This window comes from Achroia grisella, unplaced genomic scaffold (assembly GCF_030625045.1).
Source record: "Achroia grisella isolate CSIRO2021 unplaced genomic scaffold, CSIRO_AGI_Agris_v1 utg676, whole genome shotgun sequence".
Lineage (NCBI taxonomy): Eukaryota > Metazoa > Arthropoda > Insecta > Lepidoptera > Pyralidae > Achroia > Achroia grisella.
In genome coordinates this window covers 1,596,593-1,718,488 of record NW_026712992.1, presented here as the reverse complement: position 1 = coordinate 1,718,488, position 121,896 = coordinate 1,596,593, and the positions used below count along the sequence as shown (strand labels likewise).

At 30.5% G+C, this 121,896-nt stretch overlaps 2 protein-coding genes across 2 annotated transcripts; both read right to left on the bottom strand.

Annotated features, from left to right (window-relative positions):
• Positions 1–6,349: 6,349 nt before the first annotated feature.
• On the bottom strand, positions 6,350–32,715 carry LOC131850013 (actin-binding Rho-activating protein-like). The gene is made up of 5 exons (XM_059200158.1): positions 32,560–32,715; positions 16,294–16,430; positions 15,187–15,364; positions 9,470–9,562; positions 6,350–7,120 (listed from the first exon to the last, which is right to left on the bottom strand). The coding sequence occupies exons 1-5, from the start codon at positions 32,614–32,616 to the stop codon at positions 7,007–7,009; spliced, it is 579 nt and encodes a 192-aa protein (XP_059056141.1). The 5' UTR covers positions 32,617–32,715; the 3' UTR covers positions 6,350–7,006.
• Positions 32,716–35,942: 3,227 nt separating this feature from the next.
• On the bottom strand, positions 35,943–97,318 carry LOC131850033 (protein unc-13 homolog A). The gene is made up of 27 exons (XM_059200184.1): positions 92,558–97,318; positions 90,289–90,332; positions 89,554–89,644; positions 87,627–87,701; positions 87,187–87,406; positions 84,084–84,204; positions 83,611–83,717; positions 81,831–81,972; positions 81,119–81,245; positions 80,513–80,653; positions 48,623–48,801; positions 47,783–47,933; positions 47,126–47,284; positions 46,259–46,384; positions 45,490–45,657; positions 44,520–44,633; positions 43,802–43,969; positions 42,912–43,133; positions 42,280–42,446; positions 41,511–41,652; positions 40,704–40,835; positions 40,158–40,301; positions 39,508–39,727; positions 38,939–39,028; positions 38,242–38,404; positions 37,189–37,315; positions 35,943–36,619 (listed from the first exon to the last, which is right to left on the bottom strand). The coding sequence occupies exons 1-27, from the start codon at positions 97,100–97,102 to the stop codon at positions 36,446–36,448; spliced, it is 8,259 nt and encodes a 2,752-aa protein (XP_059056167.1). The 5' UTR covers positions 97,103–97,318; the 3' UTR covers positions 35,943–36,445.
• Positions 97,319–121,896: the final 24,578 nt, after the last annotated feature.

Genomic DNA, 121,896 nt, shown 5'->3' with positions numbered 1-121,896 from the left:
ACGTATAATATGTATGTATTAACGAAAAAAAATCTATATATTTATATCAGTTATCTAGTACCCATAACACAAGCTTTAGCTAGCATAACTTGGGTCTAGATGGCGCTGTGTGAATTGTCCTGAGATTATTATTATTATTTATAAACTATCTTTTTATACTAATGCCTTGACTTAGATATTTTTGTCTTTTTATATAGATAAGGTAAAGAGATTTATAAAAGTTGTACGAAATTTGATTAATATAAATTGTCTATTTTTATATAATATATTATATGACTTTTATTTGAATACACTAAAGAACTGTATGACTAATACATTGAATTGTATTAGCGTTAAACAACATATCCAGGGCAATTCCATTGTGAGTGTGACTATTCTCACCATAGTTAGCTTGCCTTTATTTCTTTCTATATATCGAATAAACCTCAGTATTACATTCTTGTCTATTTTATCTGAAATTAAAATATATTAATATAATACAGTGGTCGTTGTTGTGAGTTAGAAAGAAACAAAATTTATGATAATTAAATTTCCAATATAATGAGGAATATACCTAATTAGAACTAAAAAGCAAGATATCGACAATAACAAAAATTAACATCAAAATATTGCGTAACATATACATAAAAGACATATCCCATCTAAGTTCATTTTGAAGTCTGTACAGAATAAAGTTTATTATATTAATCATTAATTTCTAATTAGGATTGAATTAGGTTGTGTCTAATTAATATTATTTTCAAATTTCTAATATATATATTCATACTTGATATTTTGAATTATACTTGATTATTGATGGCCTCGGTGCTCTAGGGGCTTAGCACACCGCTCTACATCCGATAGTCGCGGGTCCGATTCCTCGCACGGTACATTTGTGTTCACGAGTATGATTGTTTGTACTGGTCTGGGTGTTTTTTAAGTATATTATGTATGTATTTACAAAAAAAATACAGCAATTTCTCGTGGCCTAGTGTATTACTACTTTGAATTAGGGCCAAGAGGATGTGAGTTACAAATCGGCCAATACAAAAAAAATACCTGACTAACTGGTGAAGGAAACACCGTTTACAAACCAAAAGAGAGATGGCTCGCCCCATACCACAGATTAAAAATATATCAGGCGTATTTGTCACTGTCACGTTCACCACATCAATCAATGTTTCAATGCCTATGACTATCCGTGACGATGTAAGTCATGTTTGTATTGACCCTAATGTGTACTAAACATTTTTATGATGCATATAAAAATTTATATTCTTCTTTCTGAACTGTTCATTTTAAACATCGATATAATAAAATTTCCTATTATCTAGTCAAGTAAAATTTTATGAATAATGTTGTATTATAAGTCTATTGTTGGAGAGGAAGGAAATTGTAGCTCACCGTCAGTTTCTATAAGCATCTCAGTAAGTAATACGCTGAACTTTTTATCGACTTTCTTAATCATATTACCCTCGAAGCAAATCAGGAATATAAGCACTATCGCTTTCAATTTCATCGCAAAGAAATTAATCACGTCTTCGAACCTAATACCTATAGTTGTCTGAAAAATAACACAAATTATTATTATTTTGCTGGACCTAAAAGTATGCATAGATAAAGTGGTTTATATGAATGAAATACTGTATATGAAGTTTCAAACGTACGATTCTAGCAGCAATTTAAATATTTGTGTTTATTGAGTATGCTATTTTCGAACTGTACAATTACTGTAATATTTCTGAAAAATATTGTCCATATATTCTGAAAGATATTAATGCTATAAAAAATCTTGTTCTATGGGTACTAATAAAATAAATTTAAATATTTCTTTAATTATAAGAAAACATACCTCATCTTTAATTTTGTATGTGTACGAAACAATCTGAACAGCTGCAATAGCCATTGTAGCAAATAAATTGCAAATATACTGAAATATAAAAAATGTAAAATCAATATAATATTATAATATAATTATTATAAGTAAACCAATTAAAATTACTTACAACTGGATTTAATAGATTAACAATGCATTTTTCCGATTCTACCATTTTTTTGTAGTCATCTAAAGCGTCAGTTAACAGATCATCCAATCTTATGGTTGCTGGTTCATTGGAACTTTTATATATATCACGGTTTGCGGCATATTTAATTTTTTTATACATCGCTTCTAAGCGACACCTGATAAAGTTGAATACAAGGAAACACCAAAACGAATCCACATGTGTGACAGTCACGGTAAACCATAGAAAAGTATTATATAATTTGACATTACTCATTCCCTCGATAATTATGTGCTCAATTAGTACATAAAATTCAGACGACATATATGTTATTAATAGAAAATAACTTAAAACAATATGCCTATTACTGTAACAATGGCCCGTTTTAAACAAATTTGTGTAAACCCACGATATTTTATTATTTCCTTTCACGTTGACCATAATAAGGGTGAATAATAAATTTAATTCCCTCAATGTTATAGTAATCTGATATTCTAGGTAGGTGTAGTTCTTTATTAGGTACGCAGTTAAGCAAATAACAAAGATGGAACATATAAAGCTGTAAATTGTGTAGGAAGTTTTAAATATTTTCCTACATTTTGTGTTAAAAAATAGACCTCTATCAATACCGCCTAATGCTAAGAATACAATTGTAAAACCAATAAGTATGCGAGATGGAATATTACTCTTTGCCAACATTTCGATGTACAGTGAGCGACACTTCAGGTAGACTAGTAAATGTGCTTAAAAGACATTAATGTATTATTAATATTGTCATCAATTTTATATTTATTTCAAGTACATGTACTCATTTTTATATCTATCTGTAATTTCTTTTTTATGAAAATTACATGTCAAATCGTGACGACGTTTAAACGATATTAAAAATGTCATTAAGTTCACAGAGAAGGAAATAAATATAGATATATGTATACAAAATATTTCTAATTTATATTTATAAAAAAGCTACCGGTGTCACCTTCAACAGAGAGCTAGTGAGAAATATAAATTGACAGGCATATTTATTTTAACCGATTTTCTAATAATATTATTCATAACTGTTATAATGAACCATTTTTGTACGAGAAAAAATATGCATCTACATCTTTTATTTATTCCAATAGTTTATTAACCCGTTTATTCCGAATAAATAAGGTTAAAGTCGTATTAATTAAACTGAGCGAATAATCGAGAATCGAGGCTGATATTTAATGAATAATTCTATGTGCAAAGTAACTAAAAGCTTTTTTCACCTTCAATAGTTAATGAATGTTAAACTACATAATAATAGAGAATAAAAAACATTAAACTGGAAATGAATTACCTAGAAAATTATATTTGAATTATTGAAGTTTCAACAGGTTCATGATTAGTATCAATGCATGGAATAAATATCCAAAGCTTCTACTCGAGTATGGAATACAAACTCATTAGCGTTCCATTCAGTTTATCTCAATGGTTCTTTATGGGATCGGTACGCGGATTAGTATAGTTTTATTTCGAGTTTACTTTTTACTAACAATTTATTATATGTATGTATATTGTATGATTATAAAATCGTAATATTTATTTATTTATTCATCCAAATTGTGTAAAATAACATAATAGTACAGTAAATTATCGTCAACAATATAATTAAACCTCGTTATGTCTTTTAGCATAGTATAGTAAGAATTTTTCATATATTTCATTGTCACATTTGTCACAAAGTCACATTGCCACCTGTCCCGCACATTGTCCTCATAGATGCAGTATCAAGTCTCTAGCATATATATCTTTCCACTATTTTAGTTATATTGGTTATGAGATCTGGAAATAAGAATTTATAGATATCAATATCTGAATTAAGTAAAGGAATCAAAATAAGTTATTATTTAACCTAAAATTGAGAGAATATTAAGTCAACTTAGAAGCTAAATAGACATGGTTACTTAAATATTAATTGTATATTGAATGCTACTTTCCAATTCTGTTAAAAATACCGTTGAATATTTTATATTGTAATAAATATAAGAAATTGGGTCCCATATTGACTTTACGTAAATAAATAATCATATAATAACCCTGGACCATCCATATAGCGCCATGTAGTCCAACTAAGTGGAGCTTATGGATAGACAATTGATATTTTTTTTAACTACCTACATAATATATACAGGAAATATCCAGGCACTATGATACATGCATACGCATGAGTAAAAATGACCAAGCATTTTTACTCGTCCTATCATCCTCCACTGGTGCAATAACTAGCATATATCGTTAGCACAGGCTGATTTCATATTTATCCACAAAAAAATAGTAGTGGTAGTTGGAGAGTGGGAAAATAATAATGTAAACTTATTAAATAAAATATTTTTTATTAAACAAATAGACTAGGCAGACTAGAACAATGATTTTTACTTTTATTGGAATTAATATTGTCTCTTAAATTTTTATGTACTTATATAATTATGATAAAATAATATTTAGTTTCTAATAATATAGGAGTAAAATAATATAAATATCTATATTGACAATATTTTTCATACATAGATTTCTATATAGAAAATATGTTGAAACTTCTAATATGTTTTTATAGAAATTTTATATTGGACTAGTTAATTAATTAAAAATATTATATTAGATTATCACTCGAATATACACATGACATTAATACTAAAAAATATTATTATACATATGAAAATAATTTTTCTTTTTCTGAGATTTTTAGACATTGATTACATATCAATATACCCTAAATAACCTTGCCTACCCTTATTGTTTCAAAACATTTGCATTATCTTTTAATTGCCATAAATAAACGGGATAGAATGAAATGTAATACATCCAAGGATGGAAGGGCTGGGAGAAGGTAAGGGAAGAGAGAATATTGTTCATTAAAATGCCGAGGAAAACACGAGCTTACATAGGTCATAAAAGTCAAAATTTATAATGAAATATGGTGTAGGTGATAAGTTCACTGGGTTATGTTATGTTAGTATTAAATATATACCTAAAATTTCCCTTGGCGAACTAAAATGTTAATGACATAATTTGTTGCACATATATTTTCAATTAAAAAATTACATGAACTTTATGCTTTGTTGCTGTTGTTTTCAAATAATTTTTTAAACATCAGAATTCATTGTTTTACTATTAGGATGAAAATCTTAGTTCAGTATTAAGAGTACTTTTTACGTTACATAAATCTAGCCTCGAGACAAAATGTGGATGTATAGAACAACTGAACAAATAATCGGCTTTAATAAAATTGTATTGCAGTTTTTATATAAATTTTATGTAATATATGCTTTTTTATGTTTGCAGAAGATAAAAATAAAATTATCTACATAATAAAACATTTAGAACTTATTTTTGTCTTAGGGGAGAAGAAAAAACAATCGTATTTCTATTATATTTTGCCTCAAGGCTAAATGAATAAGGTATAGTTTTTTTATATTATTAGTAGAATAATGCAACAAACCAATCTTCATTTCACCTCACCATTATCATTGATGAGATGGTCATCCTTGGAACTGTTGTTTACAGAACGCCTACATAATGCTGATCATACCTCCATTATAACATATCTTATATATTTATTCTCTTTATTATCGTATTGGAAGGGACACAACCACATTACTAGATGTCTTAAATTATAAGGAGATTTATTCTGTCTTATGTATTAATGAACAGTCATAAACGCCAGCGTTTATACTGTACTGAATTAATATCTTGGTACTAATTTTATTTTTAGATAAATTCTTTTATTGCCCTTCCACAAGCTCACGTGACGCAAACAACATCTCAGAATCCTAAAAGTCCAACAAAATATTTTATTAGCAGTGATTTAAAAGTTTATTTTAGTTATATAGTTCCTACAAAGAGTGGAAAGCACTTTAGTTATAATTATAAAAAAGAAATAAATGTTTTAAACATTATTTTTTATTTTAATATGAACTATTTGACACAAGTGGCACAAGATTAGGTAGTGTAGCTAACGTCACGTCTATTTACGATTAGGGATCTTACGGGATTTAAAGCTCATTTTACATGTATAATAATAATATTTGTGTACCTGGCGAATTTGAAAAGCCTAAGAGTGACCTTTTAAACTCGGTGGTACAAAATTCCGTTTCTGAAATTGTACTATTTTCGTGTATATATGTTATGTATAATATAGTTTTTACTTCCTGTAATGTATTGTGAAACTCTTCGAGATTTCTAAGGATAATCTAATTAACTAAAGTGGCAGTTACCAAGATTAGGTAAATTGGCTGACGTCATGACTATTTACGATTAAGGATCTTACGGGATTAAAGCTAGTTTTACATGTATAATAATAGTATTTGCCTTAAAAATTTAAGGGCGGGTTTAAAAGGCCTCTCACGCTAAGAGTACCGCTAGTGAGCTTCTAAACTTGGTGGTACAATCTTCCGTTGCTGAAAATGTACTATTTTCATGTAATATATGCTACGTATAATATAGTTTTTATTCCCTAAATTGAATTGAAACTCCTCGAGCATTCTAGTCCCTATATATTCACACATAAAATTTTGATAGTAAATATTTGTCTATTATACTTATATTTTATACAATTTAAGAGTCAACTTCATCTTACCATAGTTTCCATAATATAAAATGACTAATATTTACATTACACTCTGAAGTTAAAATTTATACTTATAATAAAACGAATAAACAGATTTAATAAACAAACCTCAACTAATCTCAAAGACAAATTCGTTTAATGAGTAGTCAATTCATAACAACTTTACTGTCGGACTATATTTGCATTTTGAATAAGTGCTTGTGGTGTATTAATTCATATTTATTTTGTACTTTGACCCGTAACATAGGTACTGTATACTTGAACTACGAGAGCAATATTAGAAGCAATTCGTTTTCTATTTATTAAAATCTCTGCAGTTGCTCCAGAAATTAGGAGCTTGCTTATTAAATCTGTTGATTTAAACACTGTTGTTTCGTATGTTATTTTCCTATAGAACTTAATATTAAAAATATTAACTAGATTTCATTATCTAATGAGGCATCGGTGATACTGATCTTCTAGCTAGTAGCGCCTTGTTGTCGCAGTAAGCTCTGATATCCGCAATTGGTTTCAAGAGGAAAACAGGCACGTCGTCATCGCGTTTCTGAAATAAACGAATATTAAGTTATTCTTCAAGTAATCAATAAGTTAATACTGAAGTTGTTAGGATAATTCACTATTAGTAATTGCTTGGATTTTTAAAAACGTAAAATGCTATTTACTCTTTATTTAAAATCTATATGAAAGGTTGAAGCATTAGAATCACATTGTAATTTATGATATTTATAAAGATGCCTATACGTTCATGTTTAGCATATTAAGCCATGATTACCAAGATATACTTAGTTTGTTTATTCATAGTTGCACGAAAAAGTATTTTAAATCTCATCAAGATATAATAAATCTAAGCTTTATAACTACTTAAAATTCTTAAGCAAGACGGCATTAAAATAAGACCATAAGCACAACTTGTTTAACTGACGTTGAACGAATTACGTTGTTTTATATCGATACCTATACTCAGTAAGTTTAAAAAAAAACATAATTAATAAAAAAAAAACATATTAATAAATGTATATAATTCCAAGTTTACTCCGGAATTAGTCTGGAAAATATATATTTTAGTCTAGAATTTGTTGATCAAGGCCGAAGGAATAAATGTAACTTAATATTCTCTCGGCTTTCAAACTCTAGTGCCATATTATTCTAATATTCTTATATGACAAAAGAAACCATCTAGCTATGAGACCCTGGGGGTAAGATTTTAAAAATATCGGAGCACATTGATGTCACAGGAGAGTAAAGGGTACGCACTTACTTGTGCCTGCTTTACGATAAGTACATAGATAATATAAAGGAACACACAATGTTTGGTATTATTTTAGGATATATCTAAATATTTAAAGGATAAAAATAAATAACACTTATCTAATGAAATTATTAGTGATATAATCATTAACAATTAAAAGTAGGCGACTCTAGATAGTTTTAAATTACGCTTTAAAAAACGCGTGAAAAAGTGACGACTACACATTTTAAGTAATAAACACTGAAATATTGATTAGTATTTATTAGCAAATAGCAAGGAACAAATTATTTGAACTAATAACGAAATAGTTCGCTATTAATTTGCTCTAATGAATACAGTAAAAATTTTGTGATTAAAACAAAAAAAAACTTTACATAGGTCTACAAAGGTCGATAAATTTCAGATAAACTAGACTGATTTAATTGATTTTTTTTCAGTTTAAGTATACACTGTAGATTTACTATTATACACAAGTACTAATATACTGCATCGTGTTGAATCGTGCACCTATTGCATTTCAGTCTCTCATTTTTACGAATAAGATATATGTATTTATTAATACAGTACATCTTAATCAGTATAATCGATTTTTATTTGTTAGACCTACTACACTATTAACGACGACGAACTAAAGAATAACTTACGTAAATTGATTATAAAATAATGTTGATATAAGCAGTCATAATAGTGATCCGTAATTTATAACCATAAAACTATCATAAATTGTACGTCAGATAAAATTAAGTTTAAAAAGATGGAAAATGACCACTTTATCTAACCTCTAACATAGTCGCTACGGTGATGTGATATGGCATAATCATCCAGATGAACAGAATAAATTTCATTCATTAATTCATTGCGTTTTATCAGCTGGTCATTCACTTTTACTAGAATTATAATTTAGTCATAGCAAAGTAAAATGATTTTTATTTTCTTATTACTAGAAAGAAAAATTTAAACGAATTCTCTTCTTAATTCAGTCTTTATTTGTTTTAGTTCAAAGTTTATTCAGTTTTAGTTGTCTATATAAAATTTTATGATTTTGTTAACTAAACTTTTTTATGATAAATCAGTACCTATTCCACATTTGGTAGTCGTAAGCAAGATCTATAGAGTACCTATATAAAAAATAGTTTGATTTGTTACAATAAAACTAATAATTAAAGGTCATATTTAGATATCTTTGTGTAGACAGATAGAATGAGTCGTTGTTAACTACGTCGCTTAAGGTATGCTTTCCAATATGTTGTTTTTCAAATTAAAAATAATGTTGATAATTGTGGATTATACACACATCGACATCTTGTCATAAGCTTGATGAAAAATGTTTGTAGTTTGTAATGTTTGTATCGTGCGAGGAATCGAACCCGCGACTATTGAACTACTAAATATATACTATTCTTATCGGATACTATTTTCCGTTTTCCTCTTACCTATGGCCATGTATTTACTAATATTAATATCGAACGTACATAGTTGTAATAGAGTCACTTCCAGAAGTAGTTGGTAAGTAGATTTGTTAGTTTACTATATTAGATATAGTTACATAAAGACACACAAACAAGTCAATCTCGCCATCTGGAGTTCCGAATTTGATTAATGCGGAAGCTAAGTTAACGGAACACCAACTTAAGTAATATTCACCTGAAATAGAACTTCGCCCTCGAAAAACGTTAGATGGTGCTTCCTCGACCGCAAAAGTATTCCGACGAGTTTGTCCGAGATCACTGTGTATATCTGTGGGCAAATAAACTTGTTAAAACTTACATTACTCATTTTACAAACAGGCATGCTTAGGATTCTTTGCTTACATTTAAAAATAAACAATAACTATATTTTATATGTGTAACTGGATATTCATTTACTTTGAAATCAAACGCTGAACGTGATATTAAATTTTTTAAATAAGTATTGAGAAAAGTCTGGTTCTATTGTTATGAAAAAGTATAATTCCACGCATATAGGATTGATTGAAAAATATTTCACATTTGTGGAATTTGTTATACATTTTAAATGTGCAATATCTCTTAGTCAAAGCATAAATACGTTTCGAGTTGAAAAAACACGTATAAAAATTGCCAACTCCTTTATTCGATAGATGAACTGCTGAGCCATGTTAAAGACAATTTACGGGCAGAAGCATGTTTATCTATAAAGAGAGATTTTCTATATTTACATAGTTTATACTAAAAGAGGCGTTTCCGGTGTCTGTTCTCATAAATATTTTAAACCACTCAATGAATTTAATGCGATTTTTAACATTAGATATAGTGATTCAAAAGGAAGGTTAATATGTATAATACATGTATATCCGTGCGAAGCCAGAGTGGGAAGCTAGTTAAAATTAAAATATTAATTTATGATATTGTTTAAAAATAACCGTACATGAAATCAATACTGACGTGGCCCGCGCGTCAATCGATGGACGAAAACCAAACAAACATCAAAATATTCCTGAGTTTTACTGCTTTAACATCCGCTTCCATATCTGGTCAGGATCTTGTTAACGTTGCTAATTATGTGAACTGACATTAGTAATCCAAAATTAAATCTTGGCCGTGACGGGCCGGGGTGACGACGCGCCCGAGACGCCACGAGGAATTCACGTGACGTCATTTGAATCGTCATTGAAGTGTTTTGTTCAGTAGTTTTGATATAACAATAATATGATGGTCGTAGAAGTAGCTCTGAATGCCTTTGAGTATGATTTATATTCCTTATCTATTGTGCATTTTTTTAAGCTGATAATGACATTTCGTTTCGAATAACGCTCCGCGGGAAGTACTTGAATATGGCATTATACATATAGCAAAAGTGTAACTGTTTGAATTGATCTAAACTGAAACTATTATTGGGCGATCTTGGGACTTTTTGGGGAAAAAATTAAAACCTATTATTATTACAATTTTAGTCTGTTTGTCGATGCGTTTGAGTACGCTAATATCAGAAAGTTATAATTATAGAGCCATGGTCGAACTTAAATGAAACTGACAAACAAAGTTAAATACATTTTTCTTCTAGATATATAATATTTATGTATCTACATACGTAGAAAAAATGTAGTAATATATATAAAAAAAAGTATAGAAAAACCATTAATAAGTGTTGGTATTGCGGGCGGATTGAACATGCAATTATAGAAAGGTGAGCTATGTAGTAGGTAAAACATTTCATATTTTTATTATCCAAAAAAAAAGTATAGTCAACTCTGTATACAGAACGCACTTGGCTATGATAACTGAGATATTGGAGTTCATATCCCGCCCTAGCAAGCTGTTTGAAGGTAATATTTCAACATAAAAGATTTATGTTTTCTTTTTTTGTGTTGTTATTAATAGATGGTATATAATCAGCTTATATAGATTCAATCTCCATTCCATAAAAAAAATGTTTACGTCTATTTTGTAACAGGTTGTACAATAAACTTAATATTAATATTCCACAATCATTAATGACTTGGTATTGACTGTCATTTAGTTATTACGAATTTTCCAACGAGCACTGTCTTGGTTTACATTTAGTTGACCTTTTTGTTAGCTCGAATTCTGAATGGCAGCCAAATGTACTTCTGGTATCGCATCAGACAATTATTTTCTATAGTTCTAAAGTCGATGTTTCGAACTCGAATATCCGGTCTTTCTTCTCTGATTAAATATTATGTTTCGTTAATTGCATTATCGCAGTCTTGAGGAAGCATGATTTCATTGTTTAAAAATGTTTAATTTCAGCTGTTAAGTCAGATTTTAATGTAAAAAAAAAGTCTAGCCTAAGTAGGTGAACAGGTATTTTTTAATCAAATATATTTGATTAATTTTTAGTTTCTAATTTTAATAACCACCTCTCTTTCCTATAAAATCATCCAATTTATAAGCTTTTTGTTCAAAACATGACTTTTATTGGCCGTGTAACGGATTTACTAATTGCATTTTTTCGATGTTCACAGGTTGAATTGTCACGCAAAATAAAATTTCAAATTCATCAGCATGTCTATTGGTACAGAGATGGCTGTTACTGGCAGCTTGTCTACCATTCTTTTTATAAGCTTTATATTTTTTATACGTCACTTTTGACTAACTATTTGTTATGTTACTTCTAGCTGTGAGCCCTTTTGGGAAGAATACACATTTTTACTAGTATTTGGTTTTTATTAAAATAGTAGTTGTGTTCCCGCTCGCAGTAACAATGGCTGATTTTAATATATTAAAAGCAAAACAGTTATTCAGTACCATACTCGTTGTGTAGATTCTACTTAGTCTGGGACTAATTGGCTTTGGTTGAAATGGCAAATGTTATTTATTACCTGTATCTATTTATTAACTATGAAATTATTAATTTCATTATTGGTGAAATATTATCAACATTATTTATTGGCTTATTCAAACTTTAATTTGTTTATTTACGTTAGACATATAATACATATCCGATATATATAAACAAAGGCACGCGATACGTGTATCTGACTTTAATCTTTTAAATGTGCATCAGAAAATTGTCCTTTGTATCCTTTGTAAAGAACCAACTTCCGTACCATTATCCTTGTGCTATTTATCTAAGTGGAAAACCACGTTTTTCTGACATTTTTGATAATAACCTAACGTAAGAAACAAAGGTCCAATTTTACAAAAGAAATACAGACATAGACATCTCGATGAGTCTAGTTCTACACATAAACTTATTGGTACGAGATTTTCTTTTAAAAATTGCTCGTTTCCGTGATGAAAATAAAGCGTAGTTGTTTACTGTTAATATAACTTATTGCCTACTTTATCGACTCTCATCAAAGTTCCTTGAGTTCTTTTTGGATGACGCTTAGGTATGCGTAGGTATCCGTGTACAGTATCGTTATAAAAGTTAATATAATTTCTTATATCCGGGTATAAATAAGAAAGTATTATTTTTTTCCAGGAATGGTAAACAAGTTGACACACATTATATTTGGTTTATTTTGAAGATAATTATATATATTTATTTAATACCAAAATTCGTCATCAGATCGATCTACACGCAGTTTCTTTTGGTCATCGTATTTTTTTTATTTGCTGACATAATGCACTCGATAATATTAGTTTATTCTGTAAGTGATCTGGTGTGAAGATATAATATCTATAAAGTTAAAATAAATAATAGTGAAGTCGAAAGTGTCCAAAACTTCTACTCATGTGATGAATTATATATATGAAAATAGGTAGCGAAACAGGAGTACGTAAGAGATCCTTGGCAGTCGCTCCTGTATATAGGAGAAGGTATACCTTCTCCATAAGGAACCTGGCTACATGACAAATGGATATAAAAGTATGACGTCCATCATGGTAATTTAAGATATTATAAGTGGCATAACTTCCTCCACTAGAAGTGCAACGCAATATAGATTCCATTGACGTCATTAATTTTATTATACACGATGAGTCGTTCATGCCAATAGGATATTAGCTGTTGATGGCCGTTTAGTTTTAAAGAAACTAATTGAAATAATATGTTTAGACCTCGCGTCAAATTCGATACATTACAAAAAGTATCTAATTAAAAATAAATTATCTACGTATTTGATACTGCTGCAAAAGTGAGACAGATGTCGTCTATCTATAAATGTCCAATGAAATGGTACATTTTAATGAAAATTGTTGAGATTTTTAACATTAAAAATTCAACAAGACAGTAGCAAATCTGAAATATTTCGTGGATGTGTCATAAGATACTGTGACCGCTCTATGTGCCAAGTTCATTACTGTCACAAGCATTGCTAATGGTCAGACGATATTGTAGCATAGGAGTTAGCGATTTATTTTATACTTAATACTGGGTATGAGAGCATCATGACCTAGTCATTTCCTGCGCCCACTTACAGCTTAAAAGTCATTAAAAATTAAAAAACAAATATCTCTTGACACAAAAAAAACTGTATATATCAAATTTTATTTCTAATAAACTCTCCGGTGATAGCAACATCTATAACAAAATTAAAAATTAAACTAACCAGGGTAGGGTTGCCAAACGAGAGCGAGGGAGGCGATAGACATGCTCATTGCCATTGGATTCAAATATACCCAGTATGAGTTTGTTAAATGTTTCGTTTACCACGACATAGATAATTATGACTGCTTTTGACTATTCCAACCGTGATAACAGTCTTAGCGATAAGGTTCTTATTAGTATCATTTATTATATAGACAGTAGGCAGGCAGTATATGAATGGCAATCGAGTCGTATATGAATGGAATCTACCGATAGAAAAAAGATAGATACGAAATTGTAATACACACGCAAAATTTAGTATAACCCACATTCTATCTCGTTATCTTTGAGATTGATTAATACGTGTAATAAATCTGTAGATATACAAGACGTACATACATATACATAATTTGAACACAAACATATACATATATATTTAATAAATAGTTGAAAAAACAGCTGAAAATTGTTTTTAACGCTTATGCCTTTCACTTGCATCAAAAGCAAATGTTTTGTCAAGATCACACTACCGGCACAGTCGGGTTATTTTAGTGTTCTGCCAAACTTCGGCCTTGTGACATAAGAACTATAAACAATGAGCTTTACGCCATTAGACAGTAATTAAGCAGGTGTGTTCATTAGTATTACCAGCACCATGTGGTGACAGTCAAGTCATCACTACTATCATCTCCAGGATTTCATTGCTAATTTCAACTCTCTTGTAAGGGATGATTAGAGGTATAAAGTATATTAATTAGTTCTTCGCTGATATCTCAACCAAAAGTATAGACAAAGAGCGATGCGTAGATAATTTTGTACGCAAAATATTTACTGCAATTGTTAGTAAGTATTAAAATTGTGTACATTTATTTGCTGGATTTTTATACACCATACAAGAGATGAAAAACTGGGAATAGAATTTGTTCATCAACAATCAAAGAGCCAATTTAATATCATGTTTTATAAACTTCATATAGATAGCATTTATTGCGTTTCTAAATTTAGAGGACAGAATATTTTGTTTAGCTAAGCGTTATGTTTTCAAGTAGTATTGATACTAAGGTACATAACTTATATTGAAATATTACTACGTGAATTATTTTAATAATTAAATATGTTGTTAAGATCTATGCAAATATAGACTTCAAACTAAAACGAGTCAAAGAAATAGAACTGCAATAATATAACAAGTTTACGAAACTGTTATATTCCGAAGTTACTGATAACTTGGCAAATAAAATATCATAATACCACAAAATGACACTTTTTTATAGAATGATAGCTACTGTGGATACTAAATGGGCATAACTTATCGACCCTATTAGAGTTCTGTGGTTTATCACAACTCGCGTGCGTAAATTGGCGAAGTTGCAGACCCTCTTAGGTGATAAAATATATCAGGTACTTACAGAGAAAAGTTCGCCAAACAGGATGACTTTAGTTGCAGACGCCAATTCTGGAGGTAATAAACTCTTGCACGGCGTTTTTCCATATTGGTTAATGATGTCACATAATTCTTTCATCTCTGTGCACACTCTGGCTTGAGCTTCAGCCCCTCGGAACTCAGTCATCGAACCGGGAATAGGTCTGGCAAAGAAGGAATGTTAAGCTAAAGTAGAGTATCGTGATATGAAACAAAAAAGATATAATAAAAATATATACTAATACTCCGTACTACATGCGCGGAGTAGGTAAAATATTTTTTAATTACTAGAATGTTTCAAAGTACCTTCATAGTACTGCAATTATTCTATTTTAGACCTATTCTGAGTAGTTTCCATTGTATTCATATTAATCCATTTATTAACTGTCGCTTTAATTCCATTGCAAATTCTCAAAGTTGTTTAGAATAGCATAATAATTTCTGACAAGGTCTTACTAGGTCAGTAGTAAATAAATATTTTAAAACTATTCTAAGTTTGGCCGGAGCTGGAGTTACACTGAATGAAAACAGGAGGCGTGCAAAGGGGACTCAAACTTATATAATAAATTTTGATTTAAGGTGACGGGAAAAGGCTGAAAAAATTGAAAAAAGAGTTGGAAGAAGTGAGTTTTGAAAAAATCTGTGTATTTGTGTTATAGTTTTTTGTCATAATTCAATAGATATAATATATTTCTAGTTATATCCTCATATGACTAATTGTGTTTTCATTAAAATAAATAAATTGGGAAATATTTATGTTTTATGCTTGTACCCTCCAAATGTTTTATTAATTAAACTATATTAATATAAAATATAGTAAAAATTATATTTTTTTTAATTATTAATTGATTAATAATAATAAATTTATTTATTATGGCATTAATATTTATTAGATATATATATATTCTAATCTAATGTTAGTAAAATTATGTTATCTGTGGTAAAAGTCTCATCTAACTCGTAATATCTACACTTACTGTGGTTATTATTATGTACGTTAGAATATTAATGTTATATCGCAGCGTCTTATGAGTTCTAAAAAATGGATTGCTGAAATAATGATGACGACGATGATGATAATGATAATACTCACTTGCCGTATTCATCCTTGGAGAATGTGGGTTTGTGGTTTTTGTCGAAGTGTCCACTAAATGCCGTCACTTTCTGTAGGTCGCTGTGTGCTTGTGCTTTGGTATCGAATGCTGAGATCAAGTCTGTTAGTGATGAGCTCTGCAAATAATGAATTTATACATTTAATTATGTAATCTATAATATAATAATTACTATAAATAATTATTATTATTATTATACCCCTGATAAATCACACAACGCCATCTGATTTCAAGGTAAGTAGAGCGTGTGTTATGGACACTAGACAACTGATATAAATACTAAGATTTATAATTTTTGTAAGCGGATATAAAAAACAGGGCTTATCAAGTTTATAGAATCAGAGATAAGGTAGCCTGTATCCGTTCAGAGAAATCATTCAAGTATGTACAAAGATAAGATTTATTGGCAAAGATTCTTAAACAAAAAAAAATATTTTTAGTAAACGTAGACTAAACATTATATTAACTTTAAAATTTCATCAATTAAAATATATATTCTTAGAATGGATAATTAATTTTGTTAAGCATTAGTGGCCATTTTGAAATACCATTGCTGATGTGTCTTGTTTGATTAAAAAAATCCTTAATACAATTATACAAAATTATTATTTATAGTCTGGTGATCAGCTCTGACTTTTGTTAATCTTGGTGCCATGATTGATTTTCATCTGAAATAGCGAGTTAGCAAAGTTACAATCAAAATTGAGTCTTATTCCAAGAACAGTCCATGATCATCAAACGTTTCTAAAAGTTATTATATTGGGTCATACCCTTATGAGTAGCTTAATAACTTGAAGGTATAACATACATATGATATCTTCATATAAAATTAATATGCGGTAACAAATATAGAATAGATTTTAGTGAAGTTATCACTGCGACGATTTGGAATTTTCTTTTTATTTTAAAGGTAACAGTCTAGAGTGGTTTAGAATATATGTATATTGTGTTAATGTATACAAAACTCTAAACCTCTATTTCATTGGCACTATCTACGAGTATGTCATGACTCCTATTCTGTAATTTCATTGTTTTATCTCACACTTCAAACAGCTTACAAACCAAGTACTCACGTAGATGACTTTTTACAAAGTCTATCAAGGTATAATTGTGATTTCAGACTTTATTAATATTACTATTAAGTAATATAATTATTGAAATAAAACTAACCCAAAAAGAAACTCGTATGGAGTCTTATTTCGCCACATTATAACAACATGTCTGCTAAATTACAAAACCATCACGAAAAATATTAGAGTTCAATAAACTGGTCACCTATGATTAACATGTTTGATATAAGAAGGGTTATAAACATTACAAATGTTTATCTTAATACTTAAGTTTACAGAGTTAAGCTGATGTACAAGATAATTAATTTTCGATAATAAATTTTAGGTTTTCAATATAAGACATCCAGGTAATTAACAGTTAGGTTTATCTATGTATTATTATGTATCTCGTTGCAACTAATATTATTATTATATCTATTCTTATTTGTATTCATAAATAGATGACGCTCCGGTTATAGGCAACTATTTCACATGAGAACTATTAGGGGATGGGATGAAGGTAAGAAATTATTTTACAATACTTTATTCGTAAATAACAAAATATATTACAGTGTAATGAAAATAATCATCATATAATGGTTATGTTAATGGAATAAAAAGTAAGAAAACTATGAAAATATGTTCATATTTTGACAAAGAGCTGAAATTCTTTCGAGCGGAACGTTTGATAATTGTGAGGCAATTTCGCATAGTAATTTATGACCGTTTTATTTTATTCAAACGCAGAAATTCCATTCTATTGTTATCGAGCGTTTCAAACAATTTAGCACTAACGTGAGATGCTTTTGATAAATCAATAAAAGTTGGCACCGATCGCGAAGGTGGCTTCGAAAATAAATGTCGCCTAGATAGTCTCAGACGAATAATGGACATAGGCGAAACACGTCTAAATATAAATATTGTCTTTCACATTTATTTACGGCATACGTTACTTTGAATAATTATACTCATATATCCTCATGGCTGTAAACTGAGATGGGGTAATCAGAGGCCTTGTCAACTACTGATGTTCCATAAAGTGTCCAACGAAGAAAAGAACGGCGTTACTCAGATAAATTTGATTTGTCTTTGGTGTTATTCAACAGAATTAGAAATAAAAAGTGACACTGACAGTTTTTAATTATTAAAATATCTAAGATGTGCACTAAACGCATGTATCTTTATTTAGTAATTAGGATACTCTTTTTATTAAAAGTCCTATATTTATGAATGGGTCAGGCGCGTGTTATAAACATATTAATGCTTCATCGAAACTATTAACGGGATAGAGCTTTTGGCAATTGTGATTATAATAACAACTCTGTTTGTCTCAAACGTATATTATGTTACAATTTTTCTGCTCAAAATTTTTAAAAATAAATGGATTTTATTTATACACTAACACTTTTTTAATCCGTCCCAGTATATGATGTATTTTATTTCAAGACTTTATTATTCTGTGCAAATCGGTAGTTAAAAAATATTATAGAATGAATATTATTTTATAAAACTGTATACGATTACTACAATAAACACTACACAACTGTAAAAACATATTTCATTTACGGAAACAACGCTAATAAAACAACTTTATTGCAAACATGAAAGAAGTTATGGATACTTAGAGAGTTTCCATTGTTTTAGAATTTTGCTGCCAAATGAATGAAATCTGTTTGTAATAAAATTTTTGTTTCCTAGAAGATGTTTTAATGTTGATTTCTAATTTTAATTTCTATAAACATTTATGTTTTCCATCTGCAATATTTCTTCAGTATGAGTACGGGTAAGTTGAACTTTTTTGTAAGCACATATGACCTGTTTGTTTTTGCGACAGTGAAGGTAAGAATTACTATAAATAATGTAAGCATTTATATCGTACGTTTGTATTAATAACAGTATGATGTTTTTAAACCGATATTTAAAAGAAGTAGATTCTTAATTACTTCTTCGGTTTTCGTTCGTCTTAGTATAACCAAATTTGAGATTTTCTTTGTATGTACCTAATGTTTGTTCCTGTTGGTAAATGTAAGAAATGCTTGGGATAAAAAGTTGTGACTTATTGTATTCTTACTTAACGTATTGTGGGAGATAATTGGAACCAATATAATGGGAACTTGTGCAAGAAAAAGTCAAGACAGGTCAATTATGTCAGTCTGAGACTCTGTAAATCTTCCTAGCTGGTGAATTCATCACGAGGCTAACTGACCTGACTGACTTTACGATCATACATCCTTCACTGATGCATTCCAGTGGATACCGTTCTCTCACACACTGTAGTAGGTATCACAATATTAGTAAGGGATTATCAGTATTGATGTACAGTTTCTGTAAATACTTACATAGTAAACTTAAATATATTTCAAGATGTTTTATATACAAAAATTTGTTAGTTGAATTGAATTCCACTTTCACATTAAAGTCTGTTGTAAATTCTAAGTAATAATAGCAAAGTTTTCAATGATAAACACATCCGTGTTTATATTTTATTTCAGAAACATCCGGTTGTTAACAGATGTTATATACGAGTAGGAATGCGAGGAATTCACATAGATTAACCTCGAAATATAATCGTATTAAAGTCATGTGACCTCCAATAATAATTTTAATATTTAAAAATACGCTTTGTTCATATAATCGAAGGAATTTTTATATGTCATTTAAAAAATTAACTGCTGATGTCGCACATATTTTACGAGTGCCTATACACATGTGAACAGCACATCAAGTGATATCACTCATATGTTGTTATTCCGTAAGACTGTATCTATAATTGTAATATATAATTACAATTTATAACCATTGGAATTCTCACTCTTCAATCGAAATACATATTACAAACCTTGCTTCTTCTTGTTCTAGGTGGGAATGAGGTACCTAGATAAAAAATATGTGAACGGGTTTTCACATATTTTTTATTATAGTTTATGAAAGTCTATTTTACTCTGGTTTTTGAAGATGATTAATTGAAACAAGATTACTTAAAAAATAATATTATTTCTTTTATATATTGTCGAAGATCATTTAATTAGTATATTTATAAACAGAGCCAGAATACGATTTTGAATAAAAACATCCGTGTCAATTTTTGCCTTACTCAATTTTTTAATATACTATATCTTCTTATGGACCCTGTAATTCGATGTAGGGCAATATGTAGCTGTAAAATTATACAGTACCAGCTACTCGCCCTGGCTTCGCACGGGTGTACATGTATTATATATATAAACCTTCCTCTTGAATCACTCTAAAAACCGCTAAAACCGCTTTAAAATCCGTTGCGTAGTTTTAAAGATTTAGGCATATATAGGGATGGACAGACAGCACCAGCGACTTTATTTTATACTACGAGTATGTAATGATGATATTTTTCTTTCAATTTTATTCTCAGGAATGTATACGAGGTACCGTACCATAGGTACATTCGGTAGTATTCATATTAGTTATGTATAGTTTTCCATTAGAAATGCTGTTAGATTGTTTTCCATTCTAGTTATATAAAAAATCAGCGCAAATATAATCCATTACTATAGGACCAAAAGGTCGCGCTAACCACAAAGAATGGCCTTGACCCACGTAGATCCAACAACTCTCAATAGATAAAAATCTTTCTCCTTTACTCAGATTTAACGATATTTGGAAAGAAGGGGAATTAAACGAGATACTCGGAATGCACTTTGTCGTCGTGACGATGATTCACACTGACTAATTGTGGCATCTTGATTTACATCCGATGGATTGCCAGCAGCTGTCTGTAACACATTCGTTGACCACATTCATACTGATCGCAGATTACAGGAAACGGCCGGATTTTATGTTATTCTTGTATTTTACATATATTTTTCGAAATAACGATTTTTAGACGAAACAATGTTTCATTTATCATAATAATAATATGGTATATTCCAATCAAAATCATGTAGAACCAAAACAAAATTAAAATGATTCGATTAATATAAATAAATTTTAGAATAATTTTATTAAATTCCGTAAAAAATAGCTATAATAACAAAATTGGCCAAAAGTCCGTGTAATTTCTGCGAAGATATCGCGCAGGTTCTATATCTGCTAAGAAATATGGTCGAATTTATATTTTAATTAAATGAAAAAGAAATAAATATAATTATCTAATGTAGTTGCTAGAGATATTATAGAGTGCAAGAACTGTGAGGACGATGTCTGGGACAGGATAAAGTGGCGGACCAAAATAAAGGAAGCTAGGAAGTTTTAATAGATTATTATAATTTTACAATGATCACATGGGTCTGTTAGAACTTATTAAAAATTTTATAAGACAGCTTACTAACAAAACAATAACTTTTACATCAAGGAAGTAAAAATGTTTTTTGTACAATTAGGGAATTTTACGACGAAATTTTATTCATCCAAAAATAAAGACGACGATGTCAGTGTCTAGATGAATGAAAGAGCGTGCCTTCGTATTCGGAATCTTGTAATTTAGAATACTGACACAAAGACATAATTTCCTTTGTTACTGCCTCCGACAAAATTGAATGTTAGTAGGTATATGTATTTCCCTTTAATATGTAGGAACTGATTGATTTATTGCTGTAAGGATACGTAATTACTATAAACTTCAAATCAGATTAAATCAAAATATCTTTATTCCTATAGTAATATCAGTTCGAAATGTTAGTATAAATTAAATAAAGATGTAGCAAGCAATACAATATTTACCTCCTTCAATATGTATTTTTTCCAAATGGAATCTCGAACACTAGTTAACGTCATTATATAATAAACAAAATTGAAGTTTCAATATTCAATATAAAGCTATTAATCAGCAATAAATCTATTTCTATTATAGTTAATAGAAATTATTATATTCTATTGGTAAGTTTAATATTTTGATGAAGTGTTTAAGCAAATAATGTTGCTTATGTAAGGCAATAAGTTTCTCTAATCTGGACAATCATAATATTTATACATATATTAAGGATTGGAATACTAAATTACAGAATTAAATTAGGCAATTTTCATGCATCTTTTCGTGATATATATCTGTTGATAATCAAATTAAAAATCGAGTATAGTTTTAAAAAGTAGAGTATGTTCATTGTGTCATATACAAGGATCAGAAATGAAAGCGAGTTTGTTGTTTCGTCTTGACACTTTGACGGCTCAACCATTCGAGATGAAATTTAGAACACAAATATGTACAATTCGGATGATGATAACCTGCATTTATTAGAAGAATAATACGAATATATCATGTAGAAAATACTGACGTCGCTTCTCTTTTCTTAAGCCGCTTGAAAAGTCTATCAGTCAACATTATTTGTGGGTAAATACGAAATGTTGTGCACAACAAACACATGTAACGTTCGAAAATATCTCAACATTTGTCATTTTCCTGGGTGAATGACAGAGTCATAAGTTATGTGCGTTGGCCCTGCGCCTGCGTCGGCCTTCTTCGCTCGTTAATTTTGAATGATTGGTCTTTCGACGTACGAATGATTCATCCTTCCGTCTACGCGTTTGGATATTTTACAGGAATGCACAGAACATTCCTCTAAAATCAAGAGGTGATAAAATTAGTTGTTTATTTTCGTTGTTCGAGGCGTGAAATTGGTTACCGCTTCTCGTTACGTAGGTTAGAATTACAATCACCGACTTTTAGATGCGCTCGAATATTTATGTTTTCAGTTTTAATCAATCACTGTCTATCTGCTTCGATAACTTTTAGTCACTGTGTACAGTAGCTACAAAATCAAAACTAATTAACACACAATGTGTCTGATACAATATTAACAAAACCATGGAGAATTGAAATAATATTTACTCCATCTATCTATATCTATGCTAACATTATGAAGAGAGAATTTATTTTGTTATTACTAATCTACGGAACCATTGCACGAATTTGAGAAAATCTTTCATTAGCTATTTTATATCATACTAGCCTATGTAGGTATATATATATATTACTTCAACAAAAATATACAGCAACGTTTATTTACTTCCTGTATTTATTCACAAAACAAATTTACACATGGTTTTTATTCCACTTTCTATATTCATTCTTTCTATATTCTCATATTCATGCATATGAGGAATTTAGTCACAAACACTACATATTATTATCTGTACCAAGTAATGATATATATAAAACTCAAAGTAATATTATTAAGTATATTCATAATGCAAACTCAGCTAACAAGAACCGACAAGAACGACTTTAGTTTTGCGGCAAAGGTTCTACAAATTAGAGTTAAGTAACAAATTACAAATTTCGTAATGATATTATAAGAATTTTTTTAATTATTGAAAAATTATTTATTGTAGAATAGAATATATTACTCCATACTACTAAGTTCGCATTAATTCTGATGTTAATATAAAATAATAATAATAATATCAGGACTGCGCCCTCTAGACGCAAATTAAGCTAGCTAAAGCTTGTGTTATGGGTACTGGCACAGATAACATGTGGTACTAGATAACTGATAAAAATACATAGATTTTTTTTTCGTAAATACATACCTATTATACTGAGAAAATACCCACACCGATACAAGCAATCATACTCATGAATACAAATATTTGTACCGTGCGAAGAATCGAATCTGCGACCATCGGAAGTAAGGCGGTGTGCTAGACCACCGATGCTGTCAAAATATTACGTTTACTATTGTTAAATTTGAAGAGCTATAGGATAAAAATATAACGTATGTATAGCTGGTTACTGGCGTACCCGGGTATGCTGCGCAGAGACCCGTCGTGGTAAACTGACTCTAATTATCATTGAATTAGTAAATAATGGAAGGCTTTAAATAATCTATGTCAGCCAAAAGTGGATCATTACATTGATCGCGGTTAGTGATCATTAAAACGTTTTCTGGCTATCAAAATGATATCGTGTTGCGGATTTAAGAAAAAACTTGGCAACTAGCCACATAACGCCGGCATGCAACTATAATGGGTCTGCTTGTGAAATATTTTATTATGAATATGCAATAAATAATTCATGTGTGAACGTAGCACAAAAAATATACATTTTTATTGCAAACTTATATTAAATTTATTTGTTTGCAAAATATATTAGTTATGTCATAATCTAAGTAGGTTTATTTTAGTGTCAGTGCAAAAATAAAGAAAAGGATATACAGAAAGAATATCCATTGAAACATTAAGAATAGAGTACCTATTGTCTATTTTATTATGATGACTGTCATTTTCTTTACGAAAGATAATGGAATAGTGCCCCCGCTTGCTTACTAATTGACAATGAGAGGTCATCTTCTCATGAGATCAAGTTCATGCTAGAACTCTGGTAGGATGATAATAATTCACCACGATGATTACCAGGAGGGCCGCGTGGAGGTCGAACTGATACGGGACATTGATATATATTATGTTCTTTAGTTCTTGTTACTAACAATACTAAGTCACTGAATTGATAGAGAATCGTTTGTTTCGGAAAATGCATATATGGATGATTGTATATGGTGTATTTGACACATAACATTCGAATATGACCAAGCTCATGTCTCTCAGTTTCGTTCACAGCTCAAGTGGCTCCGTATAACTCTTAGTCGTGACAGGCATATCTTCTGTCTTCTTTACTCTATTCTTTTTAACCTTGCAACTCCTTATTATTTAAAAAAAAAAAGAGATCGGTTAAGCGATTATATCGCCTTTTGTACCTACATACTATGTATATTGTTTTGTTTTATATTTTTTTGTTTTTTTTATATTTTTTAATAATAAAGATTTATAACTAAATAAATAAAAAAAAAGAAGTATGGCGTCAGAAGGCTATTACACTCAGATCTAGCTTTACAACTGGTCTCTAATTAAGTACGTGTCTATTCATATAAGTACATAAAACAAATTCAATAATACGATGAAAATTTACAAGATTGATTGATCTATACTAAGAATCAGTGTTCACAGAATGGCTCTGTAAATTATTAAACGATGAATGTTATTCAAATTACATTACAACAAACATTGCTACTCAATTAAGAGGCTAAACCTTACATGGTTGATGTCTCATGTTTTATATGTTGTTATTTATTATGCGACATATAATACTCATTTATTTAGTCATCTTTTACTATTAATTTACATTATTCTCTTTTTAAAAACATATAGGTATATGGAAATGGATATGGAAGAGCGCGATGTACCTACCTAACCAGGCATTACTATGGTTACTAGGATATCTACATTAATAGATCAAACTGTATCATAGATTTTCATTTTTTTCTTTACACTTTAACTCTAACATTTATCATAGCTTTAGTATAAATATTAATTATTTATAGTAGTTAAGTAACTTATGACAAACTGAGGTAGAATTTGTCATAAGTGCAATAAACAACAGTTACTTTTATCATTCGGTTGGTACATGGCCTCTTTTTACTATATATATATATATTTTGAATCCAACGAAGGAGGAGACGAGGTTACAGTCGCCTCTCGCATTAATTTTACGTTTCCTTCATCGGATAGTCTATTACAAATATAAATTAATGCACAAAATATTTTTTTGGTGCCGGCCAGCTCTCACGACCTTTTGGTGTAAGGCGGGCTAGGAAATCACTAGGCCATGACGCTCTCAAAATTAATATATTTTAAACTATTTAAATAGTGGTTCTTCATTTACACAAAACTCAGGAATTTTACTGTCTCTTTAAATTATTAGTGTAGTTTAGTTAAAATTACCCAACGATAGTAATAACTTTAATTATTCATGTAATTAAAAATGCTGCCAACTCGAAAAGAATCACGCAAAATCCTAATGTTCCAAAGAGTGATTTTGTAAGAAGTTAGAGAGTATAATTATTCAAGCAGTCTCGTGTGAGTTACGGCAGTTTGATTAATGAATTCCAGGTGATTTTCATTTAAATATTAGAAGACATATAAAAAAGATCAAAATAGAGTATTTACCTTATTTGCTAGGCGGGAAGATGAGGGGGTGCCGGGAGGGGATTAGAATTCTCTAACCGTACAACTTATTAAGTTACTTCGAGTTGAAAATATTAGAATATAGGGGGTAACCTTTAACCTATCATGTAATCATTTCATAAGAAGAGATTGTACAAACATAATCAGCGCACAATAATTAAATTTGATATAAAAAAGTAGGTCATATTTTTCGTTTCGTATTCTTGATAGTTTTGTGTGCGATAGTAGAATTAGTTTGCTATAATATTAGAATGATGAGATAATGTAGTTTTGTACGATTCGCTCTGTTTGGCACCACAATCGTAATTATTTTTATATGAAGCAACAATGTTCGGATATTGCATACCACTGCAAAATTGATAGTGTCATCTCTGACGCAAAGAGGAAAACCGCCACGTGCCGAAACCTAATGAGTGACTAAAGAAATAACAAAACAAGGCGTCATTTTTGCTATCTTAATACAGTTTATAATAGTAACTGGCTTCCCGCCCCTGCTTCGCACGTATGTCCATGTATGATACATATAAACCTTCCTATCTTAGCACAGCAAAAACCGCATTAGAATCTGTCACTACGTGACAAAACGTGTTAAAAGATCTAAGCAAACAGACAGCGGAAGCAATTTCATTTATTCATATATTTTACAAATGTTTATATCACGTGAGAACTCGAACAAATACTCCAATAGACTACTGCTATTGAGTAAAAACAACATATGCATGATGACTAGGGCCCTCACAGGATACTGCAAATTAAACAAGCATATGGCAAAACTAGGCCTATGCACGACAAAAATCTGCAGATTCTGCCAAACTGAAGAGGAAACGCTACTACACATCCTATGTGATTGTAGCCCACTCATGCATAAACAAAATATCTCCTTTGGAAAGTTTACACTCTTTCCCGAGCAGATAAAAACCATCGCTCCTAAGAATATCCTTCAACTCTTATCCCTGACCGGTTTAGGAGCGAACTCTGAAAAATGGCAAGCAAAATTGATCTATGTAGGTCGCAGTGCTACAGGTGCTACAAACACCGGACAATAACCCAAACAACCCAATAAAAAAAATCACGTGAGAATCTAATCCCATCAGCAAATATCAGAACTATACCGCCGACTTTGATAACTATATTTTATTAACCTTGCAGAAATCTTTGTAAGGGCTCGATTATTAGTTATTACAGATGAATGAGCAATTAGTATGAGCCTTTCTAATAGGTATGCTTCCTGTAGGACTCCCTAAAATTCGCGTTATTCGAACTCTTTGCTAAATACAGCCCGTTATAGTGCTTTCGTATTCTATTCAGATCAGGTCATCTTTTTACTTGAAACGTTGAAAGATTTTTTTCATATGCATATCCAAAATTTCCGGATCTTCAGTGTAACATTTGTTGTATATAAATTACTGAATGGGTTATTATAGCAACGAGACCATGTTGCTTTTTTGTTCAGAAGAGTAAACGTACTAGGTATATATATGACGGCCAGTAAAGATCAGTCGAAAACGATGACATACTGTGCCGACCCCCAATAAATAGAATAAAGGCAAGGCAATGACGACTGATTTATATTATTATTTTGTATAGATCGGCATTTTTTTATTTGCCAAATGATATTAAAATGACATATTTACAACTTTCCGTAGACTGTTAACTTGTTTGCAAGTCTAAACAAATTACAACACGTCATCGTGTTTATTTGAAATTCGAACAAATTTTAGGTGCCGTACAAGCAAACAAATTTACACGATATTCTTTATGATGTGCTCATGAATAATAATAAATAAACTTAATAATATGTCTGAGCCTCGATGAGGATTTGTGTCTTGATTTTAAACACGATTTCCTTTCTAGATGATATGTGAAGAGTTTCTGTATATAAATCAAAGCAAATTTATTTGTACAGGCACCCATTAGTTAATGAATTTCTAATAATTATATTATGTACAGCGAATATATTAAACAAATATCTAAACCATTTCTCGGAAACCATCGCCGACGTAATAATAGTAGAATCATATGTAGACTTCGTTTTCACCCGTTTTCGCGGGAATTTCTCAATTCTAGTTAATAGTATACACCCTATAAGCAAACCTTTTTTATACATAATTTGATAAGTCTAGTGGATGAATAGACATTAAAAGCAATGTCAATTTAAATAGCTAATTCTATACAGATGATAATTATATATAACTAAAAAAATCGATGTAAGAGATGTCTTGTTCCCTGCCATGTTTGGTTTCACATAAAGTTAAGGAAGTACCAAGTAATGAATTACATTTCCACAAAATTCTATATTCTATTCAAATGTAATAAAAGTTCAAAATAGAACAATACTTAAAATAGGTGTAGTTCTTACTTTAAGTATTGTCTTATTTAAGACGCCGAAAGTAATTTTCTTTATTACATATGTATAATAAAATTATAAAATCGTAACGACGCGAATATTCTCTGTTTGTGTATAATTTTCTAATATAAAAATGGCTGGCGGAATTAAATTGTACTATTCATAGTATATGTATATAATATATTAGATATGGATCAACATAAAGAAATGTACTAAACAAACACCGTTAAAAGAAACAAATTCTTTTGTTCTTTTTATTTTTAATTTTAAGAATGATATCCACAATTTCAGTTAACAATTTCTTTTATTTGTTCTTTAAACAAATAGTAGTAGCTATTGTATAGATGTTTTATATATTGCTATCGTTCAATTCATTGCCGTGATTAGAGTCCGATCTACATAGGCGTAAAAAGTCGCAGGTACTTGTCTTGGATAAGTAGGAAAGATATTGAAAAATATGATACTATCAAACAATGCAATATAAGGCATTTTAGGGCAAGGTTACATGAGTGGCTAATTGTAAATAACTTCTACAGTATAAGGGATACGAACATACATACATACATACGAACTTTGACTTAAATATAGGTTTAATAATATTGTTTAATATTAGTGCAATACTGTGACACGTATTATTTTATTGTGTGTACCTATTATAATGTTTTTAATTAAAAGAAATTTAATGACATATTGTATTTAAATATTTATGATATCAATTTTAATATTTGCATGCCCCTACGGAGTGCTGCATGTCGTGTACTTGCATTATATATTATATTGCAAGATCAAAATTACTATGTAGCAAGTAAATAAATAAATAATAATAATTATTATTATCTATTTCATGAACCGAACAAATGCCAATACCGCCGCTTACTAGGGTAATAGGAAGGCTTTATTACAAAATGACTAGTTCCATAACAAACTATGTCAATAGAATAACCTCGTTAACTTATGGCCGGGCAGGGTTTAGCTAGGATGGGCAAGATTAATAGGTTTCAGAACCGGCTTCATGAAGTTGAGTTAATAAGCTGTCAAGAAATTAATGAGCAAGCTTTGATCGAATACTACTTAGCACAATTTCACGGGCATTTTTAATAGTTTATTCAATGAAAATGTAGTAACAAGTAACAAAATTGAGAAAATAAATAAAATTATTCGTGTGGCAAACACATAAATAATTTATATTATTAGCAATTAATATTCATTTTTAAATATATAATTATATTATTATTATTATAAAATGGTGGAGGACTGCTTCTAAAACGCAGCGTTAGAACCATAAACATCAATTAAACGTTGAGTTATTTTATTTTATTACACTTAATATTATATATTTCGTACGAAAAATTTAAAAAAATATAATTATTTTCATACGAATCCGTTATACTTTAATACTTATTAAAAACATATCTTGATGTTCCTCAATCATGACGTAATTAGGTCTATTTATATTTATATCTACATATGTCGGCAATCAACTTAACTCCAAGAAGTCTGTAAACGAAGACAAATTCTAAACTAAAACTAATTGTTTTCTTAGGAAAATCCTATTTTCGTCGTCAAGCTTAAACATTAAAACAACACTATAGAAACACAGTAACCGTATCGACAGGGTTTGCAACCCTTACGTACCTACTTATACTAAATTTAATTTGATGATAGCAAAAGTATAAATAATTTATTACCAGTAAGACGAACAGAGATACCTAAAAGCGAATAAATACTACTTTAACCTATTACCTACCACGGTTTACCGAATAAAGACATACAGTATTTGCGATTAATATATCTAATACCAATACTCCAAATACTATGCAAAAAAAAGTTCAAAACTAATCAAGACCCTGGTTCGAGCAACTGTTCACGCTGAAATAATGCAATATGCATTCATTTCAGCGTGAACAGTTTTAATTTTAATAAGTTATTTCACCGAAACTCTGTTTGCAATTGGAAACTAAAAGCTCCTCATTTCTCCTCCTGCATTCATCTGATTCTTTGATTAAATAATTTTCAATTACAATTTAATGCAATTTTCTTAGTTTCAAGGTCTCTCAAGGTCAATTCGTATAATCTACACACTTTTCTGAATTACAAATGTGTGTAGCTTACACAAAGGTGAATGACTTCCTTTTTCCCTTTTCTCAAATAATACATATTAAGTTACGACTACGAAACTTTGTACCTTATTGCGAACTAACTGTGCTACTAACTGTACAACTTCCACGTGTGGCTGAGTAATAAGTTGAGCTTAGTAATACTATATAAGTATGCTGTAGGTATAAAGTTACGGAAAAGTTTTGGAATTGATAGCTTTTCGACAAATATTTCGTGATGAAAACTTAACATATAAAAAACGATTCAGTTACACAAACATGTACGTGTTATGAATTCCGAAAACCGAATTAATTGAAGTTCCCGTTCACGTATCCTGACCTATTTGTGTGGAAAATTAGTAGATGTAATAATGACAAAGAAAAGACATTCCGACGACAACAAAATGGATACAAATCTTCAAAGTCTTTCAATCTAAAAATAAGGGTAATTAGAAAGCCACGTCATTACTATAATGCACATGGAACAGCTAAATGTGATTATAATCCCGATACAAAGAAACTAAGAATTATTGTGATATAGATATACTTACGTTCCTTTGTATACCTTTGACGGTCTCGATGGTCTAGCGGTATAACATACCGCCTTAATTCCAATAGTCGCAGGTTCAATTCCTCGCACAGTACAAACATATGTATTCATGAGTATGATTGTTTGTATTGGTGTTTTCTATGTATAATATATGTATTTATGAAAAAAAGTATTTGTATCAGTTGTCTAGTATGTACAAAAGCTTTATTTAGCTTAACTTAACTTAAAATTAATAGGTATTTACTTTTCTAAGCCAATGTCAATAATTATAGATCTGTTACTTTAAAGAATTTGGTCATAAAGTAGCTAATGCTATGAAGTTTTGATCTTTTATTTTTTTTGTTGTAGATAATGCCATCTAGGAAATTTAATAATGAATATAATTCTAATCTCATAAGCATAGAATAATATAACTAATGTAGATATAAACAAATATAATGAAGTCGATAAATATAGCTAATATTTATTCAGTCAGAATATGAAGACATGAAAATGAGGGTCTTTATTTCTAATTCAATTACTCATCAACAAGAGAGTTGCAGCAGATTTGGATGCAAGATCTAGTTAATATCTCAAGCAGAAAAGGCGACTAAATACACTATTGTATTTATAACTGAGATATTATATTATAACAAATCATCTAGGATAGGAAGAATGAGTAGATTTGGGTAACATCTTTCGAATTGGATTTAAAAAGTATTCTTTATTGAACCACATTCTAAACAAAAACATTGAACTAAAATCAGATTATTACCTATTATCCGGAATTCCATTATATACAAAGTATAAAAAAACTGTTACTGTTTATAAATTGGAAGTATTTAACAGGTTAGTATGAGTATTTGGACGTTATAATGTATTAAAAATTAAAAGACTAATAAGAAACACGTGTGCTGTTCTAAAGATTTAGAGCACAGATACCAAAATTCAAGAAACTATATAGTAATTTTATTTTATAATAATTTCCCATACCACCTGATATTATTTAGAGCATAGTTAAACTAAAAATGTCTACTGAAAATAACGCGAAAAAAAAAGATTGATTGACGAAACAATGTAAGAAAATGCAGATGACAATCATATTCCTATTCATTAATCTTGCAGTCTTGTAAACTTCCGTGCAAGATAATAAAGACAAAGCCAACGAAGTTTCCGCAACACAAACAACTGAAATTCCTTTCTACGTATAAATACGCGTTGTATTCAGTGCTCTATACGTAACTGTAACGGGTGTTTATTTACTCGTTAGTGAGAAGGTCATAAAGAAACCTTACCCGTGATCGCCTCTGAATAGGATTATCGCCAGGGATGGTTAAGAAATTTCCGCTCATCTTTGCAAGACAAATGCACAAACACTGACTTTTAGTACACGAAGTTCTTTAAAAATAGCGCGCGATTGCTTCTGATTGAGAAGCGTGCGTACGCGTCTGTGGTTATTCAGCGAATGATCAACCAGTTTATGAATGAGTGACGTTTAATAGTCCCCCTCTCTGCGCCCCCTTATGACGATGCATTGGTCACCGCGTTAACCCCGGACATTCTTGTGTGGGAGTGTCTACGTTCCAATCTAATTGTTACCTAAATATACTGCACTACAATCACCTGTGTGGGAAATTCTTTGAAAAACTGATGGTGATTCGTTGTCTCTTATTGACGATTTCCGTAGCAAGGTTATAAGAGTCGGGATTGAAAATATTATTGGATAATTTCCACAAATACCTACCACACATTTTCTATTTCTTCATCGGACGCCTAAACATTTCAAATGAATGCAATCATAACATTATTAGAGGCGATGAAAATACGATATTTCCTTTGGACTGGAATATCAAAACAAACACATAATGAAACGAAACGAGGTATATTTGAAATACGGATATTTATTTATTTTTTCATAAAAATTCTAAATTCAATAATGTGTTTAAACATGTAACATTTACATATATGCATTTATACAAAGATATATGCAATGTTTAGTGATATTAATACTAAAATTGGAGCGTTACAGACTTACAATGATGCAGATGCATGCGACGATCACATTTTACACTTACAAAATAATATTTACCAAGTATTGTCAAATGGTAAAGGTATAATGTGTGAATACAATTTGTTTGTATTATATTTTGATGAGATTATAATGAATACTGTGCGCTTCTTTTTACACTATCTGGTAATATCTCCATAAACGGTAACACGGGATGAACATAATTTGAATTATACAAATATTTGTAAAATTAAATATACACCGAAATTAATACTGATATATAGTTAGTTTATGCAGATATTACACGATCCCATCAAAACCGCTGCATCCCTTTCACAATACGATGGAAGTATGATTTGTAAGTATTTACAAATGGATGATCCGTTTGGATGAGGTTATTATCATCATTGAAACTATCATCGTCAACAATTTGATTTTTTAAATCGCGAACGAAACGGTTGAATAACTCTCCGGTTTTTAACTATTTAGCTAAAACAATACAAACCTATACCCCATTCAATGCACAAAAATGTATTATTATTAATGTAATATATCTAATACAAATTGTTAAAGCACTGCATTTATTTGATATACATTAATACATTGAATAGAATATGGAGTAAACAATAGAAATTAATAAAAGTAACTATGATTTATTAATTATTATGATTGCGGAATAATTCTATTAATCTATAGTTACACAGACTCAGTCGACTCAGAAATATAAAGTAAAAAAACTCGATTATTTAGAGAGTAAATATATATTATTGAGATTGGACTAGACAAACCACATTCTCTATCTACAGATATGTAATCCATGATAATGCTAATATTTAGAAAATCTTAACTCCGTGTTGGTTAGTGATGTGCTTCAACTACACATCGCATATATTTTCAAAACCACCTGATTTTTTTACTCTAGTTTTTTTATACTCAAGTTTACATGTCCTAAAACACTTATTTCTGGAACTAAATTAAAATTGTATATTTATTTATATATTTCTTTTGCATAATATGTATTTACTTTGTAGATGATCGGGTGATTATTGCGATATTAATGTATTTTTATAATAATATAAAATTTTAGTGTCTATATAGATTTCAATATTTTTGTTATGTTAAAAAATTTGAATGAAATTTGTAAGATTTCTCTAAAAGTATTTATGAAATTTAAGTTTAAATTGAATATATCTATAACAAGTTTATTGAAATTCGTATACTTAGTTTCTTTTTAGTGACGAAGAATGGCAATCAGTAAGAACTCACCCATCCTCCATCAGTTAGGGAAGTGATAAAGTAGACAGAACACGACAAAATAAAAAAAAAACACACTACATTTAATTTAGTTTAATCATCTAAATTAAATCTAGTGTGTATTTTTTTAGCATACAATAATTATTGTTTAGCATACAAGGCAAATTCGAAATAGAGAACTTACAAAAGAAATTAAAATCATGTAGTGGATTTGAAAATATATGCATTTAAATATAATGTACATGTGATGTTTCAAACACTGTGATTGAGTTTGGACTGTGATATTTAAATTATGATTTAATTACTATCTTGTTAACTCAACGATTCGTTATTGTTATCCCCCATATAAATAGCCTTAACAAATTATTTTTGAGCACTGACCATAGACGTACAGTCTACATAAACGAAACACATTCGAACATCCATAAATATTTTAATAAAACTTTAATATTTCATTGTAGATATAAACGAATTATAAATATTTATTTATTAATGTTAAAAATATCAGTGCCCTGTAGTCTGAAAACAATGAAAGTATATACCAACACTAATACACGTAAGAACAATTAATATATTACCACCCCACCAATTAATTTATCAGCTAAAACAGATTTACATTAGTAGGTACCCACGACAATTAATGAATGTATTTCATTTATAACAATATCACAATTTTCAATAATATACAAAAAGACATAGGAGATATTTGATTACACTTTTTGTTAAACAGGCCAAGCTTATTAAAGTAATATTAATATGTGATATACATATTTAAACAACATTTTATTTGGTATTTACACGTCAGTAAAATATTAAAACAATTAACCACATTACAATGCAGATCGCTCAAAACGGGACACAAAAAGGAGTTTTATAAAAGATGATAAGACCGTACATTTTATTATAAACCATAGCTATACCTATATTAATTCCATTTTAGAACACTCATCTCCTAAACGAACATGCTTTACGTACTTCGAGCATTATCCTATACACCATGCAGTTAACAAATGACCAGAAACAGTTTTGTCTCATACATGTCACTCAAGACCCTTAATTCTTTAGATACACAATTCCGACTAACTCGACGAGAAGCAATGAATACAAACAAACGAAGGAAATAATTTACATAAGGCCATATATTATTTACTGTACACGCATAACGAGTAGATGATTAATTAGATAAATAATTATGCTGCATTATTATTAAGGGTTAAGGATTAATGCATCCGTAATTACGGCAGTTTGGTCCATATAAATATTATTACATAAATCGTGTTATCGATGCTACCACCGGTTTAGGTACCCAGTCATAAAAGTATAAATTAAAATGATTTAAGAATCATTTCAGATGAACACTTCCAAGAATTCCATTTAAATATATAATAGAGTTATAAATTAAATTTAAGAATCGGTTATTCTGCAACTTAGTATAATTTGATTATTATTCGTAATAGAACAATTATATGAAATTTTAAATAATTCGATTACATGGAGGGTGATATATCGAGATGTGATTAAAATCAAGTTCGCGATAAATATCTGAGTACCTAAACGAGGGTGGCACTCGCGGCGCCCGCGGCCGCCTACGGTCAGTCTTTTCAGCTAATGTTTACGAATTTGTGCAAAATATTCTATTATCCGCGTAACTTAACACCGTAATTTATTTACAAAACGTCTCGCAAACGAGACTGTACGAAATGAAACGAACGAGCACTGACCGGGTACCGCCGGAGCGCCGGGGCTTGTTCGTATATAGTCGTCTCATTCTGACGCGCAGCGCCGTGTATGTCCATCTTGCTCGCACTGTTCTATCGAAGGCTCGCCTGGAAATGTGAAAGACTTTATAGACCTCGTTAGATCCAGTCTCAGTCACCAAGTTGCCACGGTTTGTTTCGAAGGGTTGGTATTTAGAGGGTTCACGAAGGTCCCTGGCCTCCGGTCGGTGCTTCCGCTCGCATTTCGGATTTGAGCTTCACGAATTCCCGAGCTACTTCGTCGCTGTGCCTCTGCGAAAGTATTCTGAGGATGGTCCATCCGGTCTCATCCATTTTGACGCGAGTGCCTAATGGAAGCCAGCATGCGCATGAACCCTGGAAAAATAATTAGTTTCATGTTACTCATTAATCTGTTAACTGATATCTTGATATTATTAAAATCACCCCAATATTGATTATTTGTTCAAAGCAGAACATAAGCTGGTCTGCTCTGGAAACTAATTTCGTACCAATAACAATAAACCTTTCCTTTTAGTACCCCTTTTAAATTACTGAATTATATATTACTGACATATTAATTGCGAATTTCTTATGAATTAATAAAATAATTCTTTTTTTTAAGTTCATAATCGATTGCACTATTCTTTTGAAATCGATATTAAGCTTTACTCTAGAGCGTACCGACTGTTCTTTTTACTATTTGGGCTGGAACATTTTCAGTATGATGAGATATGAATGTACAATACATGAATATACAGTAGAATCTATTATCTGACAGTGAGTCCTACAAAATAACGTATAACCTTTGTTGTTTAACATAGAGTACAATTTTCATAAATAAAGAAAAAAACGTCACCATGGGATACATCGTTATATAATCCTTCCTTTTGCTAAATAACAAAAAATATAGTTATTTCTTTAAAACAATGTAAGTGTTAAAAGACCTGTTCAGCGATATCTGCGAGGCGCATAACAGCGACACCAACAAGTCGATCTTCGCGTGCGAAGCAGTAGTCTCGCACGCACACGTGTAGCTCGAACAACTCCAACTGTTCCGTCGCGCTCACCATACTGTAACAATATCATTAGTATATTTAAAACTGCAATAAGTTTTATTACAAAAATAAAATGGTGACGAGGTAAAAAGTGACTGTTTGTGTGTCACAGTTTCACGGAAATAAACGGTAGGTAGAGCTTGGATGAAATCACAGAATGTGTAGTTGAATATCAGATAGCATACATACTAAAGAAAGCTGAGATAAATATCTCCTAAAAAGGGGAAATAAATACTGTGTTAAATAATATATAGCGTTGCATATATAGTTTATTCTTGTTGTTTCACTAATCAATAGACATGTATTGATTAATGTAACAACAAGAACAAGAGGTACACAGTCACAAAGCAAGAACAACAGTAGTTTATAATAAAAAAGTGAAAATATGGACTGCCTCGCAGACTATAAATTAAGGTTGTAACCCATGTCTAACCCATATGTTGTTTACCACCAGGTAACATGTTGAGCGGAGCGCGTTTTTTCTTGCAACTCGACCTTCACTGATCGGATTTTTTTGTGTCTTTAGAGATTCAAAGTACAAAGACATCCTTCGATGAAATTTTGGTCTCGATCAGTCAAGTCATTTCGGAGGAGTATCGTTACAAAGTGCAAATCTGATTTCTATAATAAAATAGCTCCGCACTCCAATAAATAAAGTCTGTAAAACCAGTATAATACCAGAGTGGGCAATTGCCGCAAATAAGACTGACATGACGATGCATACAAATCCGGATTGGCACTCATCCGAAATGTCAGATTTTTAAATTCTTACGATTAGTTAATATGGGGATCCACTGGGGCTAAACCATGTTTAAGTCTGATTGTATTTACATTTACTGCATATTTTTTATTATAATTATTGTAAGCTGACACTAAATTATAAAGGTTCGGAAAATAAATTTAAGTTTCTTTTAAAAAGTTTCAATTAAATACAATACTCACAAGTGAAAGGTTTCGTTAAACTTGGGACTCCAATTGTTGCTCTTGGACTTGGTCGCAAACTTCCTCTTCTTATCGGCTAGATGGGGCCCAATGAGATTCACTTCTATGAACGGACGGAACATTCCACTCGCTATAACCCATTTGAGATCGTTTGCTGCTACCACTAGAATTGAAGAAGTGTCATCTTGTGAAAGTGTTTTTGAAATTTTATTAAATTCGGTGACCCGCGCAATAATGTAGGTCATCGTTTTTACAACATTTTTTAGCTCCGTTCCTATTGGTCAGGTGTTATATATATTAGTATATATCTACCGTCATCACACTTTTTATTATATATATATATATGTTCAAAACATCAAAAATTTTTAGTGGTTGTTAACCCATTCTCACGGACCAACGACGACTAAATTTTCAAAATCAGATCAGTACTGGTTGGTAGAGTATCCCGAAGATACAAACTGACAATCATTACCCCTTTATAATATTAGTATATATTTCAATTGTATTAAAATTATTTTTTGAGCATTGTAAAATTTGGTGATTATATGAGAGCACTGAAGTAAATAATTTTAATTAAAATCTGATAAAAACATCACGTAAGAAATATAAAAAAAAAACATGAACAATTTGTATTTTGTTCGTTCTTTGTGTTTAATATGGAATAATTTAATTTATAATTATTATAATGAGAGTTTACCTTTCACAGTGATCTTATGTTCTCCAGTACCAGGATGTGTGAACAGATCAACCTGCAGAGACACGCTGCCTTCTTCTGCAACCGCTGCGTCTATATAATAATGGAAATAAATATTAAGTCTAGAGAAAAGCATTTATAAGAATAGATACATAATAATATCGTATATATAAGCGATGTTCGTTTTAAATATTGAAGATTCAATAGTACGACCAATTATATTATCTGTGGTACGACTATGCAAAATGAGAATTAGGTAAGTACCTATTATATATTTATTTACTTGCACCTAAAAACCTTATTACTTAATACTTTTTAGAGAAACCGCTTATAAGTATTTAAAAAAACTCAGCAAATGAGATTAATTCTCAACTTGAAACTCTTTTAATTTAAAGACACTGTTAACAGCTTGGTTTTATCCTTTAAAAATATGGAAAAATCAAGTATAATAATATTTATTTTAAGTATAATATTATTTTCATTTAAGTATAATAATATTTGTGAAATATATATAAGATTATTAATTAGGTATATTTATTTCACGAAGATTGTACAACAAAGATTCAACCAACCTTGATTCTGCTGACTGGTGACAAATGTCCGGATAAGTGTGTCAGTAGTCTGTGTATACAGACTGAGAGCATATCGTAATGATTGTAGTTCCGGGCTCTTTTCCAGAAAGGTCTTCTTGAGACCGTTGCCACCTGCATGGAAATATTGCTTGATGGTGTCCAAAGCTGCGTCTAATACAGCACATTGTTTTGGTGTTAAACTCTTCTCAGCAGACAGATGCTGAAATGATAAAAGCATATCAAGTTTTCTAACATGACAGACGTAATGAAAAAAAAATTATGCTTTTATGTTTTACCGAGGTGGACTTTATTTACTATTAATTATATTATCTGTGCTATTACTTACTACTTTATTATATTGACAATCAATAAATTAATCATCTGCAATATTACAGGATATAGACGCATATAAAGGCAATGTATTGTATGAGCATACTATATCCGTCACATAACGTTGTTATATCGGTATTTATATGTCAGCCAATGGGTGCTTTCCATTAGGTGGTCAGACTGATTGCCATTCGAAATTTCATTTCTTTTAACAACTAGTAATTAGAAGTTTTTAAATTAATAATAATAGTAATATGTCCCAGAGATTCTTATTAGTAAACTTTACGTGAACACTATTAGTAGTATAGTATAGTAGGTACCTCTTTAGATATATCCATAACCCCGGAGAGTGCATGCTTGACATCCTGTTTACCGACTGTGCTCTTAAACAATTGCGTCATGTCTTCAATCTTCGCATTCGCCGCCAAATTCTTTGCGTTGTTAGTTAAATTCTTAAGCATCATCTGTTATAAAAAGAAAATAAATACAGTCAATTAATGTAACACCATTAGCATGCTTTGCTGATGTATTATTTTAATTATATGTGGCTAGATCGATATATTGATCGAAGTTGTTATAGTACAGTATTGAGCTGTGGGATAATATACATATTAATTATCTGCAACTTCATAAATAAAAATAAGTAAGTTTTTTCTCTATTATGCGTTCTTGAACTATTAATCTAATATTGATTAAACTTTTGTGATATAGTCATTCGTAAATCATTTATCAATAATACAATAACTCTGCAGTACGGGTGCTAGAATAGATCACTAGAATAATGATAAACAAATAAAATATTATAGTAATATTATACCTAAAAGAATAAGCAATAAGTATATTAAAGTAGAATGTAATGCAATTACCGTTTTATCAGTCATAGGTGGAAGCACAACAGTTTTCTCTAGAATCTTCATAACGATCTTCCATAATTCCTTGAGCAGTCGTTTGAGAACAGTCTTTTCGCAGGACTCGGCGTACATTGTCAATGAACCGTCCTAAAAATAATTTATAATTACAAATTGTTCTCTATTTTTTAATAGATAATAGTTACTGGAGATTTTTAATCGTTATCAAACATTTCTATTCAAGTTGCCTCACATGGAATGTTATTGTCACTTCATAAGATTGATAACTACAAAATATCTTTTTAGATTATTCCAAGTAAGTATTGTCTTAAGCAAGGCCATATAGTGGAATCATCAATAGAAATATCAATGTGTGTTAAAAAACGAAAATAATTTAAGAACACTATTTTAGATATCACAGTAGTTAATTTTTTTATTGTTGATAACAAAACAAGCTACGGTAGTGGGGCATTAAATAACCACATCTCATTATTTCTAAAGTTAGCAAGGGAGGAAATAATGTAGTAGATCTATCGGCGTCATCATATCGTTGTTACAGATTTAGCACACCACGTTACTTCCGATGATCGCCGTACGACGAGTTGTATATAAACATAACATTGATTCCATTAACATACCTACCTACATATATACTCATGAGTATGATTGTTTTTATTGATCTGGCTGTTCGCTAATGAACCTATTTATAAAACAAATAAGTATTTATATTTCTAATAAGCACCCATAACATAAACGCTGCTTCGTTTTGGCCTATGGCGCGGTGTGAATTCTCCTAGATTGTTATTTTCAGTTCTTATTACTTACCAATATATCCATGAGTGGTCGCAGTACTTCGTCAGCTTCGTGGTGTGCAGGTGGCTGTGGAGCACCAGGGGCACCGCCACCTCCAACCTTTTGCAGGAGCTCGCCCAGTTCTTTCACACTTGCAGTGATGCGAGTCTCCAGGCTATTGTCATAAATACATATTATTTTACATGTGGAGAAGACAAATGATTACTTATGATTTCGGATATAATATTTATTTGGTGTTATATACACTATAATATGTTTAATAGGGATTTCATCAATGCGAAATCTAATTGTAAATTGAACTCTATTTTCGGGAATTATTCTGTTATTTGTACCATTCCATCTCAACAAGGTGCCGGGAAAGAATTTCATCTGAGCGGGTACATGTATCTATTTTGTTTTTGACACGAAGCAGAGAGTAAATTGTGTTTCAGTTAATGGGTACGATGTGGCAGTGCAATTACACGGAGTATGAAGGCATTACTTACTTAGTAAAGCATTAGATTATGGTTGCAGTCTTTTCCAGTGCATCATGAATCAAAAGAATTATCCCGACTGCCATAAAAGCTATGTATATAAGTATGCAGCTCGTATTATATGTGTTTTATTGACAGGATAGTAACCTGTTATTTATTCGTAATAATGACTTTTCCTAGTAGCAAAAACCAATATTAAATGTTCAGCCTATATTTCAAGATTAAAAATTATAGTTTAATATTTATTTAATTTAGTATATTTACTAATAAATATGATATAAAAAAATCCTACAGTATTTTAAACGTACCTATTTGCAAACATGCAGGCGAGTTCATCAAGCGTGCTGTTCAGACTTTGCTGTAGGTCATTCAAAATATCGGCTGCATCACGCTCCAACTTAGGCCCTCCCATTGCTTCAAACATCTTCTCCAATTGTACACGAAGTTGTTGGATATTATTCATCAGGATACAAGCCTGAGAAAATAAAATATTGAGTATGTTAAATTTCAATGCGTTTATTAGGTAGCCCACTATTTCTTTTGAGATATTTATGTTATTTAGAGTTAAATATAGCTTTCGTTAGCTTTTTCTTTCTCAAGAAGAAACGAAGAAGACAAAAGAAAGAGACAGAGAGAAAAGAAGAAGACAATATTATTAACCATGAGAATACTGGTAGAAGTCACTCCATGTATTGTATTATAATGTACATATACTAGGTAATTTTACAAAGTCGTACCTGTGTTACCAATTTTAATTTTGGTTGGAATTTCAGTTTAAAATATTGTAGAATAAATTCGGGGATGGGAGCTTTTATTTATGAATGTTTATAATTAAAATTAATAATAAAAATAAACTTAGATGTAAGCTAACGTAAACCTATACATATTGAAAATTATTTATTGTTTCTAGAAAAGAAAAAAGAACAAAAACTTGACATACCACTCTCTCTTCTTTCAAATGTTCAGGGAATTCCTTCTTCACAATATCAGCATATGCCACCAGAACTTTCACAATGGTTTTCGCGAATCTCTTCATATACCGTTTCCAGATCTCAGGATCTGGACACTCCAACTTGGAGACCACGTCGAAACACTGTGTAAGTTGCGTAAAGACATCCACAACCGAATTACTGAAGAGTGCGTGTTCACTGGATTTTTGGAACTAGAAGAAGAAAATTATAATTATTAAATTAACTATATTGACACATTTTAATGCTGTATTTTAATAATGTCTCTTATGTTCTTATTAATAACATATGATTTGATCTATTTTTGCATATTGCGAACCTTTTATCTGGATATATTTCTTTACCACTGATATATATAGGTAGAAAGTAAGTAAAAATAACTAAGAAGTTTCTTCATTTCACTTCACAATTATAGCATCCATTGACTTATAAAATTTTTGGCTCTTTGATAGTTTCTATTTACTCATAATAATAAAAACTTCTTTTAGGTAACATTTGTTAAAAGCTCAGTTTGTTTCTAATTCTGTCTTGGTTTATTTTAATTTCAAGTGTAGTAGAATCAATAGTACTTTAATTACGTTTATTTGAATAAAGATTGTTTCTGTTCTATTCTAGTTATATTAATAAAAGTTAAAAGCTAAGTTTCTTTTTAAATCTTTTTTAGTTTAATTTGCATTCAGAATGTAATAGAATCAATAGCATTTAAAATTAAGTTTATTTACTAAATATATTATTCCTAGTAAATTCTATTTTATAGTGTATTATGATGGTAGATATAGATAGATGATAGTTTTAGAATGAAAATAACAGACAAAATAGTATAAGGATGGTAACTGTAATTCATTAATATAAGTAAACTCACCCCATCTCGCTTATCTCTATTGAAAGCTCCATTGAGATACTCAAGCGATACGTCATCATTTTCGTTGAGCCACTGCATCACGAAGGGTTCAAACCACGCCGGGTATTCTGGTACCGCTCCGCAGTACGGCGGCACATCTTTCACGTAGTTCGTATGAAGCCATTTAACCTGAATAATATTACAGGTAATTAACAAAACACACTAAACGATTAATTAAACAATGAAGGTGAACAGTGCTAATTGTTCATGATATGAATTGAAGATGGAAATTAATAATTTGTGTTAACAGATTGACTTTAAAGTACACTATGGTTGAGTTTTTGGGCAATTCTAATCAACGAATACTGTCTTCAGAAGATGTCGATATGGATAAGAAATATAAAATATCATAGCTCAAGTGCTAAAGTGGACTATAATAAAAAAGAATATTAAGATGCTAAACGGCACAGTCTTTTACCTTAATAAGACTATTTTGATTAGAATTATAAAAACGAGTTTGCGACTGATCATAGTTCTAACAGTTTGTTTATTATGAATTTCTTTGGAATTTACACATTTTAATTATACTAAAATACTAACAGCACTATATTCTATAACCATAAAATGAATACATAGTACAGTGTACACATGCCGGGCTAATAGTATTTTTAGAGAATATTGTGGAAAGTGATAATGTGATACAGCTATAGTTAATGTCTGATATTTTTTTCATAAATACCTTGAAATGTAAGTTCATATAAGCGGAAGACTTGCACAGTCGGTGCTGTTCATGTTCCTCTAATGCATATTTCATATCCACCGCAAATAGTGACCACATCGTTGCGGCTGACAACTGTAAGTAAAACAAGTCACAATAAGTACTTATTACAATTAAAATATTTAATAATTAACTAAAACTATTTTGGTAAAAGAAATGGTAAACGAGCAGACGCCATATCTGAAATGTATATTGTTAATTCTATGGCATCTTAAATACGTTACATTCCTGATGACTAAGGTACTCTGTAATGATACTGCTATATTGAGATATAGCATTTGATTTGTAGCTGTTTTCCTGTTTAAGGAATGAATACCTTAAACAGGAAAACAGATTACAAAGCAACAGAAATAGACGCAACATAAGTATTCAGATTACTCTGGATAAAGTGTACCCCTGTAATTGTCGAAACTGTCGTAATTCACGAAAGTGTTCTTGATCGATCTCGATCGATTATAAAAGTAGTATATACAGGTACATAATTGCGGACTCAATATTTTAATATAATTTATTTGAGCAATGTCATAATAATCACATATTTATATATAACCAATAATCATACTAGAGATAGACTGTAAAGTTGTCTCGTGTGAACCTCAGTCTCACTTCTTTCAGCTGCCAAGCAGTTCACACTATTTCGGTTGTAAAATGCAATTAGGCAGTAAATTGAAGTATGATGAATTACAACGTCAATATCTGTGGTATTATTCATTAATATATATAGACGACGCCTACCGTTTCATTGTAGATAAATAATACGCAAATTATTTTTAGATAAATGTATTTTAATACGAATAATTTTATGGCAAATTTACTTCTCTCAAGGTTTCGACTACTTTGCACTAGGCGTGACCACGGGTCAACGGCACTAACTAGCCATAAAATTGTTCGTGTTAATACCCATTTAACTTATTATTAATAAGACACACACCTGTCCAATATTCAATTCCTGGGGAAATTGATTGAGGACGGGAGCATAACTGTTCCTATCCTCCTCTATCACAGATACGATGAGGGCAATGAGTTTGTGCCAGAAGTCCACCGAGTCCAACTGTGGCCCGTGATCAGATGGGTCGCGCTTGGCCTCGTTGGGATCCACCTGGTAGTAATATGTACATAGATATAATAACGATAATAATAATAATAGCCCTGGATAACTTGAGGGGAAGGGTATTGTTATTAATGTAGTAATGTGGACGGATGACCCTATAGCTAGCAATGTACGGTTAGGTCGACATTCACGCAGTTGTCCTTGGAAACCATAGTGATAAATTTCTGGTGAACTTATCACGATAGGCGGACCTGACCTTATGCTCATCTTATTCCATTGTCATCCATTAAAAAAACCTTGGACAATTCATATATAACATATAGTCCCAAGTTATAGGTACTAAACAACTGACAGAAATACTTAGATACATTTTTGTAAATACATCTATAATAGTATTTAAATACCAATTATACTCAAGAATACAAATGTTTGCACAGTACGAGGAATCGAACCCGCCGCCACTGGCAGCATTGCGGTGTGTTCAACCGTATTACTTCCAGTAGAAGCGGGAATTATTACTATATATCCGTATTAAAAAAATACATACACAATATCAAGTCAATCTACATTTGATTCATTAGTTCCTAATACCTACTTAATTACCTTGAATTAATTTCTTACGTCTACTTATATTACAATTTAATTTTACCTGGAACTCTCTGTTATACAGCTCATAACAATTTTCAAATAGAAACTGATATGTTGATCTAAGGCAAGCCTTCACGCAGTCTTTGACTACCGTGCTGGCACGGGGTGGGCTGCTAAGCTCTTGGACCTAGAAAATACACGCAAATATGAATAACTTAAATTAAAATAATATAAGCACCCTATTTATACTAAAATAACATTCATAGTTAATTCTAGGTTTTGTAAGGGTTCACGCAGTCCTTATGACAATTAAACCAATATTCATAATAAAATCGATCGTATATAATATTAACTAAGCTGTATTGATTCAAGAAATGAAGAGTTCGTTTTTATGGGGCTCGAAGTTGGGACTTCCATATAACGCTTTAATGATTAATTTACCCAAAATAATGCTCGCTTATATGATTGTCGTGATAAAAGTATTGGTGTTACAATTATACAGTATTACAAAAAAAATATTATCTCCTCAATAATAAAATCTTAAATTAAATATTCAGTAACATCATGTTCTCTATTAGAATCAAGATAATCCATAGTAGTACAACGGACATGTATCAGATTTTATAAAAAAAATATGCGAGAAAACAAAATTACCCTTTGCCCTAATATATTATTAGACAAAAATATTTTAATAATTATTAATATTTAACCGTGAAGTGATTAATATAAAAACTATTATAAAGTTCGAACTAAATAATATGCAGTTAAACTATTCCTTTATAGTTTGTAACTGCATATTATTAAGTTTGAACTTTATAATAGTTTTTTTTTAATTAGGTGGGACATTCTTACTGGCAAAGGAATATTCTTAAACAGTAATTTAATCATAGCTACATAAAGTGTGTATATGTAAATAATAAAGTTTTACCTTCATTCTGAAGAAAGTTATGCTAGTCAGTAGGTCTACAGTAGACTTGAGGTCCATGAGCTTCTCAGCGCTGGAAGCAGGGAAGTTATTTCTGTACATCGACAGATCGATGCGCAGAGAGTTATGCAGCTGATCCAGTAGTTTGACGAATTTCTCTTTCTACAAAAAAACATTAATATCTTTAGTAGTAATTGTAATACTAAGTAGTATATTAAAACCTTATGTATAATTTTATTATAGCATGTAATTTTTAGTAAAGTTTAATGGTGATTGCCAAACGCTACGTAACAGATAAACGTCTACGAATTTTTTTTTTAATTATAATTATGATTCTTCAGTATACTATAATTTTTTTTACATTTCATGATGAACATGAATTCTTTTACAAATATTTCAAATATCAGTTTACGTAATGATCCCATATTAGAAGATATGACTTATATATGACATGATTATTCTTACATTTAGAAAACCAGAGTAACGGTAGCTTTCTTTTCTTTCTAGCATATTTCTAAAAAAAACAGTAGATATTGAACTAGTATGTTTATAGTTTTATTAATTAAAATGTTGAATATTATATTAGTAATATAAAAGATTCTTTATAAAAATACAACTAGTAAATTTATATCCAATGACACAATAACTTAATATTCTCACCCCAAAGTTGGATGCAGCGAATCTGTCAGAAGCTGAAACAGCGGATGAAGCAGTGGTATGAGCGTAGTATGCGTTGATATTAGCTAATAACGTAGACATTACAGCTGGTACGCCCGCGCATAGGTATTTCGTAGACAAGCAATGAAAATGTCTGGAAAAACCAAGTATTTTATTAAGAAATAACATTCAATAATTTCTCTTGCGAATACATTGAAAATCAGCTTCTATTATAGGATGTAAATATTTCAATTTACTAAAGAAATTTTTTTCGGATAATAGTTGGAGAGATCGATTCCAATTTAGTTTTACCCGTGGGGGGGAAATTATACGTATTGTTTGCTATATAAAATGTATGTCTGGAATTTTATTTACTAAAATCTAAGTGATGATTTTTTTTAAACCTAGTAATTAAATTAGATACAATCAGACTGGCGTTCGTGTAAAAAAAAGTAAAATAACTCGGAGAAACACCGTTTTACACAGTTTTCATCTTTGTACTTCATTATATAAACGAGATGTTGTGATAATATTATTTAAGTAAAGCTTGAGAACTAAAATTTTAAAGCTAAATATTCCATTTGCTAAAACTTGGGAGTTCTAGTCGACATACACATCAGTATGAACAATATCTGTAAATTCCCTAATCAGCAAATTCCTTTTTGCATTTTAAAGCTAAATATTAGTGATGGACCATTTGCTATAATATATATATTCCGGGGCAGTTCTATATTATCATCACTACATAGATAAAACATACACATCTTTAAAACTCAGTATGAACAATATCTGTAAATATATATAAAACCCTAATCAGAATAAATAATTGATAAAGAAACTTACGTCATGGCTTGATAAATGGCTTCAATGCCATATCTCATTGCGAACTCGTCTACTATCTCCTCCGGGTTCTCGTTGAAATACACTTTCCAGGCATCATCACCTCTAGCCGCGGGTAGAGTTACCGCCCCACCATTCTCTTCGCATAAATAATGGAACAGGTTCTCGTGAAGGCAGGTGTACTGTAAATAAAAAAAAATGTATTTATTTTTCCAATTTTTTATGTAACTGTATGGCCCGTCTAATGAAAAGTCCGAGGTAAGAGTATGAAGTCACACCTTGTAATATCACTACCTTAACTTCGCAAGCGCAACACACCTTACAAACAAAGATGCTTGACGGCTAAAAGAGATGAGACAAAGATAACAAATCCATTATTGAAGGTAGATCCAAGTGTTAATATAGATAATAGGAATGAATAGATAAATTATTTGTTCACAAATTACATAGTTAAAATATGGTACAAATAGAAGAGCAGGTAGTTTTATGTGCGACTATGGTGAACAAATACAAAGTTCTTATTACGATCATAATTAAAGATACTTAAACAATATAGGTATATGAAAGTTCTACGTATTATGTAGGAGGATATACGTAGGAGTTCTTAATCATTCTTAATGTTTATAAGTATGCGTACGTAAAAGAGCGACTATCTATTTTTAACCGCAGATATACTTTAGACTTTAGTTTAAAGTTTCAAAACAAACATATCATATACATTCCAGAATAAAAATAGTAAATATTGTGTTTGATAAATCAAGTACGTTTATTAAAATCTTTTCCAAATTTTTTATAACGTCTCGTATATGTAGTAGCCAAGTCAAGGCCAAATGAGTTATCGACGATTGAAAATTATACATTTTTGTTTATTAGATACAATACTAATGCATGAAGGGTATCACGTGCATCAGACGATGACGATGATGTGTATAGTGTATCTAGAGACGGGCAATCACGATGTTTCTCATACCGTTTAAAAAAAAAACATTAACCTAATTAATTTTTGCGCTGAAATATGATTCTTTCCAACCTAACATTTTTTTTAAATATTGAATGTTGTTGAAAAACATAGATAAATGATTAAAAACTTTTTCACCTCCGATTTACAATGGTAACGTTTTCAATTCGGCGTTTCCCAACGACCGCACGGGAAATCAGAGGCAAACGAATGCTGAATAAATTGGATTTTCTCGGCTTCGCTGACGATCGGCACAAACTTCGACAGTGATTAATATTTGACAGTTTTCCCTCCTAATGTCTGTTTGAAAATGTTTAGCGTTGATTACGTATATATTATTTAATGGTGATGCAGCTGGTGATTTTATTCCATTCTGGTAGACATATTTTTATCTTCACATCTATTTTTTGCTTAAGGAATAAAATAAAACATCATCATTGCTTACTATAATATTAGTATATTACTTAATTCCTTGCGATTAGATTGGACAATGCACCAGCAACTATAGGTATAAATATCTACCTTCACCGAATGGAAGACTGCAGTAACAAGCAATCTACAATTTACTTTAATGTTACTTATTAAATAAAACCATTAACTTTCGTAGCGGTAGTGTGAGTTGTTTACTGAATTCAGAAAATAAAATATTTTTTGCAAAAGCATTTCGAGCGCAGGTGTTCCCCTTAATCATTTTTAATCTCATTGCTTTGTGAGGATTACGACACTGTGGTACTACACAATTAAATATTGTTTAGAACAAAACAGCAAAGCAATTATACTAATGTACTAGACAATTTATTATGTTTAAGCATTTATTTTTTAATATTTTTAAGACGATCTTGGTTATGTAGTGGCTCAGCATACTGCCTTAACTTCCGACGGTAATAAATTCGATCTTCACAGAATACATACGTTTGCATACGTGAATATGACTGTTTTTATTTATCTGTCTAATTCTATATATGAAAAAACATTTTAAAAAAAATTAAGTTTAAAAAAAATTGTTTTGGTAGATGTCTTTAGTACAATATAAGCTTATTTTAGGAGTAGACATTGATGTTTAAGTTAAATTATTCATTAATATTATATATATGTGCCAATAAAATTCTACCTATAATATTTTCAATTAAAATTTTCACAAAGATTTATTTAGTTGACAGAATCCTGAGCCGTCCATTAACCGACTTAAACTTAAAGGTTGTCTTAAAGTATTATAACTCCGACGAGCCTGTTTTCTTTCCCAAAAGGGTTGATTGTTTACATTTTGTGCTGGGTTGAAAAAAAAACAAACAACGAACGTAAACTCGGTCGTTAAGATATATTGGCTGTTTGTTCGTCGACGTAACCGCATATCATCGGTCAGGGACATTTTAAGTATTATTTTCGTATTTTGGTAAGAACTACGACAGCTCTAGTCGTTATGTATATAAAGTTTTATATATTTCTATCAGTCGTCTACTACTTATAGCACAAGCTCTTATTTTGATTATTATTATACTTACTGGTTTTTATGTAACTAAAACGATAAACAGGCTGACCACCTAATGGTCAGTAGTAACTGTCGCCTATATACATCATTAGTACTACATATATCAAATTTATGTTTCCTCCCTTTTTTCAAAAAATGCGCATGGTAATTGAAATCTAACTCTTATAGAATATCATGTAGAAGAAAAGGTTTTTAATACGAACAATTTATTGGCAAACTTCTCTCCACGTTTCTACTAGGTTGCACTAACCGTGCTCACGAGCTTACTGCAGTATAGAGATGTCAATGTCAATATGTAACAGCAGCACTTATAGTATCCGTACACTTTTTGATTGATGCTACCAAACTTTGTTTAAACTAATATCTTTGAAAATGATGTTAGCAATCTGCCTCATACGATACATTGCTAACTTTATTTTGAAAGATATAAGTTTTTAAATATGAAAAAGAAGAAACGCTTTTAACCGTAATGGAATTGATTTTCATGCATGAGGAAACAGCTACTGTAAAATAAATTATAGGTACTTATAAAAAGACATCAGCGAAATGACAATGTGATTGAAAATATTTGTCATGCCCGCTGAGAACGCGGTGCTCTTACGAGATTAATTTGTAATTACATTACCTAATATAAATGAAAATATCTAAATAAAATTACGTAGTACATCACAGGATACTGTACAAGTAAATAGCCACTTTACATATATTAATTACTTATTGTTCTTCTAGAGTAGTTATCTTGAGCTAAAAAAATCCTACTTCTTATTAGATTAGATATTTGTGTTACTCTTTCACGCAAAACCCGCTATACAATTTTCTAGAATAATGATTAGATTAAGATTAGAAAAAACAAATGATTATTCTAGATTAATAAATAGGATAAAATTATACAGAACATTAAGATTTTTTTTTACTGAATTCACGCAAACAGCGCATGACACAGTAATTAATATAAATATTAGATTTATCTAAAATATAATTCTAAACGTGAAACTAGAATGAAATTTTATATGTCGTTCCTCTTATTATAACTAAACAACGAGGCGCGGCGGTTCAAGAACAAAATTAATTAATAATTAACAAATGAAGAGTCATCAAGTTGTTGAAAAAAGGCAGTGTCGAGACCCTAGAGCATTTTAATTAATCTTAGTATCTGGGAGGTCTCATTAGAGCTCCGACATTCACTGGTTCCTTTACAGGAAGGGAATATTTGGGTCATCTCATGAAAAACATTTTAGGTTTTATAATAATACCTAGCGACCCGCCCAGGATTCGCATGTATATGTCGAGTTATTTATACAAATTCTTAATGAATTATACTCTTATAATTATCTAAAACTTATTCTTTTGATGTATGAAAATATGTGGAATAGTTTTTGAGATTGTCGCGGATTTTTAAATAAACTTATTTAAAAATTAGACTGTAAAATTATACACCAAGAAGAAAGAAACCAATTGTCTGATCAAAGCATAGCTATAACTGATTAGTCAAGAAATACTAAAATGTAGATAATAAAGTATTTGTATGAAACTACGGGCAACTTATACTACTTACGTAAAAAAAAATTCTGTCAGGGTCCTATTCTAAATTTTTACGCAAGGTACTCGTAATTGTCGGGTACAGCTGTCCTACGGAGTTTATTTTTGTATTTCGTCACTTTTATTTTATATAAAAAACGTAGGAAACTTACGAGGGTGAGTGAAAGAGCCTGTCGGGAATAAACTTTATTGAAACTGATAACAAAATATAAACAGAAAGATACGTCTTTTTAGGGCCCATTTCCTTATTACCAAGCGCGTACTCATTCTGAATTGTTTGTTGGATCCGTATAACAGAATGCGATTTTTTATGTTGTATAGTCTATAGACATGTAAGTATAACATAGACTATTATATTTATATAAATCATTATGTTTATTGTCCATGAAACATTGACTCGAGTACGAGGCAAATACTAATATGTTATACTCTATTACCACAGGTTTTTCGAGGAAATAAAAGACATGCCATACGTAATAATATGAAAATTCGAAACCATAATTTGATGGCCATCGCATTATTACCGATGATTGCGGGTTGATTTTTTGGCTGAATATTTTCTATGCATGTTATATAAATATATTTCAATATTATATTTCTATCACTTGTTTATTACTGCTAGTACAGGTTCAGGGTTTTGTATGTAATACGAGGTACGTGTTAATAGTATCTGCTCAAGCACAGAAGAAACGCTCCCGGAAAACGATTGCATTTTCATTGTTTATGGGTTTACCGCCATTTTGACTGCGCCATCTTTTATCATGAGATTACTATTGCAATCTCTTCTCTATTGAATTCTTGAGCAGTCGATATTGTTTTGTTCAATATTAATCATAACGGGCAACCGTGTGGGCAGTGAACGGAAACTTACAAGCCAAGTCTTATGTGACGTAACCTAACCCCAAAGTTAATGGGGTCAATCAAAAGATGGGGGTCTCAACCTACAAATTAAGTATTTATAGGGGTTTATTGCGGTTCCCAGGGCAGTTTAGCTGTACGGGACGACCAGAGCTTAAATTATTAAGGTTCAATTTGCGGACGTCACTTCTGATTACCTGTTGATCGAGGATATGTCCAGGTTGTCATGTCTCTAAAAATATAAGTGGCATTTTAAGTTTTAATTATAATCATTAACATTAAAATAATCAAATAGAATTAAATTATTATGAAAAATTAAAAAAAAAATAGAATAAACCAAAATTGTTATAAAGTAGTACCTAACTACGTAGTACCTTATTCACTAATAATTTATATTATACAGTGGATTTTATTATTTTGTTTAATTCCGCTACAGTTAACATGTATGAGATCACAAACATTCAGTGCGGAAACTTGTCGACGACACTAGGCTTCCAAGCTATATCCGAACTCTATTCAGTGCCTGATCATGCCTCGTTCAGAGGCATAGGCATAGGAGTTTACGTAACCTCAAGTTGGACGTAAACTCAATAATGATCGGAATTTGATACATGCAACACATGTTTCGCCTCTGAACGAGGCATGATCAGGCATTGAATAGAGTTCGGATATAGCTTGATCACCATTAGAGATGGTCATAACGGTAGTCAAGTTTCCGCACTGAATATTTGTGATCTCATATATAATCCTAGCAGAATTAAACAAAATAATATACATATTATAAATCCATTAAGAAGATGAATTAAGAAATGGAATTCCGCAAAATAATATCAAATTTGATAAAATAATTATAATATAGAACCCAAATAAAAGGGATTAACAATAACCCGCCCCAATCCGAAATAACGTAGAAAATAAATTTAAAAAAATATATAAAACATGTGATGTATGTATGAATAAGTATAAGCAAGAGTCTCGTATGTATGTAATACAATTTTTTTTTATATTTCAATCAGTTAACTATAAATCTGAATATGAATACTGTACTTGACTTCATAATATGTATAATTTTGCAAGAGTTAAAGAAAATAAAACAGCCTATATCAACAAAAATAATTAAAATATTCTGTACAAGCAAAGCAGTGAGCATTTGCCTGTTTCATTGTAGTAGATAGGCGTAAACGTAGATATTTAATATCTTCTCCAGAATACTCGTAACAAAGTTATTTATCCAACAACGGTACGAACAAAAGGGAACTTTCCAAGTTGAATTTCGAAATTAACTCCATAAACTCTCATCCTTAGCGTCGCTGTTAATATTTTCAGTATTATAACGTGTTGTGTAGTGTTTCATGAAAATTGTACATCTCTGTTGTTAACGGACACCTAAAAATAAAACGAAAAACTTTTATATAATTATTTCTTGGGAAGCTTTCAGCTCGGCTTAATAAGGAAACATTTTGAGTAATAGCCTGTAATGGTTCACTTTATTAGAGTCTATGTGGAGTCCAGTGGCGCCCCCAATTAATTTTATTTAATTCCCCTGGATGTTGGTACAACTAAATTATAACACAGGGTAATAAAAACCGTTTATATTTTAGGTTTAAATTATTCGCCCTTTATTAGGTATTTAACTAGAGTAATTCGAATTTTGTTATGATAATTTTCATTGTTATAAATGCATTTTAGTACTATTATGAAAGGCTATTAAAACTTAACAGACTTAAAGAAGAATAATGTTCCTAATTAAGTAGGAAATTTATGTGTATATATTTTAACCATCCTCATATCTTTGTGATAATAGGTCTCAATTTGAAGATAAAATATGCTGAAAGGGTTTATTTGTGTATAATTTATTTTATGTCAATACAAACATTACATTCATAAATGGGAGCTAACACGTACGGAGATGCCTACAAATTATTTCCTAAGAAGGACCTTCTAATGTTACGGAGTCCATTTAATTAAAGAGACCCACAATAAATCAAGGAAAGATAAATTGGTTTAAATGGAACTCTACCTCACGAGAGCACGAGCAAGAATAATTTGAATACCTACGGTTAAATTAACCTGTACACAAGTGTATACAAATTTGATCTTTATTGTAATAGCAAAAGTTCTACTGCGCTGATATTGAAGAGTTATGAGATAAGTTAAATATTAGCATAAGTTAGCAATCAGTGGATTTGTTAAGTGGGAACTGATTCATGTATTATTTATATGATGTGTACGTCTTATACAACATTAAGCATAGAGAATTATTAAAATTTTATCACGTCATAATACATGATAAGTACAGGATACTCCAGATAATCTGTCAATCGAAGATCGACTCTTTAATGCACCAAATATGTAATACAAGAATTATACTTAACATAGATATTAAATGAGTATCAATAAACTGTATGAAAATATATTTAAATTAGTAACACTGGAAATAAAAAATATTTAATAATTAGGGTAAGGTATAATAGGTAATAATTAGGTGCCAAAAAATGTAATAGAATAGAATAGATATAAACAAAATATATTTTCAATGCAATCATAACGCCTATTGATGAATTTAGATATGCGTATACAATTCTACTTTAGTAGGGGTATCAGTAAGTACTCATTTTGAGAAAATACGAGTACCTATGTCACAGTTTCTTCACTTCTTCTATATTCATAAGACGTCGCGTAAAAGCACGTACTTTTAGGGCACTGCGGATTTCACCCCTTTTAGGAAATCGCCAATTTGTTTGTTCAATAAATAAAAAATATTATTTTCCGAATTTTGCTAAGGAGAAAAAAATAAGACATTTCTGTGGGAAAAAATGTGGACAACTTATACGTTATTGACATCTCAAGTTTATTGATACAAATCTGTCCTTTCAGTGACTGCAGAAAGGAAAATATTCTCAATTTGACTTATTTTTTACATGTATATGGTGTTTACGTGTAGTATTAGGGAAAATATAACGTACCTTTACGCAGTACATTCGATCCGAATAAGAGAAATATCGAATCAGAGTACCAGCTGCATGAGTATACTCCCCTCACAGGTGGTAAGTATTAGGTAGGTTAAAGATAAAGTTAGATCTCTAGGGTCTTGTGGTTTAGTAGATTGTCTTAGATACGATAGTCGCTGATTACATTCATTCTCGCACGGCATAGACATTTGTATTTATGAGTATGTTTATCCGTATGGTTGTTTCTGTTTATTTTATATATGTATTTACCAAAAATAGGTATTTCAGTGTTTCTATCAAATGTTTAGTAGCAGTTTTCCTTAGTTGAGACTTAATAACGCTTTGTTAATTGTCCTCAGCTATTATAATTATTATAAATTTTCTAAGGCAGGTTATATATACTTATATACTTTTTATTCCATTAGTAACTTAAAATAGTACATAAATATTGAAAATAATGTGAGCATGTGTGAGCTTATCACCGAAAGAAATCTCTTTCAGCCAACCTAAAGCCTTAGTTGGTAATTAGCGGCAATGGTTGTGTTCGAATTGAAGTTTTGATTTTTATTTTAACAATTCTATTTATTAATTCGTAATTATGAATAATTACTTTTATCTATTTAATTGTTTTCTGACTCCTAACAATGAATTTAAAAATAAATGGATTGATACCTTTAACTTTTAGGTAATGTCTGTAATAGGTAATTGTAAAGGAATGTATTGTAAATACTTCTGTTATGAATATTATTGATGATTAAAAAGATATAGACAAACATATATATAATAAACATATATATAACAGACCAAATAACCTAATACAGCAAGAATTATAAAATTGAATTTACCCTACCATAATGTTTACATTAGCTATGTATATGCTATAAAATATAGATTAAATATCTCAACATCCATAAGCTACCATTTAGTAATATTTAACACGCATTTAGGATATTAATATCCCCTCACGCATTAATTTAGAGCTGCCGTAGTCATGCACACGACAAAGAAATCCCTCAAGTAGGGTTCATTCTCTATAGTGAAATGGAAATATAAAGGGATGCTATATATAGTATATAGAATAAGAATTAGTGCTAAACCACTAATCAAAATTAAATAAAGAGAATATTTTAGGTAGTCATCATCATCATCATCATTTCAGCTCGGAGGACGTCAACTGCTGAATAAAGGCTACCCCTAAAGATCGGTCCGCGCGGTTCGAACGCCTCAAACATCAAACGCCTTCCAGAGATCTTGACCAGATCTTCGGCCAGCCGTAAGTGTAGGTAGGTGTATTGTATTTTTTTTTTCAGTGCTAATTATGTATGGATATGTGTATGGTATAACGGCGCTATCATATCAAAGTGATGCTTAGTTCGAAAAGAAATACAGGGTCATCACCACAAGAATAAATAATACATTATTTTATTTATTAGTTATTGCAATTATAAAATTGTAGAATTGTCAAACTTAATGCCATGTGGCATTCTCTACGAGCTAACTATTGGGTAAAAGCAGTAAGAGGTTAATAGGCACTGGTGTGAAAGGACAAACCTACAATTTAACCTAACGTTTTAACCTTATATGTTTATATGTATATATATTAGAAATACATTATGTCAGATATTGATTAAATATCCCACATAATGTATTGCTGAGATAAAAAAAGAGATAAATAACAAAATCTTCTTAATATCATTAAGGCTTCCATATTGAAGTTAATCCCACAAAATCATGTTTTTAACAAGAAACTTGAAAATATATTTATTTCTAATTAAGATTTCAAAGTAAATTTCATTACGCTGAAGTAATCAGCTACCTACCACGCAAAAGGTTTTTTGTATAAGGTCACGTCTTTTTATCAACTGACAGCCCTGAATAAATACGTAGGTTTTCAGTGAAAGTAATCAATTCGCCTAAGCGAGTAACGTTTTATTGATTCATTTCGGTTCATACTTTATATTTACTACCAAAATGTTATAGCCCGTTAAATTGTGTGGTTAAGCCACCAACTTTCTTATCTAGGAGGCCTATAAATTTATTACATTCAGTATAACAATCGCCCTGGTATACAATAAAAAATAACAGTTTTTTTTTCTTTATTAATTTAGGAACATATGTCCATTTTTGGTACGTCAGTCAAACATTCGCTAATCGTTAATATATATAAAAATACATACATACAGCCAAAAAGTATATACTTCCGATAATATTGATTGATAAAAATATTTAATGAAGTAAAAGAAACATTGTAACCTCTCAACAGAGTAATAAAATCTGATAATTCATCAATCCATTCATAGAAATAAATTAAATATAATTTATAGAAAAAGTGAAAGATCCTGCAAAAGGATGTAGTTGCAAAGCACAGGATAGAGTGCGAGGTCTTTGCTGACGATGTCTTGGACAGGGTAAAATAACGGAGGAACAAAAAGAAAACCCCACCCCACTACATATGGTAGGTATATATAGTAAGTAAGATATATATATATTATATTATTATTATTATTATTATATTCTATGCTCTATTCACTTCGAAATGTTGTATAGATGTTGAGATGTTTGTTATTCATTCACGTCTAAACGGCTGGAAAGATATCACTGAACAGAGATAAACTATATAGAATAATATAGTTTTGCTATTCCTTTATAATAACTATATAAAATATATATTTTTAGACATTCATTTTATATTCCCGCATACGGGACGGACAGATACGGCCAATGGAAATGGTAATTTATTATTAAGTATTTTATTATTATAACTAATATTTATTTATTTATAAAATTAATGTAAAAATGTAAGTAATAAAGTCAGTTATAGACATTATATTCCGAAATATATCTGATATTTTATTAAACCATTTCAAACGAGATAAATAAACTATAGTAATAAAATATCTACGCGTCGTAACAACTCCTAATCTCACTTTTGATATCTATTAAAAAACAGATGGATGACAGTTAATAACTAAGAACTCATGCTGACAATAGTATTCTTAAATATATATATTCAATTTATTAATCACTTAATCCGTTTGAAGAAAACTTCTTTAACCTTTAAAAAAAAATCATGTTACAATAGAAAAGTTGCCTAAGTAGATATTTTCTTATCTCTCACCGCCATTTTTTCCATATTCAAAGAAACGTTCTTTTACTTGAATTAACGATGTGTTCAAAATGGCTGATCTGAATACACCATAAGCTTTTTCTTTGCACGTCAATTTCAGGGTTTTACATAATGAAAAATTCTCATCATGCTCAAGGGTTTTCGGGTACCTCTCCTACATCAAAGAAAGTACGTGTTTACGTTTATATTAATCTCACATACGTATGTGTATAACTTGCCAAAGGGTAATTTGTAGTCTATTTGGGTTTATAAGTCGTTTCATCATCATTATCGCAGCCCGGAAGACGTCCACTGCTGGACATAAGCCTCCCCCAAGGATCTCTACGACGATCGGTCCTGTGCTGCTCGCATCCAATGCCTTCCAACGATCTTGACCAGATCGTCGGTCCACCTTGCTGGAGGCCTTCCCACGCTGCGTCTTCCGGTCCGTGGTAGCCACTCGAGAACTTTATTGCTCCAACGGTCATCTGTCCTACGAGTTATGTGCCCTGCCCATTGCCTCTTCAGTGTCGCAATTCTTCGGGCAATGTCGGTCACTCTGGTTATTCTGTGGACCTCCTCATTTCTGATTCGATCACACAGAGAAAAGTATAAGTCGTTTACATGTATAACAATAATGAAAAATAATTGAATATTTTCAAAAATATCGTTTGCAAGTGAAAAATCTATTCATCTCTCTTTTTTATATATAGGAGAATAATTATATATTAAAGTCACATGAAATATATTGGAAAGTATACTCTGTCCATTAAAAAATAGAAACTTATAAATCTAGATACTATATTATAAAAATATACACCCAGACGGATCCGCTTGTTGGATCTTTAATAGATTTCTAAGCTCAGACTATAAACGGAAAGAAATGGTAGACAATTAAGAAAATAGTTGCTTTTAGAGTTATAATAGTACTTTTAACAAGTCTACATTTTGGAATATATATTTCTATAGTCAGAGAATTCAGTCTGAAATGAAAGTTCTGATGTAAATCATAATATTTCTGACAGATGTCTGAAATGAGTTGGATTATTCTATTCCTGAAAGTTATAATTACAGGTATCCAAATATCGTCGGTAGGTATATTAGTTATATTCCTAGTGTTAGAGATTCATTTATTACAATGCAAACCTCTATATTTAATTGTGACATTGAATTGAAAACATTATCTACATTGACATCATAAAGAGAAAAGGTTTGTATGTTTCTAAAAACTAATCTCAAAACTACTGGCCCGAAATTTAAAATTTTTCTTTATTAGAATTCTACATTATCTATGTTAATGTGGCTATGTGTATTACTAGAAAACATTAGGTGTCCCTACTAAAATTTTAATAACCTAACTTGGACTGTAAAAACACTAGCTAACAATATTTTACAGTTCTAAGATATGGTTCTGCTTCAAAGTTCTACTATCTCAGAAGTATGCGAGATTGAATTTCGAATATGTGTAATATTTGATTTAAAATTTAGAATGCCAGTAACTTTTAAGATGTGCTTCTGCCTCTTAGATTTTCTGTTTCAGAAGCTTGTATGAGAAATTGAATTTCGAATGTGTGTAATATTTTTTAATTCAAATTTCGAATTCCAATAAATTCTAAAATATGCTTCTGCTTCTTAGATCATGTCTCTGAAGCTTGTATGAGAAATCGAAATTCGAATAAGTGTAATATTTAAAATCAAATTTTGAATTCCAGTAAGTTTTAAGTTATGATTCCACTTCTAAGATCTTTGTCGAGTGAGAGATTTAATTTCAAAAATACTGAGATCGAATATCGAATGCCAGTGTTACGTGCTAACTGACTATTTGTTAAAATTATATAGCTTAAATTTATTACATTAGAATGGCCTAAATTAATTTGGTTCAGGTAGCAGTAACATTAGCTTCCTCTAATATAGAAATTTTAATGTGCACGCTTGAAATTATTTCCACTCTAACTAGCCATTACTGAAATTTATATTAGCTATATAATTAACGGAATATAAGAAGAAACGTTTTGAACAATATTTCAGTGTCAAGTATACTTTATTATTAACTTCCGATGGAAAAGAGGGTAGTTACAACTTTATACCTGTATATGTGCATGTTTGTCTATAGCGTCATAACTCCTAAACAGAGGAATAGACTTCAATGCTGTTTTTTTTTTGTTTTTTGAAAGCTGACTTGAGAGATTAATATCTTTTTTAACATTCTAATTTTAAAAGATAGTTAGCAATACTTTTTGTTGAAGATATATAAAATTTTGTAGACATTGTCATCTAATACATATATTGTTAAGTCAACTGTAGTATATGACCCAATTTTTGTAAGCAGGTCGATCACGTCATTTCTCATTAAATTTGGAATGTGGAAGGAATGCTATGAATGCTCCCGACCCATATCTTATTAATAAATAAATAATAATCTGAGTTATGTGAACGGCACCTACATAACTACACGACCATGTGTTGTGATATTAACAAGATAATCGTTATTGTCCGTGGACATTCTTCATTTTTGGCATTCCGTGGCATTTTGGGTTCCGTAATAATCCGTGTAACCCCGTGTAATTTATTAGGAGACTCTGTAAGCTATTCTTTAGTGATTTATATTTTCTGCAGGTGCAATTTTAATTTTATTCTCTTTACTTTACTTACTACCGAGTAACATATATTAAACATGTATACAAAGTTAAAGTTAATACATACTTCATCCTTTTAATATCGAAATTAGTTGAAGGTTTTTTTTATACAACTGCAATAGTAAATGATTTGTCTATAATTATATATACTTAATTTAATTCTCTTTACTTTATTTCATATCGAGTAACATATGTAAACATAATATCATTAAAGTTGATGAAGTACTGTGATGCCAGTCGTATCCTCATGCGTTATTATTCCGAAGGACTAAAATATCCTACTACCTTACCCTATAATTATAGTGCCATATATCACACTTCAACTGCAACGCACCTTACAAAGCCAGCTGCTTGGCGGCTCTAATAGATGCTACAGAAGTACCTACTCAGACGACTTTTTACAACGTTCTTCGGTCATTATTCACACTAGCAATTAACCCTCTTAATTACAAAAAGTCTAATACTTTTAAAAATATAGTATGACATATTATTATACCGAAAGTACTAATAAATTCGGTGCATACCTCCAAAATATTACCACGAGGTATGGACACTCCAAATCCCAGTAAACACCATTACTAGCAAAAAGAACTTTTGAAATACTTTTAATTCTTCTAAAAATATGGGGTGTCATATTATTATACAAAAAGTACCAACGAATTCAGTGCCTACCTCTAAAAATATCGATTTACTTTAATAATAAATCACCGTAGACATAAAAGAGGTCAGGAGGTACTGTGACATATTAAAATTGGAATACCGGTTTGTAACTGTTACAATGCAACTGTCGTAGTTGCATAATTGATAGTGTATTTAATCATATTTTTTTAGTCAAAAGTTGACATTTTTTACAGGACTTTTATTGATATACATCAAGTAAATGGATCTCGTGATTGGACAATATGGTGTAAAAATAAATAGAGAAATTATTTTATATACAGCTTTTTTATGTATCGTCCGTGGTGTGGTACCATGCATTGTTATTCCGAAGGATTACGGTGCTATGTTGCTGTTCCCTGTAATTTACTTGTTACTTTGTTATTCAACTAAGTATTTTTAACCACTGCAGTCTTAGTTTTGATATATACAAATAAATACATTATTTTTTATAACCTTAGTAAAAACTTCTCACTTTCTACAATAACAGAAATTTCCTGTATATTTGGACACAAAAATAGACTTGTATCCCTTGAGAAACAACTACAAGGCCGTTGCGAGGAGACTTAAAAGGTTCTTTTTAGGTAATTTATGATTCCTAAGAGATAGGTGGCGTGCCTGTCGCAACCTCTAGGGATTGTAATGTAATATACACCTGAAAATATGATACAGTAACCCAACACTCATCTGTAATATATATTATAAGATACTAGATAAATATATATCATCTTGAGACAAAAACGAATCCATAGGTGAATGGACTTCCAGAGTAGGATAGTAACTGTCTCATGCATCACACAAGAGCACTAAAATTGTTTTAACTATTTGACATGTTGAGCTGTATTATAAAAAAAATATCTAAGATAACAACCATTTCATAAAGTTATTTAACAACTAGATGAGATGAAAGCTAAGATGTATCTTTATGATATTTTATTTAAGATGTAGATTTTACTCACACCAATGGAATTATATAATAATATGTAAAATATACAAATAATACAGACTTTTATGTAAAGGACACTGCAGAATGTAAATGAAGATGGTACGAGATACCTAGTCTGTGAAAGGCTAACGCAAGTTAGAACCGTAATAAAATGGAAGTCATGTAACTTTGTCATTTAAATGTGGCTCAATAATAAATTTTAGTCTTCATATATTCGCTATATCTAACTAGATAAATTGGAAATAGAGAATTCAGATTGTTTTAGTAACCGAAGTTCTACACGTTACCAATGAATAATAAGTTATAATAAATGAGAAAAGAGAGTCGAATCATTAGATATTTGGAACTGAATAAATAAAATCCAAGTTTGAATACTGGATAGCTCTACGAAATGGAAAAGCGAAAACGTCGTTAAAAATATATAGCAAAGCTTTGCTCGTAAAAACATAATCGATCAATCAAAACATTTCAATGTGTTTTTTATTGAAAAGTGATTTTAAGTTTACGGTTCGAGTTTTAATTTTATTTTTTCACTAATCCCCATACCTAAATTGCATAAGATGAATGTTTTATAAACGCATAAATTCACCGTATTATAAATCATATTAATAAAATTAACCATATTAAGAACCATAGACCAAATCAAGATATTTCAGTAAATATTTTTAATATAGCAATATCAACATTTGTATAAATTTATAATTCAGACTAGCTGTGTAACGCGACGCTACCTGTGTGAAATATTGCCCATATTTTTCGCACAAAATGTAATCAATACATAAAACAATTGCAAGAAGGCATAATGAAAATGAATAATGCATGATGTTTTAATATTTGGAGATGGCGTTATTAAATAAAATGGAAAGATATAGATATATTTATTTGCATAAAAACAGACATTCAGTACATATATTTAATGACTTAAATTAATGACCTATTTAATGTTATTGCTTTAATGTAAGAAGAAAGTGTTAGTCACAGTTACAGAAGCATAATTACTAATTTCCAAGTAGCTTATAATATTTTAATTTATACTATAGTGACAAGATCAATAGTGTTTACGTGATATTGCTAGCGAGTCTAAAATGCTTTTGCATGCAAATATAAAATACAGATAACTACATTATACCAAAATATTTAGACCCAAGTATCGCAAATTTTAAATTTAATTAGCGTAATAATAATAAAAGTTAAGACCCATATAACGTCTGAACTTCATTATAAGTACAATTCTACCTTTAATGGTATAAACTCTTCACTACGCAAAGAAGCCAATCAAACTTATATGGCTTAAGTACACGCTCGGGTCAAATATTGCTGCCTTCAGACTGTCCGTTTGTGAAGTGCCACATAAAAAGAATTAGGACTGGGTTCCTTTATGAGAATTTGTGTTACTTGGACCACTGACAATTACTACATTTATCTTGTGCCCGAGCGGAGAACAATTCAGGCGTGATTTTTTGTTAGAAATACGCAGATAAAACTCGTATTCCTTTGTAAGTTATACTGGGAAAGGTTTCGCAGGTCCTTTGTGTAATATATGTATATGTATATTATACAAATGTTAAGGTTATATTCTGTTGCAAAGTTAGATATAACGGCCATCAGATCCCTGTTTCGTTCTACAAAAAACTGGTATCCAAATATTTAGCGGGGCATATTTGTGCAAATAGACATATAATAAAAATATATAAAATATACATTTATATAAAGATGCGAAGGAACGAGGACCATATCTTATGGAAAGTATATAATATGAATGTGGATGGATGTAAAGGGAGGGGACGCCCTAAGAAAAGATGGATGGATTGTGTGAAAGATGATATGAATAAAAGAAGAGTATGTTCAGATATGACGACCGATAGAGAGCAGTGGAAGGGAATGTCATACTGCGCCGACCCCAAAATTATGGGATAAAGGCAAGGCAATGATGATGATAAAGAAATATAGATTTTTAATTGGCAATTAATAATATTATTACTGAATATATTAATATAATTAGTCTTTTCATGAATATTATGGAAAGAAGGATAAAGAGTGATTAGATTAGTTAATGTATAGATTTGTGTAATATTTGTAAATATATATTGACTAAAAAATCTTAATCTGAATAAAAAAGGGAGAAGTATTGAATATTTTCGAAAATTTCTGTCATTTTATTGAAGTTTTGTTAGTAAAAAGAATCGTTACATTTTCTAATTCTAGTATTGTATTTAAAATAACAGCTACCTATTTTCCCTATATACCGAATTTCATGGTAAATGTCTACAGTTGCTTTTAATGACTTTATACTTGTGCAATATAAAAATAAGAATTATAATATTATAAATTGTATTTCCTTTATTAAGCAAAATACGCCTAAATTGTTAAAAAAGAAAAAAAAGTGTTAGGGGTGGACAACCCATAACCCACTTAGGGGTATGAAAAATAGATAGTATACGATTCTGAGACCTACTGAATATACGTAAAAATTTTATAAAAATCGGTCAAGCCGTTTCGAAGAACCAACATTGTGACACGAGAATTTTATATATAAGATAGCAACGTAAAATACAAGGTAACTTTTAAAACATTTCATTAATGTTATTAATGGGGTTACTCATTTGTGAGTTCACGAGCTCAGCATGTGACAAACATAACCTCTTACGATCGTAATTGACGCAAAGGGCTCCCGCACCAACTTTTAATTGCATTACTTCACCCTGCCATCACCCCAGATTGCTGAATGTCATATATAAATATGTGTAACTTATATTAAAACGAAATAAAATAAAATAATACTATATATTTGTTTTATTTTACTTTTTAGAGCACCACAAACGTCTCAAAATATATTGTGTACATGGCTGCCTACTGTGAAATACCCAATTGCTGAATTTTTTAGGAACAAAATTAGTGTTCGGTTAGCATTCAATCAATGTGGTTTTATTTAACAAAACCCCTCATCTATCAATCAATCAATTAAATCAATGATTGTCACGGAACTGTGGGCTTAAACCCCCACATATTGTGACACGCATATGACTAAGTTAGACCTCAGAAATGACTACGCGTGAAAGGTACCATTTTAGAGAACAGTGTATTACACATCACGGATTTGTATTATAATAATTATGGCAAATGTTTTAAGTTCTACACGGGTATAATATTTATATAAATAAGTCACAAATCATCAACTCAATAATTCATAACATTATTTTGTCAAAGCATTTATTCATAAAGGGAATTTTAACAGCTTATAGACGTTTTAACTTTGTTTTAACATATTATGTTTACAATGAATATCGTAGATATAAAATTCACAAATATAGAGATATTATTAGTGAATAATGTTCCAGACACCGCTAATATAGAATGAATAATGAAAATTTATATTAAACAAGAATAGAGCGATAGTAATGAAACTAGACAACCTTCCCCGAGGAATATAGGACGATTTTTTTATAAAAAACAATAAACCAGAAAAAACTGGATACCGGCGGATAAATCTGGTATGAAAACACTTCTTACAATCCTTTACTAAACTGGATTACATAACTACGCAGTTTATATACTTGACAGATTCTATAATTATTTACTAGTTACAGATACCATCTGTTGGATTAATTTAATTACGTATTTGCAGCTAATATAAATAGTAATATGTTGAAGTTATATTATAGTTACTCAGTGTCATGCATATACATACATATTAAACATAATGTAGTTATGTATAATAGTATGAAGGTATCCTTAGAACATCAGCGCCGTAGCAACTGGTCGCGACGTATTCTGCACGAACGTCTAGTACTAAATTAAATCTCAAGAAACAACGCTGCACTTATGTTACTGGAGTCTATTCCCAAGCCTAGCAGAGCTTGAGTTATGAGTACAGAGACAACTGATATAAACACTTAAAAAACATTTTTTGGTAAATATATACATAATATACCAGATCGATACAAACAATCAGACTTACGAATACTAATGTTTATACCGTGCGAGGAATCGAACGCGACCATTAGAAGAAAAGCGGTGAGCAAAACCGAAGCAAAAAAACGTTAAATAACAAAAAGTTGTATACCTATTGTTATTCTGTATACCACGTGGAGGAAGTGGTCAAAGCTAGTTGTAAATAAATACGCCCATTATGGTAATCACAATACATTATGGTACGTATAATTTGATTCGCCCACATTTCGCCTACTAACATGTCTCGAATTAATTAGACCCGAATTAGAAATTAAAAGCAGTTTCGCTTGAGTTACTGTTATTTCTACAAGTAGGTAACATAAGCAGTAGTTAATGCTGTAAATAATACAGTACTGTAATAAATACTTGCAATTATTGATTTCAATATATTACAATTATCTTAATTTATGTCAATATTAACTATAAGTAGATACTTACTACAGCATTATAAATTATTAAATAGAAAGTAATGAACCTATTCATATATTAAAATAAAAGAAATTCAGTTGAGTTTCTTGTCTGTTCATCTCAATTGAATCTGTATACTGAACTGGACGGTAGGGAAAAAATAATAATTACAAAAAACTTGACGTTGATAAGCGACAAAAATGTTCTACGTGAATAAATGAGTTTTGGTACAATTAATTGTATATTTTTACGAATAATGTAAGAATATTATGAATTTTGTGATAATAAATAAATAAATGATTGGTATAGTGTCGATCATAGAGTAACGACCTAATTTATTACGAAAGGTTGACAATTACACGTCCTTTTACATATAACATAAGTATCATATTACATATATTGCTTTGCTTTATGAACATTATATTTCTAGATCAACAAGTGCATTTGTAGATCATCATCTATAGATGATAACATCAAAAGATGACGAACAAAATCTATACTACATCATCTATTATTTTATTATTAAAATTAATTATACTTACATTTGGTGTATATTTTGTACAAAATTATTTCCTTCCTTTGGGTGTATTTTTTGCAACTTTCTTTAGTATTTACTGTATTTTGATCCACATATGCTATAAAAATTTCATCATAATTCTTTCAGTCGTACTTATGTGAAACTAACACACTAATAGAAAAACAGACGATTTTCGCATCATCACAATGTTACAATTTTATTATATGTAAAGATAATCCTATTGCTGTTTTACGTTTAGTTTACCTATTTATAACAAATATTGTATTTACAATGTTATATCCGTATTTTAGTGCAAGTTACTAAGAACACTAAGAGTATAGTATACACATGAATCTATCTGCCGACCCATTTAAATTAGTAAAAAAAAATTAAGTAAATTTTGTAAAAAATAATGATAAACAACCTGCATGACATACTTAACTTTGACTAAGTAAAATATTGGCTCACGACCTACAGTATTTTTAGTAAAGTTAATTTCCCTAATTGCTACTACCAACAATATATACATATACATAATATATATATAAACGATGACTACGTATGGTTATTTGCTGGCCTTGTATTAAAAATAAACTTTTATTTTATCTTATCAGCAACCCCAGTCAGGTTTATAATTTCAACAAAATGACCTAACATTTAACCAAAGTGTAATGTTGTTTCGTTCTAGCCAAATTAAAGCAATATTTCCTTATGAAATGTCGTTTAGGCTGCCATCCGAATTTACCCAATGCTGTGCGTCGAGCGGAATTTTTATTAGGACACTTTTAAGGAAAAAGTTGATCCCAATGAAGAGACGTACAAAAGGCCAATTTCTACAGGCAATTGAAGATAAAATTAAATTCTGTCTTAGATGAGTTTATGTAATGCGGAACATAGAACACAGCACAGTTACAAGGATTTGGATCAAATATCTGAAGTACATTATCTTTGTGACAGCATAAAAAACAATAATTTTAGAACCCTATGTGGAATAATAAATAAATTTGGACTGGACAATTCACACAACACCATCTAGACCCAAGTCAAGATAGCTAAAGCTTGTATTATTGGCTTTAGATAACTGATATAAATACTAAATAGATATTTTTTTATTTCGTAAATACATATTATACACAGAAAACACCCAGACCGATACAAACAATCATCCTCATACATACAAATGTATGTTCCATGCAAGGAATCGAACCGGTGAACATCGGAAGAAAAGCGGCGCCCTTTACCGTTGACCACCGAGGTCGTCAAATGAAAAATGGAATAGAAGTCGAAAGTCAAACCCAAAGAGATCCCTTAACCTCCTTAAATGTTTGAAACAAATCAAAAGAAACTTATAAGTCAATACAATTGCCTGCGACTACGATAGGCCGTTGACTATTAGGGTTTGATAAGATTAACAATTTGTTAGGAAAATGTTCGTTTTTGTTTTATAACCGAGTATGCAGAAGTAAAAGTACAAGTAAGAATTTAATAAAGAAAAGTTACAGATTATTTTTTAACAAGTTTATATAGTAACGCTACTAATACGTCGTATTAAATATTTTCAATAACCAGAACCTGTGTTTTAAGTAATTGTAATTTTAAATCTAGTCACAATAAGAAAATAAATACGCCTGTTTTTATGTGTACCTTTAATATAAAAAGAGTGAGAACATTTTACTTCCAAAGTGATTATCTAAATCTATTCGTCCTTTTGTGAATGACTAAGTGATAAACATTCAACGATAATCTTCACAACATTTCACATTTATAATGTTCGTGTGAGTTAGGTAACTTAATTGATTATAGGTAACGTCTTAAAGAATAAACTTGAAAAAGGTCAAAGGACCCTCGTCTCGATTTTTTATGACCCGTTGAAAGATATTCCACTCGATAAGATACGCAAAAAGATCGTTTCCGCTTTATCTACGTAGCTACCTAGTGATTTTACAAGTGTCTTAAAAATAATTTAGAACTGGATTACATTATAACACTTACTTACTTTAGATACCTGTCTAACTACTTAAATACTCATTGTTAAAATAGCTACAAATAAATGCATAAACTTGCATCTTACGAATAAAAGCGAAAATTCATGAGTATGGATGGATGTGTGTTACTCTATTACACAAAAACTACTGAACTAATTTTGATAAAATTATTATTATACATACACGTATAACCATAAATTAATAAAAAATAAAGTTTATTGTAATTCCTCTAAGTGTCCAATAATATCTACGCTATGAATATTTTTTAATGTATTGCATTATTATAATAAAAACCTGAAATTACTGAAAGTACTACGTGAAACACTTCACAGAATTGTTTGTAATTTAGCAGTCCAGCTATCTACTATACAATTTAAATGTATTATAAAAAGATTTGTGTGAACACACAAGAGACCTAACTACCTGTGTTAATTTAATAAACGTGTTACTTTGTTTTAGTAAACAATATTACTAGTTACTCTATGTTATTAAAAAAATCACATCTTTACTCTAACTACTACAATATTTTATATATCAAAATAACAATTAACATAAAAGTGAGTTTATTAATATCTATTCTAAATAATGAAGACAATAGGAGTTAGGCTGTGATCACTATTGTTATTTTAACTACTGTTTATCTGACATTAAAATAAGATCCTGTTATTTATGGTATTCATGTTTAACAATACGAATTTTAAATAACCTAACATAATTGGGTTCGATAAATCAATTAAAATTGATATCTCACATAAACCATAAAGTAAATTAAGTGAATATACATATGCTTATTTCATAGCATGTTTTTATCCCGATTCACAAAGCTACGCTGTGGAATATAGTTCGGTATAAATAATAATCATCAAATCTAAATATAAATAATTATGGTCTGTACTATATAATCTATACCTACATAATTTTTAATTTACTATGTCCGTATCGTACTGTTACTAATTATACGATAAAAATAACGTTAAAAATTTATGAGACGACACAAATCACTCGGGGCTTGACCTTCCATATAACCCGATTTTGCTATTAAAAAGCTGACGGAACATCCTGGCTAAATAAAAAGCGGAAAACTTGTGAGAAACTTTGCCCTTAACTTTTAATAACAAGATTTTTCTTGGATAAGTAGGTACGTTTCACTAAGAGATTTTATATGTGCTCTGTTTTTTAACTAATCAGTATTAAAAACTAGTTACTTCCCGCTGCTTTATCCACTATGAATTAAGTACAAGGTTCTTAATGTAGAGGACCATTTGTATACTCTATTCTATGATGTAATTAAAGGAATTGAATATTTATTACAATTAAATGTGTATAAGATTGTATTGTGCGCTTTTCCTTACACAAATAGACATCTTCATAAAAAAATTAACAGTAAGGTACATTACCTGAATAACTTATAACATATGTTGACATGTCGTCATAGTGACATTTTTACATTTTTTGATACTAATAGTTTTATTAGTGATTTTTATTTGACAAAAGATACAATGTATCTCTCTAAATCATCTAAAAATAAAATAGCCACTTTAATAATATTGACTACATGAACAGTTTACATGGTAAACTTAAATAAAAATACTGACATAACAAATAATTCTATTAATATTTGTGACATAAATACTATGACTGCAGATTTAAACTGCTCACAAAGACAAAGGATGCAATCAGAATTAATAATTGTTCATCAGAACATACAAAGTTTTCCCGGCAGCGGGATTAATTATACAATTATTTTTAGAAAAGTATAATATTGATATTGTCTGTTTCACAGAACATTTTAAAGATAAAATTAAATAATTATTTGTCATAATAGAAAGTCATAACAGAGGCGTATGATAATTGCAAGAAATAAATTAATAAAAAACGTGCTGACATTGTTAGACTTTCTATTGAGTGTTGTATAGAATTATCTTGTATAGAACTAGAAAATTATATCCTTATATGTGTGTACAGGCCTCCTAATAGTGATTACAATGTTTTTGAAGGGGTGATGAATATTTTAAAAAAATATTTAATAGTCTTAAAAAAATTATTGTATGTGGAGATTTTAACGTTGATATTCTTTGTAACACACCCACATGTACAAAAATTATTAGTTTATTTCAGTCATTTGTTTTAAGTCATGTCTTTCATGAACCCACTCGTGTAACTGCCACGTCTGCTACTTGTCTTGACAATGTTTTTTGTAACTGTGAGTATACAGAAAAATTCATAATAAATAAACTTCCTTCAGATCACTGTGGTCAAGTTGTTAAGTTTAACAGTCAGATCAATAAAGTCAACAATAATAAAAAATCAAAAAGACAAATAAATGTTTACAATATTAACAAATACAAAAGCGCGATTAAAAATAAATTGGATTTGCTGTTACAAAAATAATCCTGATTATCTTGTAATTACTATTCTATCAGAGACACAATTTTTCAAAAAAGAAGTTTATGTTAAATCTAAATTCACGGAATGGGCAACAGTAGGTATACTGTATTTTGTTTGATTTATATCAAAAAAAATATCGATTTGATGACAAATTCACCACTTATGTTTATTCAAAAATTTTTAAAAAAGTTTGTAAACAATTATATTAATAAACAAATTAACCAGTCTTCTGACAAAATTAAAACCATATGTTATAAATAAAGAAACCGGAAAAAATTACATAATCAATTTGCATTAAATTATGATAATAAATTAATAACAGCATATTAATGTTTTTGATATATTTTTGCATTAATATTACATCTTCATCTCCATTAACAAAAATAACTAGAGTCTAATATCGGTTGTTGTGCTTTATTACATATCTATATCATAAAAATATTCAAACATCTAAATTTTAAAAATACAGAAGACCTTTGGGGCATGTCTGTAAAAGTAGTTAGTTCTTTCATAGATATTGTTGCTCCATATCTTTATTTTTAATAAATGTATTGATAATGACTTTTCCACAATTAATGAAATTTAGCAAATTAATCCCACTATTTAAATCAGTTATTTATTTTGTCAGTTCTATGTTTAAAAGATAATGTTAAATCAAATGTTACAACACTTCAGGGATAACCGACTGACAACAATATGGTTTCACCGCCGGCAAGTCTACCACTGACGCAGGTGTAGCGATAACATCCAATCATAAAATGCACTGATTTTTTGTGATCAAAGGCATTTGATTGCGTGGATCATAAAACATAAAGTAACATTATGGTATAAAAGATACTAAAATTAATGAGAACTTATTTAGAGGATAGCATGTTTTGACGGTATAAAATCTAAGGGAGCTAATATTGGGATGGGCGTTCCACAAAGCTACGTCAATCTTAGGAATTTACATAAATGACCTTCCCTTTATGGTAGAGAAAATTGCAATAATCATCATGATACTTCGTTAAAAATTGGATAAACTAATCAATTAGACGATGTAAATAATATTATGGTCTGTAATAACCTATATAAATTCTAGCAAAACAAAGTATAAAATTTACCTATATAAATACACAGTTTTAATGACGAAATAGTATTTTGTTAATGTCCGTTTTTTATCATACTGTTACAATGGGGGCCCCATATACGATAAAAATATATGCAATTAAAGAATTAGGCAATTAACAGACGTGGCGACGGCTAAACTTGTATACTTTAGTTATTTCAAGCATTATGTCATATGGTATACTACCATGGGGTAAAGCAGCCGATATAAATAATATATTTATTTTACAAAAGAGAGCCATACGTTCTATTTATGCTATTAAGAAAACGTCAGTGTTTTAAAGAACATATCCTCACCGTTACTTCACAATACATTTATGAGAATATCATGTATACGCGGAAAACTTAGACAGTTTTAGAAAACTTAAAGACTGTACAAATAGAAACTTACGCAATAAAAATAAGCTAATTTTACCTAAATAACAAAGTCAATGATTTTTTTATAATAAACTGCCAGAATCCACTATAAATCTGACAGAGAGGCAATTCAAATCTTATATTAAACAATTTTTATGTAAGAAAGCCTATTACAGGATAGACGAATTCATAGAAGACAATATATCAAGTAAATAATTAGTTTATTAGCATACAACGTTATAATTTGTTTATCTCATTGCTTTCTTGATTCAATTATTTTAGAAATATTGCCGCATGCATTCTTATGTGAAATGTGTATACTATAACCATCATGAATTAAGTACAACGTGGTCTCTTTTGAGTAGTCATGCTCACTAAAATGTCCAGACCATTATGGTCGAGCGCTGATGGCTATTCTATTCTATTAATCACTATGATATCATTAATTGTTTAACGATGTGTTCAATATTTTTTTCTTTTTGAGTATTTAATTGAATTAGTGCTAATCGGTGGTTTGTATTCACACACTTAAACTTAAATTGTAAGTAAGAATAAATTATTTAAAAGAGCAACACACAAGTTTCTTGCTTGTTCTTCTTGTGATGAGACAGCATTCCGAATGAGCGGTAGATTAAAAAAAAAATGTTATGACTATTCAAAACTTCAATGTAAGTTTATTTGAATAAATGATTAATTCTCTATTCTATTCTATTATTTGTATATCAAATTCGAGCAAGTGGGAGAAGGAGATTGTCATAGTCGGGATATATATATATGAGGTTGTATCCTGTTTATCCGGTTGTAGCCCGCGTATGCCGTTAGCGCAAAAAGTTGAGTCATTCCAGCATCATCCATTAAAAAAACTCTTCAACTATGAATTAGTAACAAATATCCACCAACACGTAATCATCGGAAGTTTTGAAGTTAAATTCAATGAAATCGCCACTTCAAAATTATGCTACAGCATTAGAATTTACGGAAGGAATCTGCTGCCTTTGAGGGATAACTTTATGCATACATTTCAGGCTAAAGTTGCAGTATTATGCTAAATACAAGCAAAATGAATCACTTGCATTCATTATTTTGTATAAATTTCTTGGACATCATAAATTATTTGAATACATAAATTTACATGCTATTAATAAAGACGTGGCGTGACATGCCTCATATTTTTTTTAAGTTAACATGAATTAAACGTATTAATATCTCTATTATATATATTCTATATTCTCTAAATTTGAACTACTTTGATGCTATTGAAATACAAAGCTGACTGAGGTATGGAAGAACGGACGTCAAAATATCACTAATAGATATTTTTTTTATTTCTAACTGACATATACTATGATATTCTTTCTATCTCCGATTGAGGGGGCATAATCAGACCAAGAAAGGGCTGGAAGGATATAGTAGCAATGACAAGTACATGATAGAGTGCGAAGGATAACATATTTTCTATATATAATATTAATATAATGTCAGAGAGTTATAAATAAAAATAATAAATCTACGGCCACGCGATATCCTGAGATGATCAAAGGCCTCTTGAATTGATACTCACAAGGATAAGATAAAAAAAAGTAAAAAACTCTTCACTGTTTCAAAGGTTTCACATTCACATATTCTAGAGTGGCATAGGATGTATATATATTACATATACAATTGTATTTATGTATAAACTCGAACTTTACCTCGGCAAAATCGAGCAGTCCACTTACCTACTTAACAAAAGTTAAGGTAAATATCTTTTTTTAAAGGTTGTGAAACGAGAAAAATGGATTCAGCACACCACAAACACTACATTAACAAGAGCGTAGAATAAAACTTTAATCAATGGCGACCTAAAATTTTGTACCATGAAATTGGATAAATCTGTTCGACGCTAACGAAACTTGAAGTACCTAATATACAGAATGAAGAGTTTTGGACTGTAAATCTATTCTTATTCTCGAAAGGCGTACTTGACATAATACTCATTTGTATTTCAGATAAGTTCTGTGGTGCTCGGTCCTGTTGTTATTCCTTACAATTTATCCGCGAAACATTTTTATCAACAGTCTTTTCTTCAGTTTTAACAGAATATCACAGCGTGTCGCCTTGTTTATTTCTTTTATATTTTACCTCATTGTAATGGAACCATCAAAACAATTTTCAATTTTCTTAAAAACATTAGAAGTTGATGGGCTTTGTAATTAAACGCAAGTAGGAGGTAGATAGGAGTAAACATTGTACGGTAATATAATACTTCTATTTTTATAATTTATTTCATTTTGCAATGAATTAAATTAAAAGTAAGTAATAAAAGTCATGAAACGAATAAGGCTATTGCGCACTTACTTTGTCACATACTCAATTAATGTTTACGGATTTTTATATGTAATGTTAGTATCTATATTTTGCGTAACGCCAAGTGAATTTTAATGAAAATTCTTAGCAGCTAGTATAGTAGTATAGTAATTTATTTTATACACTATACGCTACTATATATTGAGCATTATAAACTTAAGCTCCAGCTAAGCGAATTAAGAGTAGAGTAATTGTAGTAATTTATACTTTTGCATTACCTAACATAGTTTACTAGGCACGAAAAGTTTTCGCATTTATTCAAGAAAGTTGTCCCACTCGCTACCCGCATCTGTTTCTCTTCGGAGGTAAAGTACAGATTCGATTGTTTGTAGAACACGAGTCGGTCGTTATAAACGATTACCTTAATTTGAATTAGAGGATAAAAGAGAGTTCTTAGCGAGGGGTGGTCGGTAAACTTCACGAAGTTTCACGATCAAAAATGTTTAAATGGCGAAACTTCATAATTATGTACGTACCTACATACTTATATTCTTATAAAATGAAAAATGTTTTTTGTTATATTTATATCATGAAGGTCAAATAGGTACTTACAACCGATCGTTGTTTACTCAGTTTCTTTATTTTAATCCCGCAAATATTCATTTAGTAAGTATAATATTTTCTATTGAAATAAGTATAAGAAATATCAATTCTATGTACTAGTGAAAGTATGTATATATATATTTTATAATAAAATAACAACTATATAGCATTAATTTAACTATGTATCTAACACAATTCACTTTAGCATTTAAAATACAACCAGCACATCCTGTGGTCAAAGACCGAATGCCGTGGTTTACAAAAACCTCCTTTTATACAGAGAACATATGAGTGGGGGTTATACGCAACTAGTTTAACGATACCAAGTAATTATAAAACTACCTTCTTTTAATATTTTTAAATTATCGGATTTTTCTCCAATATAGATGTGAACCCTAACATAAGTTATGTTAATTATTTCGCTTATCATCATATTTATGAAGTCATGTTGTACTGTACAACGTGCATACTGTTTAATAAATTAACCAATATTTAATTTATAAAGCATTATTCATAGAAAGTGCAAGTACAACTTTTACTTTAAGTTAATTCTGTACAGGTGTAAGTTTATTGCAAACAAGAAAATATTCTGAAACTTTAGTGGTTGTTATAATTAAATGTTGTAAAATCTATTATAAAAACTTTATCAGGTGCGAGTTTAAAGACTACTACAGTTTTATTATGATAATAAAAGAGAGGAAAAAACTGCTACGATAAGTACCACTAAGTACTTTGTACACTTTTCTATGTTTATTAACCTATTTCCGAGAGAATCAACTACTACCCAACTCGAAGTGTTCTACTTTCTATCAATTCGAAATTTTTATATGCCTATATCATGCGAGTTGTTTGATCCAATTGCAAAAATAATCAGAGAAATCAGTAAATATTATTTTTTTATGTAATTGGAATGGTAAACAAACTGATAGCTTCCTTGACGGTAACCAGTACCGTTACCTATATACATGAACAGCACTACGGATATAATGTTATCAAGTGATACTTGCTATACCACTTATGCGCTGCTATACCACGGAACTAATGTCATGCCTCTTATCCAGTAATTTGATTTGCCTAATCTGTACCCTACAACTGAAACACGATTTATAAAGCAAGTAGTAGCTTGGCGGTTGAAATAGGTTAGACTGAGGTACCCACGCTAACTACTTTCCTTTAGTCTTCTAGTTAGAAAATTCATTGACAGATCAAATCATGGATGGTTTCATTTTATTATAGAATAGAGAAAATATAATATTGAATCAAAATTATATTTTCATATTAATATTGACTCAATTTTAATTACGTCTATTCATTAAAGTTATAATCTACATGATTTGTAACTTGTAATAAAATGTTAACGTATATTACGAGTATATTGAATTCAGTACAATAATAATTAGAGCATAATTGATCGTTTACATAAAGCACCGTTTTATGACATATAGTAACTTTAATATTTATATGTACTTATAAAAATATGCGTGCAAAAAATTAATAAGAAGAAAACGACTACACTTTATAATTGAACAGGATAACATTTTGTTCTAGTAATCAATTGGTTAGATATATCTTGATAAGTAATTACAATATTACAAAGTCATCACGTAGATATTTACTGGACTCCAGCCAATAGGCATGGTGCCAAAGTTGGGAACCTGTTGAATTGCCATATGGGATGACATAATAGAGGAAAGAAAACAAATAGTTTTAGAAACTCTATTGTTTTGTTAAACGAGTGGCGTAATGCCAAAGTATCATAAAATCTGCTAAGACCTGTTCAGGCATGTATTAGAATAGAACAGAATAGAAGTAGTCATTTAATAAACCTGCAAGACTTCTAAATAGTAATTTCTTTATGGTTATATTATTTATTTATATAACTTTAAATCACGAGGTGCCATAGGTACTTTACCTATGGCAGACTTAACAGCTAGTAGCATTTTTTGCCAGTCAACCATGGGAGGTGGAGCTATAAGTTGTACATATCTATCTGGCAATGAAATAGTGAGTACAGCCGATAGTGAAAACATTACAGCAGCCAAAATTCCACTGATGAGTTAAAAGAAGATATACCTAATTGATACTTATCACATCAGATATCGCAAGCTTGGTATTTAGTTTAGTTAATTAACGATTGCTGAAACGTAGTAGGTTTTTGCAGAGAATTTTTATCCAGTTGAACTTTTGAAAAAATTAAAACATTGCCATATCGCTATACCTGAGCAAACCAAAGGAAAAGCTTATGAAAATATTTAATCCTACGATCAGGTTTCATTAAAAGTCCATTATTTTGATTACAGATTGGCTTTCAATTTTATATGTGGGAAACCATGTAGGTAATCCTCGAGAGGATTGTTACCGAGAGCTCTAATATAGGTCAAACAAGTTAAATCTGTTTAAAAAATTGTACTGCTAATATTTATTCATTAGTATTTATACATCACACGCCGGTAAACGCGCTTCTGTTACGTTGAGTTGAAATATACTGAGTGTAATTCAGGTTTTACTTTTACCATGACGTTGCTAATAGGTATTGCCTATGACTACCTCATCTCGGACAACAGTCGTGAAGATATACATATATGATTATATTTGTAAACATTTAAAGAATTACCTATATGCATAATTGTAGTTGATTATCTTATTCTGGTTGACTCGATTGATTACGGTGTGTTTGTCCGGCATTTATTTAATCTAGCAATATTTATAATCTCCATATAAAGAGAGTTAACCTGACTGACAAACTGCTCGTAAACTCTCATACTGAAATATAGAAAATCTTAATATATTATAATTTAATATAGCTTATTTTACATATGAATTAGCTAAAACGCCATTTCTTATACGTAAAGTTTGAGGAAATGTTTTATTTCTGATAATGCACACAATTTATCTATATAATATTGGACCTAATTTTATATATTGGGAAGAGAAGTAAACCCAATATATGTTGTTAATGAATAATTCTAATTAGATTCGAGATACGTAGTTAGTTTATTAATAATATAGAAAATCAAATAATTAGGCGTGGGAAAAGTAGTCTTTTTTTATTCATACCAACCAAGTAGTTCTTAATACCATGCATTACAATGCTTATCTAATAATCTTCACTAACGAGTGCACCAATGAATTTATTAAGATTATTACTAACCTGAACGTGGTATGGTGCCACCTTCTCTTCACCCTTGATCTCGACATTTATGTGCAGACGAATCGCCCCGGACACAGCTGACTTGTCCGTCCTCTTCTCCAAGTTGTACCACACGTCCATCTCGCCAGACAAAGTTCGAACCTGGAGTAACAATTCTATATAAAACTACCTTGGTAAGTTAAAATCCAATTGTCGTACAGTCTGTAAAGTTGTATATGTAAGTGCTCCTTACGTATCTCCAATGTCAAACAAATTATTTTTTATAATAATATGGAGATAAGGCAGTGAAATTACAGAATATATCCATATTCTGTAATTTCACATGACACCTTAATCCTCAATTATAGCAATGTATGAGCGATACAACGAGCGTCATATTTCAATGCGATGGTTATAGTGATATTCATGTATAGGAGACAGTTGCCACTTTAGATAAGTTGTTGTTGGTTTGCTTATCATTTTATTTATATAAAAAATACTGTAAATATTATATTAGGTGTTAAATATTAAGTCTTCTATGTTTAAATCAGGTTTTAAGGTATGAAGAATATTAATATATAAATATTAGTAATCAATAAAAACGTATTGAAACTTCGTAACACGCACCTCAATGATGGTTTGTCCCAAAAAATCGTCAGATTCTCTCGTTAATTTCTGTCGAAGCTTCGATTTCAGGTCGTTATCTTCGTCCCATACTCTTACTTTGATGCGGTCTGAAGAATTGTGGCATTCACTGTTCGAATAAAAAAAATATATAGTGTACACGCAGTCTTGAAGTAACCGCATTATATTGTAATCATTCAAAAACTTTTTGGCTCAACTTCCTCTTATCTATTTATCGGGGTTTTTTTACAAGTGATGTACCTACCCAATTTACTTTATTATATAATCTTGTAAAAGTATCTATGTATAAAAAAAAAACAACAATATTGGTGCTAAATAACAATATGTTGCACGACAATACTAAATTCAAATTCTGACGACTAATTAGTAATTATTTTAATTTAATCTGCACTCGTATCCATTTTTATCTGTGTAACTATAACCGGAAAAGTATGCTAGAAATATAAATCAACACAAAAGTAAAATCATGATCTTCCAACACAATCGGAGCACATCCACATAGTTCAAGCTTTTAAGTTATTTAAAACTTTAAATATAGATTTTAAGTATTATTTGTATTTGTGCTTCAATTATGACAAATTTTAGAACTAATTTGTAAAAAAAATATTTAACTTCTTCGATAGTCCAAATAATGTATAGAGTGTAAACAAATTTATTATTGTGTGGATATATAAACCTACTGCAAGAAACTCACAAGTAAAATTTTTCATTCCACACAGGATTCAACTCTTGCGGCATAGTTCTTGTTCTTTTCTTTACTTTGCTTACTTGAACAGTGACGTATGGGTCGGATGTTCCACTCTTGTCCTTGGCGATCAAACCCTGAGCACAAATAACTGCCCACGAAGGGCCAATTCAGTACATGATTATTCGAATTCTAATACATACAAAAACAATTTTTATAACGTTTGTTATATTTTTTATTTCTTAGACTTATAATTTATTATAACTGTTACAATAATGTTGGATACATATAAATCAGTATGGTACAAAATAACATATGAGACCATTTCTAAGACGATCCCACGGTGCGGCTGAATGAATCTTGCTGAACGTATTCCTAGCAAATCTCCCAAGAGTAACATATTCTTTTTACGATTATTTTATGATCATATATAACGAAGACTTTCACATGTTCAAATATTCAGCAGTCTCATATATTTACCTACCTTTATAGGTGTTTCCTAAATAAACGTGTACTTATAATATCTAGAGCATTATTTACTACCTTCTTACCTATGTTTTAGAAAACTTACCTAATAAAGCATTTAGTCATTACAAAATCTTGAATCTCTATGAACAGGGTGTAGTGTGGTCAGAACGGGCTGGGGGTCAAAAAAGACACTAGCTTCAAAACTACCAAACTTTCACTACCTATGCCCAAAATCGATTTCTAAAACAAGTTGAACATAGCGCCTACATTATCGGAGTATCTAATGCAAACTTCGACCAAGAAGAAAGTTTCAAAGAAGAAGTGTAAAGATATGCGCGGGTATCGATCTAATGGAATTGGAATTTTCACGAATCGGGTATTTTTAACTTTAACTGTATCATCCATAGTTATTATAATATCAAGACATTTTGATATTTCATTCTGCATGCGATAATTCATCTCTATGCAATTTACTTAAATCATTTGCGTCATGCAGTCCTCCACAAGTCTGAAAAAAATATATTAAAGATAATACAAGTAATTTGTTATTAAATTGTGAAACCCATGCAATTTGTGTTAATATTAGCAGACGTGCTGCTGATTTGATGTAGATTGCAATCATTATTAATTAATCGTGTCTCAAAATTGTGTTATTTAGTGTTCAAGGGTCAAAAACTCGTGTGCGTGAGCATCGTTTTAAAATTGTAAATATATTTATTCTTCCAGTGAAGTGTTAGATTCGTGGAATTTCCTTTGTGTAAATGATTTAACAATGCTACAATTGTCGATGGAAGTGATCAGAGGCGGTGCATTAACGACCGTGATTCAATTGGGTTAGTTTTGAAGTAAGATATGCAAAAGAGTGTTTCTTGACATCTGCTAACGACAAAAATGTAATACTTAAAGAATATATTTTAAAATTATCGTTTTGATAGAAGCAAAGTGTTTACATGAAAAGACGTGTGATTAGCAGATTTCAAAAATTGATTAGCAAAGAATTCAGGCGAAGAGTTTCAGTCTAATAGTTTCAAAATTGCGAGCGTGCGGTTCGTAGCCGCAAAAGACCACCGCAAACCTGTAATGGCGATCTTGCAAGACCATTTTGAAGTTCCTTCTATAGTGATTTGCTCGGCTTGTTCGAGACTGTCAATGTGAGTATCTGGGTCGACGTTAAAAGTCCTCCTGGTCGCCACATGAAACGAAACATGGAATTAAATTTAATGTTGTGTGTGTTTATGTGCTGCTCGATGTAGCTCCATTGCTGCAGATTCAGGAACTCCTGTTGGGAATGAACGGTTAGTGCCGCGTCGCGGCTTCGAACCTGTAATGGCGATTTTGGCGCTCCATTTCGATGTACCATCGAGGACTGATTGCTTCACGGTGCTCATGTGTGCTCCATGGCCCTCTCCTTCGATGCTGAACACGCGTCTGTCACATACACACTTGTGTCAGCAATCTCGCTTTATTTGTTTTTAATAATAATATTTTTTATATTTTTTAAATATAATAAAATATTCCCATTAGCTCATTAACAAATATCATTAAATGAAAATACTAATTTAAATATTGGAGGAAAGACATATGACTCACCAAAACGCTGAGCAGGTGTTAAAAAAAGCAATAAATTAATATGCATAAAGAACACAATCGCGCGAGTAATACCTACACCTACAGTTGCGTGAATAAATGCATAGAAATGTTTTTAAAACTACTGTTAATAAGTTGAGATTAGATACCTGAGTTCCAAATTTATAAGCCCTTCATGTATAAAATCAATTATGAAAATATTTTTACCTGATGAGTTCAAAGATTTCTGGTTTATCCCGTTCCCGTTGCTTCATCCTTTCCTTCATAGCAGTAATAATAGAGTTGGCTTTATCTTCGGCTCCATGTTTGGATGACTTCTCAGCAGCCCCTGCGAAACACACTGCTCAGGCGGTGCCAAAATAGTTCTTGTACAACGCGGGATGCGCCGGGACGGCCCCCCGCCCCGCGCCCACGACCGCTCCGGCCACTCCAGGGTACAACCTGACTAGATTCAACTCAAAACACTTCAATGCCTCGATTCGGAATGTAACGATTCAACCGCTGTCAGATCTGATCAAGTTGAGGACCTCGAGCGGCGCTAGCCGGAGCGGACCTGAGCACGGCGCCTATATAGTAAACTGAATACAATTCTACCCAAAAAGTATTTAATGATTCATATATTCCTATAAACCCACAGATCACTAGTTAGGATCAAATTGTTAAATACCCGTTGTATATATTGTTATGTTAGTAGGTATTGTTTGTTAGTATAAACATTTTTATTTGTATTTCTTTATCATGATCTTATTTAATTATTTATTTACGTCGATGACACGTTCTTTTGGGATTCAGAATAAACAACATAAAGATAGTAAAAATAAAACACAGAAATGTGGAAGTCTATAAAAAGTAATATGAAATATAAAGTAAACTAAAGGACCACATATAATATCGAAGTGGACAGACATTGGATTGCGTGCACACATCGCTAACAGGCACATTTTCACAACATGTGAGATTCCGTCAGATTTGTTTGAACACATGTGTATTTGAAGCGACTATATCGATCATTTAGAAGAGCGGTGTGTTAGACAGTGTAGAATGTAAAGTAGGTTATAGAATAGTATAACTTAAGTAATATAGTCTAAAAAGGGCTTTAACAAGTTTCGGCGCTGGGCGGGGCAACCCGAAAGGAATGGACGGGTGACAATACCGAATACCCTATCTAGTCTATCTATGTAGTCTACACTTCGAAAACATTGATACTGAAATACACTTGAATATTAAAAATTATAATAGTTTAAATAAAAATGAAACAATATACACAACCGAACCATAATAAATTTCTCTAAGGATACAACTGAAATCATGTAGTTACAATTAAAAATTAACCATTAACAAATGTGTAAAGATATTCTTAGAGAAAACATAAATAAAGAATAATTCTACAATATCGTAAAATTAATAATATTATATAAAATGAAATTGTTACAATAACGAAAAGATACAATTTGAAATGATATTAAAAGTTAAATTAAAGATAGCAATAGCTTGCCTTCAAAGTGTAGACTCGAAATGAAAATAGCGTGCAGTCGATTTCTAAATTTTGATAATTGATGAGGTTACCACGTTAATTCTCTAAATGTGACTGCTCATATAGAATGAATCGTGCAATGTCATTCTACAACCGTAAATTATTATGGGAAGAATAAAATTTAGAAAATATAATGTACGTATGTATAATTGTAAATCGATAGCCATGCATACCGATAAAGCAGTGGACAAATTGATTGAAAGGGACAAAAGTCATGCTAATTATTATATGAGGTCAATAAATATGAAGGAAAACAGAAACAAAATAAACATCACAGTTAAGAAAAAGATCACATCAAGAAAAAAATACATACAGACATATAGACATATATTAAATATAAATAATTACGTGAATCCTCGTGATGCCGGTATCGGTGTCATTTATATTAATATCAATGAACCTGAATGTGTTAATACGTGAAAAATGTCAACCTATGATGTAGAATCGACACATGCAAAAATTTACTCATGCACATAAATCGAGCTAATGTAGGACATAAATTCCGCTACGACGACACTTTTGACTTTAATAGTTTACCTTTCGTATCACCTATGTTGATAACCATGACTATTAAAGTATGTATAAAATTTACAACATTAAAAAGAACGTCACTTTAGAGGGAAATTTAACGTTTCAAATTATGATGCGATTAACAAGATGTTGCATTAAAAACAGATTCTATATGTAAAGTCAATTACAAATACAGAGTTCTTGCAATGATCACTGTTTCATTGAATATTATCAAAATTCCTTACTAAATGCAGCTGAGGAATTTCATATAATTTTCAGTTTTACTTTCATTAAAGGCGATATTTTGTCAGGAGTGGAAGACAAACATTCACATCATAACAATAGACTTTATCATCAGTTTCAAAATGAAGAGACAATAGTATCATAATATGTATGATATTTATCGCCTGTTTTCCTTATATATGTTACACAATACTAGAATGAAACAGTAAATAAAAATGCTTCTTAAAAAACACTAAGAACTGTAACAAAGCACAAACAGTTTGCAATCAGTTCATGTATCATTTTTATATAAATTATTATTTAATTTTTATATTCCCAATTTTTTCTATACATATATATATGATGAAATTTATTACTTATTGTTATCGTTTTATCTTTGCGTTAAATATCGATTTAATACTCTGACGCTGTCTGCCCAAGATGTTGTCTACGAAGTGATGACTGACCCGTCAAGTGCTTCTCGAATCTACTTGAGATTAATAAGAAGGGAACTGTGCTTCGCAAACCACTTTAAAAATTCAGCATACAATTTCTTTAAAAGAATACTCAGATCCCTGTAAAGTGACGACCTTAAACTTGTTTTATTTACAGTTGTGCTTTTAACTTACCTATTCCTGGTTACTTTTTGTTACAAAGTATGATGTATTAAATGATAGAATGGTATTAAATAATAACAGAACCTTAGTTTTAGTTAGTTTTACCTTAGTATTAGTTATCGAAACGTAATACTTTGATAGATTTTATAGGTAAAAGCAGTTGACTTACTGAAATTATATATTTTTTTAGTTTGTAACAATCACATTGATCGATATCACATATAATATCTATACTGTTATATATAAAATAAAGCTGTTTTAGTTTAGTTTCATTCCATCATTTGATACTTTGAAAGAAATAAATTATTATTGATATTTGATTTCCAAAACACTGAATTTCCATGAAGCACCAATTCAATTATTTTGAAATCAATTATCAATCATTATTCACAAGTAGATACAAAAAACATCACCAAACTATACTTACTCTGTAGGCAGTCGGCGTTAAGCAAATCTTTGCATTTCTCATGACATTTGACCCCGCATTCTGTACACCTGACCCCCTGTCTGGCTATACCCCATAAAAGACCTTCGCACTCGTAACAGTAGGTAGGGGAAGTTGCCGTCCACAATACGAAGTTATGTGGGGTCGTCGAAGAAATTGGATAAATTAGGGCTTGCAATGTTTTCTTGTACACGTGCATTTTCTGTAAGACACCTAATCCTTTAGAAAATAGTAAATAAATAATAATGAGCATTAAGACCTGCTTAGTATGAAAGAGACCTGCTTGAAACTTTAAATATTTATTATAAAACTAACTAAGAAGAAAAATCCGTGATTATGAAATTTCCATAGACCTTTTAGAGACAATCTATACTTTTTGACAAACCATTTTTTTAAGATATAAATAAATTAAAAGAACTTACCAATTCTTCATCGTTTAATGTTGCCCGGTGGACAGCGGATGTCAAACCTGCATTCCTTTTTGTGGCAGCCATGGTCTAAACATACAAAACTTATATGAGTTATACGAATAATATTTGAAAATGAAACAAACCCAGTATATTACGTATTTAATACTGAGGATGTCTTTCTAATTAAAAGCTGAATGTGTATATGCTTTAGTCTTCGAGAAAATAGATACTATAACTTTTCTAAAATGTATCTATAAATTTTAATTGTAATAGTAGTATCAATGAAATCTACTCATGCTATAAAGCTGATATTTAAGCTTGTTTTTATGTTGTACTATAAACTTTGATGAAATTCAATACTACTCCTATTTCTAAAGACTTTATATTTTTAATCATTTGTATGATGTATAATGTATTAATAAAATATGCAATGAAAAAAATATTGCAAGAATTTGTAAGTGTGCGATATAATAAAAAAATATGTGTAAATGTATATAAATATAATAAAGTACATTTAAGTTAAAGTGAATCAATGTTTATTGTATGAGTTATAAAATATCAGTAATCATTCATATTTTTAAAATTTTCATTCATAAAAACGATACTGTGATATTGAAGCTTCGAATGAAAATTTAATTAGCAAGCACGTGCATATTTTGAACGGAATATTTCAATATAATTTTCTGTATTCATAGATGTATCACGCAGTGGCATTTATTTATATTATACAAAATGCATCCAATATATTTGAATAAGTATAATCTGTAAATTATTCATAACAAAGCAGAATCATGCAGTGGCTGAAATAATATCATATTTCAATTCAATAATGCAAGCATACTAAATACATTAAGAGTGAACAGAGAAATTATTAGCTCCTTGATATTAAATTTCCCTTTTCACTACCAATAAGAACTGCATGCAAAGAAAGATAGTGTTATTGGGAAAGAAATACCTTGAGAACCTGCGGGTCCATGGTGAGGGGTAAAATGCAATGATATTATTAATTTTAATTAGGAATTTTCATTCAGTGTCTATGGTTCCGCTATACCTAGCTGCTGGTGGCTCCTAATTTGTCCTTAATAAAATCGAGGTTAGTTGGGATTGGTATATTATCTATGTTTAGGCCATCTATATATAGGTAGTGAGAGTTAGAAAGAGACACATAAATTTACAGGTAACATAAACACATCAAGGAAGATAGGAGGGTTTATAGGCCTTTTGAAAGTTTATTGTTGTTATTATTTAATTTGGACAATCATCGGAGGTGTATCAAAATTTAAGTATATATGCAACATTAAACTCTTCATTCTACTTAGATATCATAATCATCTACATAAATTTAACGTTGTTATAAATGGATAATGAGGAAATTGTATTAATTTTATAATAATTACTTCTATGAACTCCGTAGATTGTTCAAAACATTGAGGATGAAAATTATTCGTAGAGAAGAAAACATTGATTACGCGCCTAGTATTACTAAGCCTCAGGAAGCGTACGTCGATGCGAGCTGTAAACATTTACGACCAGTTTCAAATCACCATCAAAATACCGGAAAACCTTAAAGAGTTTCATAATTTTCTTCACCAGAAAATATGTAGCCGTAATATTTCGGTTAGAATTTATTGTTTACACTAATAAAGCAAAAATTAAATATAAAACAAAAATTAGACTTGTAATAGGTACTATCAAAGCGTTTAATTACTTAATTAAATTCAAATATGAATTAAATATTTTAATAAAAAAATATTTTTCTTATTAAAGAAATAAATAACTTCCTAAATACGAAATATTTTTACTGTGGTTCTTTTTTTGGTGAAAGAATAATTGTAAATACAGTGGCTTGAAACCGGTTAAGAAAAATATAGCTTTCTTCCATCGGATTTGTAATAATAAGAGATATCTATTATATTACTATAAATTGAAATATACTTACAAGCTCAGAAACAAGAGGTATGGATTTCCTTCTTGGTCGAATATCTGGCATACTGTCGATATTGCTGTAGAATGGGTTGTCTCCGGGGTGTCTAAACATAGTATTATTAGCTTTTTAGATGAAGTGAATGGACATACAGGCTCAGTATGTTACGAAGCAGCGGCTATTTTGAAGAAGCTATTGAATATGAATATGAATAGTATATGGAGTAGACAACAAGAAAAGATACCTAGTTACGTTAAGTATTAAAAAAACAGTAATTAAATATATGACGGTTGATATAGAAGTTGTGACTGATCAGTAGTAGATGAAGATATACTACGCAAATCCTTCATAATGAGATTAGGCAAGGTAAGGAAAAGGTAAAGATGCAGCTGCAAAACACATTATTGTAGGTTAGGATCCAAAAATGTAATGGTTTAATAATGGACCATCAGTCCATTATTAAACCATTAAATTCTTTGGTATTGATTAAATTTAAATATCGAAGTGAAATATTGAAATATCGATAACGGATTATGAAATAATTTTGCCGTTATTATTTTACGGTTTTGGAAAGGTTACTTACTCAAAATCTGCGGTAATTGTAATAAGAGTAACTTTGAACGTTATTATCTCTTAATATACCAAGGTGTTCCTTAGTGTTTCATTTATTTTATACCAATGTAATATAAACGGAATAATAGATAAACGGAATCCAGAAATACAGATTTATGATGAAAATATTTCACTTACCCATTTCCGCGGCCACCTTGGTCATTAAATCCTCCGGAGCCATTCTAAAAACAAACAAAAAAAAAACAATTAAGTAAAGAAATAAAAAAAAATAAAAAAAGTATAATTATTCTGAAAATAAAATCTTTAATAAATAACTTCATATTTTATACAACAATTACATTATTAACTTCGATTATTGTTTCATAACATTCGGTTGTATCTTAATGCAATAGTACATATTCATTATGATTCATTACTGAATTCTGAATCAACAAGAATTGACAACATATTGTTATGAAAATTTAATCGAAGCAAAACAATCCTTATTTAATAAATCAAATATAACACATTTTATATTAAATATGCGATTATGGAGAACTAATAATACAATTTGTAACATATCGTGTAATATAACAATTATTATATTGAGGGCAGAATATTAGTAAGATGTTTCAAAATCAAGTTACATAGCACAGATTTTTGTAGCTGTTTATTTAATAGAAGCAAAACAGTTGGATGTTAGTGAATTTAATTTTATATATTATATATAGATAAAAAATACTGTAAACTGATCTGCCCACTCAATACATTATACTATTCATAACCGTTCAACATCTAAAACCTTCCACTAAATATTTACGTTAGTACATAAAGTGCCAGCTATCATTTATAATGTAAGTGTAAATAGCTATACGTTATCCTAGTCTGTTTGGTATCTAGTTACAATAACGCGATCAGCATTATAATTATATATAATAAGCAAATCTCTACTGGGACACAACTATTCAAACATTAGAAATTATACAAAATAAATAACATTATTTCCTCTGGAAGCTGATGTGGAATATTAAATAAACTTTTTTACTTTCATTATAAACTTCTCTTTAACTATGATTATCTTACTCGATCTTGTTTTTACTGTTATGAAATATATAAAAAATCAATTGAATTTTGTTTTTAGATACTCGTAGTATTTAAAAATAAAATTCAATAGAAGTATTTGAATTCACTTCGATTTCATAAAGATCTGCGATTATTTTTAGTAAAATGATTATGTGAAAGTTTGTATGGAAGTCCTTCGGTTTTAATCTAGTAACTTTGGGTATAAAACTAATTAATACGCATTTCAGCACTATTAAAATATGATACCTTAATTGATTGAGTGTATGTACGTACAGTCTCCGGAAATATGGAAACTAAGTATTCTTTTATTAAAAGCAAGCTACCTTATCTCTGAGTAATATAGGCTATATTTCTCCCCTACAGTAACTTTTACGGGAACGAATTCGCGATGGTCAAGTCGCTATAAAGAGCTAGTTCTAAATAAAAAGGCAACATTTTTACTTGATATGAGATGATATGACAATGAGTGATTTTTTGTACGTTAATATTTCCAACATTCTCTAATATCTTATAGGAATGGAAACCTGATTGGTAGATAGCTACTAATAACTTCTGTATAAGTAACAATCATTAACTCACACAAAATACTGAATTTAATATCAAGTGTGTAAGTATTATTTTAACAATAGTATAAATAATGTTAAGCAATATGAAATACTTTAAAATTTGTGTTATTACTGTTTCATTGTTTATATATATTAAGCTTTATATAAAAATGCCACATTATACATGACATATAATATTGTAGAAAGATCTTAAAGCCTATTGCATTCATTAAATCTAGTTATTGCCTCAGTTAAAATAGACAATAAGTTACGAGTATATTCGTATAAATATTACAATATATTAGCTTGTTTATTTTAGCGTCCTACACTATTTTTAATATTTAAGTTACTTATGATTGTTGGAAAGAAAATAATAATATCCTGAAATATGGCTACTTGTTCACAACCGCAATAGATTTACGAGATGTATTTGAATATGATGTAAAAGGCTAACTGATAAAAGTAGTAAATATTTTTGTAATGTCTAAGAAGTATTATATTATATAATATCACAACAACTCAACAACAACTTTATCAAACAATAATTTCAATTCATATTTTAACATACCTAGTAATATGTAATGGACTTCTAACACAATGATTACAAATAACACTTCTACGACTATTCTATCAGTAACCTATGTAAGTAGGAAATGTAAAGCAGGTTAAATAACTTTTGCAATGGCATTGAGTATATTATCAGTCTAACTTTTAGTTGTAACTTTCATATTATAATGAAAGAAGTCAGGAATATTTGTCTATATAAATTTTACCTACGTTTAACTCTTAACTCTAATTTCATGAAATTTTTGCATGAGGTAACTTACACCGGCGCTGACTTTGTCCTTATCAGTCGAGGGCGTTGTAGCTGCAGGCGTCTCTGAAGTCTTTTCTTCAGCTTTTCTATCTTTTAATGCCTTCAATAACTTCCACTTGCTTCCAGCTGGAGCATCCTGTTGTGGCGGCGGTCGTTGAACTGCTACAGGTTCTTCGTGAATTTGAGGCATATCATAATCGTCATCGTACTCGTCACCACTTTGTACAGGGCTGTCTGGCCCAGATGTCTCTCCTGAACCAGAATCAGCGAATGATTTGTCATCATCTGATCCTCTATCAGAGATTACATCTTCATCTCGTTTTTCCTCGATAACTGGAAAGGTTGTAATATCTTTCCAAGTTTCTTTAATTGGAGTTTCATCATATTTTACCTTAACAGATGCAGTTTTTAATTTTAATTCTCTTAAAACGAAAGACATTTTCTCTTTTAAACTCTCATTTTCTTCTTCTAATAGTTCTTCTTCAAATTCCGGTTCTTCAGCTAATGTTTGTTGTCTATCAATATCCAATTGAGATTGATGTTCCATTTCTTCTAACTTTCTTAACTCATAGCAGTACCATTCATCTTCAGAATCAATGCTGTCTTCAGTACTTTGTCTTCTTGAAGATACTCTAGACCCACTACGCCAGGAATGAGTACTTTTACTGTCATCATCATCGTGTTTATTTGGAATTTCTAAACTTTGTTGATGACGTGGTTGAAATTTGTTTGGAATTCCACGAGTACTTTGGATTGATGGGCTTCTTTCTGGGTAAGTAGGGGTATCTTCTGATACTGTAGTACTTATTATTTCAGGTGTACTTTTTTTTCGTATTCTTTTTTCTTTTTGATTCATGTATTCGTCAGTTATCTCTTCTTGAGAGTCTGTTTCCGGTTTTGGTGGTGAAATATTATCAGCCATATGTTCGTCTGAAATTGATGTTGATTTCCGTAGTCTATACTTTCCCAGTGCCCGAGAAACTGCAAACTCTTGCGAACTTCCACTGTAAGATTTATTAAGTTCGCTGAGTCCTTCATCTGAAGTACCTGCTGCCTTTTTTACATCTCCTACAGTAGCAAAAAGTGATGCAGGTGATTGATTATCTTCTTTTTCTTCTTCTTCAAACAAATCAACATTAGATATATCAGTATCAATATCTAACTTTTCTAGTTCTGATATATTGTTTTTATTCATTTGACTAACTCGAGCAAAATGGAAATCTATATCATCACTTTTGTCGCGTGGTATAACATTAGTAATAGGTATTTTTTCATTTTCTTCCACTATACATTCACTATCATCATGATAATCAAGTCCATGTTGCTGTAATTCTTGTATCATTTGCTGTTGTTCAACAATATCTTGATTGTTAAGCTTTCTTTGTTTAGACTTTGTGGCTACTTTAGCAAACATATTATTTTCATGAGCTGAGTCAGAAAATACACTATCACTGTCCTCTGACTGAGCACTTGATCGACCTCCAGACCATTCTGTTTCTGATGTCTCAGGGTCTGATAATGATTGATGACTAGCTTGGTTTTTTCGTCTAGCTTTCTGTAATAATCCAGACATTGATGCCACTAAATGATATTTCTTCTTTCTTCTTTGAGCTGATAATATTCTTTCTTTTAATGACTTTTCTTGTTGAGGCTGTTCTACCGTATCAACTCCCGATGGTAAGGAATGTGATCTATGTTTTTTCGGTAGATGTAAATCTGGTAACCAATGACTTACAGAAGACATTGCTGACTTAAGAGAAGATGTTCTCTTTGGCTTTTTTGGTTGTTTTTCTAGAGGTTTACTTTTTAAATTTGTAGATATAGATAAATATCCCGATTCTGATACTAATATACCACTCGAATCTACATATTGCTCCTTTCTGGCTTTGGAATGATCTGTAATTATCTGCTTATCATATCCTTGATTTTCATACATAATATTACCATTTCGTTGGTCGTATTGTTGTTGTTTGAAGTATTCTTGTTGCAATTGATTTTGAAATTGTTTTCTTTCGGATATATTTAAAGAATGTGATTTCAAACTGGAAGTCTCCATTGAACTCGTGGGTGATCTACTCCCTCCTTGCCAAGATAGTTGATCTTCTATTGAGGTTTGTTTCGGTGAATCATATCTAGTCGATGTGGGATAATAAGATAAAGCATCTGTTAGATTACTTGGCGGATAACCCGTACGATGTCCAGACGACTTATATCCATTTTGATAAAAACTGGGATCATTTGGACCCATTGTATTTACTCTTGTAAGAGATCTTTTGTTGGCATTTGCTGCAGACATTACAACAGTTTGCGCATGATAACTAGGCTCTGGAGGATATGAATCTACTGCTGGCCTTACAGCAGATTCAGTAATTTCATTTCTATCTAATAATTCGGAAAAATTTCTATCTTCAGATAACATACCCCTTGGTGTACTATAAACAGTAGTAAAAATTGGCTGTCTATTACCTGCCACAGAATAGATTGATGGTGCTTCATTTCCATAATAATACTCACTCATATTACTGACTTGTGTACTTTGACCAGAAATGGAATACGGTATATCATTTTTTAAAAAAGCACTATCAATTTTTTCCTGCAAAATGCTCAAGTCTCTGGAACTACACACATCTTTGGGTAAATCCATTTTACGTAAACTATAGTCATTTTTTACATTTTTTCCGTCGTAAACGTATGAGTCCACTAGGGTTTCTAAATATGGTTTAGAGTCAATTTCATAGGACAATCTTTGTATTGATTGTGGAGAGGAGTTTCTTATCTTATGAGAATCGTGACTTCCATGAGTAATTCGTCCCATTTTTGGTGATCCAGGACTTTTTTCAAGACTCGACCATCCACTCATTGATGATAACCCTGAATCAGATTTAGCAGCCACAATGTTAGTAGTATCTCTTTTAATATGTTTAGGTGAGGATTTTGGTGATTTGGGCGATCTCGGACTTAAACGAATATTATCAGCTGGAACAGTTGAAAGCATAGAGTGATGACTAGTTATTGTTTCGCTGTTATTTTCGACGGAAAATTTTTCATCTCCATTAGGCGGCGCTGGTGGCGGAGGACTAGGAGATTTATGTAATCTATTTTCCTCATAGTTAATTTCGAGTCGACTGTTGCTGGTAGATCCATTATAAATTTCATGAACGGACAAAGGAGAGAGTTGCTCGGCATCTGTTTTATAAATATCATTTAATTGTTGTGACATACTTTTATTGCTGTAATAGCTTTGTCTACTATCTGCAACCTGATAAGTTGAACTGTATTCAAATCGATCTCTGGAAATTGCACTCGGAGATTTAGAAGCTTTAGCTGCATTGATTTCAGCATTTGCCACTGCTGAACTATATGCTAAACGACCTGTGACTGTAGTATATGGTTCTGTGGTTGTTCTTTCTGGAACGAATTTTCGACGAGGGGATAGAGTTGGTGGTAAATAGTCCATTGTTCTTTCTGTTGCTGTATTTTCTGTTAGAGATAATCTAGATGGAGATTTATCTCTAACAACAGAATCTTTTGGCATTGTCAACATAAAATCGTCAAAACTTTTCATCATATCATTTATACCCCAGTTTTCTCCCCCGGAATAAACACTTTTTAATTGTTCGTTAATAATATTTCCGTCTTCTACAAGAGTTTTTGCTTCTATATCTCTGTCATGTTTTGATGCAATTTTTGTTTCTGGACTAAGAAGTCTGGTTTTCAAGTCTTTTAGCTCTCTCGAATCTTTGTGTAATTGTGTTGTCAACCTATCTAATTCATGTAATTTATCTACAGTAATTTGATCTATTGTACTTAATGTAGACAAATGTACTAAATCTCTTTCGCTAATGCCAGGACCTCCTTGCATACCACAATAATCTTTATAATCAGTTGCACTGTATATTTGTCTCGAATTAGAAGGTACAATTTCGATATCAGTTTCTTCTGGAGCTTCCCAAATCATATCTAGTTGAGATGGTGGTCTTGAGGTTTCATCACAAACTAGATCATCCCTATAAGCTTGATTTAAACTCTTATAAAATGCTTCATTTGACTCCATTATTTCTTCCTGTGGATCAATCAGAACAGAACTTCGTCCTATATCCAAACCTTCTTCGATACCATCCTCAACAGTACCATTGCCTAATATTTCTCTGATTACTTCAAGGCGAGTCATTGGATCTCTAGATGTAACAGTTCGACATGTATAAAAGTCTAGTAATGTTGATATAACACCCTGTTGATCTGCAAGCAGTGCCTCCAAGCGTTCTAGTCTTTCCCACATTCTAACATACTCCTGACTTAGAAGATCGAGCGCCCGCCAAGCATATTTCAGCTCGGTTTCAAGAATGTTAAGTCGTGTACCCAGGCGTTCCATGTAATCGCTGATGATGTAGTCGCCGGAATAGGGGGGCAGGTCAGGAGGCAACGCGAGGGAACTGCACTCGTCCATATCGACCTCTGCAGCCCCACTCCCTCCGCCCTCGCTTTCCTCCATCGCGCCGCTTGCGCCTGCCCCAGCATTGTCGTGAATTTCTCGCATCATCTTCTGATCGGATTGTGGGTTGCACATAATATTTTTCACTATGAGTCATCCCATATCGTTTTATGTTTCACACTTCTCACACGAAACGGTCCTGTATTTAAAGTTCTTACTAAAACCATTTTATCACTGTTTCTTTCACCACATTATCATTTGTTGAGTTCACTTTATTTATATCTATTTAAAATTTCGTCACTTTACTATGTATACTTTGTACTTCGACGGAATGAAATTGATAATTTAACATCAAAAATATAATTTGATTTACACTTATCACTTTACTGAAATATAGAAAATATGGTTAAGTTTGATTGTAATTGGTAATACCACTGGTTTGTACATAATACGATTTATGTACACACCAGTGCCGGTAATTGGGAGACTGGAATAGGATATACCTCAATAGACCAAGTTAACTTTAATATGATAATTTCACAAAAATATTATTTTACATATAGTACAGAAAATCAAAGACAAAAAAGTTATATAAAAATAGCAATGAGTACTGCTGACAAATTCTTAAAAGTTAACCTGTTGTATTGTGAGGCAGCTAAGCGATTCATATTCGATTCCACGTGAGTTATAACTTCTCAGAGGTGGAAGGCGTCACACGGCTGGAAAGGGAATGGAATCAAACGAAAGGAAATGAATGCCGAGTTTCACCACCGCTTCGCTTAATTTTAACATAGGATCGTGGATAAGATGAAAACTTTTTTCAAGTAAAATAGTGGTAAACAATACTATGTCACAGTATAGTAGATAAAGAATACAGTCAAGTGTGATCGGCATTATTACTGTAATAGCTCAAGGTAAAATAATCTGGTAACAATTTTGTGAAAAGACACCTAAATAAGAATAGTCCAATAAAATTTTATACAGATTTTTCCAGCTTAAATTCTATGTTATAGACTTACGACTTTGTAAAAGTCACTACCTGTTTATTGTATGTATTAAACGTAAAAAAATCTAGAATTCCGAAGATTTGAAACGGTGTTAAATTTAATATGTATGTAATAATTAATATAATTTTCTTGCAGTAGAGTGTCTTTTATATGTAATTAAAGATTTTTTCTTGTATCGTTTATAGAATGTTACACATATAATGTTAATTTAAAATAGTTCAGACTCAGTGAATGCCAAGCATGGTCCTTATTAAGTAACTAAATGAGAAATGCCAATAAGGATATACGTGACTAGTTTACGGACGAGGAATGCCTTTGACAACATTTACTAAAACGTCCGGAGAACAAACAAAGCTGTGTTCTTATGTCCACGAAAATTTAGTTTATGTCGTATAACATATAAAGTCAGTTTAACAATAGTTCTTTTTTATATGTTATAACAGGTATAGATGATAGTTAATGTTTCACCGGATGGAAAGTAGTAACAGTTGCCAATAAACATAAAAAATACCAAGTATATGAAAATACTGATGGTGCCCTTTATTCTTGAGCGGTGTCATGTTACAGTAGCCTGTAATTTCACTGTAATTTCTCATTCTGAATCTTGCAAAACAATTACTTGGTGGAGAAACATGTAACACAAAGGTATTAACACATATTAATATTTGTAATGTAATGTAGACATACTTTTCTATTAAGTAAATGTAAAGACACATTTACAAGAAAATACCCACCAAAAATATGAGTAATCACTGGGAAAAAGCAATAATAAAAGTAATGTCAACGTTCAATAAAACAAACATATTATTTGAAGGTATCAAATATTATCTCTGTTAGTACTAAACCGTTATTTAAGTTGTTTCCTATGTAAATTAGATTAGATAAGATTTTGAATAGAATTCTATAAATATAACTTATTTTAATATGTAAATCTTGTTATAATTTAAATTGTTTAATATCCATAAAGTAATTTTGAGTCTTTACCGTACCCATATCCGAAAATATTTTTAATTCAGTATAGCAGTAAGCAAATCTACCTCATTCTTTTTGATATATTTGTTATCTGTGTTTCTTTCGCTGCAAAAAATAGAACTATATTTTTTATGCCAACCAAATTCGAACTCACTATCTTTTGGGATAATATTATTATGTCAGTGTATTAAAAAATAAAACAATGGGTCTTTAAAGTCTAAAGGCAATACGCTCGGTAAAATTCACTGCTTAATATTGAACAAACAATCCCATCTTATTGATATTTTGATTTCTATGAGAGCAAGAACCTCAGTTGGCGATGTACCGTCCCGTATCGGTTTTCGATAAAGTGTTCAATGAAACGATAGTTCGTTTTTGTGGCAAGGATATAATCCTAAATGGTACTCGTAGTTAGTAACGACGACGTCTCCAGATTACGGTGGAAGATTAACAAACATTATCATCCGACTTTGAAAGGATGTTTATAATTGGGATCTGTTTTATGTCGATGGGTTACTCTTTTATATTAGACTCATACTAAATTAGTTAGAATTAAAGTTTTATTGTTTGTAGAACTAAATCGTAAATTATACATAAATAGGACAATAAATTGACATATTTCTGTATCTCGAAATAAAAATAAAACCTTTTCTTTTCAAATATGTATTTTACTATATATATGCATACTTCTAGAGATTTTATACAACATCATACTTATATTAAATGGTATAGGTCAGACAGAGAATTATTCCACTTCACCTGGTTGCATTATGGTTATTGTACCAATACTTAAGAATCCCCACTAATTCTACGGGTAGAGTAGTATTCTTAAGCTTACTCCATAAAACATCGTAGACTCCTAAATTCAGAAATTATTAAATTAGTAGATGGCAATTTATATATATATATATTCATATATATATATATAAAAAAAAATGCTTTATGTGGTAATCTAACTTGCAACTAGTGCTAAACCGCTAATATAGACTACATCCAGAAATTCTTACAATTTCATACTTATATTAAATGGTATAGGTCAGACAGAGAATTATTCCACTTCACCTGGTTGCATTATGGTTATTGTACCAATACTTAAGAATCCCCACTAATTCTACGGGTAGAGTAGTATTCTTAAGCTTACTCCATAAAACATCGTAGACTCCTAAATTCAGAAATTATTAAATTAGTAGATGGCAATTTATATATATATATATTCATACTTGGGTACATTTTTTGTAAATACTGGACAGAAAAAGACGGAGTATTAACTGTTACATAAAAAAAAATGCTTTATGTGGTAATCTAACTTGCAACTAGTGCTAAACCGCTAATATAGACTACATCCAGAAATTCTTACAATTTTAGTAGCATTCAATAAAACTTTATACTGACTACAAATCCAATTAGTGTTGGGTAAAAGTTCTTGGTAGATTTTGGCGGTACTCCAATTGTTTCAATCGGCTATTGCCATTCCAGAGAACTTTACGTCCACTGCTGGTTCATTGCCACTAATTTAGTTTGGTGTCGTGAGATGAAAGACAATTGCCCACTGATTACACAGCCTCGCTGTGCAATGAACACACTTTTTGGAACCGTGCCCCATACGGGTTCTTTGTTTCGGTTCCTGTTAAATTTGAAATAAATTGGTATATAAAAGGTAAAATTTAATTTCTTTATGTAATATATATACTACGTAGTATATAGATAGTCTCTGAAAATAATTAATTGAAACTGAATATTCTTTCAGTAGTACCAAACCTTTTTGGTCAGTAAGTATTGATGCTATTTATTGAAGAAATACTTTTGGTAATAAATAGGTAATAACTATATTCATAGAGCTGTATTAATTACTGGTGTACAAAAAAAGATTTATATATAAAGTTAATTTATAAATCATTTCATTCACATTTTACTTAAAATGACTATGTTGTTTCTCTGAAAAAATACAATATTCTAAAAAAAGGATGATTCATCAGTTATCAATATATTAAAGATAATTAAGGATTTACCCCTAATGTCCGTCGTAATTTAATTAATGAGTTTTTCTTAAAAATATTTTTTTAATTGAATTTGTTTTTAAAATTAAATGTCCTTTTATACTGTAGAGCAATGATGAAGTTTCACTGTGGCTGCAACAACTAAAACTGGTTATTTTCTCAGTAGCTATAAATATTTTGTTTCCTTTATTTTATTTATAACTACTAGCCTGTATGTTATTCTGATGTATAAGCTATATTACTGTAAAGTTTATTCAAAATCCGTTAAGTAGTTTTTGCTTGAAACAGTAACAAACATCCATACTCACAAACTTTCGTGTTTATAATATTATTAAGATAAGTTGATTTATTATTTTAATATCTGTTATTTTTTATTTAAGGTTTCATTAGACAAAATTTTATATGTAGTGATAAACATCATCTTTATTTTATTACGAGGTGTGTGCCGTAAATTGTACATAACTCCTGTATAATTTATTCCATTAAAATGTAACAAACATATTTTAATAATCATGAAAACTCAATATAATCCATTATATCGACGTGTTATTTTACAGTTAAAAAATCAAAATGTGTTCTGTATTAGTGATATCTTCACTATAAATATAATATATAATATAGAGTACATGAAAACGCAAGATAAAGCCACGGCTAAAATATAAAGAAATAGGAAACCCAATTCACATTGCCTTCTTTCCCGTAAAACAGGATAGGATGATTTCTACCTGAATTCACAATTTTCTACTACTACCTACCTATTGGGGCATAAATTTGTCCTAAGGTTCTGCAGATTTATGGGATCTTTGTTCCATTCATTCGTTGGGCGAATTTGTTGTGAGTTAACTTTATTTAGAACTATAAATTATTTACAAATTTAATAAAGATTAAATTTGTAAATAAATAAATGAGTAAAGACTTACAAGAATAAATGTACACGAACACTGATAATCTGTACAATAATACTACACAATATATGTATACAAAAAACTTTTCTATGTTCCATCTCACGAAAACTCCATCTTCGAGTTTTTCATACAAATGTAGTGCTAACTCATCATAGATTGGGAAAAATGAACTCGTGATTACTGGCAGAAACAGGCTACAGCTGTTGGCAACAGTTCAAATGTTGGCACAGATGTTTCTCGCCGCGTTGTTTGTTAACAAGCCTTGTGTAATAGGGTGATCTTTGTCTAACACGCAGGGATAGCAGAGGATAACATAATAATGTGGTGTAAATAACGTATAAGTAAATTATGTACGAGTATCTTCATCGTGCTGTGTGTATTCTATTATAATAATTTAATACTAAACGTATCGTAAACTAAAGTTGATAATTCACTTGAATTAAGAACTTAGCGTTAGAGTTTATAAGCAGACTTTGTATTTTTACTTTAAAAACAGTAAAAGATGCAATTTGCCTGTAAAGGTTTTCTGTGTTGTATAAATAATAATACAACATAGATATTCGCTAAGGTTTTTAAATACATCTTAGCAGAAAGAGAAATTTAAAGAAAAAATTGCCAATTTCTTTAAATTCAATAATTTCCAAATTTAATTTGAATTCAGACAGAAGTAGGTATAAAAAAAGAAACTCGTGATTACTGAGCAGGAACAGGTTAGAGCTGTTGGCAACTGTCCAAATGTTGGCACAGATGTTTCACGCCGGCTTGTTTGATAGCAAACCTTAATGGTGTGATCTTTGTTGGCTTAAAGCGTCTTATACATACAATATCGAGCACCAATCTCGATCGATCGGTCCGATCTATCTGATCCAATCCTGAAAAATTGTCACGTTTGAGAAATGGTTGAATTACATCAATTTGACCCAACGAGTACGCGTCCATTATTACGGTTTGAAGATTATTGTCACAAGAACTGAAGTTGCATGTACTTTAGGACGCAAGTCTATATTTGTAGAAAGTTTGCACTTAACCTACAGATCAGCCCAACGATAGGGGACAGAATTATGTCATCAGTAAACACTTTTACGTGTGAGATAATATGATACAGAATATTGTTTAACCGAGGCGACGTCGTAATACTTGTAGGTAATAAATATTGAAGGTGTGATGCTATAGTTATATATTGTAATACTAATATTAAATAATTGTAGAGTAAAAGTGTATTTAATGAAAGAAATTTATTGTACTTATTGATTGATAATAGGATGGCTTTACATTGATTTATTTTGTATGTAAATGGATATAAACTATATTACAATAAAAATTATTACTTCAATTTGTTTACATCTGTGACCATAACCGTTCTTATTTTTTATATTTTAGTTTATATCAAGTATCATACTAATTGGCTCTAATATTATTTCAAAAACTGAAAACCAACTGAAACAAAAAATAGTGGTGAACGTTAAATTTTCCATCGTTTTTTCACAAAGGCTATTCAAATAAATGGCGTCTGGTTTTGTAGCGCGTTACGAACCTACGAGTACTTTGTGGTGTGTGATGAAAAATCAAATTTCATACTTTTAAAAGAGTATGTAAATTCATATTTTTGTTTATAAAAGAGATGTAACATAAACATGAAATAGAACGTTGATATACATATAAAGCGTGTTAGTGCCGTATATAAAACAGCATACAAATTATGACATGAATGTAATAGTCAATTAAAACGTTTGTTTCTATCACTGTACAGTAATAATTTATAACTTACTAGCTACTCGTCCCGGCTTTGCACCGGTGAACCTGCATTATACATATACAACTTCCTCTTGAATAACTACTAACTTTAAAATCCAACGAGTAGTTATAAAGATCTAAGTGAACAGACAGCGGAAGCAACTTCATTTTATACTATGTGAGGATGATACTATGTTTATGATAAAAGAATATTAATTAAAATAATTAAAAATAATTAAATTATTTCATAAACTGGTTCAAATCAACATTTTAATATTGGTTTTATTATCGAATATACATATGAAGTCAAACTCTTGTAATTAAATCTGGGTTTTAGTATATTATCCTTTGAAATTATATTTGTGAATCTATATTGAAATTATTATAATAGTTTAAATGTTACATATCAAAAATAATATTAATAGTATACAGATAGGATTCTGATTGTAAAATATTCAAGAAGAAAATATCCCAAGTTTTCACAGGTCAGATTATTCAACGTATTGTTTTTGTGTGAAACTATACCGTAGTACGCGCCAAGTCATGCCTTATTTAATTCTGTAGAGCGGTTTTCGCACCCCTTTTCCGTTTATACCAGAAAATATACATCTGCCACTATTATTTTTATTTGTCGTCGAGTTCGTTTTTTCCGCTATCGGAAATATTTTATACACTTTGTGATACTGGTAATTGCAAAAAGAGGTTATGTTTTTTATAACAGTATAAGAATCTTTAAATAATGTACTAATTTAATTATTGTAATTGTAAGTATGAATTAAATAAATAAATAGACTAGTCCCAATAAAATAGATATAATGAGAAAATAAGTAATAAATTTTCAAAATGTGGTATGGAATATTTCTACTTTCTTTCACATGTATAACAATGTTGACAATACTCGAAAGAGTTTAACAGATATTTAAATCGTCGTAGTATTTCTATAAAAACAATTTATACTTATATAAAGTACATGATTTTTTTTGTCTTAAAGATAAAATGTAAAAAAATATATTATAACAATTTGTTGTTGTTTTAAAGATAAATTGTAAAAAAATAAAAAATTCTTTAATAAATTAATTTATAGCATTACAGCAAAAGATGGTAAGCGGTGTGCTTGATGGTAAGTACCGCCGCCTCGGAGTGCCCACAATACTAGGGATTGCAGGTGAGTAACCGTCCTTTTACGAAGAAAGATCTTAACGAAAGATCATCTCTTTTCTTCAATGTTTCAATATCTTATCGGTTCAGAAATATATTAGTGCTGGGAGGTGCTTTCAAACAACAATAGCATTTAAAAGGTAAAACTATTCTTAACTATAATCATTGATAGTTTAAATTTTAAGCGCATTTGCTTGTGGGCATAAAACGATTACACTGCAAGCGCAAGTCATGACAGACGGCTATACAAATACCAATCATTATTATCGGTGGCAGTTATATTTGGAAACAAGCTTATTTTTACTTTGTTTGTACTTTCTTTTTAACCTTCAGATCCGGTTATAGTCACGCGAACAATAAATGATAAATAAATATTATAATGTCATTATACTATTATGAATACAAACCTAATGTCAAATTCTTAGTAGTAGCGACACATTGGTGAATGGAAGACAGACATTTCCGGAATTTGTGTAGAAGTTATATATTTTTTCATGTGTATATATTTATTTGCACGCTCTTAAAAGGATGGATTTGTTAACAACCCATAGACCGAATACCATTGTCCTATTGCTTGTCGAACTATATTTAAATTAAGAACAATATTATAGTAGGTTGTATAAATGAAAATAATATTTGTTGGAATCAAGTGTTTATGTGTTTTATTATTTTATAAGTAAATGATGCAGAAAATCGTTTATTTATGTTGATGTATGGTGTAATAATAGTATCCGTTACACTCCTACACTAATGTCGGTGTGGCGTGGCCTTATGTCAGTCCCCGTAATATACTTGTCACGTCAAAAATTACTTAACGGTTACATTGTAAACGGTCTTCATGGTATGGCGATTGAATATAGTGCTTCGTATGTGACTGTTACAAGATCAATTTTTTGGATCTGAAATGGCAAAAAAGCTGCCGTTCGTTTGACGGTAAGTGGCAATCGCCGCGTCAAGTCGTGAAGTTAGTTGTACACCTTATGCGTGTATATATAATATATTAAAAATAATAATTTTTTATATATTATATATCATATCTTTGTAATCTGTAACTTCTTTGCAGTACCAAACCATTTACACCGCAGCACACTTTACTTATCGAGTTTCTCAGTTATGTATCTCCACAGACAACTTTGTACAAAGTGTTCCTTGGGAAACAATCTTTGATACTTGCATTCGTTTTATTGTATTTTGTAAAGTTTAGGAAGAAGCAATGAAATCACCTTTTATCTGTTTTCTTTTTAAGTATTTTTAAATATTAAACACATTAGGAACCTGTACATATAATCCTGTGTAATACTTTCCCTACTCTTGTTTTCAATTAACACGTATAGAAGGATAAAAATCATTTGATAATTAATCTTATAAATTAAAAATACTTTTATTTAAATTTAATATAATAATATCATTTATAAAATAACAAACATTAATTGAAATGTAAATTAATATCCATTCCCTTTGATCCTGTTTCATATCAAAAACAGCACTCAGCGGGCGGTACCAATATTTTTCCCGGCACAAACTCAACGTCAGAAACACACACGAAGCAAATTGAAACGATTTTCGTCATTACAAGGAACAATTGGGTTGTAGACATTAATTTGATTATATATAATAACAAACGGCGACTTATATACCTAGACGTCGATATAGCTGGCAGTAGATAGTCCTTTTTTATCGATATACAAGCCTTATAATATAAGTAGAAATGTATTAAAGGTCTTACGAGTACAATCGATATCATAAATTATTAGTTGAGTGTGTAACTGAATATCTAATATTTTTATTGCCTATATATAGAATTATTATTCAGCACACATAAATGTTACATGTAATTAATACTTTAATAGTATTAATTACATGTAACATTTAGCGAATATAATGAGATATATAACATGAATTTAGTGTAATGTCCAGAAATTCGAATATGTGTAGCAAATGCGAAAATAGACGTATAAAAGTATAGTACATTTTATAATCTTTTCATCAATTATACCTCAAATAAATAAATTTGAATTCAAGGTACAGTAACATACAGTCGAAATTAGAATCTCAAGAATGTTAAAAAAGCTATATTTTTTCTGAATGTAGTAAAAATGTAAAAGAACAAATTACAAAGAGAAGATACTTGAAACAAGAAATGAGGTCAACAGAAATTGTTGTTACAGGATAACAAGATTAATGGGAACTCCACAAAATTTCATGAGTCTTCAAGTACGAAACTGGTCGTCTGAACGAAAATAAATTCAAATTCTTTTTAATACAATTAATTTAGTGTCTCATTTTTACAATATCCGAATATATAACATATGTAAATATAATTGTACAAATATTTTACGTTAATTGCATGTAATAATATTTAATTATTATTATTAATTAATTATTATTTAATTAATATTGATATAATAATTATTATTATTCTTTATTTTAGAATTAAATTATTACCGTAAAAAAAAGTTACAGGTATACTAATAAAATTTATACTCGTCAGCGAATACATAACTATCTTTTGTATCTCTAAGTATGAAATCAATAACTTCTTTGTACTAAAATACTTAATTATAGTATTTTTAACTGAATACCTGTAAAATTCAAGCTAGTTTCGTTCAGTTTGGATGAGTGGAAAGTAAAAAAATCTGATAAATGGTTTAAAGTAATATATCTTAATTAAAAACCTCAATTTTTGTCATTCACAGCTTCTAAAAATGGCTCGCTGTATGTTAGCATATAGATTTATTTTATTGCATACACCGAAATAAAGCCCCTGTAAATACACGAAGCCAAGTTTAGCCGCTCTCAGCGTAATTGTGGCTATAGTTTTCCAAGTGGGCCATTAAAAGGTTAAAAGTATAAATAGTATTACTTGCTTTTTATACACATATTCCATTTTTAGAATAGGATTTGTTAGTTTAGAATAGTGCGCACATGTACGTCCATTTCTGAGGATTAAGGTGACATGTCTATGTTATTTGTTTTACACAGTTTACAAAGTAAGTTGTTTGATAGCTGATGCACATTAAACAGTATATGTGTTGTATAGGCGACTTTGAACAGAATCTATCTATTTAAAAATGTAATATAACCTTCGCTTCTTCCTGCCTATCCCATTGACAATAACGGACGGCGTAAGGACCTGAGGAAACGTAGATAAGTCATATTCCGAATGTCCATACTCATTATTAGCGTATAACGTTTTCACTATATTTGGATATTACTATAACTATAACTGTTTACTATTACATATAAACCCTAATCACTTTGGAAAAATAATACCCGTAATAATAGCGTTACATAATTTTAAGTCTATACAACTTATACTCCGTGAAACTGTCACAAATTAACTAGCACAACGTTGGTATTGTTTAAATAAAATAACACTGAGTTGTATTACTTACTTTGTAGAATTTCGCCTCGAGGTATATTATGTGCTTTTTAGTGGGTAAAAGTTACATATACACCCACTTTCGATGACCTTGGTAAAAATTGTTTACGTGTTAAAAAAAGATAGATAAACAATTCAACAAAACGTAGACAATATTAGACCACTGAAGCCAAAGTAAAGTTACATAAATTTATAATAGGATGTTCATTTCCTGTGGACATATTTTTATTTCACAAAGAAAAGGTTTACCTTATCTCCGATGTTGACAAATTTGAGATAAAAAAAGGAAAATATCTTTACGAGCCATCTAAGGACTTCAGATTTAAGATCAGTTATGAAGACGTCCTTTTTACGGCACAAGATAAGGGTTTTTTATGAAATAATTTAATAATACACCTATTTTGTATTTTATATTTTTGGAACATACTTTTGTTTACGTGTTACACATGAACATGACTTATTATAAAATGAAAACCTGTTTATATACTATACTAGCTGTCCCGCCAAACGTTGTTTTGCCTTAAAATAAAAAAAAAATTTAGGGGTGGACTACCCCTAACATTTAGGGGGATGAAAAATAGATATTGGCCGATTCTCAGACCTACTTAATACGCTCACAAAATTTCATGAGAATCGGTCAAGCCGTTTCGGAGGAGTATGGGAACGAAAACTGTGACACGAGAATTTTATATATAAGATGATTAAAATTTAACAAAAAATCTATGACATAAATTAAGTTAATATATGTACTAAATTTTCACAATAATCTACAATTAAACTTCAAACCAACCCGATTGCGGAAAGTGAAGGAACGAAATCTAAAGTAAACACTTTGATTTATATAGATATATATATAGAATTTCAAAAATGAAAATTAATATTGGGATATACAATAATAATAGAGTCAGTAATCAATGTAGTATATAAAAATATTTTCTCTGCTATAATCGTAGTACTTACGTACGTACGGAATCTCTGCGCTGTTTTCCCCCAATTTATATTATGTGGTGATTCGTGAACACTGTACGTAGGCACCGGTTAAATTGAATTCTCACACCCCTTACCGTATGATATACGTGAAAGTCGTTTGAAGCATCTAGAATTTTTGAACTTTATATAAAGCCTACGAGATATATTTGAAAACTCTTTCTCTACATAAGACTACGTCGTTGTAAACTTAGGTTATATATTACGTATATGTTTAACTCAGAAAAAGTCAGGACCGTTCCTAATGCTACAACAATATGGAATTTTTGTTTATGTAATCGCCAGTCTGTCTGAAGGGATCTAATGGTAAGTGGCAAACGAGGTCGACACATACAGAATCAGGGATATCACGTCATCATGTGACGTTCATAGTACTTCTTGAGGTTAGTGATTCAGGAGGACTAAGATGTCATGCCTTCATACCTCATCCCACCCTTCAAGCAAAACCCAACTTCTAAAGCCAGGTACTTTGCGGCTAAAATAGGTGAGACCGAAGACCTGCTCGAACAACTTTATGTACGATATACCTCTGGTAAAGGTACATAAATATAAATAAAACATTATATATTAATAACTATTGTTATGCAAACGGTACACCATCACGTAAAGCTATGGGGTCTATGCTTATCTCATCATTAATTCATAGACACAACGCAACGGTCCGATTCACGAATACCATTGATTTATTCAACAAGACATTCCCGTTTCATGTGTATATAGGTAGAACAGTTGTGACGAAGCAATTTTCACTCAATGAATAATGCGAAAAGGCTTAGTTTCAATTGACGGGCAAAGCTGGGCTCTGCTGTGGTTCATAACGTAAGACACCCTTTGTCCCATGTTGGCGCTATCTAGGCAGTGTTTTCCGTACGCGGCAATTTCATAAATTAAAGCTTTCCTTGTTCACAGTGCGTCGATACCTTATTTACGTGCGTAGTTTACAATACAATATGTGATATGTGATATGTGCACACATACGATTGAAGTGGTTGAAGTAGTTTGAATATTTGAACTCACAATATTTATTCACAATTCATGTCAAACCCTTTCTCCCTTTTTGACTTTTTCTTTTGAAATATTTCTATAATTTGATAAAATCTAAGGATCTCTGTCTAATAGTCAAAACGGACTTGGTAAAAGGTATTTTTATGTTTGTTATTTTTTTTCTATATAGTTTTATATTTTATTTTTTATTCTATATTGCCGTAACCTCGTAGATACCGAATGCAAAGGTCGGTCGACCAGATAGTAATATTAAAATGCTTAGGTATATACCTAAATAAAGAAAAAACAATTTATTATTCACAGTAATCGATTTTTACCGTGTTCAGCGTAGTGAAACAGTTTTCGAACGACCAACTCTCAATTTGACTATTATCATGTCTGTATTTCAATATACGATATCTTTGCTAATTCTAAACGTATACACAATTATTGGACCTATTTTAATACTGAGATAAACAATCAGCAATTTTTTTCATTAAACATCTTAAGGATTTCTGTAATAGTAGTCTATCACATTTTTGATAATTTAATTTTTCAGGGTTCATAAGAATAGTGCTTGTTTTATACCGTGGGATAAAAATATGTATATGTATCTATGAATTTATTGTTTTTCTTTTAAACAAATGTTCATAATAAAATAATTACTGAACGGATAACTTTTCAAGTTACTTTTATATTACTTTCGATCGAACCACTTCTCAATGAGATAATAGAACTCATAACATGCAATTTATTTGAGAGTATTGCCTCCAATCCGACACTGTATTAACAAAGTTTAGGCTCACAATACAGTGCGCAAGGGACAATTTCCGAACCTACTAAATTCTTTCTCGGGGCCGCTGGAGGGCCAAGTTTTTATCGTTTATTGTGGCCACTAACTTATATTACGTGTTGGAAATCACGCAAACTTACCCGCCTTTACAAGTTATAAAATTCATAAGGGATTTCTCACGTGGCCGTAGGCTTGATGAGAGAACGCGCTGCGCACGCGAAGGTAAAAATAGGAGAATATAAAAAAGATTTTTTCCTACCGTAACTACATATTTAGGTCAGTATTGTTGGGTCACTTTTTCTGCTATTTTATTTTAAGCATTCACGATGCATTTTTCATCGTTACGCTTGGAGTAGGAAGGGAATTGTGGAGAATACAGCGTCGACTGTTATCATAATAATATATCATATAGCTTTTGATTATTTTTATAATTTTTTAACTTTGTAAAACTGAATCTAAAACTATTTCATGACTAAACTAAACAACTAAAGAATATTCGAAATATTAATGTATTACATCGTTCATTCTAATCCGTCTAGCCTGTCATTGACTATCATCCAAACATTTTTAGAAATTTTGTATTTATATGTATATTAATATAATGATAATAAGATTATAATTACAAATTTCCTAAAAATAATAAAAAAATTGCTGCATAATTAAGCTAAATTACAAATGTACCAAGTAATTTATCATGCTTTGTTACAAGTAGGTCATCGTTACCTATTAGGTCAGGTCACTATTAATACGAGTCATGTTACACTGAAGTATTACCATTGAACACAAAATATTGAATGGTACGCTTTTAGTAAATAGAAGTCATTTTATAAAAGACTTCAGGAAAAAGTGCTGAAACTAAAAATATTAATGAAAATTTTAACGGGCAACTGTCATTTGTGACATGCAATTTAAAGTCCTATTTCTATAGAAATACGATTGCGAAAGCAGTGAAACGTCACTCATTTTTCTCGTTAGCTGTAGCCCGGAGCTGGTCTAAAGAAAGATATCTACTGAAAAATAGTGGTAGCCATTTCTAGCGAACCAGTTAGATCCGGTTTTCGGCACTAATGAGATACAGTCATGAATCATTTCAGTATGGCCCTATACCACACTGTTGTCGTAAAATTGTATCATGTTACATATATATTGTCCATACAAGTTTTATTGCTATTTTCAGTAGTAATGGCTAGTACCTCCATATACCGCTATATGATTAACTAACGGTACCATGATTCATAAAAAATGAGGATAGATATAAATTTTCATAATAAATATATTTACGTATAAATAAATATACAAACGAGATCTATGTTTCATTTTTGTTTTAATTTAAATTCCATTATGTTTCGTACAAAGGAAGAAGACGTCAGAATGTTCAATGTAAAAGTTTAAATAATTCTTATTCAAAAAGGTGAGATTCATTACGACACATTTTCGCTCAAAATTCGCATCTATATTTTATTATTTCAGATAAAAAAATAATCTTTAATGGATAAGGAAAGCGAGAAATGCTCATAATAACGGAATTATAACGAGCAAACGCAACGTTAGCTTAGTGCCGAGACCTGTTCAAAATAAAGGTGAAATATTAATGGTGAGAAAGTATGATTTCGTGTTAAAATTTGGTATTATTCCCAAAGACAAACATGTGATGTGGTTTTTTATAGCGCAGAAAGGCTCGAGCTTGCGTATCTATTGCTAAATCATTATCATCACCCATGAACACCTGCAACACCAGGGAAATTACAGCCGCAAGTGAATATGCTCTTTTCTTGACGGATTCATATCAATAAAATAATATTTACACAATTACTTTAAAGAGAACAACTTTTTTTGTTGTTTCATTTGTCTGTTCTTCTCTATTGAAAATTATTTATACAGATGTGGACTGATGAGTTAAAAATTAAAAAAATATATAGGCCTAAAATGTCCTATAATAAAAGTAATGAATAAATAATATCATGACAATGTAATAATTATTTTTTAATTTATAATATAATAAATTGACAGTAAACTTAGAGTAAATACTTCCTACATTAAACACGGCCTTACTTTTTTCAGACTAGTGAAGAATTAATGAAATCTAAAATGTAAAATTCGCCGTTTTTAATATGTAAATGTAATTATGTTTGTTAACGATATGCACAGTCATCGGAGTGATGTTTAGAAATATAGAGTTCTAAGCAGAAATTGTATCTTTCTAAATTACTTTAGAATACTGAGATACAAGTATGCCCTTGTTACCATAATTCAGCTATTTGTGGCTAGACAGATAGATAGCTCCGGGGCATTAATTATAGTGCCCCGTAATCGGTCATCAATCAACCCCACCTCCCTCCCCTCACCAAACACCCCTGTATCTAAAATAATACCCATTAGTGTCAATTTCATCTTGTACATACTCTCACAGATCAGCTGGTTTTTGCGAAGCTTGTAAAAGTTTCGTAAAGTTCGCCAAATTTTGATCAATTTTCTTATAGGAGCGTGTGCCTGCTCTTGAAATGTTTGCGCAAAAAAGCAATAAATTTTACTGTTTTCGTTACTCGTATATTTTGATAAAAGACCGTAATATTCAGATTATCAGTAGATTTGTACCGAAGTATCAGAAATTGATACTATCTTTGAGTAAATTTAGATTACACCTACATTAAACTAAGATGACACCTTATAGGGACTAAATTTAAAATATTCCAATAACAAGATCCCACTTTTGTAATATGAATTTCCATATTTATAAATCAGTATACGTTGCATATTGTTTTACAAAATTAAAGACCTGTTGTATAATCCAACGACGATCAATAATTTTAAACCATCTATAATTTTTTACTAATATATTTATAATAGTGCAATTAGAATTACATTACTTGTTGTCTCTACTACGTCTTCTTTCTATATCGTCTGTGTATTTTTTACTATTTTTTATATGGACTATGTATTAATGAAAGTATTGGAGAACACATCTATGTGTTCTCTAGTACAGAATTTAATTTAAGCAATACATACATGCAATAAAGTTTAGACAACTCACTTCTACAACTGGCCTTAATTACTGCAATGTAATGCAATTGAACTAAATGCCAGTTACTGCTCTATACATTCCAATCGAGAAAAACGTTTTGTGGAATACAAAAATAGTCACGTAAACGTTTACCAGTATATAAACAGGTCTACAACTGTTTAAAAAGAACTCCGTTCATAATTTTGGACCATGCTTCATAAAATATACTGATATAATTTATTGTTATTTACTGTTTTCCTTTTACAGCATAGGGGCAAAAGAATTTGTGGCACACCTGATGTTAAGTGATTACCGCTGTCTATGAACAACCGCATCGCCAAGAGAATTATTGCAGGTGAATTGCCGTCTTTTTCCTATTGGCTAATAAATATTCTTTTAACGATTACAAATATATAGTCGAAGTCGAATATTTATCTCTTGTGTTTTGGTATTCTATTTGTTGGCTATTCTTTGCGAATGAACAAAACAATATATTTAACTCAAATAAGCCATTCAAATCAGAAGTACAAAACATATTTGTTAATGTAATTCTCAGATTTGCAACCCTAATGTATAAACTCTTCAATTACGAAAGCAAAGTTAGAGGTTGTCATTTTTGCGATTATGGGAACTGAAGGTAAATATTGGTCCTTATATTTTTTTCTGAGCATTCGTAAAGAGGGATCAAAGTCGAAAGCTATTTAGATGACAACGTAATTAAATTGTGAGTGAAGGTTGTTAACCTTCTAACTTCAGTTTCTTTATATTTGGTAATTGATTTAACTTTATTTTAATTTGGGAGACTTTCGTATCGTTTTGAGAAAAAAACATTTTTTTACCAACCAAATAGTTTTACAAGTAAATTAATATCTATATAACTATTTACCAACCTGAACCTACTTGCATAAAATATTCAGATAATTAGTAGCTTAGCTCGTAATAATAATTTGTATGTAGTATTTAATATATTTCACATATTATCCAAACCCGTCATTCCCACATTGTTGTTAAGAAGACTAATGCGTTTCGTGCGTAACGATTTCATGTTTTAAATGCTAAATGACTAAGCTGGAATTATGATCAGAATATGAATTATACACATGACGTGCCGTTTATCTCGGCTTGCTTTTGAATATCGGCAAATTCAGGAGAAATTTATAAAAGGAAACTGTTTCAAGTTTCAATTTTGTAGACCCTTTATAAATCTATCACTCGATAATAACAAGCTTTATACATAGAAATGTATGATTTGGCATGTAACTCGTATACATATGTACATATATATATATTCGTAGTTATACAAGATTAATTACTTTCAGTGGATCACTTAAATACATATTAAATAGTAGTGGATCTAGAACACTACCTTGAGGAACACCATACCTTATTTGATATCGTATCGTGTTTTATATATATATATATATATGTGTTATATTAATATGTAATCTGTTGACGATGTTTGATATATCTTCTGAGAACATTCAAATGAAAGGATATGTCAACCGTATTTAATCCGATAAAGCTGTTAATGCAAACATTAGCAATTCCCAGCAGTATTATTAACAAAATAATGACGAGATCGTGATTTCTAAATTAAATATCTCAGTTAGTTCATATTAAATACTATGAATGTAAAAGCATGACTCTCTGTTTATCACCTTTTATGGGTAAATGGTAGAATGGATCTTAACTAAACGAAAGATATTAAGATAAAGATATAGCCTAATTTTTGACCCAAAATGCAGACGAAGTCGTAGTTAATATCTAGTATTATAAATTTTATCTTTTTGAGATATTAAGTTAAAAAATTCGCGACCATCGGAAGTAAGTCGGTATTGTAAACTCCTAGACAACCGTGACCAAGACGTATATTTATTCTAATATAGGAACTAATTTATAACCACAATATTGTATACATATAAAAGCGAAATATCATTAACTTGCCCACTGGCTAATTACGAAATACATAAACCTACTTCAAATATCGTAAAGCAGGCAAATTGTATTATATACGCAAACATCTACCCTACGGCTTGGTAAAATTTTTACGGAAACAGAAAATAACGGATTTACTCGGATAAAGCTAAATATATGTACATTTTATATATCATACCAGATTACTACATACAGATACGTACGTACGTTCTATAATGTACGTATACATATAACTATGAACACGTGTATATCAAATTTTCACGAGCCGCCCTTGGGACTAGTACATGTCGAATAGATACGGATCTACACTTCCTGTGTTCCCTGTGTTTATGTGAGAGAATAATATGTAGTATCACATATATCAATCAATATGTAGTAACACTAACTCACATTTTAATAAAAAAATCGTGTCACTTAAATAACTACGTGATAGGGTGTAATATTATTAATTTTATATTTTGTAATAATATAAATTATACCACAGATTATATATTAATAATATGCACTAACTAAGTCTGCGACGTCTTATCCGTAGTATCCAGAATATTAGTAATTCTAAATTATAATAACTTAAAATTTAGTATTAATATAGCTAACCGAAATATACTACTTCAAATTGCAACCGAATCTGTTAAACAGTTTTTAAGCTTAGAGCGATAAAACACAGAGACAGACACATATAATTTCTAAAAATTGTTTTAGGCACTATTCCGTTGAAAAGTCTACCTAATATTCTAAATAATTTTTTTCTTAAATTTCCGTTATATACACATAGCGATACATTACATTTTAAATATATATATACGTACGCATATATATGTACACGTATATATATGTACACGTATATGAATTCACTTGTTCATGTTTAATATTTACAAATGAAACTGTTATTTATTGATGACATAATAGAACTCATTATCAAGTGTAACTGGTCGTAGCATGTGCTACGAACGTCTACGATCGTGTAACTTGAATGAACCGTAACGTAATTAGATAATGATTGACGTACACTATAAATAATTCTTTACGCTTAGACTAGAAATGACACAAATATTCATAGCAAGAGCCGACCTGTTTTAAACTAGCAATTACTAGTTCTAATTACTTTGATAGTTAACACAAATGTAAAAAGTTTGTTTTGGTAAAAGAGACGCACTTAACTCGTACATTAATTGAATTAACTTTACCCAATAGTAATTTTAAAAACCTTGAGCTACTACAAATCACATATCATATATCCTTTTAACGTCAAAAATTCAGGTGATGTTTCGAGCGGTAATACGAAATATAAAAGTGCCGAAAATATAACAAACAGCAGCTAGGGGCTTCCTTAATTAACTGGTTACACTACATAAAATCTGGCACTGAACACATCACTGTCACATGTAGTTTTGTTTACCACTGCACCGTATGTACAGGAAGGGATATGGGTCGTTGTGGCGGGGCGGTATGCCGCCGCGCGGCCATCTGTGGGGCCGGCTGAGATCGCATCTGAAGGCTGCTTGCCGGGCCCCCTCGCGGGTGTAGTGCGCGCGCCGCACAAGGGTGCTCGCTCGATACGGCTGCGCCGCGCCCCACGCCCCATAGCACCACCTGTGCGCTCCGTCACAACACCACGCCATGGTTTTTGTCAGGCATGGCTGCAACACGCTCCCATGGTTTTCAAATTTTTACTTTCGCTTCTTTTACTTTTAAAGCATTTTATTTTCTATATACAGATATGAAGTTCATCGATAGGGTTAGGTAATAATATCATAGAATAATTAACAGTCCAATAAACAATCTTAGTTATACACCTGTTATGTTTATACACTAAATTTTTATAACAACTCTTGTTTTATTAGTTCCTTTAAGTAGTTACTGAACTCGGTTCATGATTAAATACGGGCAGCCTGAGTTAAGAAGGGTTTATGGACAATGACCATTTTTATCTCCTATTTTAAGAATCCTAGGTCATAAAAGACAATCCGCTGCTTTTGTCATCTAATCCACGTTTTTATCATTATACTGACTGGTTTCATTTCAGTATGAAAAATATTAAATGTTGCTCAGATATCTACGTACAATAAAAGTATCGTTTGCTCTTATTTTTTCCATTATTAAATAGTTCTGATGTTTAAACCTTTCACTCTCGGCGTTGTTCCGTTAAATAAGAATTAAAAGTTGAGCGATGGAAAAGTGCAAGTAGAGTACTTTTCATTAAACAATAGCGCTTTATTTAACGCTTCAGTCGTACTGAAGTGAAACGGTTCAACAAATTAGCACTTCAATAGCGCAATCCAATAGTACTATTAGATTACTATTAGCCACAAGTTAAACTGGAGTTAGGTGGTCAATAGAATCAAGGAGAAAGTTTAATATTCCTTAGTATTTTATGTGTATATTCTTTGTTTTAATCGGTAAAACCCTGCCGTATTATAATGATATATAAATCCTGTTACATTATCTAGTTTATTTGCACATTCTACAATAGATATTATGTTATGCCTATAGAATGTACAAAACAAAATTCCATGCAAGCCATCCAAACAAATTCCCAGCAAACTGGTAAGTAGATAAATAGGTCTCCCGCTTCTATTTATGTTCTCTCAGTTGCTGTCAAAGAGATGACAAAGTTGTATAACGATAATTTTCCACGTTGCTTAGACTATGCAAACAATGTTGCTCTAAACATTATCCGGTTTACATCAAGATCCACTTAGGATACTAATAATGTTCTCGGCTAATGTTTTAAACATTGTTACGTGCAAATTCATTATATTATACAAATTATATTTATAATTTAAAACATTGAATCAACAGTATTATCTTTTTTTATTTTTGCATAGTATAAAATAAAGTCGCTATCGGTTTCTGTTCATTTAGATCTTTTAAGTCACTCCACAATTTTTTTAGCAATTGATAGAGTGATTCAAGGGGAAGAATTAAATGTATAATACATGTACAAAATCGGGCAGGTAACTAGTATAATATATAAAAATTCTATAAATCAGTATACTGTAAAATCAAAATTTCGTCAACCACATAAATTGATTACAGACACCTGTGATAAGTTAAATCTATAATCAATTTGTAATAATGGATTTGAATATCGAGTTATATTGCGGCTTTATTTTATGACGTTTTTTTGGTCAAGTTTATCACTTTAAATAGAAGCATGGAGTGCTTAAGAAAATGGTATCTTGTATTATTTTTTGTGTAATTTTTTATAACATATTGGTTCGGTATATGAATATGCTATCCACAGATAAGCTACTGTAGTTCAATAATATGGAAAAGAATAAAAAATAAATTAAATAAAATATATCTAAAAGACAATCAACATGAATACACTTAGTAAGGAAAGTTGAAACGTAATCTAAAACAAAAAATAATTTAAAACAATGTACATCCTAACCTAACTTAGTAGCCTTTCCACGAATTAGGAAAAATAAATCTGACTTGAAATCCGAGTTTAGTCTTCGGATTAAACAAAATGTCAAAGTACTCTACAGTAGAGTAGAGCCTAGATAAAGATTAAAATAAAATACTATATCAAAGGTAACAACCACAAATATATAAGGCATTTGGCGATATGACTGTCTCTAGTAGTATCACCAACTAATTTTCCTTCTTTGATAGAATTTCAAAAATTCCTGCCTTCGTTTATTAAGTAAATTTTGAATATCTAATTCGAAATTTACTTATTAAGCGAGAGCAGAAATATTGAAATATGATTAAGCATTCACTTTCACATTAATTCTAATTCTAAATAGCTTATAGCTATAGCAGTGTGAAGGGCAAGAAAATGAGATATTTTTTTACATTGTGATGTATAGTAGTTTGTAAGAAAATCTTTAATATGTAATACTGAACTACATTAATTTAAAAGAACAAGACGCAATTTTATTGCTCGTTCTTCTTGTAATGAGTCTGCTTTCCGTATGAACAATAGAGTCAAAGTAAAGAAATATTATATGACCATACAAAAGTTAGACAATATTAATTTTAAAGTGTGTTTGAATAAATATTATTTCTATTGTTTCTACTGTATAGCATTGAACAAGTACAACACATTATAAACAGAGCAGGATAGACGTGAAACATCGTCTAGGATTCGTTCATAGTTTTAATCTATTCAACAATGTAGAAGACGACACAATTCAGCATGCCTTTTATCAGCATTCCCTTTTGAGGCGATCAATGACATTATGTGACGTTTTTTGCATAACTAGTAGTAACATATGTAGATTATAACAACGAATGTTGCGCTGGTAGGCCGGTATCGTCACGTAGCACTCTCGGTGGCGAAGTTTAATGCTGTTTCCAAGTCTTTATGTAAAGTCGTCTATAATGTCAAGTTACGTTTCAACTGTTTCTGACACTAAATAGGTTACTTTCTAAGCTGTGGTTCGATTTGAAGGATATGCAGTAGGACGGTAAAGAATGATATGTTAGTGAAGTTTCAGGATCAAAGGTACGAAACTTTACGACTCAGGTAACGCACACTAGTAATAAATAAATTTTGATAATATCACTTTCCCTTGAGTTGGTGGGTACGTCTGCTTATTTGGCAATCCAATTACCAACTATGTAGTCGCTTATTTTTAGACGGAAAGATACAGTATATTCACAATTGTATTTATAATTTATCAATGTTTATTTTAACTTTCCCAATAGTCAGAAGTATTGTCAGTTCTAATAACATAAAAAATCTTATCTTTATTACAGAACTTTAAAAAGTAAAAAGTTGCGCAGTAAAACTTATTCTTTATGCATAAATGATATCATTTTGGGGGTAAACTTACAATAAACTTACTTATAAATATGCAACGATCACCGTAAACGATAACAAGGGTTTGAATGTTTCATTTTCCAACTACATAATGCCTAGTTCTCGGTCGATAACTTACAATTATAAAGCCAGCAGCAAGTCGAATGCGGTATAGCTCATTACGATATGTTGCAATCATTTACATGCAATTTGATACTTTATTGGTATCGACTTTATTACCATAATATCGATATTTTCCCGCTAATTAACACACGTCTGATATTACATAGGAATTCACACATGTGACGGCCTACAGCAATATACGATACTTAATTCTTTCAGGTTCTCGCTGCTTTCTCTTTCTAATTTTGTGTTATATATATATATATATATATATATATATACTTCTATAGTATTATAAATAGACAAACAACTTCATTTGAAAATAAGAATTGGGAAGTGGATCTAAAATTATGAAATATGGCTCTAATACAATATTGAACTCAGGAAAGGCATCACAAGAAGAGTACATTGTAGTATATAATGTTCTTATTATCTATATAATATGAATAGGTGACAGTTACCCAGTAAGTTACAATAGTAGATACGTTTATAATAACTTATAGATATATCAAATGCAATCAAATGAATAACTTATATTTAAAACATAGTGTAAGTAGTAACATTTTAGAAAAGATCCCGTTGCCCCAGATTTTCTTGGTATTCAAAACCAGACGACTTCTGATATTACAATATCCCGACCCGAAGGGATAATTTCCCTAAACCGTGCGTTATCAGGTCGGGACACTCGAACATCTGTTCGTGTGAGATCAAACGGACCAGGGCTGTATCGGGCGAAATTATAAATCGAAGGGTTAAAAGGCTAATGAAATTTTAACATCGCCTTCAGAGAATCATTAAATATTACAAGAGGAATGCATGGATTTTATTTGAAATATTTAATTATCATCTGTAGAGCTCGTTCGAATATGTATACATATTTATTTTATTTATATATCTTGATGGTTTAGTAGTTTTCAATCCTGACATATAGACCTCGGGTTGTGAGGTCATATTTATCTTTAGGCGTAGTGAAATTTGTCCATCAATTTAAATTCTAACTAACTCTCCAATGATGATATACACCTTTAACATAATTATATAACAATCGATGGTTGACACATTTGATTCAAATACTTGCCGAAATATAAGTAAATCGAATAGATGCTTATGTACATACGTGACTAACGAGCAACTGTAGAGAAAGTATGAAATATCGTAAAGCAGTTACAATATTGATTTCATAACACTGTTTATAGTC

Excerpts from the sequence above, each read along its gene's own strand:
- LOC131850013 (XM_059200158.1), bottom strand. The coding sequence starts at position 32,616 with ATGAGCGGAAATTTCTTAACCATCCCTGGCGATAATCCTATTCAGAGG. Across the intron at positions 9,563-15,186 it reads TGTTTGGCGAACTTTTCTCT|ATATACACAGTGATCTCGGA; the intron begins GTAAGTACCTGA and ends ATTTGCCCACAG. Across the intron at positions 7,121-9,469 it reads AGGGCGAAGTTCTATTTCAG|AAACGCGATGACGACGTGCC; the intron begins GTGAATATTACT and ends CGTTTATTTCAG.
- LOC131850033 (XM_059200184.1), bottom strand. The coding sequence starts at position 97,102 with ATGTGCAACCCACAATCCGATCAGAAGATGATGCGAGAAATTCACGAC. Across the intron at positions 87,702-89,553 it reads TACCTCTTGTTTCTGAGCTT|ACCATGGCTGCCACAAAAAG; the intron begins GTAAGTATATTT and ends TTGTATGTTTAG. Across the intron at positions 87,407-87,626 it reads CATTAAACGATGAAGAATTG|AAAATGCACGTGTACAAGAA; the intron begins GTAAGTTCTTTT and ends GGTGTCTTACAG.